This window comes from Varroa jacobsoni, unplaced genomic scaffold (genome assembly GCF_002532875.2).
Source record: "Varroa jacobsoni isolate VJ856 unplaced genomic scaffold, vjacob_1.0 scaffold_1262, whole genome shotgun sequence".
NCBI classification, from domain to species: Eukaryota; Metazoa; Arthropoda; class Arachnida; order Mesostigmata; family Varroidae; genus Varroa; species Varroa jacobsoni.
The window spans coordinates 39,380-183,558 of record NW_019214164.1 but is presented as its reverse complement, the minus strand read 5'-3'; the positions used below and the strand labels follow the sequence as shown (position 1 = coordinate 183,558).

Here is a 144,179-nt window from a genome sequence, read left to right as displayed (position 1 = left end):
TCACTTCAACTACTTTATCATATTTTTGGATCATCCTCGTTAACCCGCTGCACTTGTCCTTGTTGCCCCATGGCTTTTTTCTAACTATAGCCTCCTTATTACTTTGTCCTAATAAACGCAGTGTTGTCTCACTGTCACATATTAAGAACTCCTATTTTAATAACTCAAGTACTTTGTTTTGATTACTCAATTACCCTTAACTAGGTATTCCTGTCGACGGTGTGGTCTGGGTAGCTAATATACACCTCTTTTAATGCGTTGGTATGGCAGCCACGAACAAGCTGCCATTGCTAGTTTAAATGTTGGTATTGGCAAATAATTGCTACGACATATGCCTACCATGTCGCTTCGTAGGTCTGCTGGAGATATATCCGTCAATACCCACAAACCAGATAGCCAACAACCGATAAAAACAAATATGGCATAAAGTATCAGACGTGATCTTAATACTTCGCAATGTAAGTCTGTCTTTCGCGAGTTTCAACAGGGGACCCAGTTATACAAAATCTCGCGGTTTGGATTCGGCATAATTGAATATACAGGGCGTAACCGTGACAAAAGTAAGGATGTTCCAGTACCGTATCCAGTTATGCCGGGACCTTCTAATGGGTATTTTATTTCCGTGTATCAATTATTCGTTGACGTGTTAGTCCCTCACAGCTACTGCGCAGTTCCAAGATAAAACTCAATTTTCAAAATTCTTAGACCGCTTGAATAGGTAAGCGAGTGAGTGAAGTAAAAACGCGGGCAATTACCTTGAAAGAAGGGCTTAACTTATTTCCATGACAATAAAAAATAATGAGAAAAATTGTTGACTGAGAAACCGTTTGTAAAAAAAGACCGGAAAGATCATCCTTCCCCCCGTTAAAATTAGAATGTATCGAATTTTATATATCTTAAAATAAAGCCGATTTTTCCCAGACATTTCGTTTTTCATAGAGCATTTAGTTTGTCATTTGATCAAGCCGATGAGCAAGAAGTTACAAGTGTCGTTAGAGCCATTGTCGAAATGGCCAGCACATGCATATATATACGTGTATAAAGTCTATCTTGTACAATATTATTGTTACTATAAATATTTATTACATTAAGTATATAACTACATGAACGTATATTTACTATAGTTGATAAAATGTCTACTCTGGACTACGTCACTTTTCTCTCACAAAAGCGCTTCAGCTAGCTCAACTTTAAACTGCTGCCCGACCTGACAATTGTCGTCCATTATTAGATCCGTTGCTACTGTCTAGCCGCTATCTAAGACGAACAAAGTGCGTCCACATAAATATATCCCTTATGTATCTTACATATATATATATGCGTGCTATAAAAAAGCAGTTTGTTTAGCTGAATTGAATTGCAACTGTACAGCCCTAAACGCGTAGAATATATTGTATAAATTGATAGAAAGGCACACGTCCGTAAGATGGCAGATTTCGCTATGCGATAATGACTATTGCTTTCCACTTTCTCCCCCTCGTATATTCTAGAAGGAGTTGACTTGCCTGTTCCCAACGCTGTTGCCGCTATCTGAAGCAGCGGCTGATTGATTAAATCACGTCCGTTCATCAATGGGCCGAGCCAGCGGCCCGAAGGTCGTCGGCCTTTTTCTTTCGTCGTCCTTCGTTAGAAGCAGTAAAATGAAACATATACCATGACAGCGCAACGATTGCAAAAACAACAAGAAGCTATCGTCATGGCTACCATTAGTGTCATTATGGTGTTCCCGAAACCTTTATAGATACATCATGTATGCATCGTTGCTATTAATGAAGCAGTAGGAAGTGAACAAGCGGCCAGCTTCACAAGTAATAATAACTAATGATAATTTTCGCCCTCCATATAGAAATATATCACTGGATAATACCACGATACGAAGGCGTAAAATTTAAGAAAAAGCATCATCAGAAATCCGTGTAGTCACTTTTCTCCAGTTAAGGCGATCACGAGCAGCCTAGCAAACTTGGTTCGCTGTGCGAACGTTACTCCATTTGCCGGAGATCCCTGTATCATGCCATTCGTCTACATAGCATGTATTTTGTGCCTTAATCAAGGTTCAGGTCAATATGGCAGAGCTGTCAACAAGCAACATCAGCAGCAGAGTAGTAAGGTAAGGCCACATATATACATCATACTCGTGCCGTTCTTTAACAGGACAGGCGGCAGTTGTCAACATGTCCGTATCGCTAAGTTTCTGGTTTACCAAACGCCTTCGTTAGATGACCATAACAGGTTTCGGCCTGAGGTGTATAATTTCGACTATCTTACGTACATGTACTATCTAATGGCTAATTAAGATCGACGACGAATAATGAGGCACACATATACAACACCGCAGCTGGTATCATATACCGTCACAGGGCGTTAAACTAGGTTCACTTAGTGACAAGCAACTATACATAACACATTTTGGCAGCACGCAAAGCTTTCCAGTGCTGAACATTAGGGAAAAGATATGGACACAGCTTCGGCGAAACTAGCAATGTAGTAAAAAAAGCACAATCGATCATTACCTGTTGAGGATATGCCTGTTTTGTCGCGTTCCTTCCCTTACTCCCCCCCCCCCCCCCCCCTCCTTGTCCTTTCACATTGCGTTTCGTCGCTGAAAAGACGCTGGGACTCCAGCTCGGCCTCATCCTCGTCCGATAAAAAGTATACGACGAGAAAATGTATAGAAATCTTTAAGAAGGTAGCTGTATTCGTCAGCGGGTCGATAACCACTACGCTATATAGCAACATGAAGGATCAACGAAATTAGTTAACACAACAACAACCTACAGACAGAAACTACTGCGTGTCGCTGACGTTAGGAACTCCGGGCGAAGCCGATAATTTCTCATGTAGCAGTAGAACTTTTTATAAGATTTCTTATAGACAGAGGAAGAAAAAACAGCGACGCATAGACAAAACGAAATAACCACACAATGTGCTAAAGCACGTGTGGCCAAAAAAACACAACGAAGAGCTGACGAAGAACATCATCTAATGGGTGGCGATGGGTCAAAGGTTACCTATTGTTACGTCTCGTGAAGTTGCTTACCTATTCTACGTAGCCGTAACAGTGGTAGTTACGTTCATGTGAGCGTGTGAACAATTCTGTCCTCCGCCTCTCTTTCTCTCTGACCGTTTGCTGTCCGTTTTTCTCTAAACGGAGTCGAAAAAATGATTGAAATCAAGATCGCGGAATACACAGTGTCTGATAATAAGAAGCGCTGAGAATCAATTGATAGGCCGCCTTGAAGACATAACGCGGGAATTACTCAACATCACCTCTGTGAGTATAACATTAAGCTTTAACGAAAGACAACTGAAGCAGCTTCCACCAGTTGCTCGCTTTAATTTACCGCATGAAAAATAAGAATAGGCATATTATCTATCTGCACAACATAAATATATTTGCGCCTTCTCGTTGAATTTTTCAAAAAATTCGTGATCTAATATTGGTATGTTGGGAGCTCATCATTTGCCCAGGCGCTAATAAAAAAAACTTCTACGCGACAGTCAACTTGCTCCCACATCGGAACATCAGGAAGAAGCCTTCGCAGATCGTGCTTTAGGACTTAACACCAGGTTACTTCTACAGATTTTTTAGATTTTTCTGTGTGAACGAACCTCGATAAACAAGCGCCCTAAAGACGGGCAAAGAATATAGTTCATCAATTTTCATTTAATTATTTGAAAAAGTTTGGAAGATACGGTATAAAAGGCATCCAGTAATAGCCTTTTTTGCATTTTTCGGTATACAGTCTTGAAGTAGTTTCCCCAAAATGTCAGTTTTGTTAAAATTACACATGTGCGATTACCCTAATTCGAAGACTCAACGAGTAAACCAGCTATCATTACAGTTGCACACTAACATATCCTTTCGTAAAAGTAATACGCTGTGAAATACATGGCTTGATTATCACATGATTAAAATTCACTTCTGTGGAACCTATAGAAGGCCAGTAACGTACATAGTATCTCTCAAAGTGCGCTGGCAAGATCTATAATAGCGCCCTGCGCTGCGCAAGACTAGCAGTGAAAACGACAGCGGAATAGCTGGTGACACACCAGTTATAGGGGCCAAGTTACGGTGACAGAGATGGATTGAGTTGTCTCTAACTAGTTTATGTTCCATGCAGCCTCTGAAGCTAGAAAGAGTCCTTTTTCCCACTTATGGGCTGTATGCACGCACGAAATATTTTTTGGCATCAAAGGAGCACGGGATGCTTCGCTAGGTCTAACTGGGTCAGCGGGGCTGCTTTTTCTCGGTGCCAGCATTACCAGCCTTGCTGCCTTTGGCGTTCAAATTCGCCATTGGTCTTGTCGTTGTCTGTTATAGTGGTAATATTAACGTCGTCCGAGAGTGACACTAAAACTACTAAAAGCCAAGGACAAAAGAATGTACTGTAGATAGACGTCCATGAACAGGGCTGTCAGGCAAACGTGGCCCATTTTCACGCGTCCTTACGTTCAAATAGAGTCAGCGAAATGAGTCTTGTTGTTGTAGGGGCCAGCTGCAGGTCGTTTCTCGAATCTGATTCGCACGAGGGATCTGTAACGAGGTTTCGGAGGGGGAAAAATAGCAAGGTATGAGCGGAGGGAGCGAATGATTAGCGGCACTTTAGTTCCTGTCAAGTCTCCATTTCAGGTGGAAAATGCACTTGTCCTGTTTGCCTATTTCCGGAAGATGTACAACAAAGATGTTATAAAAAACCAGTGCTTTCATAAATTATTAAAACAAATACAGCCAGTAAAACCTGCAATGTACAATGTATTCAGTTTGGTGAACACATCGCCTCCCTTGTTGTGGGATTTTCCGCAGACTAGCAAACAGTTAATATACGTAGAACAATGTCATATCGGATCGTCTATCATGTTCACACATGTTATAGGGCATGCCCTATTTCCTAAAAACTGAGAACTAGTTTAAACGACGCGTATTTAAAGAACAATATAAAAATTTTAAGAGCTTAAAAAGCTTCTTTTAAATTTCTGAAACTCACATATAAATTCTTTCAATGTACATAAAATTTTCAGCTACCTTCTTACATACCAGCCCATCTACATTTTTAATGAAGGCCCTCTCTAAAGCTACCGCCACCTGTTGCCGGGAAATGTCCTGGAAGCAGGCTCTGTTGGTTGCAACGTGCACAGGTGGCGCCATCGTCGGCGTTTGCTGACAACTTACTGTCTTGGAGCGCGTGAGGTCAGGCACACGCTCTGTTTACATTCTCCGTTCCTCCTCTCTCTGTTCCAGTGCCATCTGCGGCCACCGTAACAGCTCTTTGTTGCAATGGTATTTGGTCGCGGCGTAGGTGGTATTGCTGGTAGCTGTCGTAGTGCTCGTTCCGATCGGAAAGGTGATTTTCTAAGTGACGTCGTAGACTCCCATTTAACAATGACAGCCATACGCTTCCGGTGAGGTGTGCAAGCATACGTTCGGCTACAATAGCTTCGGCAGATGCATTCCTCTTGCTCGCTGTCGTTGCCGTCATCTCCATCACTGCCACCGCCTGAGCCCTTATCGCTACCAGCGTTATCGTTGTTGTTGTTGTTCTTGTTGTCGCCGCCACCGGTTGCAAGGCCGTGCGTAAGCCCGCCGCGGCCATACATCTAGACTACAGGGTCGGTTAAGCATTTCTAGCATCATCCTGTGTTAGACGCCTATAAACAAGGGTCTAACAAGCCCAAACGATGACGGTAGTGTAAAAAGAGAGGGTGGAATAGCTGACGTGAGCTCTGTCGACGACTAGGAACTACTTGCAAGTTAAGAACCTTTTGAATAAAGGCCTTCAAAGCCCTTTCGTAATCGACTGTTTTCTTCGTGACAACATTTTGTAACGCTGACTCAGTTGTTCTCTTTTGTCACCCACTGTCTGTCCTATAGACGAGAAGATACGCCGAGCTCGCAACTATGGATGGAAATCCGAAATTAAACGGGCTGAGCAGAACGTACGTAAATTTGTGAGAATTCGATGTTCCGAATAATGGTGAAAGGTAAAATAGCGTTCAGCTATTATCACTGCTTGTTCACTGTAGATTCTACTAGGAATATCCGGCTGGCGCTGATCTAAATGTAGTAGATGTGTGTTCATAGACGCGCTGACATTTCAGGAACAGTAAGACTAAGTGAGATACAGCTTAGAAGTCATTATCATTGGCATAGCAAGGATATTTTCTCGCACGTTAACGCAATGCTATCGTCGAGCCACCCGTTTCCGCAAAAAATTCAACAGCTGTACTTACGGCTGATCGTCATATACGTTTATCAGAGTAAGTTCAATTATGTGTTAAATTGATTTTAGCGTTTGGTAATGAACTATCGATGAATCACGACACGAAGAAAATAGAAGAAATGTTTCCTTTCGCTAGCAGTCTTTTCGGGCGGAACTGTATAAGTGTGCTAACATTATTTCTATGATCAGTGATCACGATTATGTACTTAGTAGCTCTAGTTGTTCACTGCAAAAATTTGCTTAATGCGTCCGCGACGATCGACGCGCACACCTTGAGTGAGGTTTCATTCAAAGCGCTTAACAAAATTGGGTACTCTTGAGTCCGATTCTTGATCTCAACACAAACATTTGAACGTCCCAAACACTCAAGTGCTATGTTGATTCATACCTCTCGTAATTAATTGTAAGCTGGGCGTTTATACGGGCCTTGCGCTTTCGAATGCAATCCTCAAAATCTCACTGATGCAGATTGAGGTGTCCAATATTGCCTCGACAATCTATCCGAGAAAAAATTCTCGTCATTTTACTAATAATTTCTTTTGACGCTCTGTCAAAGTTAGATTTATGGTGAGTGTGCTATGTTGTGGCTTCATTCTGATCATTTAAGCTCTATAGCAGGGACTTCTGGCCGCTGAACAGCACAAACTTTACATTTTGCGATGGGCGCAATCCGTCGAGATTAAAATGAAGTTGGGGCAGAGGCCCCACCGACCCCAGTCCTTAGTCAGAAGCTATCGTACGGTATGACTAACTAATCATGCAACAAGTACGGACGAAAAGTAGCGTTCCATACTGTTCTCAACACCGTAATTGCCGACAGCAACTGGTTCGCGCTGTTTCAGTTAGCTGGCAGATCTGCTACTCAGTAAATGTTACGTTGCAGGTAGACTGGTTAAATTACGTCTTGTTATATTGGAAAGACATATACAGAGTTATTCACAGCATTGGTAGTGAGGCATGTTATACGGGTTTGTCTTTAATAGTTTCGTAGGGAAGAGAACGCAACCATGTCATTAATTGACCGAGATCGTCAGATACCCCACTGATGAACGTAGTTAGAGAAAACTATACGATCATCGCACGGCTATGAAAAAGGAAATTATACGCTATCAAGTGAAGCATATGTAGAAAACTAATTGCTATAATAAGTGTACGTTAATAAATGTGACACACTAGATTCAGTTTGGGAGTAGGTTTTCAAAAATATGACAACTCTTCCCTTAGCTTCTATAAGGCGATTGTGACAATGATCTTTTTTTGCACTATCCGTTCTCTGGAGTTCAATGATCGTACGTAAGATCACTACGTAGCACCATTCGAAATCTATATTCACTTAATTTCCATTTAATTAGAGAGGCTCCCAAGCAAAAGCCTTTTTCGTATTTGTTCAAATAAGACGCAAGGCCTTGCATAGTATTTTCCTGAAAGCGTGTCGTATTGGGTTTATTCAAACGTGACTTTATAGATCAATAGTTTTAGCCAACTGTAGAGATGCGCAAGCCTATGAACCCAGGTCATTTATCCAAGCTAATTAAACATAGCCGTATTTGTTATGTGTATGAATGTATAATGCAATGCAACATTACTTAGCCAAACACTGAAAGGGTTGTACAATTTTTATTATTTATTACGCAATAGGCATGCAACAAAGCTTACGCCATAACCGCATGTAAAAAAACTATAAAAAATTACTGGAAAAAGTGATTCTGTCGCACACACGATATATACACACAGAGCGATAGGTATGATTAAATAAACGAAATCATCGTTTCTGAAGTCGCATTTCTTATGTGGATCATTTGTTTAAACAGAGAAAGTTATTTATACACTATTATGTAAATTATTGCACGGTTCATTAGGCGAAAAGCTGCATTTTGAAGGATCGTTGCATTGCATGCCAACTGCCGTTTAAGAAAAACATACTGTTCTTCTGCGACGTTTTACTTTAAGTAGTTTGGAAATTAAAAAAAAAAAAAAAAAAACAGTATTCTACGAGATGCAGGCGAAGCCATGACAGTGATATTATCAGTGAAAATGGTGGAGATACACACGTTTGATAATGCACTGGTGTACATTTGTCTGGATGGCCTGCCAATGGTGACAAACAGATGAAAAGTGTATTATGAACAGTTCGTGTTATTAACGAACGTATTCATAGCAGACACATTGTAATAGAAACAAAGTTCAGCAAATTTAATAGACGGAATACAAAAATGTTTGATGTTTTTTTATTGTGGCTCTTAATATCTGAGAAATCTGCCATGGGCCGGACATAACTTGATTAGGAGGCTTCGACCCGCTTCTTTAAACTAGGATTATTCTATTTGCTTGTTCTTTGCAGGTAGCATTGTAAGATGTGAGCAGAATTCTGATCAGCAGTATTTTAAGGTTCGGCCGCAGAGTGTCCAGCTTATTGAGGGTCAGACAACAGAACTACAGTGCCACATTGGTAATCTCGGAGGGCAGGTTCAATGGAGTAAGGACGGCTTTGTGCTCGGTGAGATCTTTGCCCGGACCTATTCTAGGGCATAACTATAAAACCCATCGGGACATTTACACAATTATATCTGCAAGCTATCGAAAACGGGCTACAGGTTTATAGTCCTTAAAGAAAGGTTGTAAATAGGGCGAATTGCTGTTGCGGTATTATCACTATTAGCTGATAAGTTGTCAAATTGGTTGTATAAAATTATTAACAGCTATTAGTATCTTTTCTGGACGACTGAGCTAAAATATAACACGCCTGCAGCAGTTCGTAAAGGCCTTAGTACCCTTAAAAGGTACAGTCTTCGATAGACATTCTCTTCTAGTATGATTTACTGATTGAATTCCCACCATGACAATCTACCCGGACATTAGAATGAGCTACCTATCTATCTTCAACTCTCAAATAACAGCTGAACGATCGCGTTTTCACAATGTATGCAAGTTTAAATGCGTTATTCGCTCGGATACGTTCATGTTAAACAGTAGTTTTACTTATATAGCTTCTAGATATGATTTGCTCGGAATCACAAAAAGCGAACCGTAGACTCTTAAATTCGCCGCAAAACTAAAGTAATTTGATGAATAATTAATTCGAGATGGCGCTAGTGTTGTACCCTTACCCCTGATTTACTTCACTGACGTTAGAGGTGAAGTACGAAGAACTAGCTTGGAAAAAGTCTATTGTTTAGTTATACTTTTATTTGAATATGACAATCACAAAAATCGACTGATAGAACAGAAACATATTCAGTGAATGAAGCCGTCGATTTGTCTCTCACACAATACAATTACCCCACCGTTTCAAACGAATTATAGGCTGATCATTACAAATGTTCCAAAGTATAAAATTTAGGTGTCGAAATCAATGTTTTTTACCGCTCGCTTCCAAGTCCCGTTGCATCATGTTGCTATTAATACAAGTTCGACTATGGCTAATTGAAAAGAGCTGCTTACGTAAATTGACCTCATCGATATTACTAGCCATTACGCTAGCCATAAAAAACAACATGGAAGCGTAATAAGTAGAAGATAAACAAGCAACAGCACCCGTTCCAGAATACCGTGGTCGGGTAAAATATGGCTAGGCGTACTTTTATTTGTTCGACCACAGAAAACCCCATTACGGCAATGACGTTGAAGTGCGACCAGCTCGAATATTACACGGCCATTTAATTGCCTACCTCTGCATACTATAACTCACAAATAAATAGGTCTTCGAATCTCTTCTATTTATACTAAACGATGAATTGTTACTATGTAGCGGAATAAATTCTCGTCTTCACTTAGAACGATGATCAGCAACCGTTTGTCATCGTTACTATTGAGCACCAAACAGCTAGCTATTGGTACTTGTTATAGGACAAATTTCCATCACGATGCCCATCGTTTTCTTATGCTCGCAAATATCATCGTAAACCGAATATGGATAACGCCATTATTGTCTCAGGTAGCAAGATAGAAACTTGCAGAGACACCGTACTGACCGACATGATCTCTATTCGTTTCCTACGAGGGGGTGTTATTAGAAAATCGTCAATCATAATATTAGTATTATTGGGTTTTCTGCTAAGGAATACATTGCCGTCAGCTCTAGTCACAGTAACTATTCAATTGACGAGTAATATCGCCAATACAAAAGTAAGCCATTGGTTCTGGAAGCTGAATCGTTAACTTTTAGTCATGAAACGCCCGGAGCCTTCTGTGCAGTTGCCTGCTCTAGGCAGCTGCCCAACCGATTGTGTTTTGCCACGATGCTTTGGACGACACCCTCTTATCGCGTTGGTAGTACCAATAGTGGCGAAATTCCACTGCTCTGACTACTACTACAAAATGTTCTCATTTGTATGTTTTTTTTTACCCGTGCCTGCTTGTTGCCAGGTTCTAATTTAACCAATACATTTGACCTCAATATGGCATTACCCCGTTGTATCTAACAGTAGTTGGATAGCTGTTACCGTTCATGACTCTATTGCTACAGTGTGCTTGTTTCGTTTCTCCATAGAACGATAATTTTTAAAAATCTAAATTCGATTGTTCTCAACCAAAAAAACCAATTCATTTCAGTTATGATGATGCTTGTAACCTACACAGTACTCGTATTGGATTCGTCTTAGATGCAGCCGGTGCAAAAATTTCACAGAAGTCTAATAGTAATTTACACATCTACTCTCTTTCATTATTATTCAAGTTTGTACTGCTTTACTAGGCGCTGGCAAATTGGCGAAAAAATAAACACGTTTTTGTTCGACGAATAACAGTTTCGCAACGCGGCGAGACGACTTACGCATCCACCGTTGGCAATGCCTAAAGGGTGGCACTGTTTGATGTTGAGAAAGTAACTCGAAAAAATCAACGACAGCGATAGTTAGTATGCGCTGAAATCACAGCCGGCGCTTGTTTTTCAACTAATTAATTAATAAATAATATTTGTCGAAAAAACAATGCAGCTTTATGTCGGTTAGAAGGGGACATATGGTCTACATAGTGGTACTTGTCCATAACTGCAGCTGTTACGTAGTCGATATTTTCCAGGTTATGAATCAGTAATACCAGGCTTTCCTCGTTATCAAATGGTTATTGACGAACCCCGAGGAATCTACAACCTTCGATTAAATCAAGTTACTCTCGACGACGAAGCGGAGTACCAATGTCAGGTACATGTTTTGCTCTTTTCTGTGTCCTGTAAACAATTTTGCTTAAACATGCAATTTAGGAAATCGGTTTTAGGCATAGCAATTATTCCTCATAAACACCGCCACATGCTAAGGAAGACAAATTACGCTACTTTTTATCTTAAAATTAGGTACTATTAACTGAATGTTGTGCAACAACGTTTGTATTTCCCTTATTAGGACATAATAGAGATTAACTTCGTTTGCGTACTCCAAGTAGTTTAGAATAATATGTGCTTTAATCTGAAAGAGTACCAAGCATATAAATACTGCACATAGACAGCCATGCATCAATCTATTTGGTGAATACAAAAATCAGTCTAGCATTGCACAAGTATGCAATCGATCGAGGTCACCTGAAGATACAATGTTGTTTCTCTTGAAATGTGCTCAGATGTTCGACCCTAATGTAATTTTTGAGTCTTCAAAATAGGAGGATTGGGTCTTAAAAAAGAACTAAGCTTTGCTGTCCTATGATTTAACTTGCTACGTCAGATCAGGACCGAGAGCCTCGCACTGGTTACGCCTGCGATACACTGACTGTTAATTAGCCGCGTAGTTCAATAGACTGTTTCATGTTTTACGATGTTCGTTATACGCGGCAGCACGGGTCAAATTTTCTTTTTCATTGAAGTGCATGTTGATGTCTCTCGTTACGTCGAAGCTCTTTAGACTGCGGTAACTTGGTGAGATCAGAGGTCGTCAGCCGAATGAATTATATCCGCAATACGTGCGACTTCTATCTACTGTGTTTCTAAGTAAAATTTGTATAGTGTACTTAGACTAGACAGGTGAGTGAGGTTGTCAATTAAAGTTAATTAGAGGATTCATTTTAACGATGGACATAAGTTTAGATTCACCACGGGGCTACTAAGGTTAAAATCGAAACTCTATTTTGGAACATCTCTTTGATAGCATGTAATTAAATAATTTTTTATTTTACTCAACATATGTTCGGATGTAAATGGTACATACAAACGAGGAGTTTTTTTGATATAAAAACAATGTTGGCTGGAGGTCCTAGGATTGAGGGCGTATAATGTACGATGAAGGTTTCAGAGGTTCTGTCCAGAAGTACAAGGGATACGTGTAATGCATGAACGTCGCGTGAATGGTTTTCCTCAAGTCACAGATCTGCGTTTTAGCAATTCATGGGACATCCATAATTCGAGCCCCGCACTTTTTCGAAAATACAGTAGAAACTCAGTCTCAGGCAGAATATTAGTAACAAATATGACTTCACCTTGCTGCTACGCAATATAACAAGAAAACAAATGACAGTTTGTGTTTTCGGAGAAAATAGGCAATTCTATCGTATTCATTAGAAGCACGTGCCGTTTAACGAAGTCAGTATACTCGGCAAAGCTACCATCCTAGCGGACCAGATTTGAAACTGTGTATCGCGAAGAAGTGTACGTTTTGACGACGGGATGCTTTTAGTCGATTGAGTAATAGTTACTTGAAACGACCTAGCTGGAGGACAAGGCAGGTTCATTTAATAAAGCTAATTAGTCTAGCGGTTTGAAGGTTTTCGAGCGCCGGATGCGGTGTTCGTTGTGATTTCCAAAGCCACTGGCAACGAAACGTCGCCGATGTTTTAAAGCGTCTGCGTTGCGTAGCACGCACACCGGGCATCAACTAATGTGAATCTGTCGAAATCTTGTTCTTTCCCATCTAGGTCGGGCCAGTACCAGATCATCAAGCGATTTGGGCAGCTGCCTATGTAACTGTTCTTGGTAAGTATGCACATCTTGTAGGTCTCTTCCTTTAACGTTCTTGTTACTGCTTAACCCCGCGACTTTAAATAGGAAGTTTCTATTATAATTGATATTTATATTGAGTCTATTTAAGGTACCTTTAAAATTAGAGCCGCGCTGCAAACTTAGCTATGGAGTCAAGTTAATCACTCGACGACGTTCCGCTTTTCGGATATAACAAGCAAGATAAAGTAATGTTAGTGGCCTGATGTTGTAGCTATGCAATGCATAAATGTGATACATATTAGCATAGAAGAAGCTTTTCATAGCTTCTTCTACGAGGCTGGCGTACATACTATACATGAAGGAACCAACCTACAGGTTCAAGTTCACGTAGTATATTGCCATAGCTCTTCGTGTACACTTTTATTTTCATTGAAGCATGTAAATTTACATCTTTAAATAGAGGTCACATTTTTGTTCTTTGGCCCATGGTGTTTTCAAAAAGGCTGCAACAGAGAACTAAAGTTTCATGGCTTTATAAAAAATCACCGTAGTGTCTGCTTTATATGGAGATCGTTTAATTTGAATTATTGAATTCTTATACTTTTTACCTTACGGTTGTAACCCCGACCCAGATTATTTGTCACAACTAAGCTGTGTTCATGTATTCAATATAAAAATATGCTAGCCATTACAGCGTCTGAATGAAGAATTTTATGAAGAAGACCATGAATAATGTAGAAACAATGCGTGAGGTTTGGGGAAGTAATATAAACGTATCACCACAAAATGATGATATATTTTTCTCGTCTACAATGTCTGTTTAGCGATTTATTTCTTTTTGTTTACTAATATATATCCGTGAAGTTGATAAACTTTCTGTTAATGTTTGTCAGTTCCACCGAAGCAGATTGAGCTCCGTCATCGTGGAGGAAACGATAGCAAAGTTGTCGAAGCGCGCGAGGGAGAACAAACCACACTTAGCTGCTGGGTTCGGGACACGAAGCCACCAGCCAATATTCGATGGTACCGGAATAATCAACTCTTTGATAAAGGTGAAAGATTGTTTTTTCCTATTAACGCAATAACGAGTCAGTTTCCGGTGAAAACTTTGCGTACCTTTATCCTGAAACTGGTTCGAATCCTTTGTTTCGCCAGAACAGATTTCTTTCAGCAATTATGGATATATATATATATATATATATATATATATATATATTTTCATCAAGGACATAGAAAACCTAGCAGAATGCTGCATACGACAATATGCCATGAAATTCGACGGGGTGGCTTACAGCCTTTTAGCAGGTAGAGAGAAACTAACTGAAGAGCACATTATGCTCAGATCTTTGCCTGTTAGCATTTCATTATAGGATAAGTTTTCTGTAAAAGGATGGTGTTAGCACGTTGCCTGCAGGAATCTGAGCGGTACGATTTAGATCTAAAGGAATTTTTTATGTGAACAGCGTCCACGATACGAACCTCGTTGCCATAACGGCGATTGGGAGTAAATGCATCATTTCATTCTACTTGTTCTAAAAAACGTTCTATTTTTCTGAACAACAGCCTGTCTGTTGAAAGCGGACTTGTATATATATATATATATATATATATGTAAACACGGATGAGGTTACTAAGTAAACATGACCGTGAGTTTTCTTGCGTGATTAAGGAACAGAACAACAAAATGCGGTTCTTCGCCATTGATTTAGTAATTGATGTGTAGAAAAAATAGCTAACATACATCCCTGTGCTTTGATAAGATAATTTGTCGTCGTTTTTTAAATAACAGACAATTATAGCATAGGAAATGCCACCGAGAATGTGAAGGTAAGATTATTTCAGAAGAAGCAATCGCGGGAGGCACATTCGAGTCTCTATTGTTTACCTTAAATTAGCTAGTTATCTCTGCCGCCTGAGCAGTTGAAAATCATACGCAATCTATTTTCATCTGACATATTTATTAACATGTAATTACAAAATCCGGATTTTGATATTAACCTAAAGCAAATGGTTTGAATTTTATGTTCGGTACTGGCGTTTGCCTGACTCCATAAATCTAAACCAGCTGCACTACATTGCAGTGAAACAAAATAACGTGACGATAATGTCTAAATGTTGGTTAAACACACGACTGTGAAGAACAAAAAAAGATTAAATTAATCTAATAAATTTCTACTTATAATAGATTTAAACAAATAGCTCCAAATAACGGAAAAATCACAAAGAGAACATCATCTTTGCAACTCGGGATCTGTAATATGCTATTCTTTTTTGGCCTAAAACATTAGGCAAATGGTTCAAATGTTTGATATACTTTAAGTTAATGAAGACATCAAATATACTTAAAAGCAGAGGCCTGGATATCGGATATTGCATGCAAAGCATGATGAAACAATTATGTTTTATATTATCCCTGAAGCGTAATGTAGTAACAAACGATGATTTGCACCATCAACAAAATACCTTAAGCTAGGTAGTGAAGTGGCAATTGTCAGAATCTGTATCAGAAAGATCAGAAAAGATCCCAAGCTAGTTTTAACTGAGGCATGAAACCGAGCAGAATTTTGGCGTCAGTCTCTACGAGTTGGAAAGATAGGATGAGAAGGCATCAAGAATACTGTCACCGAGAGACAACTCAAGTGAGCTATAGAATTCACAGTAAAGCTAAAATAGAGAGCGAAAAAAGACCGGACACAAAACGATTCTCCGGCCGACACTCTCTGTAACATATTACGGGGCTAAGAGCAGTTAATTTGCAAAAAATCTGATAAATAGCTATATTAGCAGCAGCAGCAGCAGCAGCAACATTTCTCGGTACCTTCCAAATGAAAGAAAATGTTGAAAAGCATTTTATGGACAAGGCAGGCCAAATCCTAACGACGTCAAGAAATATACCGATCGTTGCATTGGCACTCATTATAAATGATCTTATACACTCAAGCATAGCCCATACATAGCCATGAGAAAGCCTATTGAGAGAGAATATAAGGCGGAAAATGTCTAAAGAGAATAGTATTTCAAAGGAAATGTACTTCTCAATAAAAGCTAAAAATAAAGGGTGTTATCACAACCAGATGCTACCATAAGACCTCTGGTTTTTGGTAAAAAATCACAAATAAACTGAAAATAGGAACTGTAAGTACAAATGAATAAATTACGGCTAAATTCAACAGGCCAAATAATCTCTGCTAGGTTTAATGTTCTCAAATGCGAACCTGCTGAAACCTCTGTAGTCTCTGTAAAAATTTGGCTCACCTTACTGAGCAAAACGGAGCTGATATTATTTTACCAATAAAAAAGGAAGCACAGTTAAGGGTTACGCTGGTTGATACGTTTTGTTCTTAAGATGGTCAGCAGGTGAGGCATGGCTGAACATGAAATAAACATGTAAAATGTTCGACGATGCATCTTGCAATGTTACCTTGTATTCATCACACCCATTGGGGAAAGTTTTCTCTCATGTGTTAGGGAGAAGAAGAAGCATTTAAAAAGTAGCTTTTTTTATTGGTTGATTGTAAGCTCTAAGCCATTTATAGTACCGGATTTTATTGACAAGGGTTCTGTTTGAAAAATAATAATAGCTAACGACATTTGTCGTGTCACTGCGATAAGTGTCATCGGCTCATCACAAACGTTATGACTACCAGGAGGCGTGTGAGCGAGAAGAAATGAAACAGAATTCTGGGCCCGGCACGATTAAGTTCTACAGATATATTCCATAAATTTAAATTGAATACCGAATATATTCCGACTACTCGAAATTATTATTGAATAAGAAAATAAGGGCAAAAATTGATCTATGAACGATCACATGCCTGCTGTGTTCATTTTTCATTCGTGCATATACAGTCTAGATGTAATATACATGTGTGTGTAGTAGTAGCGATAATAATTCAGTATTCGCGTGCTTTGAATGATAGGCAGGTACGTAGCAAAAGTAAAAGGGTAATGATAGGTGAAAATTGTACAGATATAAAATGTATGTTTTTTCTCAACTGAATATTCAATTGGGTGACCAATATCCACTAAAAACCAATGGCTTCAACTGTTCAACTGAGAGATTTTCCTTTAGCATTTCGAATCTAGTACAGGCCTGTTTATCACCAGCTGAAACGTTTTTTTTGAAGGGTTTATTCATTCAGAAGCTCGTTTACTCGTCTTCCCAGTAACTGGTTAATGGATCTCGTATCGCTTCGTTTCGCTCGTTTGATTGGTAGCTCATTCAACAGAATTTCTTCTAATGTCGACAAATACATACAATAAGGCCTAGAGTGTGCCTCTCCGAGCATCCGCTCGAGTTAACGTATTCTTCTCGATATATTCCACGACACGCTCCAAATTGTGCTAAATGTTGATGGCGCTATCTGCGTACTGGTGGGGTATTTTTTGTTTCTCGAAGAAAATTGTTCAAAGGACAGGGGGTGTAGTGTCCCAAGGACCGGTCGAAACATTTTTTCGATGTTTACAATGACTTCCTGTGAAGTTCTTCCGCTGGCACCATTGCCTCGAAATGCACAAACTATTTACTATCGGTTTACTTTTTTTTTTCGGAAGCGTACAGAATATGTTTATGATAAGCGTTCAGGGCGCTGCTTCCAGGAAAACTTTTAAGCTTTCTTAGCGATAGTCTCCATCTTTCCTATAATCGTCTGTCAATCTGCGCACTCCTTGGGCCTGAATATTTAAGCTCTTCTTATTTATCCTACTTCGTCTGAAGATGGCTAGGAACAATGTGCGCTTTAGCTGGACACATCGTAGCCGTTCTGCGTTTGACACACAGCAAATTGAGTACATATTTCAACCTTTTTCCGCGCCCTACAGCGTATGTTTCCTGTACAAAGGTATCGTTAGACCATACTAGGTTTGTTCGAAGCCTAACCCATCGTATGCGTGAACTATATCGATATATGCTGATCCACCTCTGTGTCACAATGTTGATCTATGTCACAATATGAGTGCTCACATATTCACGTCACAGATGATTTGAACAGCGAGCTACAGCGTCAGCGTATGAAATTCAACCATCGAATAGTGTTTCCCTATTTGAGCTTGAAACTGCTGCCTGCTACAACCATTCCAGTTGAATAGCTACTTTTTTTTTTCTCGTAACACATATCTGTTAATAGCAGCATAAAAGCATGTTGTGTTGTTCTATATATATAAATGGTTTATCGTTGTAAGGAGTACCCTCAAGGGGGCCACACCTTCGAATGAACTTGACTCTGTTAAGCTGCATATTCCACAAAGGGAAGTATGAGCCATACTGTTATAACGCTGTCCAAAGTTGTTTTTGCTTGCGTCAATGTTAATAGTAAAAGTGGAAGGCAACGATCACAAGGGCAGGCTGGATCGTACTGTCCCTCTAAGCGCAAACCTATCCTCATGGACAAAATTTTCGGCTGCACACGCCAACAATTTCGATATTTGAGACGGTTGCCTTAAAATCGTCATTATCTGTTCGATATGAATTGAAAAAACGGGTAGATCATTGGCCTATTAAAAGAGCCTTGCATCATTGCAATGGCCTAAAAGCCAGCATTTTTGCTGGTGCATTATTAGTTTCATTTTCACTGTTCTACCTGAAGCACTCAGAGTCTTCTGTCCGAATCGCCATTGGTATGGCCAAAATATCGCTATTTCTCATTACTGGTTTTAAAAATCTTTCATTTTTCTGACGTTTCGCGCGGCCCAGTAACAGCTATTAGACCTATTGCATCTGCTGCTCTTTTTTTTTTTTATCATGTTCACAAGTAGGATATGGGAACATTTTGGTAAGGCTCAATACAGTAAGTGACGTCCCGAAGAGACGTGCATTGGTCATATATATATATATACATTGAAAAAAATATCTAGCTGAAAACTGCAGCAATGAGGAATGGATACGTCTGTGTCTTTAAGACACTGGCATAAATTATTTCGTTTAAATAAGAAAAATGTTTCCGCACCCAAAACTGAGTGTCGAAACCTTACCTGTTAGCCAAAGGAAAAAATTATTCATAATTTTTTTAAGTTTTTTTAAGTTTAGTCTAACGTTTACCAGTGAACAAACAACTCCATAGGTAATCATAGCACATACAAATGCCCATTAAATATGGCTGCCCTTATATGATATGCATTGTAAATGTGCAATACAATACGATCATTAAAATAGTAATCAATACTCTGAAGGAGGTTCAAAGTTTATTTATAAAATGCGCAAGCTTAAGTGTTGTCTTTGAAATTTAGTGAAATAACAAATGATTCTTTAGTTGACAACTAATGCCAAATACATCATTTTCGGACCTATAAAACGTGCCGATTCTTCTAATCTATTAGCGGCACCGTGAACAAATGCAGATGTACAACTGGAAGACTTTGAACTATCCTTAATGAGTTGCTCCAAAAAGGGTCAGTACGCATTGCATTACGGCTTACCGAAGAATGGTTAGCCTCCCTGTGATACATAACGCAAAAGGTAATCCCTTAGCTTGAGGGTTGACAGATGTCAGTGACCACCGTGGAGCTCTCTTGTGCCATCACCCGCCTAACCAGGTAGTCCGTTTAAAGTGGCCCATTCCGTATTCTAGCTCAGGGTAGATTCGGACGACGATGAAATCTAGAGGTTTCACTCGGATGTTCTTATTCGTAGTGTGTTTTGTGCCAAGGCGACTGATAGCACATGCGTGATATTTCCCAATGAGCTTTTATACAATTGCAAAAATTATCTCGATCTACTGGACGATGCTTAATCAAGTCGACGCTCTAGTAAGTGCCAGAAACAGTACACATCGTAACTACCAATGTAAACGAAACACTCATGCCTCGTTGGTCAAAAGATCGTGCTTTTGAAATAGGCTTCTGCAGTTTAGCAGAGCTGGATAATAGGCACGACCTTGGATCCCAACCCAGCTAACATTAATCGAATCGATTGTTTTCATCTACATATTTGGAAGACAACAGATATTAGCAACAACTGGAACTGCTTAGAGGCCCCTCACTCGCGCCTACGTGGACGTTTTTAATCCGCGTCAACGACATACGACACGTAACACCGTAACCCGATTAAACTTCCGTTCTCTTGTTTTGATTGAATGATTTGCACTTGACGTATCGCGTATTATTGTGATTGTACTGCGACGAAAAACTTTCACAGCCGATTATTGTGCACTCTTAAGCACACACGACCCTTAAGCAAAAAAAAAATGTACTTACTCCCAAAGGCTAACTATAAGTTAATTTTTAACTTACTCACACAATAACCGATGCTAACGTATGTTTTGAGGTAACCTGATTACTAGTGGTAATAATAATTTGTTGTTTTATTAAGATGATCCCGTTCTGAATTGAATTATATTGGTAAATTTTAGATTTCAATGAAATAATAGATTCTGCAAATAGAAGATACAGCGGAGACATCACGTGTGCGTAATGAAGATATTTTAAAATGTATCGTTTTCCTTCATACATTTTTTCGTGTAACTTTCGATGTAGGCCAAGCCTTTAGAGCGCGCGCGCGCGCGCGCGCGTGCGTTACAGAACCTAAATAAAGCTAAATTAAAAGGCCTATATAGATTCGTTGGACGTGTTAGGGTCAATAAAGAATTGAGAAAAACCTGAGCATATTGTACCTGTTCCGCAGACTGGGTCGAAGTCCAAACACATGTGAGGATCTGTAGACTTTGACGACCCTATCTATTATTATCACAGCGAAGCAAGTTCGTCTCAAGAATTAATTGTAACACCGTCCGCATGATAATCTGGCGAGTTTAAAACAAGTTCAGTTCTGAGCAATATATCCCTATATTAATGTTCTGTTAGTAAATATTCGGTATAGACGTATTAAGTGTTTCATGTCACCGTAAGACGGGCGGCGCTTCTCGCTGATTGCGTGGTAGTTGGAAACGAGACCACTGGCAAACTCCTAATCACCTCTGGGAAGTTTCTATAGGTTGTCCTTTTTTATTAGCATATATAAAATTGCGCGTGTACAGAGTGTACATTTAGAGACAGACATAATGAGACGGACATAAAATCTGTTTCTGGTACGATTTCCAATAGCTAATGAGATAAATACAATGACTCATCGTAATCTGTGATGTTGACCAAAAATTACTGAGTAAATCAATCGCTGAGTTCTTACCAGCGAGAAATCGATGAAATGAAAAATTGTCATCATCTCTGGGATATTTTTGATCGTTTCAGAAAAGGTTCACCGACGCGTCGACACCAACGGTGATCGGGAGCTGAGTTCGATCTTTACAAAGGTCGAAATTTATCCCCGGCATGACGACTCGCGTGCCGCTTACACCTGTGAGGCTCAGCATCCTGCTCTAAAAGCACCACTCAGAGCCTCACTCGTCATGAGTGTCTTGTGTAAGTATCTCCAGATTACGAGCATTTCTTCATTGAGCCACTACCTGAATTATTGCACATCGAGAACAATTTTCGTGGATGTTGTAAATACTTGCATTATCTATTATGTCAGGTAGATTCGCACTATTTAGCAATAAGCTTTCATTATTGAAGCCCTTGTTGTATCATTTGCTGGCACAACTGGTACTCTCATTCGACCACTGATAACTAGCCAATCGGTGACAAAACGAACGTCCCACTTTTAAAAATGCCGGTGAAAAGCGTACAAACGGATGTGTATACGCTGGACATTTTTAAGCATCTTATCTTTTTTATCGCGGTATTAGTTGGATAGGAACTGAAAAAATCGTGAGCTATAATGCGCTTTTTAGTAGTCGTTTTGATCTAGTGTGCTAATGGCCAGCGGGCTGTTACGCTGCAGTTTAATAGACTATGGAAAGAGTAAGCGGCACGTTTTATGCTGGAAAACCTATATAATTAGAAATGATGCTATGACTTTTCGAGAGTTTTTTCCTACACCGATTCCACACATTACTCCCAGAACAAACAGCTTTTAATTAACAGCGCGAAAATATCTAACTTTAGTCGGAGAGACAGCAGATCAGTCTAGATCAATATATTTGGCGTAATCGAAATATTATTATACTTAAAAATAGAAAATAAGTGTACATTAATTTTCATAACAGTATGTAGTGGCTGCGTGCTATCATGAAAAGTCTATTATGGCTTTTAAGAACAAGTTAATTTTTCAATGTTGGCGTCCCATGAAAGCATTGCTTGCTCAATTTTGTTTCTAACTCTGACTACCTGAGCGCGAACGAGGCGGTGAACTGTGGCAAAACGCTTGGTCTTAAGTAAGACAGAGATGTCGCCAAACGACGCGGCTAAAGCTCTTGTTGACGTCTGGCTGTTTTTTCTTTTTCTGTCGATTTGTGACATTCATTCAGATCCTCCTGGCGAGCCTGAGATCCATGGACAACCTGAGACGCAACTTCAGTCTGGTGACACTTTAACGCTGGCTTGTCTTTCTCGCGGGGGCAACCCACCGGCCCGTCTAGACTGGTTCCGAAACGACGTTTCTGTACGTTCGCGTTACCGACAAGGAACGCATGAGGCGACAGCTACCCATAGCGTGGTGCTTGTAGACCGCGATGACGGAGCTGTGTTTCGTTGTGACGCCTCGAATTCTGTCACGCACCAGCCCCTATCAACCGCCATCACAATCCATGTAACCGTACGTAGGCTATTTTCTTGATAGATTAGCAACTAAAATGATTGAACAACGCCGTCGTCACGCAGCTACACGTACATAACGTGTTGTGAAGTTTTCAACGCTAGTGTTGTTTTGCAAGTTATAGAGCCGGTGTCGATTCGATAGTCCCTATAAAGCTCGCACGAAACCGAACGAAGCTCAGACCCATTTTCAGAGTTGAAAAAAAAGAAAGTCAAAATTGAATACTTTTATATGTTACCATTTCTTTGGCCAGTACGCTATTCTATCTTGTATATAGTGACACGGTTGAGTAACCGAAGGACGAGTAGAACGAACATAGGCCGATTACAATTGTAGGAAACATTTATTCATGTCTATTTTGCATACAGACCAGTCCTCTGCGATTATTTAACAAAATGCGGAATTATTTGCAGCCGCACAATCGGACACGCCCCGAGGGCCGACGAAGGAAAAGAAAGAAGACAGATTAAACTATATTGTCAAAATATATATATATATATACAATATATGAAAATTTATATAATACAACAGCAGTTGCAAGGAACACACTTTGCATTAATCTATCCGTAGTTGAGTCTACTATTAATAGAAAAATTACGTTTGAATAACGAATAGCAGCAACCATAACCATGGCGAGTCACCGAGATCGATCGTTAGTTGGTGAACACAAAAGCAGATACCTATAGTGGCCATCATTTTTGTCCACTAGCGATTTTTAAAAAGCAGAGGCTGCCAGGACAGATCGGGTAGGACCAATAAATATGAAAAACAAATATACGTTTACGATTTCAACGCTCGTATTGCCTGCTTATGCCGCGCTTGTTCGGCGAGCACTGGTAGCTAGATGCAAACGGCGGCGATTCTGCAGCTTGGAAGTATCTAAGTAAGTCTCGACCGTGATTTTGCAATGCGAACACTCTACCCATCCTTAGACGTCGACTACCCGACAATGGCGCATTCGGGTAATTGCTTCTTGCTTCTGTTTTTCTATCCGAGATTTATCCAAAACCGCTCTCGTTCGTAGATTGAAAGGAAGGCGGGCGCAATAGATTCATATCCAGTAGTCGCTCTGCGTAATTTCCCTGTGTGACGACATCGCTCGCGTACGTAGCCGAACATTGACTGTTCATGCTGGTGATCTGGGCTTAACGTGTTGGCGAATGTTATAATATGGATGAAAAAATTAAAGATAGCCTAGCGCAGAACGTTACACTATACATATATTACAATGCAACATTTCGTATCAACTCAATTTCTTCTTTAAAAAATATATATAAGGATATTTGATTTTTTCTCTTATCGGCTTTCTTTTTTTTTTTCGTATCGGCGTTGGTATCGGCGAAACGTTTATATTCTAATCTGAATGAAATATGGATTTTCTTGCCGATCACATTCTCTATGTCTAGTTAGTTTAATTGTTAAAGCAAATTTTCACCGCCATAGCTAGCAGCGCTCATAGGCAACCGCATATGACTCTTCGTCGTTACTCTGAGCTACAACGATGGCCCTCGAAGCAACAAGAGCGATATTAAACAACCAAGCGACAACGATTCGATCATCTACCTGGCAAGTAACTGCCTAAGGAAGCCAGATACTTTTTACGTTCTGTAGTCATTCGAGACTGTGTATTTTACCGTTAAGTGTATTTTAGCAGTATCAGCTAGGTGCGATTTTCCTCGCTAGCAGTACCCTAGTTTTGGCTCGTCGTCGTCGTCTGTGGGTGCCAATGGAGTTCCAAGCCGCGCTGCTCATTCAATCAGTGAACGAAGCTCATACATGCGAAGACAATCGATAACCCGTCATAGTACGTATTTTTTCTGTGATAACTAGTTATCACCAAATATCAGTGAAGCTATAGAGCACGGAAACTGCCTCGCTGCTCAGTCGATTGGGCATTTTCAGCGGCGGCGGCGGCGGCGGCGACTGGCACACCTTGAACAAAAAACATGAAGCTAATTGCGGGTCACAGCGGGCTGCTCTACTTCTGCTGAGTGTTAAAGGTCTTCAGTGGACATGTCCCACCTGCAGAAGGAGCGCAAAGGACAAATTTGAACCGATATGTTTCAAGAGAAACTTCTGGCTCTGCGACAGGACTAAGGAAAGCAGCACTTCATGACGAAGATAGCGACACACAGTCGAACGTCTGCGAGACAGGACAGCTCAAAGTAGTGAATAATCCGTATAGAAAAGGATAAAGCTCTATAATAATTGCTATCCCGTTAAAAGAAAAAGAGCACGTCGATGGAATCATGGCAAAGACGACTGCCGACAGGATAGCTCAGGCCATTTTTAGGTTAAATGTCACTCACAGACCGGATGTGGCGCTCACCGTGCCAAACGTCGTAATCAATGTCGAACAAAAAAAGCATCGTCACAGAGGTGCAGGCACTCGGTGTGGAAGGAATCTTCAGCGACGCTGAACAGATTTCAAGTACATCTCTAGGAAGATCCCTAGCTAATGCAAAGTATCTCAAGTATCATCAAGCGGTCTTTGAAATGAATAGCAATGCCGTGACAGCTGCTACTGGAATTGGTGTCACAAATGCTTACGCTTTTGAGCCAGACCCCATTAAGATCATTATATTTTGCCATTCATGTCGAGGGCGTTCTCCTCTACTTCAGCGGTGCTTGCTTTCAACTCTGAGAGATTCGTTCCAGCTGGCACTATACACGCATTATCACACGACGAAATTTGAATTACTGACTGCAGCCCTAGAAAAGACTTCGTGTCGCTAGCTACGGTGACCTGTATCTACTTCCATGATGGAATTCTATTGATTTTGTTTTATGAGACGTTTATCGATACTTTATCTGTACAATCAGTTCATCACATCGAAATTCTTTTTGACAGTGGATTACTTGGCGCCCGCGAAATGTCCTTGGCTGTAATGAAGTCCATTGATGTAGTAATCGACTGGTTCCAACGTACCATAGAACTGACATTCCTCAAAGAAAAATACCTACAGGTTGTTTAGCGTGAGCTTTGCGCCTGCAGGTCTCTAGGCGGTTTATTGTCGCTTCTTTTTTTTTTTTTTATCTATTTCATACTATTTTTTTTTCCTACGTATTTTAAACTTCTTGACTTGCGACATCACGATCCCCGTCTGGCAGAAGGTCGTCGACGACGTGAAATTTCTTAGATATATATATATACCTATAGAAGCGGCAAACGACGGCCGCCCTTCGCTAAAAGGGTTTGTTTACATATCAAGTGATCACACCCAGCAGCCAGGTGAGTGAATTCATTGTTGCTACGGTGACAGTCTGGAATCGTGTCGGGGCTTTCACCGCTACTGGGCCCGTTTATTTCAACTAAAAGCCCTACTTGAGAAATCGAACAACTGTATCTTTCCTTCGTCCACATATCTTGCCTGAGGGACCTCTGGGAGCTTCATATTTTCGTGCGAAATGACCAACGATGCACAGTTTTCGGCAAGTCATGCTGTAAGTGTAGGACACGCGTTTTGCATTATTCTATAGCGCACCATAATTTCGTTTGTAACCTCGTTCAGCGATTATATGGAAGTGTAACCTGGACTTTGATAGATAAAGAAATTGATGGATGGACAATTCCCAGCGAAATTAATAAAAGAATTAAAAATTACGAGGTACTGTTTTATATCTTCTGTATTACAAAACTCGAGTTACTCCCGTTAGAAACAATTTTTCAAACTAAGCGCTTTTGTTTTGAAATTCTTTTTATACCAGGGATACCAGCGTACGCTGTAATACGATTCATGGATAATTTATATATATATATATATATATATATACATTTAAACAAATGTTATTGTTATTTATACCAATTTTTAAACAACTTAGCTGTATCGTATTATTACAACAATCAGCGTGCTCTAAACAGGATATTATTACTATGGATGAATTAGAAAATTATCCGCCAGTCGATATATATTTACGAATGTGATAGATATAGCACATAAGTTTACTTACTAGTATACCACCCTTAATCAGCCGACAGTTTTGGATGGTAATTCCTGTGCTAGATCCCAAAATAACAAGTATATATATATAAATATATAAAAGATCTCTTCTCTCTATGCCCTGTCATGTCCGAAAAAGCGTCCTAATCATGTATGTTTTCTAAATATAATTGGGCGTATTTAAGTTGCAGAGATTGCCAAATTCTTTCTTGTTTCAGCCCAACTGTACGTCGCCAAAGGAACTTGATTAATTCAGTAGGGATTCGTTTGAAGAACTAGCAGAGTTTCAGATAAAGACAATTAGCAGCTAGAGAGCGGGTAGTTCATGAATGCCTACAAGGACATAAACTGGGCCGGGTTGGAGTTAACTACAGTGCTTTGGCGAGTTCAATTGCTTCGTTTTGTAGTTGAGTCTACTGAGGGCGGAGCTGCTCCTCGTAAAGATTGTAACAGTATTTTGTAGAAACGACACATTGAACCCGAAGTTAACTGTAATTTCTCGCTTTCGAAATGATGAATCGTCACATCTGACGGGACGATTAATCAACAGCAGTAGCTTGTAGTTCCACTTCGAGATTGCTCATATGGTGGCTACAGAAGACGAAGTTTCGTAGTGCTCGTACGCCTCGGAAGTAATGGACGGTTCCGAGTAACTTCCCCACATTTAAGACAAGTAAGAGTTTAAGTTTTTCATGCAGCACTTATAAAGTATTGCCGTATCGTTTGACGTCTACCCCAGTTCGATTGTTCGAAAACCACCTGTGCCTTGATGTAAGCTTCAGCGATATCATGTACAAGATGGAAAAAACCATTTAGTTTAACATCGAAGACTGCTTGCAAGATAATGACTTCTGGGATCGCTCAAAGTTTGCCGTGGATATTGCTATGAACACTGAAGTCTTTACATGGCTTCTGTTTGAAGCTACTTACAAGCCCAAACTAACTGAACGACTCAAGGAGCGGAGCGAATATGATGTTAAAATATCGGGATAAAATACCAAAATAAAATGAAAATTATTTCTAGAACAAAATACACTTTTCACTGAAGAACCGCGACGTGCATGCCCACGGAGGTTTAGTGGCGTGGCCATTTTCGGCAGGAATACATCTGATAATTGTTCTTCTGTGACGTTCCTTTCGTCCGAAGAAACTTGCCGTGGGATCCGCGAGCCTGCAAGATCAACTCCAGCTAACAGTTTCAGAATGAACAATCAACATTGCTTTACAATTGCGGATAAAGTCTCTGTACGACGCGACCGCTTCCGAGAACTACTCCACGAGGTCTCGGTCATCAGTACCACCGGTCAGCCTGTCGATAGAACAAATGTATTTGGCACCGCTGCTTTCTTCTACATGTCGATAAAGGTCGACGCATTTGTGGCTCAAAATATTAATTGGGTTAAAATTGCAGAGAACATACGTTTTCGACAGAACAACGAGTTATGACCACAGTAAGTGCACAACTGCTATTCAGCCAATCGAACAGGTGTGGACATTCACGTACAAAAAAAAGTGACAGTACAGCCATATTACCTACAATAATAAGATGCGATTACTTCGGAACATGAAGCTGATTGGGGGTCATAACGGACTACCCTGCTTTTATTTCTCGATAAATATGTGCAGCCTATAAAGGAGACGCAAAGGTGAAGCGTATCGATCTCGGAGACGTCGTCAATATTTGTGATCATCACATATATGACGGCCCCGTTTATATGCTCATTTCACGAGAAGATGCTTGTAGCACAGAGACAACACGTGCCGCCTCGAGAGAGCGATATCTAAAAAATCGTTCAAAAATCTAGGTTTGCAAGGAGTAGGCCGAATGACACTAGTAGTGATCTAAGAGAAATCGTGAAAAAATCGTAGCCGTTGGGGGGCTAATGTTACATCGGTGTAAAAATGTGGATAGCTTCTTTATTTATTTAGAAGGACTGGAAAGAAGCTAAGTTTAACGATGCCGCATATTTCTTATAGGGCATACGTTGCTTTGTTTGATCAATAATATAATTGTATTTTACTAGTCATCTGTAGAAAAAAAAAAACACCGATTGTTCTATATATTGCACAAATTAAATGTCAGATTTCATCAACTGAATATGTGTTTATCTATTCCTTTAATAAAGTATAGTTATTGTCCAGCATTCTATACTTCTTTTTTGTTTTCTCTGTCTTACTACGTATCTTGAGATACAGGCTAAAGATTGTGATGATCGACGGTGGTTAACAAAGATAGGGTATTGATGGGAATAATAACCGACCAGGGCAGCGTTCAGACTGTTTCCATCTAAAGAGAGGGCTTTGTGTAAGTATGTGTTGCATTAATACAATTAGGACATGCCCCTTTGCAGTAGAAGAAAATGTTTGAATAATGTCATGTTTTCTTCTGTTGATGTTAAGCACAGCTGAGGAGACATGTGTTTATAATTGACCTAATCAAGATGACGAAATGGCTCAAATTCAGATAAAAAAATCTTTATTATGAAAAAAAAACGATTTTTTAATGTCACTGGCATAGCAACATGTTTTTGGTGCATGCTGATACCTAGATCGTAGAACCCGGAGGCATCAGCATAAATCATGTGCTCGAGTGAACTCAATTGAAGGCTGAAGAAATACGTATCTTCGTGTTTTAGAATAAAAAAGAAAACAAAAAATACAATCAGTTATTTAAGATATTAGAAAGGGTTTTCGTTCTTTCGAACGAGATCTCCGTATGTTGGCCCCCTTCGTATTAATTCTAAAATATAGGCTACTATAAGAATTCAATTGACTGCTTTATAGGTTGCCCAATAGGATAGGAAAACGATCAGCATTGTATAGTTGTGACTACTACTGACAGTGCTATTGACGTCAAATATATCTTACCAATTTTTTGCTTGCGGACTTTATTAAATGGGGTAACTATAAGTGAGACGCGCCTGTTTCTATGCTTATCATGTGCCCCAATAGAGAAATCAACAAAAAAACTAACGTAATCATTTTTGCACTCGTCCAGTTATTGTCGCATTTCAAATGAATTATGCTCAAAATAAAAATGTCGTGCTTCTACAGTGTGGCAGTTGTTGCGATTACGCTACTGTGACAGTTACTCAACAGGACGCGGGCAAGTAGTCGGGATTTGCTGAAGCCCTAAGAAGTTCAAGAAAGAATGTCAGCTACTCTAGTACCTCGTACCGAACGAGGACCATTGGGCCGATTCAAAAGTTCGTCCGCCCTCAAGATCAAGCCGGGCTGGTTTAACACTGTCCTAGAGCTTATTAAAAGGAGCCTCGATTTGACAGTGTCGTCGAAAGAACCTGCGTATGTATTAAAGTCTCAGTGACAAAAAAGATTTAAATTTTTATTATATCCTATAATATTAGACTTTTTATCAGAATGTGATGGGGATAGAGTCAAAGGCAAAAGTAGGTAATTTCAATGTAAGAAGCCTAGGCTAGGTATTCCGATCATTAGGATTTTTGGTAGAGCTTGCAGATAAATAGATGATAAACAGAGTACAACGGGCGAATGGAGTTAGCCGCAGTAACAGGTGCTACCGTAAAAAAATTTATCTCGTATACACATAAATTATCAAATTAAACAGTTAAAGGGACATCGTCATTGCTTCTACGGCCGATGAGGATAAATTGGTTGACCCCTGGAAAGGGTGTAACCTTTCAACAATATAGTGCATCTAACTCACTGACAGCATACGCACGCTTGTGATTGTTGCTTCTTAGCAGCACGAACAACGGGAAATCAGGGACCTGTAAGAGCCGGTCGCGGTAACAACGTAGGTAACTTTCCAGTCATTTTCCATTTGTCTTTCTTTCCATTTTGGTGTTTCCAGTTGGCATTTTTTGATAATATTGTTTGCCAGGACAGCGGTGCGCGCAGTTATTACCCTTGCAACAAACGTATACCGAGAATGAGCGAGACGAATGTAGATAAATGGTTTACTGTAGTATATCTCGAAGCATAAAAATATATTGATTTGTGTTTGGTAATAAGCATATAATAAGGGGGTTTACAGTTATAAATACTGTTGTAACTTAATTGTTTATTATGCATTTAAGGCCTTGTGTATTAACACCTGTTTATTCGACTTACGTAAAAGAGCTCTAGTAGCCTATGTTTCCGGTCTTTCTCGAATCGTTGGCCTTTAAAAGCGTATTTCGGCCGTGCATCCTTGACGCCAAAACTGGACAGTAGCCTAGAAGGGCAAAAGTATTACGCTGCTTTATTTGAATTAGCTCCTTGTTCGGAGGTTGGCCTGTTGCACGGACAATTGTCTAGTTTACTTCAGATAGTTGGACTCTCTAAAATCTGTCTCGGATTCCTCGAATTCAGCGTGCGTTGCCCTGCACATGGCGCATGCCCCGTAGGTTTGACCGTGCAGTTATTTAATACTGTAATAATCCAACTGAGCGACTCTGCTGTTACACACTAAAGAATTATTGGCATAGTGAGAGCAATAAAGTGTTTATTTCGTTTGAACATAGAACTGGAGCCTGGCGTACGCGATTTAATTGAAATTTACTTCATTTGTAAAGCGGCAGTTCCTTACTTCTAATTTAAAGAATAGATTAATGTTATTTACATCTACTAAGGCATATGTGCATAGTCTTCTGTTTCGACATTGTGTGTGCGTCTTATTTTCGATTAGAGAGAAGACATCTAGAACGATCTACGTAAAAATGAGCGCCACCCTTTAGGTTATTAATCTAATCATATATAACTAACACTGTGTATCTATTTCTCTATTGTCTTCTTTATTTGTTCCATCCAATTGTTCTCTTTTTAATACTTCTCTCTTTTAGTCAATGAATCATAATTCTAATTTAGACAAATTGGTCGTTTTCTACGATTTGATAACTGCTGAAAATTTCTCAACCGAGTGTTTCTATTGAAGAGTTACTTGTGCGAGCTTTCTGCAATGGTCGCAGTCTAACATAGTATCACATAGTTACAATGTTCGTTTGTTTTTCTATGTTTGTCCAATTTAGCAGTGAAATGACGATTTTCGCGAAATTAGGCCATAAATCATAAAACAAAGGCCGCTATAGTGCGTTTTTCTCAAGTGTGCGAACACGTTTTTCGGCGAAGAAATTTTGTTTTTTTCCATCGAAGAGCATCATGCTAATCTTGTTGATTTGCCAAATGGCTGAACCGTGGTCCATATTCCCCAATTGGATGAGTGCTTTTTTCAGGCGATATTGTTAGGCGAAGTGGGAAGACATTAGAATGGCAATAAAGTATAGAAATTACAAGGATACTTCAATGGGAGTTTGGCAGTAATCGTAAAGTAGTGAGGTCTCAGCTTAGCGTCGCATACACGGTCGAAGATTAACTTAGCATAAAATTGTCAACTCGGGTGCTTTGTTGAAGTTTGTCTGAGTAACTTTGGAGCTGAGCTAAGTTATTTTGCCAAATATATGTAGATGGAAAAATCGTAAATTGACCAGAACTAGCCTATAAGGGGTTAAAAGAGTGACTGTACCAAAGTGAAAATATCGGTGTAACAGAGTTTCAGATTAGATGTAACATGAATCAAATATTCATGGGACGATTCCAGCTTTACAACAGGGCTTGTATGTCGCTATTAGACTGATTGAATGAGAATCATCGTGAGGGAATGGCTGTAGGACTGATGAGTAATTGCAACAGGATGATTGTTCATATGGCACTTCGCCTATAGTTTTCGTCAGCCAGGTGAGCAAATCAGATTACATTAATTAATCAACTACTACAGCAAAGGCAAAGCTCGCTTGTTCGTCTGATAGGTACCTATAATTATGGGTGAAGTCTACAATTATTATATATACCACTTCATTTTTTCGAGTGTTATCAAAGAATACAATATGATTAGAAATACTGAAGAGCACTTGCATCTGATAAGGAACTAAAAGAACGGTCCTTGATTTAATACGGAAGCTCTGAAACTGAGACTAATTTTAGTTAATAAAACGATGTCGACGTTTAATACTTTGGTTCTTGGGCACGGAACGTGGACGTTTTCGTCTGACGTGTTTCTAAGGCGCTACTTAAGTAGAAATAGGTATTTTAATGACTTACTTATATTTGTTGGAGGTGTCATTCTCGACGGTCATGTTCTTTATCGATATAATAATTACCATTTACCGCTATCACAGCTTTAATTTAGCTCCTAGGCCGCTCGCAGTTTCATTTCAAATGTTCTTTTTACGTTTCCCTTTTTACCCTTTCTCGATAGCACAGGCAAGCAGTCGACGCGATCATTGTTGGATTATTGTTTATCAGATCTAGGCTGTTCGGTCATCTGCACTTATCGCAGAACAGACTTGCGCTCAGAAACAGCCCAGCCTGCAGTTGTATGAGTTGGTGCATCACGTTATTGGAATACGTATGATTTTCCTTCAGACCTTCAGCGATTTACGGTCGTAGAATAGTTTGTAGAGTATGCAGATAAGCCTCTTCAGTGATGCGTTCGCTTCTCTGGAATAGTGCGTGACGTCTCCTCGACTGGGCACTATACTCAGAACATGAATCTCGCTTCTACTTACAATATGCACAACCCTATTGATTGTCGCCAGCCTGCTATCATTTCTGTGGTTCATTTTTGCATAAAGAATAAAAAATTTCCCATTTAGGAAGAATCCAAGATAACCTGCTACTTCGTTCTCGAGAGAACTGAGTTGCAAGCATCACCGGCCAACCCTTTTGGTTTTATCGCGCTCAGAGGACATCGGCCGAACTTTTATGACGTATGACGTTTACTCAAGGTCTTTGTAATTTCCCCACCAAAACACTGACGCATACAGAACAATCGTTCTTTGACGGTATTTCGATTTCGGAGTCCACGCTGCCTTTTGTTGGTCGTGAACCTTTCGTTGTGTCGTACTGGAAGCTACTTGCGACGCAGTACACTGTCAATTTGAGGTAAATAACCGAATTTAAAATCTTGATGACGGCTTGTCCAGCGCATAAAGGTTGGATAACAGCTGATTCTGTCCGAAAAACGACGTACTATTATTTGCCATCGCGAGTCCGTCATTTTGTTGTGGAATGAATTGGCTCTCATCTGCTATCACGCGTAACAGGCGAACGCATGTCCGTTATAACAAAAAGCCCGCTAAATTTTGTCTCAATTTAGAAGCCGTATCCTGTATATATGTATATATGCATATACATATTTGCTTGTTACAAGTGAATCCGGCGGACTTCGAGAGTGAATCATTTTTTACCTACGCGCCTCTAGCAGACGAAATTCTTTGCTAAATACTTCCGAATATCTAAAAACTCGTGCGTAAAATCTTGGTAAAGTTTATTACAAAAGAAATGAATTCAGAAGGAAAAATTTCTTTTACTCTCAAAAATCAACGCTTGGTGGTCAAGTATGAGCTCCTGGAAAGCCACAGCATCGCTAGAAATTCATCGAAAATTGGTAAGGACCTTAGTCAAGGAGGCCCTAAGGAAGAGCACCGTACGTAGTAAATGGTGTAAGTGTGTCGAAACAGAAATTAAAGTGTTGAAGGTTATTACATTTCGGGACACGAAGGATGAGAATGTATTGTTGCGGTTGAGTAAGTTTTTTTATGAGAGTAGGGCATTGGAACCTAGGGGCTCCGTCAGCCAAAATGGGCACTTAACAAGTAACGTGTTATGAAATTATTGCCTAATTGCTAAAACTACGAAAACTGAGTAAAAATTATCCCCGTAAATTGACTCCGGACAAGTTAGAAATGCCTATGGTGTATTCCACGTGCAGACTGCTGAGTTTCGAAAACCCGCCCAGAGCAAACGATTGCTATAGACGAGGCATGGTTCAATCTCTATGACCAGCCGAAGCGGGACCAGAAGAAATCATGACATCGCTCAAAGAGGTATGAGGTTCGGTGGCAATGTCGAATAAATTTGGGCGTAAGGTGATGGTAGTACTTGCAATGGACCTCAAGAGCATACCAGACTCCATCGTTATGCCACAACTATTTCCTGTATTAAGCGATAGAATATACAACATTGGCTTGAACCCGGCTATTTGATTACGGGGCCTTTCTGACACTAAAAAGATTAACTGATGGGCAGGCATATCCCACTACCGACTTACTTCGAAAAACTCTAGTTAAAGAGATCGCATGTCGGAATGCTGGCATAAGCGTATAAAAAAATAAACGAGAGTATCTCTAATACCCATAAAAAAAAGACGTTACTTTAGTTCAACTAGTTCAAAAGTTACTCAGTATCAAAGTAAGCCGGATGCACATATAGTGACCTAATATATATATATATACATATATATAGGGTAGCCCAAAATTCTCCGAGCAATTGTGGTCATCATTTCACATAAGTTAAAGCAACAAATTTAACTGTACAACACCTTTGTAACAGGGGCACCCTACTGCAAGTATACACCATTACATTTTGATATTAGTCAGTAAAACCACTTGAATGACTATAATCGTCTTTTTTTATTCTACTGTAGACATAAGTTAGCGTTATGATGTTAGAGTAGTATTATGGGGGCTATAGGGGTGCTACTACGTTGCGCCTGTTACAGATCTGCTACACAACTAAGTACGCTTCTTATAGCCATAGTTTCCGCTTCTTATGCTACTTGGAGAGCTGCAAAATGAAAACCTTGTAACAGTTTAGAGACTTTTTTCAAACTGTGTTTAAATCTAAACCAAATCGTCTTGTAATAGTAGTAATATGTTGAATCCATAAATGAACTACTCTATGTTTGGTTTGTTGGAACGTTTTTTCTAACTTTCCCGCAGATGAATAGTCCGCCACTATTGCCAGGCAGCAATGAACTTCGCAGCCTGTTATCGCCACAAGGATTATTGTATAGTCAGCAGGTTTCAGCGCGGAGCTGGTAAGTATTCTTTTGCCGATTTTGAATTTCATGTATTTTCTGAGTACTTTAGGTGCCCTGAGAATCTAACTAATCGTTTTGGATAATTTTTAACATAAGCACTTCGGAAGTTGATTGAAAGTAAGCAACCATACACAACGATAGGGCACACAACGTTTTTTTTTTTTTTTTTTTTTTTCTTATCGTTCTAAGTCTTTTCTATGACTTATCTCGATACTTTCAACAGGTTGAAAAGATGTTTTGATATATTCGTAAGAAGACAAGTATTCTAAAAACTGACTAAAAGTCTAGGCCTACAGGTGCGGTTTAGGCCCATGAGTACTTCTACTTTTATTTAACTTTTACTTTCAACTACTTTACTATATTATTTTTCCTGTTCTTCCTGACTCGACTCTCGCGATTTTAGCCAAGCCGAATTCTTCGTTTGCATAAAAAAGCTAATACGCTTTCTGTAGTTGCGGGCCGATTGTTGTTTCCTTTCCCCAAGTGCCACTTGATGCTCTTTTATCTTGGGCTTGGCTTATGTTTACATCTTCCATTTCATGCTAGCTTTTGGTGCTGTATACTCTTGCTATAGCAGCAACAGAGGAATCAATGGACCGAGCTATTACTCGTTACTTCGTTTGTCTTTTATCTGCGTTTTAACAAATGGTAATTTTGCAATGTTCAATGAAATTACTCTTCCTGCTCCGTATTTCAAGCATTCTCAGAAAAAGCGCCTGCTCTCCGTTAGTCCTATTGACGACAGAAGAAATAAATTGAAAAGAAATCAAACGTCACCAACAGACAGACATGACGTACACAGCACGCAGACGCTGTCACGTTGATGCTCGCAGTTCCATCGTCCTGGTTGCGTAAGTAGTTCTCCTACATTAATATAATCCTTCTCATGGTTTATGTTTGTTGATATACCGCAAACGTTTGATCTTGACATCTCTAGTTTATTGGTCCATATGGAGTTGCGTTCGGGACCCACACTGCCGACAGGGTTATTGTGCTCGACATGTGAAAGAGATATAAACTACGAGACGCACGAGGATAGAATTATGGAGTGGCAGACACATTTTGATGTCAGCCCAAACAAACCATAAAAATACATACGGATACCAAAGGGGCCGATTTTTTGTAATAGGTACTTATTGTTTACGTACCTATCTCTGTTTGTATTTAAGTATGCTGATCATAATACCAGATATTAGATTAGGATTTTTCTCAACAGCCGCTTGTTTTTCAGGGAATTTTTAGACTATCTAGGATATTTTAAATCTTTATGTTAAACCTAGGGAATAAATTAGTAGTGGAAGTATAGTGACGACCCGATTAAATGCAGTATTTAGGATTTGTTACATATATCTTAGGTTCAATTCAGAGTCAACGAATCGACTTCAAAAATATACTGTTATCGATGTTATTATTGATAGATTTTCCACAGATTTGCACTTCGTAGTGCTGGATATATAATCACAAAAACCACTCTGGAGATATTTATATGAAGATCGTTTGGGTGTAATTTATTCAGCTACATTCGTTTTTGGTTTGTGTCTGGTACAAACCAACTATCTCATTATTGGTCTGATAGTATAATAGGTATTGTACTCGTTTATATACGTGGCAGTATACGAAATTACAAAATGTGTTAAAGTAAAGATTGTCCGTTATTTGCGTGGTTGAGCTAAGAAGTGAGTCGTCAAAAACCTTGTTTACGGCGTTGCGATCTCATTCAACGGTAATAATAGGAATGTCAGCGTCCGTCAATCATCCACTGACGTCGCACTGAATCCCAGCAGGAAATGGTTCTAAAATACATCGAGCAAAAAGTCATCTGGTAACATCATCTCAGATAGGAGCTCAACTCAGTTACCTTACGGAGCACCGCTTGAATGAAACAGTCGGGTTCTTCGAAAATGGCTATTTTCGTAATCCCTATGTCAGGAGTTTCCCATTTAGGGGTTTATTCGCTCAACTAAACAATATGAACGTAGACTAAGACATGCCTACTGAACACCATACGTCTAGTAGCGCCATTCGGTCGCAGATTTCAGGAAAAAAATGTCGGCATTACACTGTATCTGTTGTTACACTTTTGTTACAGTTTTGTTTGCACGAAACATCAGACAATTTATTACTATCCACAAATCGTCATCTGCTTTTTCCGAGCAGTTTATCACTTTTGTAAAGTTTTTTTTTATTGGATGCGTACGGCTTTCTTACACAACATAAGGCAGAACTTCGCATGCAACCCTCCTGGTTAACCCATCGCTGCTTAATAAGCGTCACACGTCAATCCGGCGTATGTGTGATCGAACGTAGCAGTAATAGCTGAATCGTCGTTGCCTGATCAGGCACTATTCGATCGTACAGATACGTCGGTTCTATTAGCAGGAAAACTCACGCCCACAACAGCGGGTTGCCAGAAACTGTTTCGTTTGTGCGTTCGCTTGTTTCAAGTCAGCTTATCAAGTTTACGCTTCTACGAGCCTTGCTCTTTTTTCCGCCTGTCTGGACCCTCAAAGGCAAATGCTTGTTACAACTACCCCTACATTTTCTGTTACTTCTTGTGTCGTTCTTGCTGCTGGCAAAGGAACGTGGGGTCATCTTATCCTTTCAATACTTTGTCAACATATAGCGTACGAGGGAAAAGGGGCTGCTTTGCCGTTAGCCCCTTTCTAATGGCCACATGCACTTATACTAACATATAGTTGACTTACGTGAAAAATGGTAGCAGTGCGTCTATGTTAGTGCGTTGTTCTTATCGGTGTCCTTAACATTATGGTCTATAACTGCATTTATGAGCCTCATTGACCAATAGTTGATTCTATCCCCCAGCCCCAGCCCCACTCCCACCGTCTTTCCTGCTACTGCACTTACCGCAAGATATTAAAGATAGTCCGCAGGCAAACGTCGCTTCCAATGAAGTGTCTCAACGAACGATGGATCGACACAAAAAGGTGGAGGCGGACGATCGTAGCGCCCATTTACCCGCGTTTGACGCTAGTGTGATGGCGGTGTGTCTTAATGTGTGCTGTCGGTTGATGTCTCGATCGATTCATAAAAGTATTCTTTTCCGACAGCTGACTCCACCCGCAACTGGCGCAGCTATCGCTGACAGGAGTATAAGTTATCGCCGCCTATCACTGTCCACTTCAAGGTAGTCAACGGATGCCCCATCTTGCGGCGGCTAGCTGACAGGCTGGCCAGCTTTCTGCGTAGTGAGATGATCATAGAGAGTGAATGGCAGAATGCGATGATAAGTGGAGGCGTAAAAGTCAATCACAGGGACGACGTTATGGCACAGCTGCTCTCAGCTCTCAAAGCATAGAGCGTTGTGTGTATACAGCATATGGGTAATCTATAAATAGCCTTCACACTTACATGCTTTTGCTACCATTTTTGGATTATTGCTTTAGGCATATTAGCGGTGGAGGGAATAGGATGGCAACGATCGTGGTAACTGACTGCCACCTTGGAGATCTCCATCCGCTCTGCTTCTGCTGATGTAGTGCATAGAATGGTACGAATAATAATAATAATGGTCATAGTAATTATAATCATACATAAAGTAACGTCCAGGCGGATAACTTGAGCGAGGTATGTGGAGTAATGGCTGTAACGGCCGTAGTAGATTCGCCGTGCTTAGAGTGTGCTGAAGTCTGCCCTTCAGACCCGGAGTAGCGGGTGCTCGGGGCTGACTGAAGCGGTATGGATAAGTTGTAAGAACAGTGGCTGGATCGAATGTTTAATGAGGGTAAGCGGAACAGGGTAAAAAACAATAAGAGAGTGAAGGTAAGCACGTTAGTGCATTTATGACGAGTGTGAACACGTTGTTGGTGGGGTCGTTATGGTTGTTTGTGGCGGTAACAGGTACGCCCTTAGAGGATCGTAATTGTAGGGATCGGCCAGGCTTATAGGGACACTTGCAACTATTAGTTACAACATAAAATAATGTTTAAAGATGTTGCATACAACGCCTTGTGCTGATTCTAGGACACGGAAAAAAGTTGCGCACTTGGATGTGATGAAACACGCAAATACGTATCTTCTAATAAGTTTAAAAATTGCTAGATGTACTGCGATTAGTCAGTGTGTCGTTTGAGGCTCAAATTGTGGGATGAAAACTTTTCAGGCAATAGGACTACGGTGTATGGTGTTGGAACCGAAATATATACTTTCACTTTCTGATGTAAAATGAAAGAAGCTCTAGCATGGTATTTTAATATGTTGTGCGTTAAATCTAAAATTGATTCTTGTCTTTCTATAGGAAGATACATGGACCTAATACACACATATCGGCAACATATTGCGTATTGTCATTTCTTTGTAAGCATTCGATGAGAAAGTTCTGGCATTCAAAAAAACACGTGCTACCAAGAACTCTGAGCGTCAACTTCGTTCGACCCTTGTCCTGCTAACGTTGCTCCGGTTCCCGCGCGTCGGGACGACGATTTAACGACAAGTAGCATCCGTTCCTACGATATGATCGCAGACTAATCGAATAATATCACGAAGAGCTGCCTTGACGTTCGGTCGATTCCGTTTCTGCTGACGCTGGGACAGTTGACAAACGCTGCTGATTCCCGGCTACTCCTGTAGTTGTCCCCGTATCTAACCCTGTTCTGTCGCAAACGATGACTAGAGTCAGGCAAACTGGTACAACAAAAACAGTAATTTCTTATTGCGTTCTCTTCTTCGGGCGTATAGAAAATCCGTATTCAAGACTGTTATGGTGGTGATAGGTCCGTTCTTCCCGTTCGAGCGAAGGCGGTGAAGTTTTTTTAGGGGATTATCTGAGCAGTAACATCAGCAGCAGCGGCAGAAGCAGTCTGGTCCCAGGGATCAAAGATGCATTTTGTGGCATCAGGCTGCTCGCTTTCTGTAGTGCTGCAGCAGATGGAACGACTCTTGTATTGAGCTTTTGCATGTACGTAGGGCTTTACGAATGATGCGGGTCGCCATTGAAAGACAGCAGACATACAGTGATGTATTTTGCTGAAAAGCTCTTTGTTCGCTTTCTGCCTTAACGCCGTCTAAAGGGTGCCGTTGTCGACGACGTCATTAATTACTGTAGTTACTGTGCCAGTTTAAGACTGATAAATATAGCAAAACCAAGAATCTGCGGATACTGAATGCCAGCCTGCGTTAACCCTACAGTATCAGATTAAACTGATGTCTGAGTTGAAGATCATGTATATATGTCCCCGCGCCGCTTCTACAGCATTGATGACAAGTTTGTATGTCAAGACAAAAGACCTAAGTTGGATTGTTTCGTTCTTCTAATCGCTCACTGAGCTTTTCAAAGATTTCATATTAATTCAAAGTTAAAGCTAGTATGTATGCAAATGGTAAAATCGTTAGTAGTGTCGCAAATCAAAGCTTTCAAAGTTGAGCTACTATGCTGACCGGGAAAAAGCGGTGACGCACGAAAATTAATAATTGAGTTCTATGGCTGGTTAATTAAAATTAGCCTTAAAGACTTTATTGCTTGGATAGCGGAAGCAGGTCCATTCTGATACTAGACATAGAAATAAAAAAGGGGTCACTTGCTAAAATGTTACGTTACAAAGCCAAAAAACAACTTTTCTAAAGACCCCTCGTCTTCCCGGTATCGATTATTAATAACTATGCTTCATTTAGACATCGCTCGTCGTCATTTCTACCGCCTGTTTTTATTATACTGCATCCACTTCCTGCGTATATCAATTTGTTGCGCGCGTTATTACTAAATGCAAAGGCCGTCGACCCGCAAAGTTAGGCGCCGTATATATATAATGAATATAATAAATATGAAACTATTAGTTATGTTCACAAAATAGAGATCAATGTTGCTGCACTGCTACTCTTCGTGTCTAACTTCAATGGAACCTGACCGATCGACTGACATTTTGATGACAGCGGCAAAATTTCACTCTGATCCGATCAGTTTAATTATTTCTAACGTATTCGATGTATTTTCACGGGTAAGGTCAATTAGGACCGAAACGAGCATGTGTTAAAGCTTTATCACAGAAACGAACTAATCGGATGTTAATAGATTTACTTACAAATGGTGATGAGGCGACTGCTCCCTCTTTTACTCTCTCTGCCTCTTACGATAACTTAAACTTTTATATAATATGTCCCCCCTAGTTCCGCCAGCAATAACGTATTGTCAATAAAATAGCACGAACAATAATATTATTCGTAACGAACGTACCTTGCATGAGTTGAACGGAAACTTCATTTAATTATATACGCCAGATTCGATAACTTATCGTTTTTACGAATAAACGCCATAAAATTAGTATTTACAATCGTACAGTATAATCTATACGCTTTGCGAAATGATTGTATATTCAACTAACTTTTGAATCTTCCTTGTAGAAGATGGCTAAACGCATGTAGAATCAATGTGCGAGGGATATGTAAACGGTTATATCTATTTTGAAGAGTCCAGCATTATTATGATAAGTTCGTCTATTTAAGGCTTAATTCGATGACGTAGCGGCATATATGTGCTTATCTACTCTTTGCAACCAGCTTGTATAGTAAATATCAGTAAGGAAGCGTTTTTTCCGCCAGAAACATATAATTTATCTTCTAAAGCAGAGGAAATGCGTAAAGCATGGCAAGCGTCCTTTCACCCAAGATCTCGTTACTCAATAACCTTCATAGACGTGCTTTGAGTCTTCATCATTTACCCTCTGCATCATTTTCTTTTCACTTCTAGCTTTAGATGTTGTTTGGACCAATCAGGACCTGCATTTCCGACCTTGATAGTTGTTTTTGTAGCAAGATTCTATCGTATCATGACAAAATGACGTTTATCCACTAGCTGTGCATCCGAAAATCAATCCTTTTTTGCCTTCTCAGCCATGAAGTCGAAACTTCAAACGTTAAACTTAAACGTGCGGACATCGATCGAAACGTAAAAATGAGACCCACACATTTCCAACCCAGTGATCTGGTGGCCACTTGATGTAGTCGAACGTGAAACGCACAGATAAGCGTCCATTGACCGGGTCAATGGCGGTCTCCATCGGCGACTCTGACGTCATGACAGTTTCTTCTCTGCTTTGGATTTGGATGAGCCGAATACTAGGTGAGATAGTTGCACCTACAGGTAACGAAGGCATGCTTTGAACGCTCTAAAAGACAATGAATGCTCTTTCTCTTTACGCGCAACAATTGTTAACTCGATGTGTAATTGATCACTTTTTATAGCACTATTAGAAGCTACCTTTGGCTGCATTAGTGGCAGCATTACCGCATATGGGGACAATATATCGATTTCGATATCGCCCTGTTTCTAACTCTGTTTTTTGAAATACTGTATATTATATAGATGTGAATGGCAATAATATTTCTCCCATCCATTGTTCCTCAACCATAATCGAGGACCAGAGGCGGTCCTTCACTATTGGATTGAAACGGATAAACATAACGGTTTTTCAATATCTGCGGCAGGAGTACAACGCATAGCGCGAGTCGCGTGCTCCGCCTTAACGACTGCAACGACGTACGTTCGGAAACTAGATACAGAACTTAAGTAAACAAATAAGTTTACTGATATTCAAATTTCGCGATTAATCAAACGGACAAGCATAATAACACATATTATGAAGCGCTTTGAAACAGCAACTTTGCTCGCAATCGGTGTCCATTGCGGGTCAGGTCTTCGGCGGATTTCGTAACCTAAAAGCTGACTTCGTAAGGTTATAGTAAATAAATATATCTCTAAATGACGCATCTACGATCCAGTCACTACCTTACAAATGGTCCATCTTTGACATACTCATATCTTCACAAGAATGTCAGACGTTCGGCAAATATTCAGGTAACGGAAGACTAAAATTTAGAAAGTACTCCATTCAGGTGATGTAGTAGCTATTGTTTTTCGGGCTAACTCGGATCCTTTTTTAACCGTTCATTAAATTCAAATGTGAAAGGTATCTATTATCAGCTTCTTTCAAAATCTCGTTAATTATCGCCTAGCATCCCATAGCACGTTCTGTTACAGATGAACAACTACGTCTTGTAAGATAAATTTTTAAGTAGAATATTGTTGTAAATGTAAGCCTGTTGTTAAAGAAAAACCCACGTTAGTTTTTGAGTTGTAATAAATTTCGGTAAACGAAGAGTTTTCCCTAATGTAACCAGAAGGCGCTGATATTCAATTACAGGTAAAGCTTCCCATTTTACTGATAGAAGTACATTTTTTATGAAAAAAAAAATGTTGGCTATGTTAGTTACCTACGGAAATATGTCACTATGTCTCGATGAAGCCAGCTTAACAAACTAACTGCCTGTAATAAGTAAACAATAGATTTTTTTTTAGCTTTAAGATTTGATTATCTAAAAGGAGGAGACCTAAAAGTATTTGCTTAGGATTCTGTTCTCTCATTTGATATCATGCGGGGTAGGTATACGAAACACAAATATACATTTGAGTTATGTAAGCTATAACGTACACGTTTTCTAGAATATCTAGGATTTCTAGCTGTTATAGGTTATGTCAGCGGAGGGGATTCGCGTCAGTAGAAGCAAATGGAGTTGTATAAACAAGATCCTCCATATGTGCTTGTACTTATTAGGCTTAATGAACGATATTCAATTCGCGGCTTGACACGGCTCGCTCTCATAAGTTGAATCTTATTCAACGGAGTATCGACATCCTCGAAGAGACGTATCACTTGCGATCAAGCCCGTGTTATGGCTACAAATCTCTATTTAGAGACCAGAAGACCATCTTACTGAATCCTAGCAGGATAATCGGTTGTGTCGAAAGAATGGTACGTTACAATTCCCCCCAACTGAAACTTTGTTTCAACAGTTTGCCTGTCACATTAACATCTGGACATTCATCAACCGAGTAAAAAGAGGTAGAGTTTCACACAGATACTTTTAGATATTCGGCCATAATATTTTTAAGCAGTTTTATGAACCTGTTTAATGCTTCATCCAATTGCTTGACCTATAAATTGGCAACAAGGGAGCGGACAGACACCCTTCCCACTTGGTATAGTTTCACTTGTATAATCGAAGCAGATTTGCCACATAATAACATGTTTCCCGAAACGGTATCTTTCAAGTTATTTTTTTAAATCATATCACCTTTTAGTAGTAAACTGGATACCAGCGTCCCATGATCTGACCAGAATGAGCCGTTCGTTTATTGGGTTTTATCAGTCCGATACAAAATTTCTCTCTGTAAGCACTGTTATAAAAACGTGAGTCCATATGTACTATTGAAATGTCGAGTATTCGTATCAGCCTTTGCTGTATTTCTATACAAAAATAAGAGACACCATCGTCTTCTGTTCCAGTGCTGTGTACCACAGCCATCGGCTGAGCGTGATGCGGATATCTTCTCAGGAATAAAAGATAATATTAGGGCATCTAAAAAGAACAAGTAGGTAGCTAAATAGCACACAGATCCAAGAAAGAAAACCGATTTGGAGGTTTTTAATTAACAGCGTCTCGAACTTGAGCAACTTCAGTCTTTTTCCCGCCCAGTGCAAAAGGAATATTTCAGGGCGCGTGCAGCGTTGTCTAGATGGTCCGTGCAGATTTTGTGAATGACTCTCATAAAAACGCTCCTTAATACATTATTACCTTTAAAGCGTAGCCATAATGAACCCAAATCTCGTCCCGCACTTCTTGAACGTTTCTATTTTGACCCAATATCATTGTTTTGCCATCTGTGGAACAAATTGCTTTGTATTTTCAACGACCTGTCTGTTAGGAGAAAACATACTCTGCTTGTTGTGCAGTGCCGCTATTTGAAAATAACTCAAGCTTGTAAACAGGTAGATAGATGCATTCACAGTTAAACCTAATATAAAATCGATTTATGCACTGCTACCTATACATCATATAAGCTAATACATACAGTATGGAGTTACATAGCTAAATGCGGTACTGAACTTTGTTTCTTTGTCCAAAATGCCTGTATCGAGGACGGCCTTCATAAGGGCCTCTGAACTTTTCACTAATTTTCTAGAACCTATGGTTGCCCATCGCTCAGTGGCAAAGATTAGCCAGCTGTGCTAGGTTAGGTTTCAAATGGGGGACTCGACTAGCAGGATATATACATGTGTTGTGGTAGTCAACGGGCCAGGAAATTTTAGCCATAAAATTGCTAACGGCCCAACACCGTGTTGCAACGAGAGGAGCGCCAATGATAGCAGGGCGTTACAATGTAGCCGAAGCGAAAGCCATAGATGTAAAAAAGGCCAACATAAGTTTTCGAGTATACACTGGGATAAAGTGTTTGCTGGTTTTTTTTTTTTTTTTTTTTTATTTACGTACTATCCACCCTCGACGTAGCGTCTCGCATACTTGAAAGGAACGCAAGCGGTGATCCCCTGTATTGTGCCCTAGGCGGTAATTACGATAGGAAATATTATCGGCACAACGTCTCCATAAATTCAACAAATAAAGAGGTTCAAGCAGACGACAAATGACATAACAGATTGTCCATTCGCGTCTTTCGGTCCCAGCGGTTTACGATAAAAGAATAAGTACGCGAACAAGAAACGCACTGAGAGAGGCAGATAAATCAGCGCAAAAGTCGGAAAGACGTTATAAAGAGCTGGTAACATGGATTTTAAAGGGTAAATGGAAGGGCATCAAAGTACACGATAGGTAGAATATACTCTAACGTCAAATCAAATCAGTGGAGCTGCTACACGACCCGGGTGAAAGTATGAGGCTTTTTTCAACAATCGTCTCATTCATTATACAAAAAAACGTTGACGCTAGTTAATTTGAATTTTTCGGCACTCTCACTCGAGTTGGTCAAATTTTAGGATAAATTGTACCTATAACAATAAACGTGTGACCGATTAGTTCATAGATAACTTGTCCATTTCTTTCAATCTTTCCTTTTGTTGTCCGCGAAAACAGCAACTAAATGTTACAACGTAGACGATGGACGCGCCCAGTGCATCGAATGCGCTCTTATCGCTAAAAGCTTTTAAAGCTCCATTAAAAGCCGCGGTAAACACGCCGTTTATATCTTATTGGCGCTTACATACATATAGCACACGATGCCATCTTGACAGAAATCCAAGCAATAATCCAGTGCAGTACCTCACCATGCTCTGTACAACTCAGAAAACTGTGACAAGTAAGTGTATTTAAAGGAATGGCCGCTTAAAACATGTCCGGTTATCAGAATGTATTATTTTTAAGCAAATGTAAACAATGTGGAACGGCGCTGTTTGTTTAAAACGTCAAGAGCCCAACAAATAAAACTGCGTCATAATATGGTTCAGTTAAAATACGAAGGAAGATGCGTAGTTCATGACATTTATACCATAGGTATCGTAGATGGCGCTAATGAGCTGCGTACGCCTAGCGTAAATAGGTAAAGTGGTCTTTTGTGAAATTTCTATTAATACGGTAAGAGGTAACAACACGAACGATCAGTGGACCACCACTTTAAATTCGTTTTCATTAATAAAATCTACCGCGTTGGTGAGGTCATCGTATGCTAAGCTCATGATATGGGTTGTAATATGACTAATGATACTTTCAGTTTATAAGTCACGAGCCGTTTTATCGATGCCCACGTCGCCGATGTGGCAACCGATAGTCAAGCCAATTGTACTGTGACCAGCCTGATCACTCGACGTCTCATTAACGTTATCATTGTAACTGCTTCTGATGATACGTTGCGGCTAGTCATATCTCTTAGTCGTGAACTATGGTGACTGTGACGAAGCAACGACCGGCAAATACCCCACTGTGCCGTCTAAAGCTGACGAGTGACTGGCTCGAGATAAATCAATACAAAGTCTGTTCATGTCTCTATTATCATTATAATTATAACAATGACCATAATAACGGGTGACGCTTTATGAGAACGTATCGTTAATTATAGAGTCTAGAGTTCCTGCTCAATGCTGAGTTTGTGCGTTGCCGAAATGGAATAGGTTGAGCTGTACACGGATCGGCAAAGGCCCGCTTGCCTATTGCGAGCAGAATAAACAAGTATTGTGCTCGGCAGGGCTAGATAATATAGTATGCTCCCTCATACAATACACTTACTGACGATCGGCTGAGATAAACCTGGACATTATCTGCGGATAATATTGGGCTTTTTCACATCAGTATGCTTAGACTGCGAGTGCCGAACGCGATAGTACGATGCAGTCGATGTTGCGTTGTTAAATGTAAGCCAAAATACAGTATATAAATATAACGGTACAATTACAGAAACGGTTTGTCCTATGGCTTTACAGGGGTTGTACTTAGATGATCGTTGCAATAGCCATAGTTGGCAGGGGTGTATCAGTTGTCGAATCTATACGGAATGCATACTTTGCCTTTGGTTGAGTCTCTTGTAGAAATTAGCCCAAATGCAAGATAAAATACGGACAGTAGTGTCTAAGAAACATATAACTGACGCGTCGAATGAATTTCATCAACAATGGGCGTGAAACACCGACTGGGATTGATGCCTTCGATTTTACGTTCTTCGCTGATTTCATACGCGATACTCGCAGCTGACAGACCCGTTAAGACCTCATGTCTCCCGTATTTCCATGGCTCCATAGAACAAGCGACTCACACCCCAGCCGTTGTTCGCCCTAAGCAGCATTCGCTCTCGACTGTTACAATTTACAACGGTTATTTTTGACGGAAGCTGTGCAGACAACGTGGAGTTAGTTAGGTACGTCCTGATTCCGACTCTTCTGATTCACAAGCCCATTCGGTTACGGCGGCCGCTAGTATTGACACGTTACCAACGGCTGGAAGCTGGTTCGTTGTAGAACTATGCCTGGCAGTCTGTCTATCTAGAGATATGACGAGCTTTTCAACCCTACCACGAAGAGTCCTGTTTGCGAAATCGTGTTCCAGAACGACGCCAGTAGCATCAGTTAGACGACAACAGGGGCGCGCGAACGAATGACCCGTCGTCATTATCGCTACCCACATTATCATGAAATCATCAATTTAACATCTCGTTCGAACAAAACAAAGAGGTCACAGGGCTTAGGAAAGCGAGCCTCCCGGTAAAGTATTAAGTATATTCAAGCAGCGACATGATTTCGGTTAATGTCCTATCGACGTTTTGTTGTTATTGAAGTACATGATGTTGATAAATTGAACAGGGCAGGAGAATATTACGTGTTCATCAGCAGGTACGGCGACGATAGAGAGGACCGGTGGCGGCAAATTAGAAGAAGAATGAAGATGGAAAAAGTAGGAGCCGTTAACATAAACGGTAATATTGAACGTTTCAATCTTGGCCATTCTGATTTTGGCGAGCAATGAAAATTGTAACATTGTACAGCTGTTGCCGGCGCACAACAATTGTCACTGTACAAAATCAGTAATGTAGAAATCTATACTACGTTACCTCTGTGTAACGGCCTTTGTCGAGTAAATGGCTCCAAGTGTTTCGTGCCTTTGCCTATTTCACGATTGCAAGCCTGCAAAGGCCATATTTGAATTCAGCTGTATCAGGGTGTTATTCATAACAGGAAAAAAAAGCCTACATACTTTTCTAGATTTGTACTCTTTAGATAAGTTTCGATTTCATAGCATTAGACATGAGCGTTTCAATGGGGCGACGTTGCATTTCGACGATGTCGACAAAGTCATTATTCGATACCATCTGCTTCCTTCTCATGGTGTAAGTAGTGATCACTATGTTCATCCATGCACATTTTAATTAGATTATAGCATTGTTCCGCTATTTCATTATCGATATTAATATGTTTAATACACATATATTGCACCACGGTGGCAAGATGGCTTCTTTCGAGGAGAAGCTTATTCGCGGATACGAGTCGATACAACGCCAATGGCCTTCAGACAATTTCGAAAAAGAGCAATTCAAAGGGTTGAAATTATGCAATGTGAGCACAAATACACACACACAACCAAACTGGCAAGCAGACAGACAGTCGCTTCTGGACTCGATGGTCGGGCCAAGTAAACATTGAACCATTTACTAAGTCTACAACAATGGCGGATGCAACCTTCCATCGGGTGACTTTGAATATTTGCTGCTGCTGCTGCTGCTGCTGCAAATGCTACCATGAACAAAGAAGGGGCTATAGCATCGATTTATCGGTAGAGGAAACTCCAGCTTATATCATGATTTCATTATATACGAGCCCAGCAAAAGTAGTGGTGGTGAAAAAAGTTGCCTGGAAACTGAACACGGATGCTAACGCCCAAAACTTCAAGCGCACGGGTTCCCGTCTTGCATACACGCGTACCCCTGTTCGTATCCGTTCACTCGCCCATTTTGCTCTCGTTCACAATGTAAGATATTGATTTGGCATACCATCTAGGCGAACCGCTGACCCTAGGATATGTACACGTAGAAAGATGTACGGTAGATAACGCTCGAGATGCAAATAACGTAAAGCCAAAAAAACAACGAGGGCGGGTAAATGCAAGCGATTACAGCCGATGGGCATCACGTCCATCCGAGAAGAGGGCACACACAAATATTTATTTATTGTGTGCCGTAGTCGAGGGTAGGCATTATCTCGTGCAGTAACACAGAGAAGTAAGCCATCGAACTTATTTAGCACAATACTACATACATAAGTCGGTTGCAGCACGCGAATTCAAACGAACGTGCAAGCTTTAAACTACAGCGGTCGGCGAGCTCTTACGCCTTTTTATCCTTACTCAGACAAAGCTAAATCACAAAAAGTTTTTTCCAAAGCAGCACCTCTTCTTGTTTTTGTTACGTAGACGACATGTCATAGCTAAATATAGCACTGTGTAATAATTTAATGAATAGGCATAGTGACGATAATCAAAATTTAAATATAATAATAAAGATAATCAAAATAGGCAAAAACAGAGTCGCCTAAGATGTAGTCAGTGTATCCTGCAGAAATTTTTCCATACTTCGATTTGAGGGGCTGATCTGACTTTTAAAAAACGTCTCTAGCGATTTGTGTCATCTCTTACAACTGGGCTTGACATGACAAAAAGACACTATCATGACAACGACGTGTCTGGAAAAAACTGAATTTCTGTATATCAACAGAGCAAAACTTCCTTCAAAATTCCAATATAAGTAAGGAGAAAATAGAACCTTTTTATTTTCCTACTTTTTTTCTACTACTTAATTTCCCTACTTACGATTAAGAATTTATGGAATATCTAATTGTAAGCAATGCATATCTTTGACAGTTTTTATTGATTTCGACAAATCCCAGTTTTCCGTCACACATGGTTCAAGTCATCTCATCTCGCACCGTTTGCTGGCTTATTTTCTCGAACAGCCAAATGTTTACGTCAGAATTAGGAAATTAAAGGTTTATTCTACGAGAACTCAATAACCGCAAGTGGATCTGTTAACGGATGGTTTAACAGCAATGAGAGTACGGGATAATTGACATATGGAAATGGAACGCCGGTCAGAGACACTAGATGAGTAAGACACAATAGCAAAATTTCGGAGTCAGAGTACTTGAACGATCAGAGCGGAATGAGGAAGTTGCTACCACAGAGCGATAGAAACATGCAATAAAGTAACGGAATAATCTAAAAAATGCACCCGGTTTCATAAAACAGGACGACCAAGAGAACCGCAACGAGAAGAGTGCATTATGAAAAAAAAACAGGATAGTCACGAAGGAACGAAGTAGGCACCGCAATAAAACAATTGCAACGAGTTTAGGTTGAGAAGCAGGCCTTAGGCTGCATAGGTCTGCACGCGCTTCGAATTCGATTCGGAAACTAACAACATCGTCTTGGGTATGAATAGGCCCATAAGCCTTGTTATGTATAGGTGAAAAATGACCGAGCGTTGTGCATGGGCATTGCCGCTTTTTAGCATACACCTCAAGTGGCCACAGCCGCTAGGCTATATATTATATAAATACTGAAACATATATATATATATATATATATATTTTTTTTTTCCGGATTGCTCTAACATCTGCCGAAATTCTCCGGAAGATGCTAGAAATAATATAAATATTTGCTGAATTTATGCTCACTAATAAATCTAACATAAGAAAAACTGTTTAACATTTATCGTTTATTCTGTATATGTAGAAAGCAATTCTCTCGATTATAGCTAGAGTGGGTGTTTCGATCTTCTTTTCAGAGATATACTTTCTACGTATTGTGAGACACTTTACTGTTTTCAACATTTATTTATGTTTAGTCTCTTGACAGGCAAAACTGCTATACCAAACTAAGCGGATTATTTAGCTTGTTTACCTCTCAAGTATCGGTCGATACGATGCACGATCTGATTCATCTTTATTAAAGTATGATCGGCAAAAGTGTAATAATTAGAATGCCCACCCCGCGACTAGCATGAGTTTGTTTTCATATCCAAAACCTCGTTCTTGTAGCACCGAAAATGGCAGTGAGGATAGCAGTGTCGATGTTACACCCAGCCCATATAATACCATCACCGTTTACCTTGAAATAACGTAAATTTCGCAATGAAACTACGTTCAAAAAGCCACAGATGAATCTAGAAATGTCAGTTCGTTGCAGGAACAAACACTCTCGAAATCGGCGCCAGCGTAATGTTAAGAAAAAAAAAAAGGCCTCTACTACATCTTTTTATTGACATTATTTATCATTGCGTTCTGCGCTGCGTGGACGACAATACGTTTCTCTTTACACTAAAAACATTGCTTTGTTTATGTCGATGCTGAGCTGCACCGGGCTTGGAGCTAAGACCAGCGACTGCTCCAGATCATACCTAAGCAACAGTACGAAACAGACATATACAGTAGTAATAAATTTTGAAGGACACGCAACGACGAAAATAGCTTTCCTTTGTTGAGCCTGCGCCCATCGATTTAGTTTATGCCGTTATCATTGCATTTCTGCACGTACACTATGCAGTAACGATAGACGTTTTACGTTGTGCAAGGTCTTCTCGGCCATTTTTTTGCCCCTCGCTGCGGACTCTTTGCCCAGGTGTAGTTTGCGAGTTCCTAACAAAGGCAAAAGCTAAACGATTAACTGCATCACGGTGTTCTGCGGTGTACCGATGCTGCTGCTGCTGCTGTGACTGTATGAACTATTGTGCCATAGGTACCTATTATCTATAAAAGCGAAAGCGTATCTAAGCGTGGATTTACTATACTGTATGATTTTGACAAGTCTTCATTGACGCTTGAGCAGAAGATTTGTGAAGACTGAAAATATGTCGCTAGTATTTCCGATTGTTCTTAAAACCGAGGTCTTATGCGAACGCTCTCTAGCCAGTGTGTGTGTGATAGCATTTCATACTACGGTGCTAGATTCACGTTAGCGTAATGCGTATGCACGCCATTCCTAATTGGCCTAATTATCATAATCATTATAGCCATCACTGCTATTTTCACTATATAATATGACAAATAAACGGCCTTAACTGACAAAGCAGAAAGGATCGAGCAGCACCCGCTACCGCCGCTGTTAATTCTAGTGCTATTACAGCAGTGACGACAACGATGCTACTAGGACGATTTAAATAACCAAGGAGAACTATCATCCCATGCTAGACCGCTTGTACTCGCTACACACTGCCTTTGAACTTACCACTTTGAACTTACTTAACACTAGGCATAAAAGTGGAAAATGACGATACTCAGCAGTCGACGATTCCCCTCCTTCTTCCTCATCACCATACCATTATCATACGAGTCATCGCCGTCATTATCGGCGTCACCGTCGTCGCCATTATCGCCGCCGCCATCAGCAGCAGCACCAATATCTCATTGGTTGATGTATTTCTACTCATTGTGTGTTTGTGAGTCTGCGTGTCTCTGTTGTCTATATGAGTGCACATTTGTCTCTGTTTTGATGATCGCTTCCCGCTTCTTTTCGCTACTTTTCATTGGCCACCTCGCTCCCCCTGGCAGAAGACAGACAGGAAAGCACACAACTGGGTTCGCTGAACTTAACCTCTAACGCTACCCATACGATGGCCGCTGCCGTCTTCGCTGTTGCTTTTGCTGGCCCAGGTTTGTTAGCGGGCAAATGAGATACGCGAAAAATTACTGAACTCACTCAGCATGTGACATTTTTGGCGCGTCGTTTGTTCGCTCATTTGTTTCGAGCTACTATGACAATTAAGGCGGCAGCGGCTGGCTGCTCCATTCTGTCTTAGCGGTAAATGGCCGTGAAGGTGGTGGCCGCCGTCGCAGCAGCGACTCCGGCTACGGAATAAGTCGAGACTTGACGAGAAGGGACAATTTATTGTGACAGTTTTGTGATTTTTTTGTTACTTTCGGACGATTAGATAAGAACAAAGGCGGACAGAGCAGACGCTGTGGATGGCGGACGCAGCGACACGGCACACAAAAACAGAGGAGATGAAAGCTCACTGAGTGCGCACACTATTTTATAGTAGAATAATTTATGCAGTCTACGTACTCGTGGGCTTGCGTATAGAAACTAGACTGGCTGAACTGGATTAAGAGCAATAAATAAGTAAGAAAGCGAAACGACACTGAGAGAGTTCGTATTTATGCAAGGAGTCGGAGATGGTGGAATAAAAAATTACATTCTGGTAAACTGGTACGTTTAGCACCTGCTTATATTCAGAAATTGGAACTTGACTAGATCCAGGAGAACGGCCTATAACAAGGCTGTAGCAGCAGGACTACTAAACTTTTAGGGATAGCTTTCTTTTGCTCCTTACTGTTGAACAGACAGAACATGATAATAGCTTTTCAGATCATCAGTCATGAGATCAAGATTCTTTAGACTCACATTGTTTCTTACACGAAAATAACTCGAAGCGTTTTCGAGACCAGGGCCGACAAAAACACATAGGATTATTATCGACAAAAAAAAATAGCCAGTTTTAAATATCTAAGTACCTGCAATATCAAATCTTTTGACAAGGATCTTAGAGATTTTTACAGGCTGCTCTCAGCGTAAGGGTTTCAAAACAAGCCTTGATCATATTATTTGCGCATATACTAGGTTAAACGTACAGTATTTAACACTTATAAATTTGTTGTACATATAATAAATAAAGCATAAAACAAATGATCTACGAGTATGGTACTCCAATATATAATTGACAATTTTAAAAATAGATAGTGCAAAATAGTCCTTAGTCTGTATAATATACAAAAGACTAAGGAACTCATTGCATTGAACAGCCGTGTTCTTTGAAGGCGAGGCACTTGAAAGAGTTAAACATTTTAAAATACGTTACGACACGATTCTCATCCAGTTTAAATTTTGTAAAGTCCGTGCAATACCAATATCTTTCTTTGTCTTCGAGTAATTTTTTTCTTTTTATACATAACGCTCTTCGGGTCTCACGTCGTCGGGGTATTAAGTCCGGCACGCACCAAAAATGGCCGGCGTTTGCCCGCCCGCCCCCAACACCAGCGAAAGTTTAAATTAAAGAGATGATATTGTGATGGTACCTGTGGAGGACCGTATGAAGGTGGCAGGCACGAAACGAATGAATCTAACGGTTACTTAATCTTCATTTTGCGTGCGTACATACTAAATATTTAAATTGAATATAAGTGTAAAATCGGACTTATGGAGCGGGTTTAACCGGTGCGGTGTGAAATTGCATGAGCTGGAAACTTACATGGATCAGTATCGTTTATGTACATATCCTCTGTTACACTTAACAACAAAATAATAACAATTATAATATTCTAAGAGCATGTCACTCTAAGTCTCTAGCTTAAGTAAAAAATACCAGTAGCCACTGTAGCTTAAAAACTGCACAGAATACATATTGAGTTCGTCCGTTTAACTGTACCATGACGAAATATTATCTATATAAGGAAAAAAAATAGCACATGATTTTTGCGTATTACTGATTAAGCTAAATGCACGTACCCCCCAATGAATCACTAAGAGAAGTATATAGTAGTCCGTAATATGTGTGTCAATAACAAGACAACCAATCGGTTATATTGCGTCTGTTACTTAAATATTGATTCATTGTCAGGAGATGGTGGGCAGCTCAGTTCGACATTCGTTTCTCCATCGGTTACTTCTAACCCTCCGGCTGCCGTTAGTATGCTTTTTGTCACCGGAAATCTTCAGTCGACCAGGTATGTTAGCATTACGATATCAATGGGATTGTACAAAAGCCATTGTATATCTTAGCGACGCGTGACTGCTGTTGCGCTAGCAGTCACTCGAAAAACGCTGACGGCAACACCTGAGGAGACATGGTATTGCACCATCTTTTCGAAGCAAGAGGCGTTCACAGTTGCAGCGAATCCACAGATCGTCATAATCAATATGATTTACCAGACATCTCTTTTCATCATCGTTGTCGTCGTCTTCTGTCTTGTTGTTTTCTTCTGTTGAAAAAAAACGGGAAAATTTTCCTTGTCTCTTAGTGGCCATGGCTTGTGCCGTTGGCGCAAGCTACCAAGATAGTCAATGTTATTATCCATGTTGTTGTCGTTTATATTCAATACTTGTACATATGTTGTTTCTAATGATACCCGTTCGTTTTCCACCTAAATGTGTCTATCTGACGTGGAACGAACGCCGACTCGAACCTGGGCTGAGAGACTTCTATAGTATTTAGGAATGTTTGCTGATTCTTAGAAGAATCAAAACAGATGTATTAACATACCAACCGAGCTATTATTCAAACCTGATAAGACGCAACTGCCTTAGTAGGCTAAATTTCCTGGATTCATTGAAGATGAGATCGAATCCGAACGGACAGAGTATGCGCTTGCGATCGGTTTTGCTATCGTAGACAAGACCAATGATCAATGCAAACCCGTCATCAAGTTTACTTTGGCAAAACAATCATAATCATCATAACATTAACATGTTAACGCCGTTAAAAGCGTTGTCCTTTGTTATATCCATCACTTAGATCAAACAGTCAAGCAAGTATTCTGATTTATATGCTGAGCCTTGTTATCCAGTACGTTGATCGGAGACGAAGATATTAGTCGGAGAAGATAGCCGAAAGAACGAAATGTGCCACGTAATATATTTTTCGTTTGCAGCTGCTTATCTCGACCTTCTTTCAGTGAAGCGTTCGCTAGTTGTTTTGCTGAACGATATTTATCGTGGTCGAAATATCTATCAGTATATCTGATATGCACGAATAAACCAATCGAGAAGTAGCTAATCACAGTACACAAGATAGGAGAGCCACCGGAGGTAAGGGAGATATCATTGCGATACTGTTACTTTGCTAGCTGGTATTCTGACATGCTACTAGGATACGAGCGTAGACAGCGGACTCAGCCTTCCATAGCTAACGCTAGTATAGTGCCACAGTATCAACGGCAGCAGCGCCAGTTCAATACGCACAGGGGACCGTGACCTATGCTCCACCGCGGTGCTTCCGTTCGTCTACTATTGATCGGGCAGAACTTTACAGCTTAACGTTTTCTGTAAACAGCAATGCCGGTGAAGACGCGGTCGATTTGAACCGTCAAGAAAGCGTCACTCGTTCAGCTGACACAAATAGATTTCTGTAAGGTATTTGTGCATATTATAGTGTGGGCATAAAAAGGCCATAGAACCCTTGTACGTTTGGACCATGTTGGTCACAACACGATGGTACGGTGGGCATTCGCAGGTCAACTTTGACCGTCTCACCCGCAGTACCGGTTGATACCCAGCCGAATGGAGAGGCTACAGCAGCCAGGTACACCATTGCTAGCCGGTTCAGGATCGCTAATGTTGTTGCGATTATTGTTATTAATATTGGCCCCGATAACGGAAATAGACGAATACACACACACACACACAGCGCATACACTCATAAAATATCCAGGAAGTAACATAGGGGTGATTCCAACTACTGAAGCACCTATCCAAACTTGTCCGGTTTCACGGTCTACATATGCATATATACAATAGCGTGTGCCCGTGTACATTTATTCTAACTGCTACTTTGCACCTCAATATAGAGGCCTTTGAGTACATGGAAATTCATTTCTGAGAGGTCGCTGCGTTGGTGCTTTTCGAACGCCAAACCATTAGAAAGTGGAATGTCGGAGAAGTAAAATTATAAGCTAGCAAGTTATTAAATGGCAACGCGTGCACGAGTAGGCAATAATAAGTGATGATAAGACGCTTGTAGAACTGTACAATGCCAAAGTTCCAGACAAACATTCGCTGTGATAACGAAAGCCTCTCAATTATCAAATATCTTTGTAAGATATAATATAAATTAGCCTTTACGAGGATTCGTATCGCTAGCACATATAACTAAAAGACTATTATCTTTTCATAGTATTTTATACACCCTTTGAATTTTAGCATAGTTAAATAAATATGAATAGCTCGACGATCACCGACATTGCTAACACCGACATTGATAAAAAGACCTAGGTATCAAGAATTGAATGAGTAATATGCACAAATCTTACAATAATGCCTTCGAAGCAACCGAATGACCGCATAACAATAGGACGACGTCCAAACAACGCAGCCATACGGTTTTGCGGGTCCAAAACACCGCACTGCAAATTTGTATCATTGGTATTGAACGAACGCGCCATGGTCTAGTGTGGCTAGCTATCGTACGTAAAGTGCATAGTTCTTGTCGACATATGTTTATCTATTTCGTTCGATAATAAGCGAGTTGGGCGTTGACGACGAACTAGACCGAAATGCCCCTGGTTACGACGACAACGCCAATGGCGATGCTTTTTACGCGCTTTATCAGCTAGAAGCGTCACTAGGAGTGGTAGAATGGCCCGAAGAACAGCAGTGGTCAATATGAAGATGATTGACGTTAGGTGAAGCATCAATTTCTCTTCTATCGTTTACTTGAGTAGGACCGCAATCGGACGAATATTCACTGAGCATTCTCGATGGCCAACGTCGATCAGGTCGCACCACAGGGTCATGTCAAGCAGCAAAAATGATGTGGAGCAGACGTACACTATCGATCATACAAAGTTAAATAATTCCCTTGAATTTTTTGTTTGTCTGGAACACCTATGCAGTTTACCTTTTCGGCAACTGTAAGCTTGGGCTGAATCTGTTTTCTCCTTTGCCGCTGCTTTACAGTAAGATTTTAAATTCAGCAAATAGTCAATGATAATAAGACATATTTTATGTGCATCATTTTATTTAGAGACAAATTTACTTTTTGGTTCTGTAAAACACCTCACCAATTTATTGTCTATACGGGTACATTTTTAAGGGAAAGTTAAGCCAGGAAATATTTGACCATAGATACAATGTGGAGGCTTCTCGTATAATGTAGCACATTGTAACAATACGAAGCAACGTAACAAGTTACAGTGAGGTTATAGCACAATACTTACGTGACTTCCGTGACGCCGATGCACGAGATCTAAACGTAAAGCTTAAGGCCCTCACTTAGAGCGAAGAGCAACTATTTAGTTCAACAGTGCCTGAGTGCAATGGACCCTTGTCCACAAAGTTCTAAAAGTCATTTATTTGTTGTTTTTCAGTTGAAAAAATGTATGAACTGAAGACACTACTACTACAGTCATCATCAGAGGTCGTTCACCGGATACTTCAGCGTTCGAACGACGCAACCAAAAATATCCGTATCCATATTATTGAGATTTGTTAATTTTGCAGTTATTCGTTATTGTGTAAACTGTCTTAGAAATAATCATATACTGCAAACTGAACAGCTCAGATCGTTGGTTATATATCTGTACTATTATTCCGACGATGACTGGACGGTATTTTACTGTGACTGGGGTCACAGTCTATTCATGATCGATCGATCAATTCTAAAGTAATTAATGTTAACTCTATTTTACTATTAGTATACGTTATTATCCATATAGCGTTTGAGGTTATCAACCATTTGAGCTAAAAGAGGATATAAGCAGAAGGCCATCACCGTACAGTCACCGGTGGAATCATTAAAGCAGTACAAAAATCTCTCGCGAAGGTCTGGAAGTGGTTGGCATTCTGGGCGTTAAATCCAGCTATCCAAGTCAAAATTTCGGCGTAAGCTCTGAATATCACGAGACCCAAGTCGACCGTGGAAATAAATCAATACAATGAGATACGAAAACATGCAAATCCATGTATCTAGATGTATCTGTGGCTTCAGTTGAAGTTATCCTTAATTGAATTATGATTGTGGTACGGACGTATTAGTCGAACTTAAATATTAACTATGTATTTCAGTCACTCCATTAAGTAATTAGAAATATAATTAGATTTGTTATAATGATAAAGATTCTAAATATATCCTACTTGAAATAATTGTGACTAACATTTACGCAAGAGTATTATAGGAAGATGGAAAATCTAAATCCAATCCCATCTACTGCTAGAAAACCGGTTTCATTCAACTAGAACTTACTTTTACTCAGACATTGAATCGATTGTACACGCGACCAGATTTACATATGATTCAAGGAAACGTCTTATGGTAACTTCATTCGTGAGAACTTACCGTGTGAATCCGATTTATGCACACTGGGTCTTAATTCCAGGTATTTGCTGCGGTAGTGTGTAGCTTAAGTCAACACTTTTGACAATAGCATCCACCATATTCATATCTTTCTCTATTCCTGGTGCTACATTGATACTTGCTTCGAACTCGAATGGTAACCTAGCGACTTTACACTAGGCCAAAATTGACCTTCCTATATATAGTGGGTGAAAAAATTTGTCGCTTTCTTTGCAACACTTTTTTTTACACAGAAAAATAGTAAAATAATGTTTTTTTTTTTAATTCTCTAAAATGCTCAAATGGAACTCAAAAAAAAATTGAGGAAATCGCTATTTTAAATACTTTCTCTAAATGTTTCCAAAGACTCGAATTAATGTTTCCCAAAAAGAGCGGAGGGATTTGGCGTAGTACGAAAAACTCAATATGGAATGGCCAATCAGTAACACTTTTCTACTGTATCGTATACAACTTTTAATAAGGCAGCATCTTTTTAGTTGACATTAGTAGTTCGCATCACCGCGTCTAGTTGATGCAGATTGTAAATGCCATAGAAAAACAATGACATCCACCACATTCTGTACTGACGACAAGTAGGGATATGTGAAAGTTTTTTTTATTTAAACTCTGCTAGGAAGTTCTTATATTTTCTATAGGAATATATAGCATGTTGTGTGTTAACAAATATCGTTGTACTGTAAAACTATCAACAAATCATTCAACAAAACTCTACTTCCGGACTCCACAGCCGGCATTCATGAGTGACGTACCTCATCGCCACTCACTGCCACTCTTGTTCACAGATGGACATTAAACACGATAAATCAGTTCGCCGTTCATTACGGTACAAATTATGCTATCAACAAAAGAGAACAATAATAATAATTATTATTTTATCACCACCTTGTAACGAGCAACAACGACACAAGCACAACAGGAACGTATCACAGAATGAACTACCCTCCTTCGGAGGGGTAATCGAACGAGAGGAAGTCGTGTGTGGCCCGTACCGCTAATATGACTCGTATGAACCGTCTCTTGCAAACAGCGTCGGCGTCACCGTCGCCGCAGGCGCGACGCTTTGTGCTGCCAAATGTACGTAGACGCACGTAGACAGAACATGATCGCGGCGGTATGTATATATATATATATATATATATATATATATATATATATATAGGACGTAGATAAATAAACAGCGTTAGACAAGATGCATCAATATCACCTCTCAACTTAGCCCACCCTCATTTTGCTTCTAGCGATTAACGTTAAAGAACAACAAGAGTAAGAGACAGGATGAAAATAGGAAAACATTCGGGTGAACACAACGTTTGCCGCAGCCGCTGTTGCTGGCCAGATCTGTTATCATCAGTAAATATAATTGGTACCCCGTTACATTGTTGATTCGCTTGACAGCGGAACTTGGTAGATTTCTCTCCTGGAACAAACGAGGTAAGGAGGACGAGGAAAGCCGTGCACCATTTGCTATAGACGATACATGCAATTCTTATCAACTCAATAAGGTTTTCGTATGATTGTTTATCCCGTTCCGTACCTCCTCGTTGTGCCTTCGGTGAATCGGACAGCCCATAAGACACGGCCTCTGATCTACTGGAAAAAACGGCAACGGACAAATTTCTGCTCACGCTATCGGTAAAGAATAAAAATCATTTTATAATATACGCCTATCAAGGAATTATAAAAGACACTGCATATGAAATATTAAAAGTTGTATGGGCAGAGTGAATATACTGTTACATGCGAAGTAATTAATTTACTATTCGCAATATATTAGGACAAAGTATGTGTCCTATTCGTTTCTTTCTTTTTATCATGTGTTTTATCGTGTTTAACATAAAGCAGTATCTCGAACAACGGCACTGAATGTAGTTCTACTCTATGTTTTGCTTATGCAGATAGAAGGATGCGCATATAGACTAGAGTATTTTCCCTGTCGGTGCCTATACCTCTGCGAACGCGATCGCCGAAGCCAGTGTGCAATGTATGGAATATTTGGAGTATATCTGTCGCAATACGGCCAAATTAAATTTATTTCTATATGAAGCACCTTTCTTCCTGTCATCTCTACCGATACGCAATCTGCGCTAATCGAAAGAAATGTTATTTATCTTCTAGCTACAGTGCATCTGCTGGCGGTCGACTGAAGATATAGCTGACAAACGCTTTTCTTCATTGAACCAAACGCATTTTAATCAGTATCCTTGTTAACACTGCTCGCGTCTAGTCGGTAACAGAACGCCAGAACCGATACAAGCGAGTACTGTTGTATCGTACGTAACGACAAACCCGAATATTGCATAGTTCAAAATGGGCTTTGTGCCTGTACATTCTAGCAGATGCCCATTCGTGTGGTAATGCATTTTGATTATATATGTAATGCTCATGGATAGTATTATTCTTAGCTTAAACATCATTTTTACCCTATGTCTTCGTTACGCTCGGCGACCTCGAGAAGAAGTACCCGCAAACGTCTTGCCATGCCTGTTCCTTTCGTACTCGAATATTCTGTGATCATATTAATCATCTGGGTAATAACTTAATAATGCGTTAGGTAGTGCAAGTGTAGTGGCGTTCTTTTTTCGGATGTCCACTTCCTCGTACTCCTTCTATTAGCTATCTGGCTCTATAAACAATTCGGGAGCATTCTTTTTTCGTAAGGTTTAACCGCTAGCGTATATCGGAAAGGGTCTTGTCTTGAGAAGGCTAGTCTTCCTGGTAATGTTTTGCCCTTGACGAAGGTTAAAAAACTACTGTGGTGGCCAGAATATCTGTGCCTAGAGGTGCGGACTGCTCGAAAATGGTTTGGTGAGATCAGCAGTGGTATCTGGCACCTGCATGATGCACCCGATTGTAGTTGTTAAAAACTTACGGGTCTTGCTGCCTTACGAACCGAAAAAAGAAGGCACAATTCTATATTATTCATTATTTTTAAACATAGCGCTCAGTATCGAACGTCAGAGAATGACAGAGAGAGACTCCTACACAGGCTTGCCATTGGTGGTATTATAAAAAGGAATGGGTACATTTGTCAATAAGAAAGGTCTCAGAAACGGGTTGGACAAATTGTTCAATACTAAGAAAAGAGTAAATACTGTAAATTATTCAAGGGCAGATAGTGGATAGTGATGGCAATGACATAATAGAGTAATCTATTTCTAGATTTTGAATGAAATGTTGCATTTCTTGTTAGGTGAAAGACCGCTACTACACCTCGAAGAACATATAATTTTCTAATATATATACATACATAGTATATATATATATATATATATATATATATATATATATATATATATATATATATTATATATATACATACATATATATATATATTTGAATGTCGACTACGCTATCCAGTTTAACTGTCTGCAAACGATAATGTGGACCCCTAATGAATATACTTTATTAACGTCGCAGATATCGTAACATTGCGCTTTCTAGACAACTTTCCCGTTGTTCATTCCTTTTAAACAATATTTACTCTTCTAATACCAGTTCCACATTTCAATGCTAAAATGGAGGTACATTACATATGTTCCCGCTGACCTCTCTTTATGTTTCGATTTTAACGTTTGCTATCAGACGGCTGTTCCGCAGTTTCCGCTGACCTGAGCCTGGTGGTGGTCAATGACCATTTTAACGCAACCGCCATGCGCACGTGTTTTTTTATCACACTCTAGAGACCTTGAGCACTCCGGTGTTTAGATTCGGACAGGAACACCCTTATGTCCTAGCTTTGAGCCTTGATATAAACTTGGCACGGGTGCATCTGTCGGTCCGCACGTACACAGTATTTTCTATATCAGGTTTTACATCTGCCCTTTGCACTCTCACAACGCTTATTATTGGATTTCAGGTCATAATAGATTTTTTTTATCGCTGCGCTGCCATTTTGTCTTGAAATTTGCGATAAAGAATATCCTAATACTGAAACTAGTTGGCTCGCTGTGTCGTTGACCGACATATAAATAATGTTATGTTTGAATATTTGAGCCAAATGGACCCGCTGCTGTGAACATTCAAAGAGGAGAAAAAGAAAAGGCGGCAGGAAAAAGAGAAGGACGGGGAAATTTCACATGATACAGAGACGCAGAGAACGGCGATATGAATTTTAGATCAAAGTGGTCCTACTCCTGTTTCGGCCACATCGCAGGCAAGTATACCACACATATTTGTATGGATATTACGGTTGAAGTCCGACTATTGTCTCTACTAGCGAGAGATCAGGTAACAAATAAAGAAAAATTTAACAGACGCTTAGATGTATACACAGAAACGCATATACATACATACAAGGCACAGTAATACGCACGTATAATACGTGGTATTTTTTTGGCGCCTTTGTGATAGCATCTACATCGTATTTCGCGTGAACTGGCAAATAGCTATAAATATGACTATTAACCGTGGATCTAGGAAAAATCCAGGCGCGTTGTAGTATTGAGTTGCAAAAGCACTTCTTGTTCTCAAACCATAACACCGCCGTAAACAAACAGAGTGAAGATCGTCTTGTAACCAAGCTTGATTAAGCAAAAGGTTCGAACGGTGCGTTACATCAGAAATTGTCATTCTGAATCGTATAAACAGTGTAAAACATCTGACGATTCAGTGAAAACAAATAGTCAGTCTTGTGAGATATTGCAGTAAGTTTTTTCATTCTATAGACACAAGCGGCCGCTGCTTATCTAAACGAAACAGGTGTTAAGATGGGTGTAGTAAGGGTACAGACAGGCCGGAATCAACTTCAGTCTCAGCCTTAGTGTTTAGACCTCGTAGGCCTCGTGTTCCGTCGTTTCTGTATCGAGCCCATAGCTAAAACTGGCTAATTGTGGCCAACATAGCTAATTTTTTTATTTGGGATGATCTGATAAAGTCGAAATCAGCATTTGAAGCTTTCCTTTTTTCAACTATAACAACTATTCTCATTGGCATTAAATCGAATTGGAGGCCTCCGGTATTAGTTACTCGTTTTCCTGTTATTGAAAAAATAACTGGCTTTTACGGGCCAAACCCAAGCGCTTACGCAGAGATACAACGGAAAAATTTTGACGACCTCATTATGAATCGGATCCGCATTCGTATCATCATAATCGTCGCTTCCCCACCTTTCCCACTTCCTCGCTTTCAACCACTCGACCATTAAAACTTTACAATAACAGCGAGGCAATGTTATGGCGGACTAATTGCTCTTTTTTTAGCTTACATGTTGTCTTCTACGGTGGCGCCGGTCCTTGCAGTAGCATTAGCGACAGTAACCAATGCTGAATTGTACTCCCTGAGCATTCGAAGCGGATCCATTATCCCACGTATTCGATTAAACAACGACCCGGCCAATGGCTAGACACATAATAGTTCTGTTCGCAATGCATTATATAACGATATGTCAACAGAAACGACAAGATAAATAGTGATCAGACTGAACCTCAATCAGAGACAAAATAAGAACAATATATAGTACGCGTCAGCGCCACGGGAGAAACACGCAGAGCTCAATGACAGTTTGGGCCTGGTATAGAGTTGGACGCTTCTTCACTAGTATGTTTTCCGGTAGGCGGATAGCTTCGCTCTATGGTGTAACAGCACTGGAGGAATAGCAGTTGTTGAAGTCATTCAAACGATAATCGTCTGCTTTCGTTTGGTCCGTTATGATCTCGTGCTCGGTAAATACCACATACACATAATATACGCATCTACTGTCTTGACGTGTAACTTTATTTGCGTTTGTCCGTCTGCACGTATCATGCTATGTACGTATCATTATAATTCCAACAGCGTCATATAATAATCACATTTGGAACTTTATCAAACTGTTGTGCAAGAACCACATTAGTAAGCATCTGATAACCTGCAGCCACTGCTCTTGTATCTACTGTGGCTTCCGTCAAATTTATAGGATTTATAAGCGAAACTACTAATAGAGCTCTTCTAATAGAGCTCTGGTGCGGTTCTGGCTAAAGGACATTCTACCACAGTATTAAATAATGGGCTTAGCTACCGCAGACGAATCGAATATCAGACGCATGGAGACAGAGGGAGAAGTATCATCGACATGGCGAAACAAATTCGGCTGAACTTTATACGCCACGCGTTTAAGTCCGCAGCAGCTGTACGGTACAGTGGGTTCGATGCAGTCTTTTGACAGTTCGGCAGACTTTACTGCTGCAGCAGCTTGTGCCCCATAAAGCTATCGTATGTATTGAATCATAGGTTCATCAGTACGACACCTGGCGGCGAAGTTTTCAATCTAACCGCCACCCATGTTGAACTGCGAACTTCAGAAATTGTTTGTGTTTTGTTTTTAAAACTTACCCCATACTTAAATTACTGCTGAATGCAGATCCCAATATCGTTTATGACACGTAACGAAATAATTGAAGATTCCTTTTATTTTCTGATCTCATTTTTACATCATCGCCGACACAATTACAGTGCTGCTGTTTACCGCAGTCTGTCTTAGATCAACTATAGCCGACCAGCTCGAAATACCCTGACTTCCGAGGTGGAAAAAATCAGTCACACAACTTCTCGATTATTCTTCGTTCTTTGGAAAACGTTTTTATCGTCAAACTGAATCATCAATTTGATAATAACAACGACGACGGCTTCGTAATGACATCGGAGATGAACGACATCGGATGGATGGGACGTGCTCATCGTCGTGGCATTTCGGACCCAGCGACAATCGTCGTCGCCTCGTTTGCGCCCTAATGTGTCTAGGTCGATGTGCCTAGTACTGCCAAGCGAAGTGAACGTGACAGATGATTGAACCTTTCCCGCTGCGAGCGACCTTCTTTCCTTCTAAAATAATAATAATAACTGCCTAGAAAAAACTGGAGTGAAAACGAGAGCAGTACAATGAACTCGAGCGATTCCCAGTTACGATTAGGGAAGTCAGAGTGACGAGAGATCAGAGAGAAATAACCAACATAGCATCAAGAAGGGATATGCGTTTCCTGAAAGAGTTTCAGAAGTACTATATTTTACCGGCTCGATAGTATTTCTGGCGATATACGATCAACAAACAGCACGTTTTGGCAGGTCACAGCAGGGAATCGGCTTTTTGGTAAAAGTGTCATTTAAAAACGTTAACATCGTTCAGAAGCACCTATACATGATTAGTATTCATCGCCAATTGTCCAAACATGTAAATGAAAATTTCAAGTTACCCCACACTGGATTCGATTGAAAGACGGCTGGCAGGTAAGGCGCAGTTAAGAGGGAAGGCAGGAGCTGGAGAATAAATCTGTGGTTTGGGCGTTCGCCCTCGAAGAATACGAAGGCGACCCAGCTTACTTCTCTGTGTTTCATTTTAATAGATTGCAAAGCTATAGATCAGTCTATTTGGCGTGAATATCTGTTATATACAGAAGTAGAAAATACAGAGCTCGCTCGCGTAATTTTTGGTTTGATCTTATATTGTCGACCCGAAAAACTTACAAAGACTATGCGTGTATTTTCGTCTACTAATATCAATAGAATAGAGTAATGAATTAGATCCTGCATTCTTATCGCTTAAGAAATTTGTTACCCTAATATTGTTGTTTGTTGGAACTGCCTTTGGTAGAGTCAACGATTCGTTTGCTAGCGAGAGATTGCTACCACCGTCGAGGTAGGGTGCTCAGCTTATGCTCAACATAAGGTTGTTGCAAAGCTCCATCAACGTACAGGCATGACAATTGTATTTAACAATAGCACAATATTCAAAGTAATGGTTACAAGTTCAAGCAACGGAAGTCTATGGAAAGGCTTTCGTTACATTTCTATTAAGCAACAGTTTTCCTCGGACCTCGGATAAGTGGATGCGATACAAAACGGAGAACGTATGGAACGATGATGATCCAACGTCGGTACTCACGATTGTTTGCACTCTGGACTATGTTCTCGGCCAGATTTACAAGCGTTTGTTTGTGAGCATGAGTACTATCTATCTTAGAGTAGAGTAAGTGCAACAGAAGCCATCTTTCTTTGCTTTTAAATGATTTCCAGTTAGCGCGCAGTTCAACAAAAGTTGCAAAAACACGAACAAGAAAACGAAATCCGTGTACGTTCTAGATGTACAGTTAAGTAACTGAAACATAACGTCGTAATTCTTTAATTGACACGCATTGATCATTAAGCAGGTAGAGGACGCTATCCTGGCTTGAGAGATTACTACCTCACATAAGGATACACATGATTTGTTTGATTGAACGCCCTTAGAATGCTTTCTCTTTGTTTCTACCTAAACAGGTGGGTCAGTCAGCTTGTTAAACTGTCGAAGAAGCATGCTGATGTGTATTTTATAAAATCATTTTCATCTAGAGTAAAGGACGTTAAAAGGTTTAATCAAGGAAAGTCTTCCGTGTATAGACAATATCAAAGTTAACTCCGATTCGCTCAGCCTCAGGGACCCTTAAATCACTTTTTACAAATCAGTGTAGCTTTTCGGATGTTTGTCTTTATATATATATATATATATATATATAGATGGAATGTCCAATTCTCAAATGTCCCAGGAAGTTGTGTCTTCTTCCATATCTGACGGTGGTATAGGTATTGCCTAACGCTAGGATATGTGAACTCAAACTATCGTAGTTCTATTGAAATCAATCTGACTATACCCATGGCATGTCCACTGGGACATTTTAGCCTAAGTATCTATATTACAATAGCATATACCCATTGAGCCCAACGATAAAGAGCTAGGAAATCATACTAGTTTCAGGCTTTAGTAGCAGTTAGCTAATTAGCATATCACAGTTTCTATTCAGCGGCACTACCTACTACCATCCAAAAGTATCTGCCACTTACAGTCGTACATTAACCATCAGCGATAACAAAAAAAGCAATATTATGGGAAAAGATTTTCCTCGATGACATCGCGTCCGTTCACCCAAATAGTGCTGCTACATACATGTCTATGCATGAGTATGTACGTCGGTTCGTATTAAACGCTTATGCTGTGCAGCGTACCAGACGTTTTGGGCACCGATAACATTAACTGACTGTTTTACTACCTGTTGCCTCTCTGTGCAGATGTAGGACCTTGTAGATTGAGCTTACCTGAGCCGAATGATAACTATAGTAAATAACCCTTAGCCGATTACCGCGCGCGGTCGCGATTAGTGGTCAGGCGACCTCGAATCTTATGCCCACGGAGCAATGTGACCTAACTTTGCTATAATATTCTCCTGATAACCTATGAAAACCCGCGATGTCCAGTTGCATTTGCTGGCTGTTCAACACTACAGCCAATGTTGCTGTTTCAGCTCGGCGATAGATCTTCTGTACAGAATCAGCTAAATAATAATTCGGTGGCGAAGATAGCGTATCCTGTCAATGAAGGCGGCCTGGCACCTTTTCGCCAGTGATCGAATTTACGGTACCGTTAGCACCGGCACAGTAATAATAGTAATGACGATCACTTCGATTGCGACCAGTCTGTCCGCAGCGTATTTCGCGATTGGTCGTTGCTGCTGACGTTCGTAGCAGAGGTAACAACAGCTGCTGCCAGTATCGTGATTTTTCCTAGTATCTTTTGTACTCTAGAGGGTCATAACAGTACCTTTTCTTCCTTTTCTCAGAGCTGAAGAAAGACGTCAGGACTTGTCCGGCCTGGGCGGCGCGTGCGTGTGCCCGACTGGTACTAGTGAACCTGATCAAGAAACCGCGTTCAACCAGAACCCAAAATCCAGGACCCAGAAGCCGGTAGAGCGCTCCAATGAGCGTACTGGTAGCATTTGCGACCATTCGGCTTATCTGCCGATGCTCTTGACGTAGGCAGCCCGCTAGGGATCGCTTAGTTTACATACAGAAGACAAAGTAACATAATCAAACATGAAGAGCCTGCCTGCCTGCCTGCCAGCCAGGCAATGACTTCTGCAGCAGATGTCAAATGCTACTGTTGAAATTTGCAGTGCAGTGTGGCGATGTTCAAATAAAACGGCCTCACGACGACGAAAAGGGACACAAGGCGTGCGAGCCAGTGACACTCTAGAACTGCCACTGGCATGCTTTGATGATAGGGGCAATTGTAATAGTAATAAAAACCAAGTGAAGCGACACGCTCTACCTCGAAATGAAGTAAGAGGAGCGAGGCGACTAGGAAGGAAACGCTCGCTTAAATTGTCGAAGCTCGATCACCGAAGATCCACTGGATTTAAGGAGAATTTCGCATCGAGGATGATGCCTCGATTTTTGTAAATGATGGCTCCATTAATGAACAACAGCAGCAGTCAGAGCACGAGTGAGTGATTGAAGAACAAGCGGGTGCAAATCTGTCACGAACAGCCGGCATCATCAGGCAATGACAGTCATACATAATCATCGCATATTCGCCTAGGTATTTCTTCAACGAAGACGACTGAGCAACAGCGACGGTAGGCACCCCCAAAAAGAAAAGTTGCGCAAACGCCACTTTTACCGCTCAACAGTCATGGATAGGCCCAGTCGTGGTGGAGTCTTTTAGCTGTAAACGACAGCTACACGATGGTCCGTGTTTCGATGTGATTTTAGTTTCTTCATTCAGCATTATTTGGTTCGTAAGGGGGATTTCGGCAACTGCTTCTTACCTCCCATGTCGTCTTTTCATTTCGTTCACCGTCTGGCATAACTGATCTATAGGTCAGTATATATAAATGGCGTGATGACATGCTCAAGGTATCGTTTGTCACCATTGCTCACTGGAATTACTGTTGCTCGGCTTCTGTTTGTAGCTTTACATATTATTAATCTATCAATGTTAACTTAGGCGGTAAACTGTCCGCTCGCAGATCGCCGAGGTTGTGTATGTAGTTTTTGCGACGGCAAATTCGTATACGACAACAGCTGCAACGATCGTGACGGCATTTTTCGCTGTCCAGCTTTGCCTCGTCTTCAACATACAATATTATTATGTTACTTACTCTATATGACATCGATGCTTTTGTGACGGCTGCGACGGAGACAGGTTTCATAACAACGTCATCAATGAAATTAATTTCTCGATAGAGTGAGGCAATGGCCTCGCCCCGCGAAGTTGCCGCCCGCATTCCAGAGAATGAAATGCCTTCAGGCGCTCCTCTTGGTGGTGTCGGCGACATGGTCTTCGTTTCCTGCTTTTGCGACGTCCAGAACTGCAATTGACGATGGCGTTTTTATAGTTTTTATTGTCGCTGTTGTTGTTCTTAGCTTTTCTTGGTGCCTTAAACTCGATTTAGATATAGCACTGTGATTCTGCTGGTACTTCCATAGGTGCTGTCCTGAGTCGTCCGATAGACAGGACCGGTTTGGCGAAAACACGGTCATATACGCGCGATTGTCTCGCTCTGGGAACTCACTTCAAAAAGACCGCAGTATTGGGCCCACCCGCCAGCCGGTCAGTCGTCGAAGGGCCAATAAGGTGATTGAATTTCCACAAACAGAAATATCTGGGGATTAATACTTGTTCTGTGTGTAGATTTACTGGCAGATATAGAGCACACCAGGTGTAGGCACTGTGGATCTAGGTTTCGGATCAGGAATAGTGGTGATTTGACTTGTCTCCGGCGCGAGGAAGGATCAGTCCAGTTATATATATAACTGGTACATTATAATCATGTGAAGACCATGTCGCACTTTGAATAAGTTGATGCTTGACAAATTGAGAGGGGCAACGCGCAAGAGTCCACGCACGCCTGCTTATGCTTTTATGTTTACCGAGAAGATCCTTATGAGGGCAGGTCGTAGATCGTTAATTAAAGTGATTTGTATAAGGAATTTAACACACATATGAATGTTGTTTTCTCATTATTTATTGCAAGTCTATGTGGATACGTCTTGATGTGCTGGGGTGGACTTTATCGACACCACCGTTATCGTTGGAACTCATGTCGAATAAATGAGAATATGTAACAAGCCAATGCCGTTCGGCAATTGATTGATGATAAAGTGTGAACGTAAGAGTTGTACGTGGCGCCCGATTCTACATGAAAACCATCTCTCCTTCATGTCGAGTGGACCAACAGCTTATCCAAACGGTGATATATAGGAGAAAATATATAAGGAATCGTATAGAGAAGGAACTCGTTCTTACTTAATAGTGCAATTTTAGGCTTTAGGACTGGTATGGGAATGATGTATATATAGCGAGAGAGATATAGAGAGAGAAAGGCTAGAACAGATCCGAAACTTTAGAATGTCGTCCGTAGAACCGTAGCTGCATTTGTTTTACGAAAACTTTATGCGTCTAGATCTCTTTGATGGAATTTTGTTTAGCAAATAAGCAGAACATCGTGCCTTTTTTGGTCGCCTGGTTAAAACGTATTCCAAGCACCATAGATATATATATATATATGTACATCCATCCGCTCTTGAAAATTACACTATCGCACATAATAATACACCACTTCTGAATAACTAGCTTCTTGTTACATATTCATCAGATATGTCGCTAAAATGGCGATGATTTGGCAAAATCATCTTCTCTACAATATGGCTTCTTGAAATGCATCTAGTTGGATATCGGATTCATCACTGTTGTTATTACCGTGTCGATAAGTGCGACCAATACGCTAGGCTATGTCACGGAGGCGACGAGCTGCTTATTTGGGTTCGAATGAAAACTTAGTTTGTGAGAATAAGGTCATCACGGGGCAGAAGTGTCGGAGTTTGACCGACGAAGCGACAGTCTTCAGCTAGCCGCAAGACTCAGAGGCAGCTCTTCTTTTTAACGGCTATCTGGATGTTTACGCAGCTGAGTTGGGCCTCTGATTAAGATTCGATTCAGCTTGAATGATGGCCATAGAAGGTGGAAATTTCGGTTATTCAGTAATATTAATTCGGCGCGTAAATTAAACAGTAGATCCGTTTGTCATGCCTTTACTGCTGATTTCCGCCTGTAAATTTTTCGATAAGTGGAAATGTTGACGCTAAAATTCGGTCGTTCGCGAGCCTTTGGAATAAATATATATTTTTTGTGTTGCATTGCATCTTGGTACTAATTTGATGAGAGTCCATTGCCTTCGGCGTGTGCCATACCTGTAAGCACTTTGAACCTAGCAATCTTCTGCCTTATTAACGTCTTCTTTCCGTACGTTGTCTATAAGCAAGGTTTGGCTCTTGACATTTGCTATCTTTTAGGCATGTTTGGCAAATTTCGTCGTTGGCTTGCCACATGCCCATAGAGCAAAAGGGCAACGACCCTTGAAATGCGCCTATTTCATTTTTCGGTCTGGAAGAACTGCAGAGCAAAAGACTCCAGCGACAAATAGATGCTGGTACATTTTACGCTACCGAAAAAAAAGCTGTGAGATATACGCAACGCTATGAAGCGGTAATAATAGTAATGTGTGATAATACATTGCGCAAACGACACCTGAACTTCTTCTAAGTGTCGCATCCGGCAACTTAACTTTGCTTACAACAGAGTTCTTTTCTAGCAATTGAGAAGTCCGCGTCTGAGATGTTTTATTTAGTTAAATGAATATATTATCTATAATTGTCGAGCCCAAATTATTATTCATGTTTAACAGCACTGGCCCGTAGACGTCTGCGGGCAAAGTTGAACGCACGCTGCCATTGCATATACACAATATCTTTTTCATTCAGAACGATCATCATTCAGCGACATGCATTTATTTACATCTTGTGTGCATATGTACCTCATATCTACCTCATATCCACTTCCGAAAGCTTTCCACCGGTTTTTTTTTTAAAAAAAAAAAACAATCGTCTAGCAGAATACTAGGGAGTGCAATAATCAGGCGTTAGCTGTAAATACTTGTTTCGTTAGTTGGTGTATATCCGACGTGGATATATACTAACTAATGCTCGTACGTTGTTTGACGTGTTTAATTTCTGTCGAACGGAGCGTGACAAGCACACAAAGTACGTCTATTTTTAAGTGGTAGCTTGATAGTTCTGATACGTCTTCTGATTCTTTGCACTTCGAGTTGGAAACAACAGCTTTGTGCTACGGTGGAAATAGCACGCAATTTTGTTTGTACAAGGAGTCGTCTGACACACGTGAACAAGGTTGTGCCTGGGAACAGGATTGTCATCATTTATGCGAGATTAGGTTTAAATACTCTCGGACATCCCGATATCTGATTTTTGCAAAATCCACGCGGTTTGTAGAGCCAAAAATAGTTGCAACTTCGAGAAACAGAGTGGGCATTCAATAGGATGATGGCTACCCTTTGGCTCAGCTCGACGGCTACATAGCCGAGAACGTATCCTTAAGATTCTGATGTGTATCCACAAAACTCACCTGTCTTTGTATGACAGAATATCATCCTAGAATGAGTTTCTAGAACGAGCCCAGTATGTTTGAGGATGCTGAATACGACAATTAGATTCCTTACGCCTAGGCTATAGGTTAGTGACAAGTGAAGTATCCTTTTCAGCAGATATCAGAATGAAGCCTAGAAAAGCTTTCCGAAGTAATGCTGTTCGTGATTCGAACGCATACAGCTAACAAAGCATGCGTCATTACGACAGTTATGTACCTCTAATCGGTAAGGTCCACAGTCGAATATTGGATAAGGCTGGTACTAAATTATTCGCATTGTGCACCCGCCCTTTTTGTGGCAAACAGAGAGAGAACGCAACAAGATGAGAGAGGAATGTATTGTAACTTCACAGGCCAAGTATCAACAGCAATGGCTGTAGCAGCTGCTACGAGCAGCGCAGTCCGACTGTCTGCCCGTGTTACATGAATAAAGAAATGACGTACGAGAACTTCCTTCATGCAAAAGCTACCCCCGCAAGACCCAAAGGACGAACGGGGGAGAGGAGGTGGCAATGGGAGAGGGAGGGATTGGGTGGCAGACGAACTGAAACAAATACAAACGAATTACGAGAGAGAGAAGGACAATAGTAGATCGGTTTGCGCCAGGCTCGTTTCACAAGCGCATTTAGCCCACGGGCAAAACAGTGTCGGCAATGGCGATAACAAAAGTAAAGCTGACACAAATGAGAACGAATCGAAAACTTGGTTACACGCCTCAAACGAGACGCTCTGAATTCCATGTTGAGTAAAGAAAAATTTTATCGACAGACCGGGCTGGCAAGACTGAGAGTAGCAGCACCAGATGTTCATTTCAATCTTTAGGATAATGCAGGTAACAGTGTCTGTTGTCAATTGTTAACGGAAATGATATAAGTAATACTGTTTGTATGCAGAGGTAAAACGCTGACGCGTTATTGGACGAACAAAAGTAACCTGCTCGTGACGTTCTATGCAGCTTTTTTATACATAAAGGCAATAAATGTCGAATGATGACTTTTGACTCATCACGTTTTGTATAGACTACGACACCTTTAACATGATGGTGTACATACGAGACTTTCGGTAGATTGTAATTTGTAGGAATTGTGCGACTTGTGAGCTACTATACTGGAAGAACAAGTCACCAAACCGAGCAGCACATAATGTTTTATCCGCCTACTTAATGGGAAACTATTAGCCGTTTTAATGATCCACAAACCCTGTAGAATCAAAAGGTTACTATATATATATCAATATATACCAACTCTTAGGCACATTTAGAGGGACCCTTCCTAAGTAACCTATTTGATCTGGAAAATTGGTCACAAGTCGTCCATGAAAAAGACAGTAAACTCTTTAGTACGATTCGATTCCAATCTGTTTGTCTATTTGGATAGAATGGCCTCTCTATTCTCTAATGAGATACGCTCTCGTTGTCTCAAATAAGGACTCATCGAAAGCTTACTACCTACAGCATCGGCTAAGATAAACAACAGATGGGTAATACATGCGTATATGCTATACCTGTTCTTCGTCTGGTTTCGAACTGAATTATTAAAATGTCTGCCCAGTGCAATCACGCAAGCAGTAATTAACAAGCATAAAAAATTCACGTTATATATAGCAGAAGTGATTTTCTCTGCTGAACAGCACAAAATGTCTATACGGGCCGCATGACCACACAGGTTGATATTCGATATATAACTCTCATCATTATTCTTACTGCGTACACGATTCGAGAGAGCTGAACTATCCCCAACTACGGCGCCCTGTATTGTCCTGTCGTCGTTGATTTATTTAGGTGATTCCTGCTAATAACGATGTACACGTCTTAGCTAATAGGGCGGTACGACTACGATAATTCAGCTTGACGATACAAGGGTCTCGTTTAAGTTTTTCGGCTTTAAGCAATCGTGTCTGGCGCCACGAACGGGTAAGTTCGCACTGCGTATGGTGGTCGCATACGCATTGCTAAACTAACGTTTTAAACAGTTGTTGAGTAGATTCGGTATATAAGTGAATTTTGCAACGGACCGTGTGTAGAAATGGAATGGTAACAACCACACAAGTTAGCATTAAGATTTCATGGTTCCTAGGAAAATAGAAAACTCTTCCGACATTTCTATTATGAATGTTAATCACCATTTTCTTGGGCAATTGATATATAAAGTGTTATATACCTTTCATTGGAAAAAAGGCCTTTGCCTACTAATGATTGTCACTCCAATGATCGGAGCAGTATTCGGCTAACATGTACATTTATTAGGCATAAACATGCAGAACAATAACAGTAAAAGTTAGAGAAGCCCCACTGACTTATAAGATTTTTATCTTCATCTTGATGACAGAAGAAACCCCTCTATCAAGCAACAGATCTCAACGATCCGTCGTTTCAGTGGAGGGTCACGTAATTGCTTTCAGTGCCAAATGGAAGAGTGAAACGCCTATACGGGAAACGTTGCCTAATCCAATGCCGGACCTTTCATAGCTTTTTCTTCCCCGTCTTATCCTCCTATGGCAATAAAACCAGCAAGGTCCTTTTTCCGCCGAAACTATTTGCAGGTAGCCTGTGCCAGACGATATAGTTACATCGTCATGTGCATTAAGTATTCCCAGAAACGCAGATTACGATGCACACATACAGCTACCAAAAATAGGGGAAATTTAATGAGAAAATCACTTTTAGATACTAACGTTTTAAAGAAATATTTATTTTTATGCGCGCCAACGGATATTTGTTCACATTACTTGATTGTAGTATTGTAAAAAGTTGTAGTGTTTTCAGTGGAAAAAGAGCCCTGTCCACGTTCATTCTCCCTGGAACAATGTAGATCACGCTGAACCCATTGAGATACATATGAGCACCTTTCACAAATCCTGTCCTGCGCATAAAATAGGCCAAATTTCGACACACCGGTGCCCGACGCTTAGGGCAATTCAGGCGAAAAACGGCTGTTTCCCTACTACACTGTAACATAGGGATATTTTAGTTCAATGTCCGAATGTATTATAGGATAGCTATGCTAGTTTGTTAGAGCAAAAAATGTTCAGTTTGGTTTAACGGAGTCTTTATACATGACGTTGGCATAACACGTGTATCAAGTAACCGCAATCGCAGTCAGTACACTATGGTTCTCGATAACTAATGGAGTTATAAAAGCCTAGAGTAAAAAGGAACAAATAATAACGATAGGAATAACAGTGATGGTAATAGCAATAAAACTATAGAAAGCGTGGAACGAATTAATTAAAATTTAGGTAAGTTGCTGTAAGAGGCTGGGTGGCAATTGCGATAAAAGGACGGAAGGGGAAGTATTTAGAAGATATTTAGGTGAATGGCGGTACTCAGCACCAGAACTCTTGAATAAGCGGAGTAACCAGATATTTTGAAGGGAATTGGAAAGAGGTTCCGTCGTATAAAAAGTTGGTAATTAGGGCCCTGTCGTATCACAGACACTGGATCTGAAGACAGTGAGTGACGTACGAGAAGGTAGATGCTACAAGATTCTATGAAAACAGGCTCGAGCTGAATTGATTTGTAAGCTAGGAGGCGGAAACGTAGCTTCGGAGATGTTGGGAAAAGTATAGCTTGAAAGTAAGGAGGCAAGAGAAGTACAGGAAATTCCGGCGATTTCTGAATTTCCAAAAGATTCCTCAATACCTTCAATACCCGGAAATCCAGGCATATAGGATATTATTCTGTAAAGCTTCGAGTTATTTATTTGGTAGCTGTGGCCTCTCTCATACTACAACGCAGTAAGAGCTAAAGGGAACAAACCGGGATTCATAATTCAAGGTTAAGGTTTTTAAAGGCAGCCCATGGGTCTTGAGGTGGGAGAGAGCGGAGATAACACGGAGATATTTGGGGGAAAGACAATTAGCATGAAGTTACGAAGTGAAATTGCCGTGTAAAACGACACTAAGAAGAGAAGCGGTATTACTAAATCAGAATGAGTAATTATCAACAGCGAGAATAGCAGGCACAGAAATGGGCAATAGGCATTCTAGAAAAGAACTCCTAAAACTGCTCTGGAGATAAACTGGACATTTTAAGATAAATTTTTTAAAAAAGTAGACATCGATCGTGGTGGCGAGATATGAGTTTGTCGGAGCTAAGTTATTGGCGACTGAATGCTTTCTAATTTTAATCTGTATTTTGATGAGCAACAGCTCTGATCGAGATGTGGAGGTTTTGACTTCGCATAAATAAGAGAAAATGGACATAGAGAAGTAGAAATAATATGGGACTAAGAATGGTACCACTGGCCAATGCTTTTCAGACGCATATTGGGTCATTCGGTCATAATAAAAACATTATGGTAAACAAAGCCTGAGCTTGAGATGGCAGTCGTTTGCTGTCAATAATATGCCTGGCTCAGATAAAATACAGTTAAATGGGCAAACTCGAGGCGCACTGGCTAGTTTACTGGGATCTTTGTGGGTGTGGCGCTCGTTAATATCATAACAACCCCTTAAGTTGATGAGGCGGCATTGAAATTCTCAGGGTCAGAGCTTTACAGCGCTACCCAGATATCCCAGAGGGTCACTAAAAAATCAGCGTACGACATGCAGTAATAAAGATCTCCGAATTATTCGATGGATATTATGAACACCCATTTGACATTAGTGTGCTTACGCAATAACATTTATAGTGTGTGAATAATTTATCGATATAGGGTCTTAGGTTAGAGACTTCTGGTTTAAGCATGCTTAAAGGTTTCACCGGCGTGCAAGAATTAGTCCTAGGGCCAGAATGAATGTTGGAGCTCAAGAAGCGCTCCTGCTGAGTGTCCTATAAGATATTTTTAAAGAGCGAGAATCAATATCCCGGAAACAACAAACGATTAGAGATAGCACATAACAAAATTGACGTCAAAGGATTGTAGTAACTCTTACTACTTATATACTATGGTCAATTATTGGTTAACAAATAATACCATCATTAAATTTGTAATAAAGCTTTTTCGGTTTTGTCCAGCTGCATTTTATCCACGCTTATCATATGGTACTAATACATGCATATATATTATAAGTATTAGTACCATATGATATTGTGCATAGTCGTCTATGGTCTAAGATATGGTTAACTTGTTAACGAAGTTGCGCAAACCTTAGAGACTGTAAATGAAGATAAATCAGCCGGCGACCTCTATGTTTTTAAGAACAGAATATCTTAAGAATATTGTTATATCGGACGCATATCAGCTGTCTCAAAATACGGACCTGCCAAACGACGATTTAGGTTGTAGTTGCTGCAGCTTAGATTAGAAATTCTTCGTTAATCAATTTTAGTATATTTATTTCGGTATTTACCCTTATATATGTCCCCTCTTAAACTGCTTCGTCAAAAATATAGTAAAAAAAAGACCCGAATTTTAAACGTTGAATTTATAGGATTAGTTAAAGTTATTCTGTTGCAGCATTTTTTCTTACGTTTATAATAAAATTCCTACGATTTCCTAAGCAAGCTTTTTTTCTCGCATGTTCGTAGTAATGAATGTTTTTGTACTACTTTTCAGTGTAAATATGTGTTATCAGCGAGGCTCAAATTTGAACCTTTATATCGTCCGATGAAATACGAATCTAAATTTCATGTTACATCTGCGAATAGCGTTTACAAATCGTAGCCACTGCCTAGGTTCAATAATATACTGGAAGCTTAAGGTAATGTCAAATGTGAAGATAATTTCGTATCGGCGTTATATAGGGCAGATCTTAACCTAATAATCCAGCATTGCTAGCGCCCCCCGAAGCATCAGTTCGAACGGCAAACAGTGCGAAAAGTAGTTGCTTCCAATAAAGGTACCAGGTTTGACTATCTAACACATACCTGTACGAAGTTTTTAGAATATGCGATTCATTTAGTGATGAGTACGTTATTTGTTGAGTCGGTGAGTACACAGCCACCCTATCGTACCTTGATTTCCGAGCGCCAGCTAACAAGTTGAAGCGTACATTTTCTATTCAATATAGTGATTAGTATTATTCGTATATTTAGATGGAATCGGCGAAGCCAGATAAACACATCATATGTATAGCTTTTTTTTGTTTTGTTTTTTTTTTTTTTTTTTTTTTATAAATTATGCAAAATGCGAACTGTTAATAAATGCGGCGCAAAGAAGCAGCGAACTCGAAAAAATAAGGACAGCGTAAAAAGGGCCGAACGAGAGAGGCGATAAAGAGGCCCGAAGCCTTCCTACTGTGTCCACACGTGTGTTGGTAGTCAGCTGGAACTGCCGCGCCCGTTTCATACAATCAGAATGGACTTTTATCAGCTTTTAAAAAACCCGTACTGCAAGTCGTAATTATCACGACGATAAACTTTAGTAATCTCTCCAATTAAAGAACAATCCTTGGCGCTCTTAAATTTTTAGATTTAGTACAGGACTTAAAACGGACGGACTTTGAAACGACCTAGCGAGTTTCTAAACTATAAAGTATCCGCTTTAGCGCTGACGGACGTCGTTGGCGATATGAGTCGCTAGTAAACTCCTGGCACACGATACAGGGACGATTAGTTCTTCCTTAGTTTAGCTTGTGATGTCCTATCAATTCATTGTCAGTAGTAGGTCACAACAGGACAGGAGTTATTGGAGTAACCTATTGCGATCGAATTAGTATATAGACGAGGGCAAATTGCAGATATGAGCATAGCTTTATTGTTAATAGTCTACAATAGAACACCCGTCTTAACTATTACGAGTGAAGCCGGAAATGAATCATCGTGTTGAAAAGTGAAAAGTATATAGTAATCTCATTAACTAATCATCTAAACAAGTCATTAATTAGGACGGAGTTATTTATTTTAGATGAACCGCACTCATAGCGCCCGCTAAGGTTCTCACAAGAGCGCTTCGACGACGTTGTTTTTACAGAAAACGTAATTGAAATTATATTCAACGGCAAGCGCTTACCCAACAGCAAAATCTGCTTTTGAAACTTAATCGAGAAATGAAATTTTTCCTAAATTGATCCAACGTACACATCGACACAACAGACCAGCGCATATTGAGAGCTCCCGCGAATATGCATCCGCGAAGTACATGGGGCTACGATTTTATCTAGCGTTCCTATGTAGAATTCTACTTATTTAAACCCTAAATTGGAAGAAACCATAGCCAGGTATCTGTATTACTAAAGCACTTAACACAGAACGTGTCAGTTGGGCATTCAAAGTGCAGTAAGGCTTCTATTATAGGGTGCACCTTTCGACTACGAAAGGCCAAATACCGTCAATGCTTAAGAGAAAATGAACGATCTCTGCGGGTGGCCGGGAGCTAGTGGTTAACTGAGTCCGAACGACGACGCCTTGACGCGATCAATTCGACATCAATTCCATCAATACAGTACTATTGTATCAGTATAATACTATGTCCTTACCGTTTGGTCCAAGGAAACAGGCCAGCGCCAGTCGTTAGAGAGTGCATTCCCGCATACGTACACAAGCATCTTTTGCGTATCTAGGCACAATTCAGATCTCTTATCAGGCATGGTTCGTCGAGGAGCTATTTAAAGTTTCTGCCCATCTTGAGCCAACAAACTGGACGAACAAGCGCCGCAATACAAATGCAAATAGGAATAGATATACATGTACATTAGAAAGATGTACTCTGACTGCATGTACAAGAGCTATTCGGTTTCCATATCTTCCTCGAGCATGCAGAATGTTACGTACTGACAAAAACGAATTACTCAAGTTACTGCCCCGCCGATGTGCTATAGAGTTGTAATAGCAATAACTTATGCTGAGCTCCCTCAAAGACATGCTCTATTAGAGGAAATACAGTACCGTTCCAGCGTCAATATCCGTGTTTTATTTATCGGGCTGTTACATGGAACTGCAGTTTTGAAAACGCTAAGTTAGCTATCAATGATCTCTACTAACGAGAAACGGAGTGTTACATACCGCAATCCTCGCGTTATTACAACACAATCGTCGTCACTATTTACAGCAAACTATTCACATCTGTTTTTAATATAATTCTCCAGTTACGAATGGGACCCACATCTTATTCAGATGTTTTAAAAATGATCTTATTCATTTTTTTGCTTCGTTGGGCATTCGTTGGGAGCTTTACGAAAGAGGCGTCTCCAGATTGACGGCAAGCGGTAAGCAAAAACGCGTCTGCTGGAAGGGAATTTCCAACGTGGCACTTGATGCGACTAGTGAGAAAGGTAGGCAAGGAAGAGATTTCCGATAAAATCAGGCCTTTTAACAATACGAGCGCAGACTATACGGCTCGCGTGCTGTACACTTTAGCGACAGACAAAAATTCATTTCAAGTAAAGAAACGGGTCTACAGAAACTTTGTAGCTTCTGCCAAGTACGGCTTTCATAGCATCGTTCTGGATTATTTAAGCCCTACAGGATATTTCCAAATAACCTTGCCATATTTAAGGGAGATTTACTATATTCAGCTCACGTTGAGTTTCTCATGAGATAAACTGGCAGATGCCAATAGATGGGTACTCTTCAAACAGATAGAAATATCGCTAGTGATTTGCTGATCACCTGCAGAAATGGACAAAATATGCTAGAACCTATTTAACCGTGCGTGCACAAAAGACATCGTTCTATTACCTTGTGGACCGAAGGAGCATTCGAAATGAAGAGTGTTTCCGAGCTGAAATGTATAGCGTAGTGTACTCGGATCATTTAAACAAGTTCTGAACGTATAAACGCAGCTGCTCTTATAAGTGTATATATATATATTTAGAGTTGTGCGAAACGGTTTTCGTGGCCAGAGATACGAATGATGATTTCATCATTTTGTTGGAAAGCATGTCAGACCGCAATAAAGTTATTTTCGTTATACCGAACTTTTCGTTAATTTGCCATTTCGTATTTACTCCGTATCGCTCCTAGGTGATCGTAATACATCTTCATTTGCGTCATTTACATCTAAAGACTAAGGCTCATGATCCCGATAGCGTTTCGTTCTGCTTCCGAAAACGCTATTAACCAAAAATAATTTAATAGAAATACAGTATCGCCTTCCTTTCTAACAGTATTCAGAGTCAATTTCGCACAAAATAGCGTTTTCATTCGGAGTTTTATAATATTTATTGGAATATATTGACGTATATCGATTCAATATCTGTCACACAACATATTAACTAATCTAACTTGACTACAAAAATCAGAGACATAAAAAACACTTGAAACTATTCATGCATAACAAACCAAAGAGCTATTTAGTCTACCACTGGAGTATTTTAAAAAAAAGTAATAAAATCCTTTTAATTAAAATCCTAATTCATACGCAATGAGTGCTCTCTTCAGGATCTGTGACATTTGTAACATATGCTTCAATTTGAGATGTTTATTTAATTATGTTAACAAATGATATAACAAATTAACAAAAAATAACATTGCGATTAAACCCAACATCAACGTAAACATAAACAATAACACTAGCTTTTTTGAACGCCCAGACCAAGCGCCGAACTAATAGTCGTATTATAACAGACATACTAAATTTCCACTTGTTTACTCGCATAATTTTTATATTGTCATTATCGATATCGATTTTAAAATGTATCTACCTTTGCTTTGCACAGCACGGCGTATAAAAACAACATTTCGTTAGGGAGTGCATACAAATTACGCCGTCAATACTGGCAATACCAATGATGTTGACAGTAAATGACGCTACTACGACCGCTGGACCATTTCTGTAACCAAAATACGCGGGTCTGTGATGGTCATTAAAAGATCTGTCCCGTTCGGGCTTTCTTCTTCGCTTCTATTGTGTAGGCCGTTTTTGTCCTGAACTACAAGGAGTACGGCGACGTAACCAGGTGGTGGAACGATGCGAATGGATCTGCGCCAGCCATAACGACACCAGCTCTGCCAACCGTAGCAGAAGCTAACGCTAGCGTATCACGTAGAAAATACGCGTTGTTTATGACATTTAAATGAATGGATCATTGTTCCAGCTTGACTTAATGGTAATGTTAGCTAACGTGTTGCTGGCCATTTGTCCACTGCTGAATCGTCGCGTATATCATACAAACACATACACATATACATTCACGAACGCACACAGTGGAAACGGTAGCACGACAATGCCTATAAACTGCTGTCTTTTGCAGTTTATCGTTGCCCTAAGAAAAAAAACCTCAGCGAAATCTTCTTTCTAATGTAGAGACGTATAAAAAGCAGAATATCAAAGTTTAATAATACAACTACTCCTAATGGGCAAACAGCTTTGAATAAGTGAAGATATAGCGGCCTGACGTCTGATATAATTATTGTAATGATGTGTTTAAAAGAAGCTATAAAACGATTTCGGCAACAGACATATACATTTTCATGTATTGGTAATTATTTTATGGTTATTGCCTATTCTTATACGTTTCTAGAGTGTAAGATAGAGCATTTATCAAAAACACACTGTAGTCTAAGGGTAGGTGCTTGTCTAGTCATGCTACGGGCTTCATGATAGAAGACCGTTCCCTTAGGTACGATAAAGCGAAGATTAATAAAAAAAGGTTCCGCTTTGATTAGTGAGAAAGTGGTACGTTGATTAGCATGCACCCTTATAGTCTAATCTGGTCATATAGAATTACGTTTCCTACATATTTCGACAAAGATACGTTTGATACAACTTTTTTCACCTGAGCATACGTGGATTCTATAGAAAGCTCGCCTGCTCGTAAGGAGTAGTCTAAAAATATTACAAAACAATTAAGACAATCTTTGAAGAAATACACTATTCTTCGGAAATAAATTACGGTACTTCAGAGCAAAAGTTAGGGCACGTGTAGTGTTATTGTCTATCGCAAATTCTACCAGCGGGTTACGGGCCATTCTAATCTTTTCACAGGGACATGGAGAAACTGTGCTCTCAACTTTTATTATAGCATTAATTACAACGTAGGGATATGAGTCCCTTACAGGCGCGCAACAAACAGGCCCAAAAAACAGTGTTTGTCCTTAATTTTATGTACGTTTCCAGGCGTATGTTCGAGATGATTTCAAATCCTGCATACATATGTCAGATGTAGTACGATCTCCGTGCATCGGTGTATTCCAGAGTGGTAGACTGAAAGTCAGTTTCTAGGCGGGAATCATAGTTTATCGTAGCCCAACGCACACAAATAGATGACAGCTGCAAATATCATTTACAAAAACAAAATCTTCCGTAATATAGCCAGGGTCAAACGGATAACATTTGTTTCATACGGCGTTTTCGATAGTTAAACAATTTAGATAGAAATAATATTTCTCTCTTGGACGGTTGTAGCATCTGTTAGTACATTTAAATACTTACGAAATGAATTAAGGAAGTTAAAAAAAGGGAGTCTAAAGTGCTGTCTTGTTAAGATCAGTAAACTGAAACAGTGAAGGCCACTGGTTATTAGCTACGCGAAATGTATACGATCTGTATTTAGAATAGGCACGGTCTGCCTACTAGTAAGAAAATTCAGCGATTTGATAGTAGTTACACTATATACATTGGTTTGACTCGATCTGTACGATGATTATATCTGTAAGATCTTCGTTTTCTGCAAACATGTATAAAATATCCAAGCGTACTAAATACGGCGCAATACTGAAAAAAAAAAGCAGAAAAATCGAACGGAATGCATTAGCTGTAGCAATCAAGAACGTCGGGTGTACGAATCCATGGAAACATCTCCATCGTTCCTCCCTTTACTCATTTATTAACAAAAAATCATTTGTCTTCTATAATGCTATATGTGTTACACTTTGTCTCTAACTCATGTGACGGGGCGGGTGCAATCTATGCTATAATAACTCCTTTGTTTTGTCGTCCTTCTCTTTCCCTCCGTTTATCTCCTTCGGCATTCTACTTTGTCTGTGTATTTTTCTCTCCTGGCACGGTTCGTTCCTCTGTGCAGTCGTACTATTTTAGTAGATAAATCACATACGCATAAATGAAACATAGAAATCGTCGATTACATCGACGCGCGTCCATTTAGATCAAGATGGTCACTCTAAGCCTATGACCAATCGCAGTCCTGTGCCGTTACTGTTGGTGCCGCAACCGTACGGCGTTCTCAGGTGTGGTCGTCGTTATTGGAATACGGCGGAATGGCAAGAAACAAATGTGCAGCTTCGTTGTACCCGATGGAATCGCGTCAGACTGCGCGTTACTGAGGTTAGATGGCAGCGACTGTACCTCACGTAAGCTCCATCGACTGAGACCGATCAACGCTGAAAAACAGACAGGTATAGCAGCTGCGCCATCACTATAGTAGCAATGTGTGTCGGTGGTTAGTTGTGATGGATGTCGACTGAACGCCGAATGAACAGACATTAGGTATTGTAGAAAGTCCTGCCTGACGATAATGCAATACCAAAAGTTCCAAAGGGGAACGAAAATTGTTCGCTTCGTCAGTCGATTGCAATAAGACAGGCTTCTCATATTGTTACCCCTAATACAATCCTCAGCGCTGCCGATTTGTGCTCTTACTGCTATTATTTCTGTGGCCCCAATTAGTTGTCGTTATTACTCTTGTTGCTGTTGCTTGTATCCTTCGAAGCAGGAAAAAGACGAAGCATAATCAGATAGCTCACGCGAAGTTTGCGGTGTACGTAGATACGCCGGTAGATAGGAGCACGCGTCATTGCTGAAGTTACTGAAGCCGCTGTGTTGAAGTTCATTTTGGCTGACTAACGGGTAGACATGCGACCGTGCTCAATCCCTGTTTTGCTATCTAACGAAACACCAACCATTATGTAGTCATACTGTTGCGAAGCGGTGATGACTTCTAAGCTGTCCGTCACGCGGCGAAGCTGGACACCGTCCAGTGACGACAAAAAGGTCCGGAGGTATATCGAGCGAATAGAAAAAGAGAAATAAAGCAGTCGAAAATTGAAACGGCACGAAGGATCAAAGCAAGGCGCTGCTGGCCCAACCCAATTCGTTCACGAGTTCGTGCGATTCATCTTGTCAATGCCTCCGCCTACTGACGCCACCGTCGCCGAGCATACTGAAAACGATTTCATTACGAGTCGGTCCTCCATCGCATACGGTAAATCAGTGATATTCCTACGCAAAGTGTATGTATATATGAATATATGAGTTATAACGAGTATATTGTGTTCGCTTTCACGAGCAGGCTCTCACGAGCGCGCTGTCTTTTCCATGTGCATTGTAAGTTGGAAAGCTAGCGATTTAAACGCAACTCGCTTTCTATTAGGGTGCTAAAGGGAACGGACGCAGGTCCTTGAAGGTTCGCCTGGTGGAAGATTATTCCTCCTCAAATCAAACAGAAAATGAATAGAAAATAGGTAGAGCCATTAGCAAAAAGCGAATCAAACACTCTTTGTTTGTTCAGTTGGCTGTCTTATTGGAGTGGAAGACACCGCGGAGTAGAAGAATAACATTCAAGATGTAATTTTAACCGTTTCTAATAATGAACTGCGATGTTCCCATCAGTTGGCCAGGCTATGCAATAGTACAAAGATCGACGATAAGAGCTACAAAGCGCTGCAGAAATCGCTTTCGGCTATTGGGAAATCTGGTGGGCTAAATTCAGTTCCTATTTACAAATTGTTGAAACACTACATGCACTATTTTATTCGACTGGGATAGGTCTCCATAATGTGTACGCAATAAATATGAATGATTACACCTAAAAGCATATCGTAGAAAAACATATTCGACCCTTAATAAATAACAAACTCCATCAGTAATGCTGGAAGAGGGATCAAGCAAGGAATTTTGATGAGCAAAATAATCAACAGTTGTGAGAACCACCTACCGTCAATGGCTAATTTTCCACAAGTCGTATGCAAGCAGCGATCCAGTAAGATAAGGACTAGAGAGGTCAATATATAATTCGGTATTATGCATTGGGGAACTTCTGAAACTTATCCAAAAACATCAGTTGTGCAATATCTTGCTAATACACGCTTCGTATCGTTACGAAGCACGCGAAATCGCTACAATAAGCTACATAATATGTACCTATTCTAAACATGTTTATTCTGTCTCTACCTTAGCGAACTTTCATTGCACCTCAAAAATTAAAATTCGGCTACTCAAACTCTTACGCAATGGAACAATGCCCCTCGACCATTATTTGGTATGTCAATTTTTAAGATGCGAGATAGCAATGTCGTCTGCTAATGATACTTGTTAGTCCGGTTAGATGTTACCAAACCACAGCATGACCTTTTGAGTGATCCTCGCACGCGAGAGGCCCCTTCATTCAGTCGTAGGTCCATCTGGTCATCGTGTACAAGTTGACGTCTCTATCCTAATGCATACGATCTTTTCTTGATGACGATTATTCTTTGCGTAATTTCAGTGGATAAATATAACGCGTATGCATATCCAGATATAATAATCCTAGCCCAATGTAATGGTAAAGCTCTGGCCCAAATAGACAGACCTTGCCAATGGGTTGTGTGGTTTACAAGCTTTCATTTTTTAAAAAAAGACGAGGTATCATTAACTCTCCCACAAATTTCACACTGTTGATAAATACGTTTGACATGCTTGTATGTTGCTAGTTACGACGGTAAAACACGTTAATGGTAAAAGTTGCATTAGTCAACAAGTATGTCTATGCCTATTTACTAGAAGAAATGCAATGTGGTCAATAGAGGAGAGAATGACGTCCTGGTCATGCTGCTCAACGTCAACACGACTCATGAATACTTCACGTTCCTTGACATTTGTGTCAAGCATAGTTTTTTTAGGTGCATATTATTTTTTTTAGGTGCATATCGCTTTTTTTTTTAATTGATTTATGTTCTTAGGCCTACGCTTACTAGATTGTAGTAGGTAAAGTATTTCACATTCAATCGATATCTTGGCGGCGCTGTCTTCTGCGTTCAGTACATAAAAAGGGCAAATTTAAAAAAAATCACTTGGTTGTTTACAATAGGCATCTCCGACTATTTTCGTATGTGAAAACTTCTCTACCTGCTAGTCCAGGATTAGGACGCCATTTTATCGTCTTTACGGCTATTAGTTCAATATCTAAACTCTATCGTTTAGTTTTGTAAAGCGGCTGAGGCCCCTCGATAAGCACAATTTTTTTAAACCTGTCCTATATTAGAATTTGCTTCATGAAGACGCTCATAATCTGTTTTTTTCTTACTTACTTTCAAGGTGGCCCGTTTTCTCGTGCCCGTTAGGCATGACTTGCCTATGCTTTTTTCATGCTCACTCTTCGAACCCATTCGACTCTGTATACTTGAACGGGCATCGACCGGACCTTCCCTTCAGGTGGTCTAGCCAATTTGAAACGTAGCTAAGCTCTTTGAGAAGGCGTCCCGGTTCTCGATTATTCTGCATGAATCACGGGCTGAAATCGGGTTACCGCGAAGATATACGATGTGTCAATTATTGTTACAATTTTGATACTTATCGTTTATGTGGTATCGTTTCAAGTGCCATGCGGAATTTCTCCCAAAAAAGAGGTGGTAATTTGTGCATGATGCTTTTGTATCGCCGTTCTAGATACCGGTTGAGTCATCTTATATTTCGGGTGTTCCGTGCCGACTAGTAACATATATTGTAAACTCCGATCTAAACTGTATGTGGTACGTCATCAACGAACAATGTTCTTTCGATGCGCTCATTATTTGATTGAGATAATGTGAGCGCTGTTTGAAATCACCTTAAAGGAACAGCTGTTTCTAGGCAAGAAATACTGCTCGTCTGATAGGGTTTCATCCGAATGGCAAGATCAGGCTGCCAGCCACAGATGTTTTGTATATGACTCGAGGCGAAACTGAACTACAACAAGATAAGCGTACAAAATTTATCATCATGCGGCATAATTAGATAAACGATTGTAGATTTTCACAGGTGCAACAGGATATGCTGAAGAAATATTATCTATGTTTGCCCACCTGAGTAACTTTAACGGGTCTCAATTACAATATTAGTTTTACTTATTTGATCGTAATAGCACGCGGAGTGGACCTGAAGTTAATTGATATCATACGTATCCCTTTCACTTATTTATAAATGAGAAATCGTCTGAATTGTTATAATAAGTTTTATATCATAAGTACACTTTACCTGCTTGCTCTTTTAATGTATATTAAATATTTCATCACGCTTAATTGCGATCATTGGAAATAGCGTCATACTTTTTTGCCGTTTTCTTTCGGGAGGTCCGTCATTTTATAGGGCTGTCGTAATGTCTATTATAATGTTATGTAATAGTGGTGCGGTAGCTCCACACGGCGTTCTTTTTTTGTTTTTATTTCGGTATAACTCTGCGGTTTGTAATTGTTGGGGTTCATTTTCGCTGCTGCTTCTATTTTTGCTCTTCTTCATTGTTTTAGTTAGTGACTGAAGCAAACCCTCACCTTTGCGGAGACGCTCACTACATAGTCAAGATTCTATATAGATGTATACAGGTAAATGGTGTTACAATGTCATTTTATGCTGTGTTTCATCTTGCCCTACAAACAGATAAAGACAACATGTCTTTTTCGGTTTCCATTCGTAAGCCCATGTTGACAAGTCGACGTAGCGTAGAAAAACGCTATTACAAACCATGGCCATGGTCTATAATCACTAAGGTCATCACGCCATCGGGGCCGTCATTGATGGTCAGTCACCACAAGTTCTGGGTCCGTCGTTGCTTTTTCCTTCTAAGTCTGAATCAAAGTTAAGCTGCGCTTAAAACTTTTTCGGACTGTCACTCTGGGTAATCTGTTCTGCTCTCCGGGATAACTTCTTCTGCGTATACATATCAACGACATATAGTTCTGGCATCGTCTGCACTGCGTATGCCGTGCGCGACGGTCTTAGTGCCAGAGCGCATCTGGCATCTTTTCGGCTTATCAGAGGTCTGAAACAGTTTGTCCAATTGCCTTCCTCGTCCTACATGTCCTCTTTCGTTCTTTGTTTTCATAGGGTGAAGAAGAGTCTCCATTTGATTCTACCTCAATCGAGCAACAACTGGTAGCGACTACGTGCGAGGCAGATATATACACACATGAACATGTATTTCCCCACGACAACAAACGTCTGAGTGATGGTAGGTACGGTGCCGCGAACTCATCACTAATAAATGAAATAACGACCTCAGGTTAGAAGAATAAGATGGTAATGTACGTTAAGCTCAACGTCACGCGAGCCTGTGCTTACCTGCTACAATGATGTTCAATTGTGTTTTTACACAATCCGTACTTTTTTGCGGAAAGTTGACTGACGATATAGAGTAGCAGCAGTGGGGAACTCGAATTAAGTCTTTTAATACAAAAGAATAACTTTAAAAATGTGTTGTGTAGAACAACACATTATCCAGGAACGTTCAAATATAACATAATGGTATACATCAATAGCAATAACTATTAGTACCAAAAGTAAGCTTACTTAATTAAAGAAACATATATATATAGTACAGAGCCAAGGAAGTTAATGCTGAAGGACACGCGTGTAGGAGAATAATCTGTTGTTAGTTGGTTTAGGGGCTATCGCTGTGTGCCGTTATTTAGACAGCGAGGTTTTTGGTCGAAAGAAATTCCAAATTCGAAAGTCTACATCCATCTTCGAAATAAACTAGCCTGAAACAGACGCAAGAGGCTGTAACAAATAGAGCTTTCTTCTTTGATAATGCCGATTTGTTAGAAATCACTGAAATTGTTGCGTGAAGGCGTCGCCCCACGTGCGATGCTCCCATGTTTTTGCGACGTCTACTGCAACATATACATGTATAGATAATTACGCTTGAAAATCTCCGAAGTGCATGAGAGGCCGGCGTCGCTCCACCCGGACCAATGGGTAACTATTACGCTTGCTATCATCGCGTTGTAGAGCTCTGTGCGACGGGCGATCTTCTTCTCCCACACGACGTAGATGTTTTCAAGAACAATATTAAAGAAGCAATATAGAAACGCTTCCGAACGATCCAAATAATAACTCCCGGTAGCGAATAACGATGACAAAAAAATAATCGTCAAGGAACACGGGCGCGTAGTAATCATAAAAGGGCGGAACAGTTCACTAGACGCCTCAGGTCGACACTTTAAATTTGAAGGTTATGAATTTAAACAATAACGTCGTGTTTTATTTACAATTATCTTTATCTATTACTGTTAGTATTAATTTTTCACTAAATGATAGCCGATTACATTGTCGCATTGCTAAAATGATATTTCGAGCAGTTACATTGTACCATGAAGAGAGTTTGCAAAAAATCTTCTATGACCAAGTCGATGATCGAATCCACGTGATACAGTTTTACCGAAATAGGTACTGGACACAGACACTGAGAAAACCTGCCTTAACTGTTCGCTGTTAGCTATCTAATAGGGCACTCTGCTATTTGCGGAAGTTAATTGGTTTAACTATATACACCTGGAGTTAAACAGCGAAAGCCAGTACACAGTACTAGCTATCCTGAATATACCTGGACATTTACGTAACCAATTGTGTTCAGGCAGCGCGGAGCGCAGATCAAATCGATTACTATACACCGACGCGAACATAAAAAAAGAATAACAAGAAGCTATCGACAAAGCAAGGGCCTTTCACCTAGTCCTATAGTGAAATGTATTGGTAGATAACTTGTTTACTTTCCGACACCAAATAAGGGAATATGCCTAGCATATGGACGTTTTTTGCGCGCTTTTTCTCCTGTCTATAATTGTTTTGCTAGGAGTGATATCCTGTCAGTCTGCACGCATAGATCTACTGCCTGGAGCCAAATGTGCTTAAGTGGTACGGCCACGTGGCGTCGTTGTTTATCTGAAGCACAACGACCTATTCTGGTTTCTATATATCCTATATTGAGTTTGAGCGATAGCGCGCATTAGCGCTCCCAGAAAGGAGGAAAGAAAAACACAGGTTAAATCTACGCAGTAGGATTGTACCGTTACCGAAATTTCACTTCGTCTGTAAAAGTCACGCACTTATCCAATAGGATTTGTTTCTGGTTTCAGATGATTCGCTCTTTCATATAAAGGAACACTGCATAAACGTTATATGGCAATCATCACTCCACCTAGTGCCATTCCAGTGAGTTCCGTATTAAGCCCTGCAGGTAAAATGCGCCAGTTTCTTGAGTTTCGAAAGTTCCGCTGCTGTTTGTCCTTCAGCAGTGACGCACGGAAGAGGTTGGCACTTTCACACATATTCTTACCTCACTTTATCTTGTCTTCACATAACTCATTTTTGCAGTGTTTTTGTATTGTTCACCGCCGCGTCTCTCTGTATTTCCCAGTGCTTCTCTTTCTCTCGCACCGTTTTCTCGCCCTAACATCTCTCTACTCGAGCTACCAGTTACAATAAATCGACTAGATGTTGTCATCAGGTGGTAATGCTTTCTATCGTGTCTCGTCGGTCCATAAGAATGTCCGTCTTGCGTTTTTGTTTCTCAAGCCATTTGACTAAGGCGTTGACCAAGGGGAAAGCCAGTCTCGGGGCGGTACGCCACGCCGCGCGTATGTAGCTACTCCGCTGGCCCAACAGACATCTTTGTAGAAGATACGCGAGAAGAATCAGTACGATATGGCAGATGGTGCGCCGACGAGGAATAGAGCAACACGTCACTGTTTCGTTTGCATTGGTCCTGCTGTGACGTTACTGGCCATGGCACCGCATCGGCGGGAGCATTCTATGCGACGTTATTCATCAAGTACGGTGCCCGCCGTTCGAATAGACAAAGCCGTCACCACTATAGCCGCAAACCGTCCGAGATGGATCAACGGTCTGAGCTGCCCCGTCAGTGGCCAGCATACCCAGCCCAGTCGGAGAAGTTAACACTGATTAGTGCCCGTAAAAGCGGTGGAATAATTTTCGTTGAGACCATTATTCCGTACGTATGACACTGTGTGTGTAGGTATTTTTATGCGGCTTAAACAGCCGCCGATGACGCGTGCCGCCTACGTTATGAGGCAAACTGTGCGATAACGTACGACAATCTATAGAGCACATTTAGCATATAAAACATATATGCTTCGTGCATTCTTGCGTCGTCAACGAATGCTGCCACACGTGAATGAGCCCTGGTAATTAATGTTGCAATAGTAAAACTATCGTTATGGATTGTATGATATGTTAACCGATAACCGTTGTATATACGCGCAGTCTGTTCTTCAGCTTACGATGTCGTTGATTCATTCATTGATGGCCGAAGTCAGGGTAGTTTGTGCCAAATGAGCAATTGCAGAACGGGGTTGCAGGACCTCAGAAAAGTCAGGCGGCTTGCTAGATCACATTTGTGATTGCGATTAGGGTGACAATAACGTTCTAACGTTCGTGAAGAGAGTGAGACATGCATATATACAAGACAAGATGAAAACATAATTGCTGGACATAAACTAGGAGTGAATATTTAGCGCGTTTAATATATCACAGTTCGCTTCACGGGCGAGGCTACCTCTTTGACAATGACCGTGTTGAATTAACACGAAACTCTGTCTACCTACCTAAAGAGTGATCGCATGCATTGATACATTAAAACAAGCGGATATCAGCTTCGGCAATGTATAGAATGGCGCGAATAGATACTATTTAAATATGCGTTCATACATTTTAGTCGGGACTCACGTACAAGATTGCAATATGCTTTATGTCACTTTTACGTGAATAATGTACACTATAGAGTGTTTTTCATGCAAATACTTGGATACTCCACTAAAAGGGTTTGCTTCTATCAGTTAGATAAACAGAATCGCGGTAGAAACACACAAAGCTTTCCCTTTTTGCGGCTAGTTTTATAGGCACAATTATTGAAGAAGTTTGCGATGATGCCAGTCTCATAAAAAGTGTAGGGCATTACATGGAACAGAGCTGACCGAAAAAGGCGATGAGGTTCTGGTTGAAAAGTAAGTAGAGAATCCGATCGCGAACATATATAAATACATATAGAAAGCAGAAAAAGACACACACACTCACGCACAAGATTGTCATAATGAACACAAATCGAACGTCGACATAAAAAATAATTAGCTTTACCTTCACAGCTTCACACATGGCTGCTTTGTCCTTTTCGTTTCTCAATAAAACGGATTTCTCATCACGACTGAATCATCCTGAAATAAGATCTACTATGGTTAATAATTGTTTAGCGCGTTTTTTTCGGATGTCTGGCCATACATGACTACGATCAAAAAGCCGAAATCTCATTTTAATATCTTCTCTATGGTTATATAATTCAAAAGCCAGAAACGTTTCTACAGTTACAATCTAGAGCCATGCACACATGGTCGGTCTTAGAGCTTAGCTACCTAACTGAACACAGACTACGTTGGCCTATGTATAGTATATGTAGCAAAGATAATCTGAATCAAACTAGTAGCCTTTAATTGTTCTTGTAGGGTTGCTTAGCGTTGAAACACGTTATTCATATATCTTATGCTCTCGTCAAGCAAGTACAGAGTGAACTAAGTGGAACATTGTCTCCGGTCCAAAGTATTACCGTGGTGTCGGTATAGCGCATTTTCTTGTTTAACTTTGCTTCTTCTGTGAAACATTTCCCTGTTTCACGGGTCAGACGCTCAAGCTTGCCAGATCCCAAAGGTGGCAACGGCGCTGCTACACAACCTGAGAGACTTGAGCCGCCGCCGTTGTTGTTGCGGCCAGCCGTCTCATATCTCAAACTTCCCACGCCATATAACAACGGGGTAGCGTACACAATGATTAGATAGACGGGCATACGCACTTTCAACCGTTCAACGACAGACAAGGGAAAACCATATCTGTGGAAACAAGCGAAATTTCGAGCCGCTTTCCTCGTCGAAACGTAATGATAATTCTCTCGAGTATTACTATTAGTAACCGCCAGAACTGCAACAGCCGAAAGCGGTAAAATGCAGACCGCAACTATATAATAGAGACGGCTTCTTCTTATAAAAATGCATATAGACTACTAGATATCCTCGAGTGTGTTGCTACGCCATAATATATACAGATTGAAGATTCTCAGGGAGGCTCGTAAAATTCCCTTCACTGACTTTAGTACGACAAGAAACAACCTGCTACTTATTCATGCAGCACGAAGCACCGTCAAACGTCATGGCGGCAATACGCTCAGCTAATTAAAAGATGACCAGCATAACGTACTGTGACATATCGGAGCCAGTTTTATCGATAGTTAGGTTACAAATATCGCTTTCTAAAAATACATTTTAATAGGAAAAATGCAGAAGTGCTCACATCGTGAGAAAGTGATTTTTCGTCTCCACCTATCATCATCATCAACACAACCACCATAAGACTAAATGCCGTAATTATATTTACCTATGCGCGTAAACTGATCGTGCTTTTGTCGTGCCTTGTAACGACAAACAAACGCAAATGACGTATCCACGCGAGACTCTTTTATCAATCTTACGGCAGAATTAATGGCGCAATCTTAAAGAGCAGACGGAAATCTTTGCACGGGAAGCTGCTTCACTGGTTAGGCATTAAGTCCCCTTCAGAGGGGCAATGAGGTCAATTTGCATCCACAGGTTAAGCCAAACTCCAAAACGCTTACGGAATAAAGACGCCGACTTTCTCTTGACAGTGTGACAAAATAAACATAAACCAAGTTGTGACTTTTACTAAAATTTTGTGCAAAATTCAAAAACTTGCACTGATTTACTGTGAGCAGCCCTGTTTCGTTACCTATCATGAAGCTATATTGCGTCGTGAAAACGAACCGCTGCCCACAAATTAGAAATCTAGAACACGGCATATATTAATAGTACTATCGTAGATAATCTACATTCTGATATAACAACGACGAATCGACAGCGAGTGTTCTATGGGGCTGGCTGTCTATTTCGCTACTGTCGGTACTAGAGTTAATCAAAGCATCACGTATAGGTGCAGCTGATGTTGCTGCCACACATAAAATAGAATTTCATAAACAGAAAAACAACCCGCTATTGGGGCGCGGCATACTTATACTGTACATCAATACGACGACAAATTCTGTACATACTTCGTTCGGTCAAACACTTCGACTATGGCCTTTAATGACCATTGCAAGTTAAGAGAAAATAGAAGAAGTTGATCTATGTATCAGAAACGAGCGATTTACGAGAACGCAACCCATATAGAGATTATTCTAAGTCATAAAGTTACGGCAGTATGCAATGTTTTCAAGTATCTGTAAAAGCAGGGATTTCATCACTTTCGATGACGGCGTTAATGAGCACGGGCACATTCGGTAGAATATTGGCTCAAATGTAGGTGAAGCAAACGACTTTATCGACTGCAAAACAGATATTTAAGCACATAATTAATTAACGGACTAGGTACACCAGCGGAACGTACTGCCTAAATTTATGTCTTGCGAACGTTCAGGTATTTCAGGATAGGTGTGTGCATTTTGTAAACGTATTGAAAGGGATCAAGCTAGAATCAACGGGCAGAAGTTTGATGAAATTTATTTTTAAATATAATGCCCATTCGTAAATTTAGTTGAAAAAAAAGGCCGAATTTACGCTGGCTAAAATCATTGTAAATCCGAACATTCTGACATGATCTTTCGATAGGTGCCAGGTGGCGTTCATTGATTCTGTGATAGCAACGTTAAGTTCAGACTCGAAATTCAATCAGACTAAAAATACAATTTTAAGATACTCTATCTGCTGACGTGGAATCTACGAAGCAGGACATACTATAAAGACAGCAGACAAGTAGAATTCAAACGTTCAGACGAAAAAAAGGACGATTGGGAACTAAGAAAACTATATGCTCACAGACAGCAATTTATTTAATTTTAAAGGAGACACTAGGGAAGACACGCCCTCTATGGCGCATGTTGTCTTTTTAATATAGCTAAAATGAAGCTGAACCAAGCTCGAACCGCATCCGATGTACATATCGTTATAAACAGCACATAAAGGACAGCGCAACAGTGTACAGGCTATTGTGCACATTATTGGAGCAAGGAATATCTGTGATCGCCTAGTTGGTGTAACTCTTTCTACAAATACAACAAGAATCCATTGTTTTTTTCGAAAACCTATAACTGAGATCAACAGATAAAGATAGTTGTTTATAAATCATTAAAAAAATCCTTTCATAAAATCATTAAAAATGATCCATTGTGATCTCGATAGTTTCAAAATTTGGACAGCGTTGCTGTTACAGAGAATTAAGGATGAAGCACCGGAAACTACTTCAACGAGTGGATCCTACGCTAGGGTAGGATACAGGCCAGTCTTATGACACATAAAACTTTCTCCTCGAAAGGCAGAATCCATAGGATAAGGTATTAAATTTTGAACTTAGCGAAAAGACTGAGAATAAAGAGAACGAGGTAATAAATAGACGAATAACAATACTAATTTATGTAGTAGACTCACAATAGACGTAACCAGATTTTCAATTAGTAAATATATGTAGATCACAATATATCTCGGACTTTACGATCTCTATCCGGCTCTGTTCATTACTTGCTGGCGAACTTCAACAGCAGCAATGACCGTTTAATTGACTGCTTCCAAAAGGCGCCAAGTTTTTTTGGGTTAGGATTTGAATTAGCTATTTGATATTGACGTTTCACTGATACAGTTTGATATATTTATTGGTAGTTTTTAAATAAATTCATTGCAATAAGTAGAACACAATTGATCTTCAAAAAATGAAAAATTAATACATTTTCTTTTATTTCAATATATTTAATTTCAACAAAAAAACATTTATATTTTTAGCTGAAGTTATTCATTTTAAAAGATTATGATTACGTGAAAAAAGGCCAAGATCTTTTGGATATAAATAAAATTTGGATGTAAAAAAAGGACACTTTATAGTTGGAATACCAGTTAAATTAGTCTTTCAAAATTTGTTTTTCTTTTGCCCGATGATTTTTTTTTTATTCTAATCCATTATATATACATATAACTACTCAAATGATAACTGCAAAACATTGGCATCAATTGAACAGGAACGAGCACGATCCTATTTCGAATGCCAGGCCCATCGCGACACCTCAGATACCCAACATGCTATTCTTATGTGAAGACAAAAACAAATGGGAAGAAAGCATTTCGTAAATTAACATTTTTATTACGGTCGACACACCTATCTAAATAATTAAAGGCTCTTCTAGGCCGCCGTCTGTCCACGAGGATCCTACCCTTTGTGTATAGAAAAGGCGTCAGCTTCTGTCGGGCAGCCATGTCAGCTGAACGCCTGAAAAGCACTAACAGGCAAAGCTAGGAATAAACATACTCCAACAATAATTTTTTAAATGGACTTTGCAAGCGAGCGTTTGTCGATCCGTAAAATATGAGTTATCAAAGGAACGTATTCAACACAAAGCAAGGAGGCGGCTAAACAGCTGAAGTAGAATCCTTAAATTACATTTTCTATTTTGTCGCAACAGACATTTTGACTGATGCTTGTGAACGAGAGACGAGCATACGCATGCGTCCTACGTAACTATTACAGCTCAAAAACGCCTACTTCGTTGTCAATGATGTAGGCGCGATCCATAGCCAGCGTATGATAGCAACCGCGAAGGTTCGACCAAACTTTGACCACGAAAATCAGGTAAACGAACATTGCTCTTTAAGCTAAAGGTGATCGCCATTACGCACGATAATTCACCTTGCTTATCGTCAAACTGTACGTTAACTATTAAATACAGTCAACTAAGACATATTTTTTTCGAAAGCCTGTGAGACTTTTTCCATTAGTTCAAAAGTCTTCGTGTCCCGCAGATAGAATATGTTTCTAGAAACACTGCCATCTTACTAAGTTTATTTTGTAACTTGCACGATACTGCATTATCTTGTACAATGAAATAAAACTTAATTTTGTAATTTTGAAACAGCGGTCTCTTCAACATGTGCCACCGCAAGCCATAGGTTAGAAAGTACGTTATTGTGTCCCAAGTTCGCATTTTTCAAAACAAGCCAAGAAATCAAAGTAAAATTATTTAACCTATTTGGAAAGTTTCTATATATTTTTCATTGCGGCTTACTGCGGCAGTTCAGGTGCCGGAATGGCAAGGTAGATTACGCCTGATCACAATCAATATTATTGCAATTTCCATCGGGATTCGATTGCTTTTAACCGCGTTGTCTGTAATATGTCTCTGGCACGAGCATTTGAGACCGAATACTAGTTATAATCCTTACAAATGCTACCCATAGACGTGAACTAATATCCTCCGCAACATGAAGCGTAACACCTTTAATTTTATATTAAATATAATATTTATTATTATTTAATAGTAATTTTTTTTAATGTTTGTTTGCGATTATGCGTCTTCAGCAGAAATCAGAAAAAAAATAAATCACCTGCCTGAGTAGTACTTTGACGCTCCATACGTAAACACTATACGTATTTCATTCTACCATTGGTCTGTTGTATACATAGGCACTACAACATCACGAAGAAAAGCACACAGATTTCCTTGATTCTTGTTAACAGTAACATAGCATATATTTTCTGTTCTTTTGATTATCGTAATTAACGCGTCGTTGATCATATTTACAGACGGAAGTGATTAAATTCATATATATATGTATATATAAATAAATGAATCGTAGCATGACAACATGAACAAAAGTAGAATCAATGAGATAGAGTTTTTGTAAGCTTTTTTGTCGCGTTATTTGTGCAACTTGTATCAACAACGAGGCTCCTATAATTACGTTTCTAATTGCTCTTTTGGACTTGCTGGCTAATAAGGTCTGCGCTGTGTCCACTCTTCAAAGGCGGCATGACCACATGGCTCCGATATTCTATAGAATCTCTCAGCTGTCCTGAAATTTGGCAAACTTTTGGAAGCTCGCATAGCAGACGCACGTTTCAATTTCCGGATTACTAAATCAGCCATGACTAAGTGCACTTCATCAAAAGTTCTAATTCTTTAGACAATACTTGATTTGAGGGAGTCGGCCGATGTCTCAGCGGCTACCCAGGCGATTTAGTCCTCCGGTGGTAGCAATTAAATAAGAATTCAATTCATTTAAGAGCTCCTCCTTGCTTACTTAGGGTCTAATTAATTTCCGTACCAGATGAGAGGTACGTCACAATTACGCTTTCAACGTTTGCTAAAAAAGCACATTTCATGGCTAACAACCCTGCATTTAAAGCGGGATGCGTTTATGGTAGAAAAATGTGCTATTATACGTATACTCGTTAATCCACGGTTGTTGGGTTGCAGTAGTAGGACATAAACAATGTGATATTAATATATGTGACCACAACAGTTAGTACTTCGCGCACGTTTATATTATATAACAGAACAATCAAAACGTTTTTTAAATGAAACAAGAAAGGTATGGTTACAGGGTAACTCACTAGAACAGCGGTCCTGCGTGTAAAATCTAGAAGGTCAACTAGCGAAAAAGAACGTGACTGTTGTTTGAAATGAAATAAATAAAAATTAACTGGCAGTTTTATAAAATGAGAAAAGTTAAAAACATCCATTAATATATTGTTGTTTACTGTTCCAAGTAACATAGCATCAATGGGTTACTGCCAATACAGTGTCGAGTATTGTACTATGAAGACTTTGATTTGCAGCCGTTGCACGCTAGCGGGATTGAATAGAGGTTGTTGTCAGGTCAGCATTATTCGAAGAAGGGACCCACGCGTCAACCGCTGCAAGTGTAGAAAACGACCCAACGAATGAACAGTCAAAAAATATTTAGAAAGTTTTTAATATTCAATATGACTTCGTGTCGCATTACTCGCACCACACGAAACAAAGTCATCAGGTTATATTTATCTGTGTATCAGGTAGGGTTTGATTCAACATTGTCAGTCTGATTGAAGAATGCTTTGTTGTTAATTTGTGTAAAAAATATACACCTGGCTTGGACGTAGGCGTATGTCAGTATGCGTCCAAAACCAAAGCGCTTTGCATAATTTAGAATACACATTGGACGCATAGAGAACGTGAATTATCATATTCTGAGATCTTCAATAAGCCTCTGAAGTAAAAAGTATAATGAACACGTATATGAAGACCGATTAAGAGTTCTCTATCTAACGAAAAAGAACAATCGTTCACTATGTAATCCTGAATCAGTTAAGCCTGATTATGTGTAGACGATGCAGATTCTTACCGATCCGGGGCGGGACCTTCTTTTCGTCATCGATTACATATTTAGCGGCGCAGAATTTCATGTAGAGGTTGTACGAGATGCAACTGCTCACGCACATAAAGAGCATGTAGTAACTATAGCACAAAGGGAATACTAGAGCTTGCTCCTGAAACTAGAAAGAATCATTAGAGTTAGGGTTATGCATGGCTCTTTCGTGTGTTGCATTGATGTTGCCAGCAAGACCTCCATTCGATAGTGGTATATGACAAAGGAAAATAGCTCGCATCTGGAGCGTCACTCGAACAGCGTACCATTAAGTAGTGCAAACAAAGCGTTATACCTAAATGCCATTTATCCATAATGTTTTGAAGCCAATTTCAAGCCAGCAGAGAGCTTCGGAGAAAGGATTAACCTGAATCATCTTTTTCATAGCGAGCCACATCTACGCCCTTCTTCACAACATGGACTTTCAGTGATCAGATAGGGAAGCTAAGAAGCTTACTGAGTTAGGAAATAGCGGTCTCCTAGATCCTTTAAAAATACCTACTATTTGGCTGTCCCTGATTATACATGCGACGATTTGTTGCCATGGTACCATTCACCCGGTGACGGTTAAGCCTTTCTAATTTAGTTGGTTTAGCAATAAAGTAAATTTCAGATGCGGCTCTTCAAAAATAATACTACATATGTTATTCCCAGCAGCATATATTGTCTAGGGACAATATATGCTGCTGGGAATGTTCAGTTAACAATTCATTCAAAAACAATTTATCACAGGGTGTAGTAGTACATGGGCGCTGACGTTATATTTGACAAGCTCGAAAATTTTAAGGAAAGAGAAGCTTTTGAGACTTACTTTGTCGATCGTCAGTGTAATCACAGTGATGGCCATACCAACATTCTGAATTCCACTCTCAATCGAAATCGTTCGACAAGCCTTATTCGACCGTTTTGTCACCATTGCAAATAGGTAGCCCACGAGTAAGCCTGTTGGTCGAGAGGAAAAGCAAATGAGCGACGAAAGACACAGCTTTGGTCCGCACATACTTTTTAAGGCGATGCTGCATCATATATGGGATATTATTCGGGGTCCTACGCGAGACAAAATCGCATTTGTTATTTAGAATTAAGAATCGGTTATACGGACATCGGCAACAAAAATGCCAACGATTGACGCTCTGCAACCCGAAAAGTTTGAACAGTGGAAAAAAACGCACGATAATGAACTGAAGCTGAAAATTTTCATATGCTACTTGTAACACACCTGCGATAAGGAGAACGGAGACGGCAACAAAGAGTTGAGAAGGAACGGCAACGAATATATTTGGGAAAATGATGAAAATCATTACTTGCGAAACTCCAATCATGGCAAAGGCAGCCATTGAGCCCAACTGTGAACAAGCGTTGTTGAGAACATTAGTCATCGAACATTTGCACGCAAAACAAACGAAAAAAATATTGATAGATGAATAAATATAAATCACACCTCGCCAGGACGTTTGATTTATATTTATTAATTCACGACAGGATTTCGCAAACCATGCTAGGGATGTTTTGCAATCGGTAGCAGATGCGGTCCTGCTTTAGCCAATTTGCTAGTAAGGGGAATTACTAGCGCTAATATTATTACGTTCTAAAACGGAGCCTCCCACCTTGATGATACGCCTAAAGCGCCTTGTTGCAAAGGTAAGCGAGCCTTAATTTTCTTCGATAGAAAATGAGAAACATTGATTTGAAATTCACTTTGATAATACCGAACTTCGAGTTTATCACACCAACATTTCGTTGGCCAAACAACGAACGGTTTGGCTACTACAGGAAATATCACCGAAAATGTTTTTGCCGTAAACGTTCACTTATGGTAGTAGCTATTTACGGCTAGCTGAAATATTATAATTTCTTGTAGGCATTTCGTAGACCCTCACCAAGTTTAATCTATGATTCTCGATACGTCATGTATATATGTTCGTGCGATAACGCCATTTTTGTCCCAAAGGGAAAAAGAAAGCTCACTGAACGTGATCATCAAGCTGACAGGGGTCGTCTATTTAATCTTCCCTCAGACCGGAATTTAGCCATACTGATGTCCAAGCAGAGTCAAGTAGCACAGAGGGAGAAATTAGAGGCAAATACAAACTGCAACGGAACTCCAATAGATAATATTAATTTGTAAACTTTCAAAGAAAGTTCTCAGCACCGATGCTTCACCAGCTATTTTTTGCCGGCGGCATCGCCAAACCATTGGTATTTCCTGGTAACTGAGCTGAGCGAACGATCACGTATCACAAAAAGCTGTAATCATAAAAGCAGGCAAAGCAATCCGAGGTAATGCTCCTCATTACAACACGATTTTCTTAAATCTAATCAAGAGAATTTAAGCAGCACTTGCGGAGCGAAACTTTCTTTTGTTCAAGATAATAGAACTTACGAACAATTCATCTGCTACCCCTAACTGTTTTATGTATGTGGTCATAAGCTGTATATTCCTATAATATATATGCCAAAGCACAAATGGAGCATAGGTGGTCTCCTGAAAAAAAGGAATATCTAGAATGATTGGAGGTATTATCTTGAATCAAGAAGAACTTTATCCATGTGTCAGGTCACAGGTGAATAGCTCACTTGCTTTAGATTTGTGTAGTTTAGGTATGGATAAGTTGAGAATTATGAAACGACAAAAGCTGAACGGCCCACTCACCTTCGTAATGTAGGGCGCCACCTTAGGGAACTTGTAGAAGATTAGCATACCCATACCCACTGGGGCAGTAATATATGCCAAGGACCGTACCATCTTAACGTACGGAATATTTATGCCAGAGCTGGTCTCCAAAGTACGACCGTAAAGCCACATATTAAATGGCATCATGACCATCGCGACAACTGTTGAACATACTGTCATCGAGATGCTGAGTTGAGTGAGATGATTTGAAATTCGAAATTAATAACAATGGTTAGTTACCGAGAGAATTGACGTTGATCAACTCGTCCGAGAATATCCGAACCAATATCTGCTAGTTAGAAAGTTGCAGTTAGACAACGTTCACACCTAAATAAATGATTAGAATTATACTAGGCAAAAATAATATAAATGAAAAAATAAATAACATAAAATAATAAAATATAATACAAAAATAGGGGACAATTAAGCTTGACGAACGCACAGCATGATCTAGTTGCCAGTCGTACTTACAAAATATGGAGCCTGTCTACCGTATCATTGTTATGGACGGCCTAAATAGCAAGAAGAGTCTCTTGAAAAATATGGTATTAAGTGCTCAAAATTAACTGTTAATCTGTTACTGGTAAATAAAAATTATTCTACCATATGGTATGTTATATGCCATTAGCGGTCGAAGTACTACCTGAAACGATCTGGCAACAAGAAGTGCGCTTATTGCGTTTTTAGACTAGAAGCCTCCTGCAATTAAATACATAAACCGACCGTCTGAACATTTAGGCGAAGAGTCAAAGAAAAGTCAATATGCTCCATTGTCAGTATTCTATAACGGTTTCGGTAGTAAATGTTTAGTAGGTTCAGAATTGCGACCTATAGAAATTTTCGACTCGGTCTGTCGAATGTCAATTTCAACATACTTACGAGCATTTTATGAATTCAATTTCAGTACAAGAATCGCTATCAGAAATACCCACCTGAGGGGTACGTCTCCGTCCAGGTAGTAGGTAAAAATATTGGACGTAGTGCCCGAGGGGGAGCAGGAGAGGATGAGCATTCCAAGTGCAAAATAACCCTGCAGGTTAAAAGTTTTCATCAGGACAAACGACGTAGCCGGTAAAAGGAAGAACTGCGAAAACAATCCTGTTAACACTGACCATGGTCGGGACAGATGGTGCATCAGCTGCAAAACCAAAAAAGGGAAATGTTATTTGATCACAGTATGAGACCTCTTTTTCAAAGGTCCGACAAGTTCATTTTGCTAAAGAAGGAAAGAGGTGAAACGCTGGCGATGTTTGGACTTTACAATGCGTTTTTAGGTAATAGTTTTACAACGTTTATCTCTTTATGTATTCGATATGCTTCAAGCGCCCAGTTTTGCGACTGCCAATATAATAATGCATACTCGAGGCACTATTTTTATCACTAGGAAAGTCCTGAAAAGGTCTACCGTATTTGACATTACTGCCAACTAATACGTACTAGCCCTTTCAAATATAACGCTTGTTCGATTTGAAGATCATTACACAGATACCATCATTAAGAAATTCAGCCATTTCTCTTCTAAGAAATTTTCTTATGTAAACGTCGTTGCCGTATATAATTTGTGCTTTTTTTTATAGTTGTAGTGAAAGTTTACTATCGCTCTCTTTCGAAATAATCTCTCTACACAGAACTACATGTCCACAAGCAATTATACGTACGGCTGTTGATCAGCAGAATGTCAGCTAATGCCAATGGTGAGACCTAATGCACTGAACGGCATATAAGGATAGAAATATGTACGCAAAGGACAAGTCCTTAATCTACTTTAATAGCAAGTTTATCACTCGGAGCGCCGTCTCCTAGTTGTTTGGCAGTCGTAGTCGTTTTGTTTCGTTAGTTAGATGCCCGGGGGCGCTGTCCAAGTAGCACATTAGTCCTCTACGGTTGACGTTTACGGAATGACAAGACGGGGTCGCGTTTCGCGACCGACCATACAGCAGCAAAGCACTTATCGACAGAGCCAGTCGAATCCTCGTCTGAGCGTTGTGCACCTGTTGCTTTGTGGTAGTTCCTTGATGAAGGGCATGTTATTAAGTAGCGACTTGATGTTTGCGGCCTCTTGATTGTATGTTCGACATTAGTTGCCAAAGATGATCATCGTGCTCAGCTGTAACAAGGCGATCCTTCTTAACTATTAATGATCCGATTATTCCAGGCAGACTGGTGCAATTCACGTATCCAAATGGGATCGAACCCGTGACGCGGTGGCATTCCATCGACTGGGTTAAGGGAGCAACGTCAATTGTTTCATAATCAGAAAATTGTCTGAATTTTGAGATTTAGGTTCGGTACCTCATTACGACGTGAGTTGCAATTCTTGAGTATGACGTCTATCCAGCTGTTACATATAGTTCAAGTATTGTCAAATAGCGCGGGGGAAACGGCAAAGAAGTTAATTGATATTTCATAGCTCAATTAGAAAATACGATAAAAAAGTTATATAGTTCGTAAAAATACTCTCAAGTTAAATAAAACGGTTAGATAATACATTAGTATTCGCTTCGAGAGTCCGCTTCGAATTCACTGAGCTCCATTTAAATGTAACGTCGACTATTTAGAGACAAAAAAAAAGATAGAAAATTCTAGAATTGGCTACCATAAAATATATAAAAATATTTATTTGCAGAATAAAAAAATGCATCGTTCCGCAATTACCTCCTTCCAACGAATTGTGCAGCCCATTGAAAACATGATGATTATAAGAATGCTCAGAACGGAATTGTCATAATATCTTTTTAGCCAATGCCGTTCACCGACCCAGGTAGGGTCCGGGTTGAGTGTGGCATTCATGTGGCCGAATATATTTCCGCTGTATGGGGATCGTGATAGTGGTTGATTCCGGACAAAGTCGGTTTATCGTACTTCTGATTATAAGCTTGGCGGAACGAGGCACGAGGGCCGAGCCCTTAATCACGAAATATCGCCAACAACAGACCGAAAGTAAACGGTAATCGTACACTGAAGGATCTGCATTGACCTGGTTCTTTATGCTTCTGTAAATTAACAACGAGAGCACCGTTACGAGAATGAATAATACCTGTATCTATCTACCTGCTATTTTATCGTAAACAGAATGTTGCGTACACTTATAAGGACACATTCTCTGTACGATGAGGACTAAGCGATGCACACGTTACGAATTTACTACGAGCTAACGCCAAACAGAGCGAACGTTTTTGGAAGACGTGATCCTTAAACAGCATACTAAAAACTCAGATTATATATCTACTAACCGATATAAAGCTGTATGCATTTAAATTTGTATTAATCTCTGAATGGAACGAGCGAAATCAAAGGCTGTCTTGTAGGAATTCCAAATGCTATTTTCAGATTGCACCTGTTCAGGTCCCGTACCTCATGAAGCCATCTTAGACGTATCGGTGTTCATGAATTTGAATTCACGATGGCTTTCTTCGATGAACAAAAACAAGCATAGTTTATCTATTAAAATCTGAATGTTACAGGGAGTGAAGTCGTAGTACCGTGGCTTCTGCAGTCGCTTGGGACTGACCCATGACCCATTTTGACAACGTGACTCCATTAGCGTCCATATCATATACCAAACAGATAGATAGATGGTATTTCTATTGCCTGCACTTTTGCAAGCCGAATATGAAATGAGCCATACATCGATTCATTTCCATCAACAATTCTCTACAAGGTGTTAATTTAAACAAATCCTGTCGCTAAAGGAACTAGAAATCGCTCGTATAAGTGCCGCTATGAAACACGTACACACGCTCCGTGTTGTGGAAAGCACGTATTTTAATGCTCGGATTTTACGCATGTTTTTCGTAAGGGTTTTACAAGTCATGCTTCACAGGAAGGCATTTTAGCTAACGAGTCGCTAAGGAGCCAAGCCTTTTTCGCTTCTTTAATACGTCCATCATTATATATATATATACAAAGTGACTTTGTTGAACACCGAGCCATTCCCATGCGAAGCTGCACAATATGTCTTGTTCAGCCCTATGTCCTACCAAACGGTCGAAAAGCAGGAAAATATGCTATAGATTATTGTCTATTTAGTTTCTACTCGGGAAAGCTGAAGTCAAAAGCTACTTACACCATTGGCTATTCTCTCCGAAGCGTTAATAACAATCTATAATAGTGGTGTCGTAGCATTGGCCTAACATGTCATCCATTATGTACCAAAGCCTATCGTAGAATGAATGTCACTATCAAATTATTGGGAATTCTTTATTGGAAGAGCTCGTGGCCAGGCACCGAGTGGCGTCAAACCATACGTTCTCGTAAATGCAATACAATACAGATGTGTTCGTTCGTAGGCCATTGGTCCAATATTACGTACAATGGCACCATAAGATCATTAAGGCGAGATAGAGTCAAGACCTTTTCGTTCTGAACAACGCGCTCGACTAGAGTTTAATTAAGCACGGCGATCGAACGTTTGAAGTCCAGAAAGGAAATTTTTCATTGTCTGATCACGTTTCATGCCTGAATTCTGGGTGAATACTTTTGCCAAGTAGTAGTTTTAGTTGTACGCCACGGTGTCCCTTATGACTTATGCCGTATTTGCAGTTACTGACAGAATTGCAATGAACAAGTGAAGATTTTTGTTTACACACGGCCATACATTTTCAAGTCTAGACACATTTTGCCTCGATCATAAGGTAACTCTTCAATCACAGTCTGTCAACAATTGCTGCTTAATATGTCCTTTTTTTGCTTATTATTCAATAATAAGTATATAATAAGGATAATTAAAAAAGCCAATAACCAAGATAACACTGGATACTGTTCCAAGCATGTGCCTCAAAATACGATCGTCATTTCAACTTAAATATTTCCGCGTGCTGTAATTTTATGTTTATAGAATTAACTGCAACGTTGGCTGTCTGGAGACACGCAAGCATAACGTACTGGATTCAATCTCCAACTTCGTTCCGAACCATTCTGTCCTTGACTTATATCAAACGCGCAGTTTTAAAAAGATATCTTTAGAACAAACGGGCTTATTTCAATGACTTTTTTTTCTAATGACGGGTGCCACCAGAACTTGCTTACCGTGTCTTACGTACTTCACGAACGTCGCGCAAGTGGAGTTTTTACTTCGGATATCATAAAGAACCGTCTATATATAAACTGGGCAGTATTTCAGAATTCAAATTAAGCCAGCACTATATTATAAAGCAGGATTTGAAATGAACGCCATATAAAGTATAAATGGAGTTGTTTGCTGATGTATATTCTAATAACAACTTGTTTGAGGGATCGTTGTTCTGCCTCATACAAAAAACGCACTTTTCTATCAATCGAAAGCGTTTGGAGTACAATTGCACACGTCTTTTAGAAGACCACATTTCTTTGCGGCCCGCATATAATTAATTTATTAGTATTACGTTAGGCAGACCTCTGTTTGGGTTAAACTCACTACGGCAGATCTATTCTGCATACAGAAATGGTACGCTATGGGGTAAGAATTGAAAAAACCTTTTTAGTGGTCTGGAACTGGAACGTAGTCCGCTGGCTTACGACTGAAATTACATTCTAATTTTTACTTGCATTTGCAGTGTCGTCTTAAAGTCGCTGCGTATTTTATCGTATTACAGGTGCGGAGCGGGGTGCGACACTATTCTATCATATCTCTATATTACCTAATAATGATGTACGCTTTTGGTATTTGAAGGTACCTTCAATAGAAAACGAACTTGCGTACCTGTCCCTTGTAGTCGGACTAATCCAGATGTTAGTATACTGAGAGCATAGCAAAACGCGTAACTCACTCGCGCACAATACCCAATCGACGCGTGCTTATCTTGCCCATCCTTCAATATAGCCCAGGCGTCACGTTAAGTACGCGTTCACGGCCGAGACGGCAATAGGAGAGCGTTCGGGAGAGGAGGGAAACTGCTGACAGAGTTTTGCTGTCTTCACTCGTTTGTCGTTTGTCATTTGTCATCATGTTATAGAACCAATCAGCCAATACGTTGGTCTAATCTTATGAAAGAATGATCTGAGGGTCGGAGAAAAATAAGATATCATCATCATTTTTATAACCTCACATGAAAATGCGGTCTGCTTATGAGCACTAATTATACAGATAGTCACTCAAGTGGCCTTTTAGCCCATGAAACTCGAAAGTTGAAGTATGAATTGTAAATGATCTGGCTTGGTTCGATTTTTCAATGCTTATGTGAATATATAATTGTGTATACTGCGTGTATATAATGCGAACAGATCAATAATACTCTGGCTCCGTCCTGCACGAACGGATGCGTAGAAACTGGGCAAAACGATGCGAAGTAAGGCTTCTCATCGTTTTGCCCTACAATGCAAACCCGGACCAATAGTCTCTTCATGCTGATATTATCGTAACGACTTCTAATACGAGACCTATAATAAAGTTTGCTCAATCCGAGAAACGTACCTCGACTATTCGGTCGCCAAGCAAACATAGTACCGATAGACCTTCTACTATACCGATATTTTACATTTCAAAGGCTGTTTAAAGGATACCTATGTTCCTACTATTTAGACCGCGCTAGAACTCAACTTTGACTAACCGATACATACATCGGGGCATCTTCAGTGCATCGAGAGTATCCTGTACAGGCAGCCGGATCATCCCGTTAGATTATCCTTCTACACTGCCGTTGCTACTGCGAGACTTGGATCGTTATGTGTATGACATTTAAACAGTGGTTGCAAATCGTCTAATGAGGAGGGGTAATTAGAAGAAAGCAATGACTTGTTTCAGCTTTGAAATAAAGTTTAATAGCGCCCATCATCGTCGACACATCGTTGAGAGCTTATAAAGATTTTATGTAGTTCTAAGTGCAGAAACAAGTAGATCTCTTATATTTGTTTGTCACCCCTTTTTACTGCAGAGTCTTCTTAGACCGATTTTAAACACTGATTATCTCTTATATTAATTATAATGCGCCCGAAATCACTTCAAACCTATATAAGGATTTGTATTTACATTGGAGTGAAGAAAGTTGCTGGCTTAAGGTAACACATGTTTACAGGATAGAATCATCAGGAATATAGGAATAGACTAGCAATGTACGGGTAGCGTCAAATACAGTGACTGTTTGGCGGTAGGCTATCTTTGATGTTTTTGGCAGCCTTCCGTTAGCTAACGTAAAAAATATATTTTTTCTGGATAGGAACGAGCAACATCAGTAATTCGACTTTGTTTCGCCCGTTCTTTTGACCGATAGTCCTTATGATTAGCATCAAACGGAAATAAAACACAATCACTGATGAAAAATATACAAAATAAACTAGTCTTGGGGTAAGCGTGAGGTAAAATATATATGATCGCATCAACGTATTAGATAAATAACGGCTAACCGCTATCTCTGCTAATAGCGTTCGTTTCCTAGAAGTCTTGACACATATTGATATGAATATGATTTTTCTGAGTCGGTGAGTATAAATTTTGAATATATCTTAGACAAGGATTACTTTGGGTTTCTAGTTTGTACAACAAGGCACTAGTCTGAAAATGCGTTCAAGGTAAACTAGGCGTTTAATTCACAATGTTTATAAAAAAAAAAAACTCTTCCATCCTTCAACTGTAGCATGACAAACAGTCGTCAAATTGACGAATCAGTGATCTAACACCAACTTAGTCAGCATTTCAGTCATAAACGATAAAGTAGATATTTTGGGGCAAAATAATCTTAGAAAAACATATTTAGGCCAACAAGCAATTTTACTAACGTTTAGTTTCTAGGTGGCTTGAGGACAATAATCTAAAAATACAATCCACGAGCTTCTCCACGAACTGATTTTTTCGGTCAATAAAAAGTGCTACGATGCTTTGCCACAGAATGTTCGGCTGCAAGCTGACAGCTTACCGTAACTAGCTTAGATGACCATCGATGTTTTTACTGGATTACGTTATTTTTTTGGTTCAATATATTTTTTGCCTTGCATTTACCGGTACGACTTTTTTTTAATTTCATAAAAAGCAGCAAATTGCTTTGGCTGTGATAGGTTCCTATGTTCTCGAGGCTACTTAAAAGCAATCAAACAGGACACGCAAATGCTTCAAAAGTGTCCGATCCATAAAAGTCCAGATGTCGCTAGAGTGGCATTATAAGAATAAATTTTGACATAAAGTAATTTGTGACACCTGCGCGTCAGTTCAGAGGATTATCCTTGTTTACCTGCCGATGAAAGGGGTTGCCAGGACCGTATCGATTTAACAGCACGCGATAGGATCGATGTATTTTAATTTTTTCATCTAGATAATTATTAAATAAAATTGAATGCAGCTTATGATCCGTCCAAGATGATCTCTTTACTTCCAGAGTAGAAAATGCTGAAGCATACATCTTACCTGCCGACGTCCAGACAGACCTATTCATCTAAGTAATTTTCTTTAATCGCTCACTCTATAATGCATTTGATGGCTATTATTGTCAATTCTCCTTCGCACCGACTTTCTCTTAAGAGATCTATGGCTACTTGGTAATGAGCATGTTATTTTGATGCCTTCATCTCACCTCGTATTTAGCAAGTACTCTTTGCTCGCAAGTATCCCTCCCTATTAAAACTAAGTGCTGCATAACTGACCGAATGAGACTAAGCCGCTTTCAACTCTTCACTTGCTAAACTGGGTGAGTTCTGTCGTTCACGTGAGGGTTGTGTCATCTAAATCTAGCTGCGAAAACCTTGAATCGGAGTTTGATATTACGTAGTCTCAACAACTATCTCTCGATCACGTAATGTTTTCTTCCCCAACAGCACGTTCACTGTCAATGGTAATTTGTTTAATAGGGAGGTGGCTCACAATAGCCACAGCGTCGAATCTAGACTTGACCTTTCCTGGGTGGCTAATTGAGAATAGTAGATGGAATTGTTTCAAATGTACATTGTAAAAATGAATGGAGTATTGCTGACCTCGTCACGCGCGATAAATCTATCGGCAAGTTAGGAAGTCATAATAGTTCGACTCATCCGTGTCATGCGGTGATAGTTGCACGAACACTCTGCCTTTGCAAGCGTTACATGGAGTACATAAACAACTTTACGAATGTACTCCGAAGTGCCGGCTACACTTTTGCCTGGCAATGTAGTCACACCGGATATTCTATTCTACCTCTGCCTCATTCTTCCACAGAGGGAGTCGTAACTTTGTTTTAGCCTATTTCCTTGAACAGCACGATCGTAATGGTTTCGTGATCCATGGACGAAAAATGAGCATCGGCATTGATCGAATATCAGAATCCAATTTGGCGCTAAGTGCCAGTCATTTGAAGTAACGCTGAAAAACAGCACTAGGCATAAAAGCTAAAGAACTGAGCACCTATCACGTAAGTAGATAAGGCCGCACGTTTCATATCCGTTGAAAACGCAATGCATCCTTAAGCTGCGTTAAACGTTTTCCCCTCCAAGTTGTGGCTTGAAACGGTAAAGTGCAGCTCCTAACGCTGAAGTTCACCACCGTAAACTATTCTCTCATGATAATTCATCTATACGTACACGTGTTCTTTGAGTCAATTATCGCGTTATATCAACAAAATATTTTCAGCGGTCACGTCATTCGAAGTCACGTTAGAGACTAGGTTGGTTGTTCTCTATGTTTCCCTGTGTGATATTGACTGTACGGGGCAGGTACGACTCGCGGTCTCTTCACACAAGGGTTACTGTTTTAAATTGAAATTCATTTTAATGGCTCTAGCTAAGGTGTGCAAAGGAAGCCATATCGTGTCGGTCGACTAGTAGTCGCATTGTGGCATACAGGCAAATCAACATAAACAGGTCTATTGAAGAGCTCACGTGCCGTCTACGTTTTTGCTTCTTGCCAATAGCTAGATAGTTATCTGCGGTGTATCCTGCTATATCCAGTAACAGGCAGGTTCTGATTAAACACAAAGATAAAATCGATGCGTCTACAGATTACGTCGATATAGACTGTCCTCGTCAATGATCGTGGCTTAGAACAAAGCTATATTAATTTATAAATGGGACAGTTTCAGCATAAAGCGTCTAAGGTCATCAACATACGGAAACAGTGACGCAATAACGCTATTACATTATCAATAGCAAACAAGTCAACTTGTTTAGGAGCACGTAAATCCCTTATAGGTTCTTAGCTATAAAGGCTATGGGAGCTTGGCTAGCTAGTCGACTCGTAAGTTCGTATGCATGCCACCATGCGTCTATATAATAATACCCGCTGGCTTGTTTTTATTACCAATTGAAAAATTCTCCGAACCTGTCATCCGGTTTCTACTTCGGCTTGGAGCACTCACTTCCTTCCAGGCAGCGTAATCCCACAATGCGGCTTGTGACAGCACGGACGATGCCTCCGAAGAGGCGTTATAAAAGGGGCAACACTTCTTGTTCAAGTGGTGAGGGCTCAAGCAAGTGCTTCGTAAGTACCTGCTTATAGAACGAATCTCGCCACTTCAGGTACAAAAATCAAACGCGATGATTGGAAAAGAATCAGAGAAACACAAGTCAACTTCTTCTGATACTTAACAGATGGCTAAAAGGGAGTCGGTATTGGCTTTGCATGTCCGTGCATTTGTGTTGCTAGCCAGTAAAAGACCCTTCTTGATGATATTGGGACAGCGTATGTTTGTGCCTGTACGAACATAAAAAGTTTCTTTTTACGCACGGATCTCTTTGAGTGAACTACTACCTCGGTGCAGTGTTATAGCTGTAGGCTAAAGCTGTTTGCGTTATCACGCATACGAGGCAAAAATAAACTAGGTTCATTGTTTATATCAATAAGGCCAATTCAATGAACGGTATAGTTAAGGAACGAAGAAATAGGAGCGTGTGAGATTTAAGCGGCTACAGTAACGTATTGATATGGCTACGGTTTATTAATTTACGAATATTTTCCAAAAATATGGGTGTGATTTAACGAATGAACGTTCTCTATCGAGTTTAACTTCGTGCGAGAAACAGTGTCCAGAAGCGCAATGAATTTCGGTTGTATCACATTTTGTAAGCAATAACTTTGCAAGTAAGAATAGAACATGAGCTTTCTGCATTTATGGTTACGATGGGTATCTGTAAGCGTTCAAAAACAGTAACAGCGATTTATGGGTTATGCTGAATGCTGTGATGGAAAACAGTGCCGTTAGAGTCATCAAAATTAATAATTTATAGCTAGCTGCAATACTTCAGATAGTTTCAATACTAATTTGGTACTCCTCGTGAGTTCTTATAGACGAAGCCGACTTATTAGGCTAACAAAGATCGATCGTAAACCGCCTACGAACGCGATCGAAAGTTAATCTCAGCTACAATCAAAGTACGTATCTCTAAACCACTACGGAAACCAATGGTATTATCGAAACAAGTTAAAATATGATAAATACGCAGCCATAACGACACTGGTTTGTGAAGAAAAGATTCGTTAGACGTAATGCGTCAACTTCAGCGTTAGATACATTTTTTTGGGTCAATACCTGTTCGACTCTAGTATGAATGTGCTCTAGCTCGCTACGCTTGAAGCGTGGGTGTGACCTCGTGTACCCTTCGTTCGTTACTAATTACATACTGAGGATACGTACTAGTCGTTTTCTAGCTAGCTATGGTGCGCCGACCTCCTTCGATTGGATCGGCTAAATAAGTTCAAGAAACATAGCTAGGGTCAAATGGTATTGCTTTACTGAAATCAATTCATTACCACTCCACTATCTATCGCTCTCTGTATGAATCCACGCTAGAAGTTTCGAGCATTTAACGTTTTGTGAGCGTTTCATCCGTAAGCTTCACTACCCAATACCGCCTTGTGTTTGATTTATGTAATAAGAATAAAGCGATTTTTGTTACGGGCGCCTGTCCCACGAATCAATATCAACTATAACATCTATAAGTCAAATTATTACGTACTGATTACGTGAAATAGGTAGCTTTTTCCAACGATCGTCATTACTATTATTATTATTATTTGTACAACAGCAATGCAACAAAATAATTTCCGGTTCTTCTTTCCTTACTTTCCAGCATCTATTCTCTGTTCTGCGAGGGGCAAACGATTCAGTGGCGTTTGTGGCTGAGCGTGTGCTTCTAACAGCCAATGGCTAAAATGGTCGGAAGACAAAAAATCGCTTCAGCTCCTTCGCAAAATCCCCCGTAACCTGCCCAACGGGCATCAATGCATTGCTTATTAGCTGTCTGTTGTAAGCGTTTTAGCGACGGCCATTCTGCAAACTTACCAGTTACAATATTGAAACAATATAGCCTTTTTCATGCTGAATGTTTGCGGTGACAGATAATCCGAGACGTTGAAGTTGTACAGCTTGTCAATATTTTTACAGATGGACACGAATTCGTGAAATCCTTTCGCTGAAGGAAAGACGATTGCAGCTTAAGCCTTAGCGCATTACGAGAACAACATTCACACAACTGATTATATGCTAGTCAAAGTGATGGCAGTAGATGGGTTCCGACAGAACGACTGGAACAATGATACAAGGTAACTGAGACAATTTTTAGATAAATCAAGCGGCGCTTGAGCGACGGATTGATTTGAAGCTCACTTCCGCTGCTATTTTAACCATTTTCGTTGCCGTAGTTTCTAAATATAGTTCTGCATGTTCCGTTCTGCGATCGCATCGTTTGGCTTTTTCTGACAGCGTAAAGTACAGGCACCTAAGTGTCTATGTGTATGATTTTTAACCACTTCCGACAGCAAAATGGCGCGGGCATATAATACCGCCATTATACAATGAAGTCATAGTAATTGTTGCCATGGCAACGATTCATACATGTTTATAGGTTGATGTCATAAGTTAATTTAATGCTTATAGTTCTATGCTTGACGTTGCCTTGGTCAGATAGGTGTAGCAATCGTCACCATCAGTTGCGTCTAGCGTGAGCGTACGTGAATGTTCTCGGATAGCCAGCGTGACGTAGTAGTCGCGCAACATAGATCGTGCAAAACAGAACGTGTAACACTTTTCGGATTTTCTGATTTTAAATTGCTAGTTAATTGAAGATTCAAGCGGTTGCAGGAACGTGTTTCAAATACGTGCGTATTAAGAGCTTGAAAATTCTACAAACTGTTAAAATACAGATCTCTACAGGCCAAGACTATTTGCAAATGGCCACCTATCGAGTAATTAATTGTATTAATAGAATATATCATGTAAAAATATAATAAACCAACTTTCGAAAGAGAGAGTATCGATCTAATTTATGCAACCAATAATACTATCCTCTGTTTCTTCCCTATAATTGGTTTGAAAACTGAATATTTAGCTAGGAAGGTATAGCCGAAATGCAAGAGGACAAGTTCATAGTCGAACTGAACGCTAAACGTTTGCTGAACTTTTGGGATTCTGGAATTTTAAAGTAAGTTTTTCGTAAGTTAAAACTCCTCTTATCAATTGTTTCTCTTTTTATTTTGTAAATACATATAACTATGAAAATCTGCTTCACAGGAAAAATTAAGTTCAAAAATTCTTTTTTTTTTACTTCATTTCGCGCTTTGATTAGGACGTTATAGGACTGCGTCACTTTTTACTTACCCTAAAATTAGTGATTATAGAAAAAAGTGCATTCAAAATACAGCCCAACAGATGGACTTAGTCTCGTAAAACCCGACCTTTCAGTCAATCAATAAATACGCTCTGCCAGCACTTCTTGGGTATCAACGCCCGTTGGCAGGGTCGAGAAAGCGTATTGTAGTGCGAAGATAACGCAATCGATCAGTTTGGATGGGATGTACCCCGCAACATATCTAAGACAAGCAGTGAGCTCTGAAACGGTATCGACATTTAGTCTGAACCAAATGAGAACAACATTATCATAAATATAATATAGAACGTTTAGTATACTCATTGTCATGAATATAGCTATTTACTAACATATCAGTGATTATTATTATTATTACCGGAAGTGCCTAGACGATTTGTGCTTAATATAAGCTAAAAACCCCCTGACAGTACCCCTGCACTAAATAGAATTTGAAGTTGTCTTTTTGTCCAATGGTAGAAATGTTTATGTAAAAGTCTTTGACAATGTGAACCATCTCAACATAGCATACCGTCGAAACGAAGGATATTTTTATACTATCTGCAGCTCAGTTCAGCCTTAGTCAGTACGAAAAGGTTTTAATACTTCGGACAGTTTGACTAGTTGGTACCCTAGATAAGCATATTTCTTATGATATGGGAGTAAATAATTCAGACCAAAAAAACCTGATTCTTGATCAAACATTGAGTTCTGAATTTCCTGCTGCATTGCCACACAATCTTGTAACTAGACAAATCTTCTGTCTAATCATTGTAAACAAAGCGTCTTCCGGATCTATCAGCTCACACATACGTATGGCACATTATATGGTAAAGTTACTTATGAACTTACCTTCCAAGTGTATAAAAGTTCAGGGCTATAGAAGTTAACACTAGACTTTTGATTTCCTAACAAGATTTTGCATTTTTTTTTTCTTTTTCTTCGCATATTTCGATGCAACTTCTCGCTGTTAAAATTCGACCCATAATATTGTCGATGTATCACCGGATCGCTCAGTGTGAAATAAACCTCTCTGTGCCTTTTTGGTATGTCAAATTCAGTTATCATTTATGGCCTTATATATAAGCGACAAAAAAATAATGGAAATGGAGAATCATTTCAACTGAAGTCCTGAATCGACAAATTTCTCTGAGTGATTCAGTATGAGTGAACAAGCTTTTACGGGACGTTCTTCTCTGCGGACGCATTTCGCAAGGTATAATCTTCTTATTAAACACAGAATAGCCTATATTATTATAAGATCAGTCACTGCTATAATACTCTTCACAAAATAGAATAAAACTAGCATTTTGTGATTTAAAAAAAATGCTGCCTTAATAATTAAATCGGCAATATGTGAATTTTAATAGATATGTGAATTTATGGAGCGTCACTGTGCATGTAAATGTAAGGCCATCACTTGAAACCTTTAGGTTTCAAATCGACTGTTCCTCTCCTCTGTGGGCGAAAACATGCCAAAACATTTGTCGTTTGCTCAAGACGTAAAATCAGGAACGAATCTGTCAGCGAATCAGATGATTTTTTATTGAAATCCACGCATGACGCATATTTGAAGGCTCTGATTTTCGCATTAAACGCTATTGAAGGAGCATCAATCTGCAGAATTATTTGGCTGTAGGTTAGCTCGTTCCCGTGTGAACCTACCTAAATGACCAACCCCGCATGGAAAGATACTGATAAAAAAACAATGCGGGTCTCTAATGAGGCTTGATAACTGGAATGGGTACACTGTAAATTCCTTAACGAAGAGAGCAAATCTGGTGCCAGCACCTGCAGTAATTCCAGCTCCTATAAGGCATATATTTGCGTCTAAAAAGCTCTTAGTTTTGCCTTAGCCTAAATTTGCCTTGGCTTACACTCGGCCTGGTAGAGCCACCGTTTATTGAGCGCCAATATAAATGACTGTTTTGCGAAAAAAGGTCCTGTCCTTTTTTAGGCCCTTTGGTATCTGCATACACAGCGCATGCTTAAAACTTAAGCGAATATCCAATATCGCACATTTACAACTCATTTACCGTTGTTTTCTTGTCCCGATAAAAAACAACTATGCAATAGTATACCAAAGTAATATAGCAAGGTAGTAAAAGATTTTTTTATTAAATAACGGTTAACTGATTCTATGGATTGCCAATAACATATTGAGAAGCTTCAATACGATGTGTCTTCTGTAAGGAAAGGATCAAGGCTGGCTGTTAAATGTAAGTGGACCTTTGGGAGACTAAAAATACGAGTATCTCATAAAGTAAAGGATGATGGTCAAACCAAATGTTCATGTATGCTCCTTATATGAAGTTTTCACTGGTAAACTAGGCGGAGTTTCCATATGAACATTCAGACTAGTGTCCTCAAATTGGGCGAGTGTTTATTTTTGGTCAAAAGTTAAAAAAGCACAACCAGTTATACGGCTCTCGGATCCGCTACAAGTCATCAAAATACCTTCGCATTAGCTGACTTGCGTAGTGATTATCTGAAGCGAAGAGATTTACATTTGTCTTTGATTTCCTTAACTTCACATCAGGGATCTTACTAAAAGAGGGCTACTGAACTTGTTAAAACTATTACTTTATCATCTGCGGCTGGAAACATTTCGCTAAACTTCTGAATAGCGTTAACAATCGAAAGAAAGGTTTCTAGTTTGGCCAGAACCATTGCAAAGACAAACTCGCTTGCCGGTCAAGAACATGCACCAATTCGAGTTCTTGACGTAAACTCAGTCGTTATTTAGATGCTTCCGGGGTCAAAACTTTTCTGGTCTTCCCCACACATCCGAACCTATTCGGCACGGGGAAAACAATCAGACTTGCGTGAGAGACGTGCTTTTCGAAAACCAGCGCGTCTCCCCTTTAGTATTTAAGTGGTCAGCGCTATACGACTTAATCGCAAGATGGCAACGTCTTTTTCTGACAACCGTTTTCATAAAATACATTCGTTTATAGCTGTATAGTACAGGCAAGTGATCTGTTTCTACGGTACCACTGTCATTGATAGGTGGGACAATACTGGTAGATATGATCTTAATAGCGATTGTTGGTGAAGGCGATAACTTCTTTTTTTATACAGCTTTGCGACCCACGACGAAGTTGGCTATGTCTTTGGCTAGAGAGACGGCTAGCCACTATTTAATCGCCAATGGGACTTCGTTTTGAAGGTGGATCTTCCTTAGATATTCGATTGCTTCCTCTTTTATCTCAACTTCCATGATTAATCGGGAGTCAAAGCCCAGTTTATTGAATGCTATGAGCATAGGCTTGCACCGTTTTATGCCAGCACGGCCGACAGCTTTTCGACAGAAAAGCGTATCGTGTCAACGTAGTAGTTTAAAAGGATGTTTAATGCCGATATAGCGAGTTTTCCCGTAAACGCATGGCTTTGAAGCCACTCGCTTGTTACCAATAAATGCAGTGGACACAAAAGAGAAAAGTACTTCATGATTGTTGTTTGTTCATAATATTGTAATTTCTAAAACATAAAGAAAGGTAATCCATTCAAACGTGGCAGCGTGTAGACGATGATGTGCTGCTGCTGCTGCCAAAAGCTGCCCACTTCATGTAACCATAGGTCCAGAGAAGTTTGTGATAGATAGTCCCTTTACGGCTAAGAAGTTCTATATTTTGTTTGGAAAGACTCTAAGAAAATTCGATTCCAGAACCTGTTAGCTATTACTACTGCCCTTCAGTCAACCAGCAGTCATGTGTGAATTGAGTTTCAAAAGAATTCGTTGTGACGAAGAGACCGAATCTTATATTACAGGCTTTCTTTTTAGGCTGACCCTTTGTCCAAGCTACCTGAGTATTCGTGTGTTCTATATTCTAGTCTATATGATTTCCTTGTCGCACATAATCGAACTGGGTTTGACATCGGTAGAAAAGTAGTACAAACTATCCGTGCTCCGTCGTAAGTAGTCCTGGGACATATGACATGAAACCATCTGTACCACTGGTGTCAATTTTGGTTCACTACTTCAATGCAGATTGCTTATCTAGAAGCAGCAGTGCATCCCTATTGAATAAAATAACACTACCGACAGCTCTGACTAACAAGCGACCATAAATAATGATCTGCCCTCACGTTCGTGAGCACACGGCTATTGTAGAAATGCCGAATTCATAAGGCGAAGGTTATTTTGTCAGGCGGGCAGTCGTTCGCTGAAAAGAGTCGGTCATTTTTGAGGTTACAGCGTCGCTTAGTAATTATTTGATTTGCACCATATAAGGCTATATGGTGCCATGTATCTACCTTTTTTGCCAAAGCTGCGTAGCCTATAAGAAAATTTACCAGACAGATTAAACGGCTTATTTATTTGTGAGAGTCTGGACAAGGCTTAAGGGACGCTATGTTGCCAAATGTCTAGCGTAATAATGATTGCATATAGCCAAGGACATTACGCAGCACCTATATCAATATGGTATTTGATTGGAACAAGATGCCTCTGTAAGCTGCCATAATGTGTCGACTTGCTTAGTATTTTTTTTTTTTTTCCATATATTGACCGTATAAAGTTTTGTTGCTTTATTTTAATTAATGTATTCTTATATATCATAGGAGACAATACCCCATCCACCTGCTCATTTATAACCGCCGCTAGTCAGACCTAGTACAAGTAATCGAATTGTTCATTGAAAATATGGGCGCTTTTCTACATCACCCTTATGTACATAGAGGTCATTTTTCAAACTTGTACTTTAAATTCAGAGCCGCAATCCAGTTAGCAGATACGTGTATCTATTGTCCTTGCAACAAAATGATCACAACTCAATTATCCTCTATTTAGATCAAGTGGAAGGCTGTAACGCACAACTCCTGTTTATATGTGTGGTGTAACAGCTATTCTTATTCAGCTCGTCCTTACCATACGATTGGTACTCATTGAAATGCAGCACGACCAACGAGAAGGCTGATGTTGATATACTGGGACGGCTAGGGCTTCGCTAGTACAGAATCTTTCATCAAGCGTCACACAGCTAGTTCTGTGTTTTTTTTTTCTACACGGAAATCAAAGCCTATCCTAGGTACATTGCGCTTAAGCTCGTCTTATACTTATGTATGATACATGGGCACGTTGCTGTTCATCCCGAACGATAGATGTCTGGCTAAAGTAGTACCTATCGTAGATTCGGCAGAGCCTAGAGCTGAACAGCTTATGCTTCCAGCTATAACGTGCCCTAGTTCATGTAAGCTTAGGAACAGTGGCAATCAAGCAAAATGTAACCGTAAGCTTATTGTACTCTGTTCCTACAACATTGCGTTTGAATTATAAGATACCGCAGAAAATGACATTTGTGTGAGATGTATTTTGCTTTCAAGGCTTTGTGGGGTTTGTGCAGATAAACGTTGGTCGATAGCACTTAATATCCGCTACTTCTGTTGCAACAGTTGACATTCTTTGAATATAACTATCTATATATGACAAATAAGTTCTTGCATCTATGTAAGCTACAGCCATTCCTGCAGCGCGAAAAATGCTAACTTAGCGGTATAGACGCTATGTACCCTTCGAACTTTCGAGTATACCCTTTTAAATTTGGTCTATATTTTCAAATTTCCGTTATTTTCGAGCCGATTCAGCTCGATCAGGCATTCATAGGGTTTATATGAGCACTTACTTTCGACCACAGTGTCAGCTGTACAACAACGAGATGATTTGATACATTTAATAGCGAGTCAGAATTCGAAAAAAATTGAAAATAAAAAATGTTGGATGTCACCCTTGACAAAAACAGTCTCTCTGCACTGGTGTTTTTTGGTATGGGTATTCGCGTGTGGACGCGATTTTTGTCCTGTTTATAATCTAGCAGATCCTACTCATGATTCGTTTTATGACTCTCAAGTGACGGATACAAACAAATTCATAATAACCTTCGGCCGTAAGTAGTCGTAGAAGTGTCGTTACCTGAAACAAACAAGTTCCGACAAAGCGGCGCTATAAGTGCCGCCATCGTCATCCTTGTACTGGTATTAGAGCCCTATGATAAAAGCACATGATTAGATGTAGCAAAATCTATTATATAATGCGAACGTTATGCAGAAGGCAATCGCTTCATCGACGTTGTCACAAGCTGTTTACAACCTTAATAATATCGTCGTGTGCTAAAAACAACCGGTTTTTTGGTCATTATAAATTTACTAACTTTGTCCAAAGTGTTCATCCGTACCAGCCATCCAAGGATCCCGTAACTGTGTAGCATTAAGGAACCGCCGAATTTCTCTATGCGATGCCGCAGAATGACAAAAATATCATAGCCATCAGAACGTGGTAACAGATGTCGCCGACGCAACGTCGCTCCGTAGACTCAAGCTTCTTCTAGCTCAGTGTCTTCTGCACGCGTGCTATGTCGAAACAGGGAGAAATGTTTATATTCTGTAAGTGTTCTGGTTGGTAGCGGGTCCGCTTACGGCACACATATAGTATCGTCACATCTAAGCACAATGGGGACATTTGGGATGTTTGTAATAAGGTTAATGAAAACTGTATCAATGGGTTGGCCTACAGAATCCTGTATAGCAGCTAGCATAACAAGCAGTCGATCGAGGATGGACATCTCCATCGACCACTCTTTCGTTTGAGCTGAATAGATCTCATCTAATGTATAACACTAGATTTGTCTGTTCTTCTGTGAGAGCCATTTTTCGTTTTCGATCTTATTAGAACGGTACATTGCCGATTCAACATAGTGTCGGTCATTGTCTCATCAAACTGATGAGTAGTATAGGTCGAAGCAAAATTACAGTTCTTAGGACAAGGGCCAACCTATAAAGGACATAAAAAAATGAAAGTTGTTTGAGATTTCATGGAGCCTTTCTAAATGACCTTGGAATATGTGTATCACCTCATGCTGTTAAATCGCTCAACCATTCAATGCTGATACACATCTATTTACAATATAAAATAATTTCTATTAGCGGCTCGTATACCCTTCAAAATAAAAGGTAAAACTATTTAAAAACGGTATGGAGCCAATGTTTTTAGATACTATCTTGTCCAGAAGGACATTTTGTGTAGTTTTCCTACAAAATATCTATTTATATATGTACAGTGGCTGGACTTCATGTATAGACTGATATGTTTATCTAGCGGCCAATTCATTACTTAAGATTCTCTCTCCGCATTTATACGGCTTCTCTTGAATCACTGTAGCACAAAAGGAAGAACTCTATTTTTAGGACTTAACATTTACATGGTCGGTTTTAATCGCTTTAGTAACAATAAAAAGGTGGTTTTCCTTGCAGTTGAGAACTAGCTCCAGGCGGTACGTACGCATCGTCTACGCATATGCATACCGCAATCATCTAAATCTCAACCGTCCTCTCAAGGTCGGCCTGATTAATTCACACACTCAGTCGTTGGAACAGCTTCCAAAGTCAATTACAAGATCAGGCCCGAGGTTTTGTTTCTTTGTTAGATTTTTTTTTTTGTTTTCAAGGCTTTCCTCTTTAAAAGTTTCTCGAGCTTCATAAGCTAATGCGTTAGGAAACTAGATCTAGTAAATTCCGGAGCTGAGCCAATACACGCACTGAATTTCTTTTGTAAAAAAGGTTGTGATACAAGTAGCAACGTGTAATCGATGCGTTATTGTTGTGATGGGCCCACAGAGTTCGGGCAGCGTTGTACAATCTTGCTAAGACTTTTTGTCGCAGTTCAGGCATTCGGCGTTCGTTCATAACGTACAATTACCTGATAGCCGAGAAAGACAATAAGATGAAGCTTGGTCTTCACCTGGATTGGTACAACCCTTAATAAAAATAAAAAAAAGTAATATATTAAAACGGTTCGTATGTAATCCGCAGCACCGCAAACTCCTCGACGGTCACTCAATGACTCAGCATGAATGACGTTTTATTTTTTCCACAGTTTTCCACATTTACACTCACCGTAATCAACTGCTTAAGGCAAACGTCGTTTGCTTTGGTCACTTAAAAAATCTTTGCTGTTACTTATACACTAGGCATCAACTCAGGTTTCTCTTGCAACCTGGGCACCCCTGGTCCGCAAATTTAAGAGATCATTAACAGTAAGGCAATACGAACTAAGATATAGTCATATGTGTATGTGTATATATATATATATACATTGGCATGCATTTATGCGAGCAATACCACAAACTCTCAATACTAAAGTCACAACTAGGAGCTGTATTGAAGTTAGATTGATTTGAACTTTTTGCGTTTTGCGGAAGCCAAACAAGTTGAAAAGATGAGTCGTTACTCTGAGTGCGTCTATTTTATCAGAGATTCCAGTTATGTTCTTTCGTGTTCGTTTACTTTCTCTAACGGCGGATGTATCCTACCTGCTGTCTCAATATGTTCTATTTTCAAAACGAGAATCAGGCTTTCAGCTTAGACAATTTGCCCCTTAGACAACAGCCTCCCACAACTAGTTGTGACACCTGCAATTCTTATTCCATAATGAAAAAATATCTAAAGCAAATACGCCTTTGAGAGAAGACATGCGACGTTATACATCTACTGTAAACTGTAGCCAAGAAAATCGAATATTTTTCATTACTGTCAATCGGGCAAATGAGGTGCTTTTAGGCTTTTGTAAACTTTCAACGTTGTAACATGGCTGTCCGGTACCGATAGGCACAGAGGTAGATGCTTAAATAAGCACAGGCAAGGAACTCGTGTCTGCCAGAGCTAAGGGCTGCTAGTTTTTTGGATTATAAGCATAGAACATTGAAAGCGATCGTCGTCAGTCTACGGTGCGAAAGGGCGGCTACATAAATATTGAAGCGGTGCCTCGCTTCCGTCACGCGTTAAGCGAAATGCCCTAGCATACGCTAACGAATCATAAATCTTGGAACGGTATTTCGTGTTTGGAACGTATGAGGTGAAATGCCTCAGGATACTCCCAACGAATCGTAAATATTCGTTAGCTAGCATGCTGAACGCTGCATGTTAATTTTTCTGTTATTTTTACAAATGTATTAAGTAATAACTAGTTTATAGGAAAAAGCAAAATGTCACCAAAAGTTACAAGGTTACATATAAACTAGAAAAAACTGAATCACTTAACGACATGATACCGCCGACTGCTGTTGTCATTTGTATATCAGAGAAGACATCTGTTAATTAACTGTTATTGAGGCTTCACATAGAACAATTAAAAATAAATTATAAAATACCGTGTGTGCGAGAACTACATTTTGTTGAGCAGCTAAATGGAGATCAGCATTTTTAGACTCAATTAGGTGTTTTGAACTGTCAAGTAGTAGAAGTAACCTCACGAAATTCGAAAATGTGCTCGAGTGATGGTTCGAGACGTATCTGGCGGCGCAGATCTTTGTTCGTCCGGCAGACGCGAGAGCTTCCTGATGATTATCAAGTAATCTCCTAAATATCGGCCACAAAACGTCGCGTATGCTGAAATTGAGGCGCAAAAGGAATACTGCGCGGTTTTTCCTTGTCTTGTTTTTGATGTCGCCTCATATGTTCGGTTGAAACAGGATTTTGTTTTGGCTTAATGCAGATTCTGATCGTCAAATCGTTAAAGCCAAGGGAGCTTGCGAGTTTTTTGAACTGTGCCCACCTGTGGCGTTTATACGGCGCTCTTACCACTCAGCAACCCACTGTATTTTCCAATAACTGAATGAATATTAAATGTCCCGCATTTTAACCTAAAAATGCTAATATATTGCGTGCAATTAGACAGTTGTTTCGGCTTCTTGCTAGACCTTAAACATGCCATAGGATGTTTCTATCTGTGAGACCTTAGAGTTCTACAATAGACAGTGACAGGACCTCTCTCGACACAAAATGTGACCCACACACATGGTAAGTAGTACGTTCAACTACGTCATTCCAATAATAAACGAAGCTAATTCGATGCGATACCTATTTAAGGCGTAATATAGCAGTTGTCAAAAATTTATAGAACGTAACGTTTAGGACAAATATAAGCGACCTGAATTGATAAAGAGCTCAGTGGAACACTGCAAACGGCACTGTTAGAAGTCAATGTCCCTTGAATTGTTCAAAGTAAAAAAAAAAAATAGCTTCTTTATCATATTATATAAGTATCGCCTCACTGTCACACAATCAATGCGCATTTAATAACTGTCGATATTTAACTGAAGCAGTATTAGAATGAGTACCGACGCACGATCAGGTGCAAGGAATCGCTAGAACTTAGTAAGTACTACTAAAAGTTATAGAAGCTTAGCTTAAGCCCCGAACTATTCTAACAGATATCGAAATGGGTTTTACACATCAACCTCTTACAACAAAACTCCTGGCGCTCATCAGATAATGCGCTTTTACTTTCCGAGTATTCGCCCTATCAACTGTATACGAACCATTTTCTAATGTTATTAAACCTTATATGAAAATGAAAAAATATGAGCAGAAATAGGAGAACAAACTAAAAATTGACAACAAGTGTTTCATGTTGACTCTTGTATTACCGAATGAACTATTAACAGTAACGGCCACCTCAAACAATGACGAGTTTACTAGTAGAAAGGAACAGGCCCATAATGGCTGGCCCTTTTTTAGCAAGAAAGAACTAATTCTTAACTTAATTGCTAGCTAGCAGACGTGTCTTTAAATGGATTAGATAACTTGTTCTTTGCGCTAATAGATACCTTCTTTGATCAAATTGAAAGATGTGGGGCTATTAAAAAGAGTTAGGCATGGTTGTTGGACGGTTCGTGAACGTCTTTATACCATAGTTTTGCTTGTCCCAAAGCTGCAATTTGCCAAACAGGCCAAACGCGAGTTCGAGCTACGTTATACACCCATCCTGCAGTCTTGAATGAAATCAAGTTTTGTGGGCCATATTATATTGGACATATGTGAAACAAATTGTTATCCACTGGAATTATTAGGTTACCTCAAACTGCAACTCGCCCCACTCACAAGGCACATTTGTATGTGCGTATATTAAACTAAGCTATCCTATTTTTACGCATATGCGCTATATTGCACAGTTTTTTTTTAAAACAAGTTATCACTACTGTATTACGGTAAGTCACAACTGATTAGAATAAAATCATCGATAACTGCATCACGCTTTTTTTTTTTTTAACTTAGATGCTGTTTCCTGTTAACCGTGCCAAATTCTATGCGTCAGACAATCACTTGAGATTCTCAACCCGATAAATGCTCAGAAATCAGATACACTTAATACTTAGTGTCGATTCGTCGGATCTATTTAATAGCACAGCAAAAAAAAATTCGTAATTACCATGTTTCCATAGCTTATTTTCGAGCCCACAAAGTCTCACTATAATCACCTGTATGAATAGTTTCAAACGTATCAATTTTTTAAATACATCATATTCTAAAATTAAGAAAATTCCCACAACTCCCTTATCAGCTCTAAATTCTATGCGTCAGGTACTCGTTTATACTCGCTATCGTCATTGGTCGTAGAAGATCAAGCCGGATCACAATGTCTGCCTCGTTTAAAAAAAAGTGGCGTAGTAAAAGACTGCTGGTAGATCCAATATTGTGCATTTTGCCCAAAAAAACAAATCCAGACAGAATGTAGCTTGAAGTTGCGTAGTGAACAGCTCCGGCTATCGAAGAACAGGCTTTTTCGTCAGGGAACCGGCTAGTAAAGACGCAATGAATAAGACCCCTTTATAACAATAGCTCAGTGCTTTAAAAGCCCGTACCTGCTAGTATTTCAAGCGGATTTGCCTCAACATGCGTCCATTCGCGCCGTATAGTTGATGCATCTCGTAGTGTACAAATAATATGCAGGGTGCTGCAATATTCAAAGTCGGGTTAAAAATATACGGATTTTTAAAGAAATTCATTATAAACAGGCATTATTAGAAGGCACTAGTTTTTGAGCATTGTGCAGTCTACGTTCCATTAGACTTACACAATGTGATCAAGTCCGCTTTGGAAGATTGTCACATGTTTTAAACGCTGCTCAAATATATACAGCCCCCTTACAGGTGAATTTTAGACATTGAAAAGCTTGGCTTAGTGGAGCTCCTCTGTGTTTCGAGGTTTACGTCCGGTATCGCCATTGGGCATTCCATCAGACGATTGGCCCCCACCACAAAACGAGGCCTATCTATGCCCGGGTTCAAACCTAGACCACAACTCAACAGAACAGTGTTAGTACTTACAGAATAGGGATCACAATCTTTGATGTCGTCGAATCAGAAAAATAAGCGTTTAAGGTATCATTTACGATCGCGCGATTTTATTGAAAGGTTTTTGGGGAACAGCTTTTTTCTTCCATTGGAAATGAAGATATATTTAAAGGAAATGAGCTTTTTTGTTCAGAAGCACAGGCTAGCAACCGACTGAACAAGCCAAAGTCACTATGCTGCATCGTTCCCTTGCTACAGCCATTTACGCTCGGAATAGGAGATCCTTTCGCAGACAGCTTCGTTACCAGTTGCTACCCTACGACAAACAACAAGTGGCAAAGCTCGTGAAGCATCCCATAAAACCTTGCTCGGTTTTTACAATGCAAGTTTTTTAGTCGCCGCAATGCGATCGAACTAATTATATTCAGTTAATCGGCCCAAATAAATAAATATGCAGTTTATTTAATTATCAGTATTTGTTTTCCTTATGAAAACAACTATATAATTATTAAATATCTAATTAAAAAACGAAAAGGAGATATTTACGCGTTCTAATTGCCCTGACTGTTTTTTTCGCATAGAATCAATAGCTGCCTGCATAACTCCGCATATGACCCACGAAGTCCTAGAATTCCAGTTATTGGAATTAAGCAAGAATGACATAGATGTTGAACTAGTAAATTGTTTTATCCCGTTCTAAGCAATACGATAGATAAATCATCGGCGAATTTTTGATCAAGTTGCATTTTTCACCCTTAAACGCATTATTATAGCAACATGTAATTCGGTACTTAACCTGCTTCTCCTAAACCATAACCATTAAATATTTTGTTTTTCTTTTAGTAAAAAAATGAATGATTCATTCTTAAAGGTTTTTTAACGAACTTAATCAAAATGCGAAATATTCAAGGCCAAGTGAACATATTTTCAAAGCAGGAATGCTTACATTGTAGCATTTCATCAATAATAATGTACGCTTTTAACACATACGGTTTTGTACAGCAGAGCTTGAATTTAACGATGCTAAACTCCCCCCCCCGTTCACCTCCCAGTTGTCCTGCCATGCAAGCCAAGCTGTTATAGAGAATTGTAACTATATTTAGGAGAAGGAATAAAGCAAGTGATCGACACCTGTTCTGGGTTATCGCTCACTTCACTAGGTAAATCATATACAGCTAGTTCATCAATAAGATTGAACAGTAACTGGGAACTACGAAACTTCTATTAATAAAAACGTGACCCTACGAAACTATAACGCTGATTTACTATGCATCGAATAAACAGGATCCTTTGTCACGCATTGATGTGTCTTTAGTGATGAGTTTGACCACAGTGCTACCTACGTTTATCTGAAGAATATCAGTGGTTCACTATCGCAGTGGCCATTCGCACCATCACAGAGAAAGGAGTGATACTTCTTTACCGTAGTAACCTTCTCTATGAGGTCTGCGTTCGTACAAAACACATAACAATTGCTATTTGTAATAGCATAACATAGCTGCTACCCATATAGCAATCATATATATTTTCCAATATTTTTCAGTGTTGGGATAGAATATTTAAGTTTTCGTCTTGAATGAGACCCCCTATCACGATTCTTTCGATATGATCAAACACTTCTTCGGAAAATAGGCTGTTATCCAATTTGGAAGGGTTATATATCATATTTGTTGCTATTTAGCACTCGTGTATGAATTACTTTCCAGCAAAACACCGATGCTGTAAAGTTCTGTGCGCTGATTCTATATTGACTTGTAGTTAATGCTCCTGTGACTTGATGTGGTCGAACTTTTGCATCTTAAATAACGTTCAGCAAGGTAGCAGACAATTCTCATAAAAACGAAAAATTTTATTTATTCAAGTATTTATGTTAGATACAACGCCGGACCAGTCTACATTTTTAAGAAAAACGCGCAAAGATACTACCATATAATTTTAAAAGGTGTATTGTGATCCAGTTTTGAAGTTAGGTGCAGTACCGCGAATGATACTTGACCCTGCTAACGGTCAAAGGTGTCGTAAACTCATCTCGCTTTTCTTTAAAATAAAATGAAGATTGACATGTTTGTTTTGTTAAATGTATGGCAATTTAGGAATACAAGCTAGAACTTAGTAGAGTATAGTCCAAGCTTAGGCATTGAGCAGGCTCCTAATCCATTAGTCAGCATGTGCCCAATTATCCTTTCCTTTGCTGTAATCATGCCCTTACTTCTTAATTCAGCACAGCTAATGCCTTCGCCGTTGTGAACAAATACTCACTTTTTACGTTTTTTTTTCGAACAGGTTTTAGAGAGGTGGCTTTCTAACGCTTTTAGTTGCCTGTTTAGACGAAGGTTTAGATAAAGGAGCGCTCATACATCAGGTGAGGTCTTTTTTTTTCGTTCACGTCAACGTTATATTCTGAGCGAAGCCTTGGAGGAAACACGGAGCAGATGACAATTAATTCGGAGATTATTCCATGGACAGCTGTTATTAGATAAACCAATCATTTATAAGTACCAACGCAAATTCTTACTGAGATTACACTGACCAGAGTTAGGCCATCATCCCACATGTTCTTGAAAAGTGTACGTAACGTAAAGTAGAGACTGATGTCATTGAACACTTGTGTAGACCGCTAGAGACGGCATGTGCTTCAGTGAAACAAGCTTAATTAGTTGAGAGGAATGTTTATCCCGCATCTTCTGTTTCTTCAACATCTAGACGAAAGAGTGCCCAAGGTATTTCAAGGGTAATCGTCGGAAGCGTTTCTATTAAAGGTCACCGCTAGGGTTATTTCTGTGCTAGAAACCAAGAGCCGATGACAGTAACTGCTCGACCGAGGTCAGACTCGCATAGTGGCGCATTGGATGAGCGATGTGCGGGTGAGTTGGTTGTCTCCGAAATGAACAAACAATTGAAAAGGAACTATTTCGGGGGAATATTTCGTTCTTCCTCGTGTAGCGACACGACCGGTGACAAAGTGCTGGCGTGACCATATCCGTGCGGATCCGCCAGACAACGAAACACCTTCCCAGACAAGATTTTGCCCATTTCCGAGATAAAGCTGGTAAACGAATAGCTAAACAGGCGAAGTTCCCCCAAACAGAAATTGGCATCAGATCGGATCGAAGTTGCCTGGGTTACTTGAATACGTAAAGGCGGTCGGTGCCGACGAGGAAACAAATTAGCAAAATCGCTTATAAGTTCCACGAAAAGGACATTCCTAGATGAATCCATGGGAATATATTGCTTTTGGAAATAACCAGACAGTAACCATAGGTAAGCATTTTTAGACTAATTGAATTGAAAAGAACAACCTCTCGAACTGAGAAATAAACCAATTATTTTTCGCGAGATAAAATGGTAAGCGCTCTATCCTGGGGTGAAGAGCTACCGTCGTAACGTGTTCGGATCAAATGGCACCGTGACGACATGGTCAATATTTGCATAGTCTACGGCGCGTATCTTGTCTTACTAGCAAAGTTAAAAAAAATTATATGCGAATATAGGAAGGCAGCTTTAAAGGCATTGCGAAGTGTGTTCATAAATAAGTTACTATTCATTTTAAAAGGGATTGAACAGTTGTATGCTTATACTTTTATATGTCATGATTTATCTACATATGAGAGTCTGAATTGATATTCTAATTGATTAGTTCTGGTGCTTGGCATGATCGACACTACCAGTCTGTATTATTAACACGAATATCATTTTCAGCTTCATAAATTTATTACAATTCGCATAAAATTAATCTCAACTATACATACATGTACTGTGCTCCTCGTTCGTTTATTTGTTGGCACTCGACTGGTTCAGAAGCGCAGTCGACGTAAAGCCCATCTTTTGCACTTCATGAATCGAGTTTGAATTGCCTCAGGTATTCTCACCAGGAGCCGTGAAAGGCTGTGATGGGGCCGACCACGGTTCCTCATGAAGGGCTTACTCCCCAACCGCCATCGCCATAATTGTGAACCACACAACTAACTATTGCTTTTGCAGCTTTTGACGGGTCGAAGATGAACTTCTATACGAAGTGGAGAACGGATTCATTTATCACCTGCAATACACCCAATCGCTGACTCAGTAATCGCTGAATGTAACTGGGCCGTATAGCCAATTAATGCAAAACTGGGTCGTATCATTGAATTGAATTCACGACGAAACGAACGAAGCTTAAATTAATGAAAAAATAAGAGAGACCGATCGATATCGTAAGGTTGTGTGGCATTTACAGAATTCGATTCATAAAGCCATTTGATTGTCCCATCTGCTAAAGCCTAACGCCGCGGTGGATGCATCATATGTGCAGGATAGAGAAATAAGGGAGGCGGAATAACGTCTGCGTTGTTTCTACTTAAAGAAAGAACGCCTATTGTGTTCTAGTTGCGTCACGACGCAAGCAGAGCTTCCAATTGAATTTCGAACAATAGAAGGAGCTTGTGATGGAAAGTTGCTTAATCCGCCAAGGTGCCTCAAGATTAAGATTTTTAAAGGTTAGCGTTCCGCCAAGGGTCATCCAGTCTACATCGAGAAGAATATACCAGTCCTCGGCCCCATAGCAGTGCTTTGTTCTGGGCCGTTCCGAACCTCCACTACATGAAATAGGTAATCTTAGGTTAGAGCATGACATTGCTATTTTTTATCGACAGGCACATCTGCATGAGTTACCTTGAAACTGAAACATAAAACAGATGACTGATACACGTACTTGTTATTTTGTTTGGTCCTTAAATGGGAACATGTTGGGGCCTTGTTAAATATTTTGACAAACCTACGTATTACGATCTGACTACCTTACGGGCTTCTGACCAAACAGAATCCATATATTTCTTTATAGTGGCCCAAGCTAATGGTAACTAGTTTGGAAGTATTTGTAGGCAAAACATGACTGCACGTTTACGAACAGGAGTTATGCGACGATCCCCAACAACTTCTTGCATGCATACCCCGTGCGAATATTGAACGGGTTTTCCTATTCGTCAAAACCAACTCAACAAACCGTTTTGCCCGGCGTTGAAGTGTCTCCACACCCTTTTGAGAGAGTTAATTTTCTAGGTATTTCAAGTACTTGTAAGGTTCGGCAATAAACGCAGTGTGGAACAGGCCATATCTTATATTACAAGTTGAAGAAACCCAAATAGAAACGATAGAGAACGTACGCTATTATGAAAATATTAATCAATAATATGTAATCAATTTACAGATTAGATTTAATTACATTTTTTACAATTATATATTTTTTCACAATTATATATATATATATATATATATAATTACACAAAAAAGGAGTTGTAGAAATGCACAAGTATAAATATCTATGTAAAAATCTGCATGCTGTGAAATTCATTTTCTAGGATTCTCTTTGGGTCCCTTTATAGGGTAATATACCGATAATTAAAGCATGTAAACAACGGTCCTCAAAATCTGGCAACGTAGCATAGACCCTTAACTTGGTTTCATTGAGTGAGCTAGCTACAATCAATGCTACTTACTTTTAAATCATTACCTATTTATAACATAACGCTACATCTAATCAGGACAATTTTCCTGAGCTTAGCCGATTAAAAGCTGTTTCAGGAACCTGCAACGTCGATGATTTCCGTAATGGTTTAGTTGACACAACAATATTTCACTCTAATCCAACAACCTCAAATTGTATTTCATACAAAAGTCAATGATTTCCTTTCGCTCATTTCAAGTTCATTTACAAACATTATAAGATACTGTTCGAAATGGTAGAAAGCTACTAGCGCTTATCGTTTCTCTAAAATTTGCAAAGTCTAATTTGGTATTTATTTGATACCAGACATCTTCTGATCAAAACACGCGTAAAGCCTCTGGTAATGTGATAGGGTCCGGAACTATTACTTTATTGCAGTTTTCAAATTTGCCAATGTTCTCAAACCGGAGTTCGGGTAAAACCCGCTGTGGCAGACACTACTATGTGGGCCTATAGCTGGCAAGCGATACCTTTGAATTAGTAATACGACCCAGAATACGTGATAAACATTAACGGAAAGCTATGTAGCCAAGTGTCAGTTCGATTGTATTAAGATCTTTCGTGCAAATTTAACGAAATTGTTTGTCTCTCGAATCGGGTATCTTTTACGCTTGTCAAGTCTAATGTTACGGCAAGCTAAAATGAAGACCTGCTCAAGATCTTAATAACCTTTGTTAATACAATATAGGACTTAGTAGCCCTATGAATAAGCCTTTCACTTTTACGATGATTCGCTTTAGCGATGTTTAATAAGTATGTTGATTGTCCTAGATTGATATCCTCTTACCGTAAACATGTTCGTCTGACAGTTCCTTTTACTATAATAAAGCGAAACAAATAACAACAGCATTGGCTATATCTTCACGGGACTTCTTCATCGAAATTTTCGACTCGCTAAGGGAATCACTTTTTTATGTGCGAACGGAGAAGAATACCCAGTAACCTTTAATCTACGATTTTATGGGCTGCAATCCTGAGCGCCGTTTTGGCATACTCACCCCTTTTTCGCCTTGACTTTTGTATACCTTAAAGTATGGCACATAGTATACTGCTGAGTCCGCTGTTTCTTAGCGTGCTCCATATCTATATATGTATTCCGTACGCCTCCATACGGTACGTTTTGCATCCGGAGTTAGACGACTTTTAGTGCTTGCAGTAGCCTTTTCAGCTAGGTGACCTGATGATTATTTTTCGTACGATCATTAAAGTCGATTAGGCCAGCTCCAAGTTTCACCTTAACTACGCTTCGACGGAGAACATTTAGCAATTTTTTAATTCGTTTTTTTGTCTTATGCCTTATTTTTTCCGTTTCGTTCGACGACGAAAAGTTATCTGGACTCGTCAAAAGTAAGTACGTGGACGAACCTGCTATCAATTCCAGAAAACAACCTTTTTTTCGGAGACGACCTTCGTGTAGCTTTGTTGGCTTCATGTTGATGTCTCGGCGTGTAACAAACATAATGAAAACCTGTTTAGAAAACACGATCGAAGTGAAATGCTGCACGCTAAACACAAATCGACTGACGTGATCTGATCAGACATGAAACGTCTTTATGTCGGACGTGCTGTACAACGATAATGCGTATTGACATATCGCACCCTTTACTCTGATCTAATCGATATAGTTTTCATTATATTTTCTACAAGAAGCGATTTTTATCAACTTAAGGTGATCGTACGCGGCGGCATACTCTGATCTGACCTATACTAAGAATCTACAGAAGTAAGGCAGCAATTATTTGATTACAGTCTCATTTATGCAGGTGCTAAAAATGAAAAAAAAAAAAAGATAGGTCCATAAGTAGGTAAAACGATACTGGAAATGACATCTCTGAATTAATATAATTACATATAATGTAATAATCAAAATTCCCAGCGTAAGCGTTATGGTTGAGCAAGTTTTTAGAGCAAGATGTCCTAAGGTCGTTCGCCTACTATTTACGAATATGATTCAAAATTTTCTGTAATTTCTGCTACGTAATAAAATTATAGTTCGAATGCGAAATAGATTAAGATCAGGGAAAGAGGCCAAGCTCTAAGCGAGACAAATCACCGCAGCGCTAACTCCGAAGAAGGATCAACTTTTAAAGCTTGCTCTAGATTTACTATGAAATATGAGGTCCTTGGATCGGGTAAATGTAAATAAATCGAATATCATTTGTTACAAAGAGGTATAAAATATTGAACGTAATTAAATGACAGACTTTTTTATAAGTTCGGTGAGGCCGTGTCTAATGTATTATTCAAGGTTAAAGAATAATAGCAATATAGATACGTTCAATGAAACCATTTTACATCATAGAAAAAAATACGAATCATATCATGCGCACGGTACAGCCAAGTAATAGATAAAATCAAACTCAATGAAAGTCAATGTACCTGCTATGTAGACTATTTTGCAAATAATGCAATATTGCTTTTACACTGGACGGTTAGATACAGATTGTTACCGTAATTTTTTGCTTGAAGCGTCTCAGATGCTAATTTAGAAAGAATTTTTACGGCATTTCAACGGGAACTCAGGTACATGGATGGGTCTGCACTATGGATGCGTAGAGCTTAGCACATCCCGTCAGCAATAACAACCTGCGATAAGGTAGAGTGTCTTAATACGTTCAAGCCATCAGCTAACCACCACTTTGATCACAGACCATAAAAATATCGTTTACTTCGAAAGTGATTATTCGAACGTCTGCATAAACGGTCCGATAAGGAAAATGCTGCTCTAATAAGCTACTGAAACCTTTGTTTTACGTGTGCCGATCTTTCGAGAAATAGGTTTGATATGTGGACCGCAAATATGTCGTTCTGAGAATTCCGGTGGCAAACATCAGAAGCATATTAATCACTAATCCTACTACATAAATGTCTTGTAAATTGTCAGCCTCTGAAAAATGGTTAAATAATGTCCAAATTATGATTCGTTTAGATGGTTAGAGAACAAACTCGGTCCTGCTGTGTCAACCTACACAGCTGCGACCACTGTGACCGTTTCGACAAGCACGTTAAGGAGACAATGCAATTTTTCCTTATATTTGGCATTGACGATGGGTTGCCTAAGCGCTATTCCTTGCTGAATGGCAGAAACTGGCTACTTTTCCTTTTTATTTCCCTTATATTTTCCCTTTAACGCAGGCGAGTTATGGGGGTATGTTACGTATACGCATGCACGTGGCCGGTCCTTTGGTCCGTACCAATTTACCAACCGTATGATTCATAGCGTCAGATTTTAAATTCATTTCTCGTAAGATAGCTTGTTAAAATTGTTAACAAAATAGGTAATATGTTAAAATAGTTAATATGCAACCCTTTACTATAATGTGCTTGAAAAAAGAACTATGAGCGTTTTTAACGATGTATAGAAAATATGCGAGTATTGCGAAGACTAAAAACGTCAGCAGGAGTTAAAGCCTTTATGAAGTAAAAGTGGTGCTTGATCATCTCTGTGTGAGATTAGGATTCAAGATCCTCTGAAACAATGAAATGTGTCTTCGACCCTTTCTGCATCTGATGAATGGTTATAAATATAGGGTGTCTAGAACATTCTTAAATCGAAGCTTTCTTTTTAACTAGGTCGTCGGTGAGGTGCCGTAGAGGTAACATTGAAAGCTCAGAATTTTGAGCTTTTTAGCGCTAGTTCCCTCCCTTAACTAAGCGACGAAAAGGTTGGCATCTTTGATTTTATTTACTTTCCAAAGGAATATACCTACGCACAAAATATTTACGTACACAAAGAAGACAACTCACGCTATCCAATAGAAGATGATAATTCATTTTCTGTCTGGAAACTTTCCAGGTGCACGTTGCTATTCTTAGGTCAACATCATACGAGTTTAAATGTGAAATGATCTACTTCATTATGAAGTGACAACGTTTTGCAATATATGGCTACGTTCTATTTGAAAACAACGGCGATTACCTGCAACTACCCGCTTTTTCCTGTAGTCTCCGCTGTATACTCTTCGAGAGCAATTTTTTCTTTCGGTGCGAAGTTGTATTTCCGATTCGGCTTGCAAGATGGATGCATACTGTATATCTAAAGCTGTTTTTTCTGCCCAGATCCAAGATAGCCCGAAATATTTATGTCGTGTATGGCGTAGGCCCAGTGTCTGAGAGCCATAAGAAGGTAAATTACTTTTTCAAAACGTGAAGATGCAATCTGCCCTATTTGGCTATCCGAAATCGACGAAGTCTGCCTAAAGACCCTTTTGAACGAAGACGGCTAGCGAATAACTCGTGAATTGGCCGAAAAACTAAGTTGCGGTGATGTGGCCATCTCTAATTGATAGCATCTACTTGAACTTGTGGCTACCCCATAAAGTGGAAAGGTTGCTCAAGGAATCAGTCAAACCGCCCATCAGGGTCTTAAGCGGAAAGTACTTCTGAATTCACCATATTCTCCAGATCTGGCACCCATGGATCACCACCTTCTACAATTACTGGCAAGTGAAATTAGTAAGGCAACGTTTGACAATGAAAGATTGCCGAAGATAAGCTGGATTAATTTTCCACATCAAAGGTGAAAATTTTTGCCGAGACAAAACAAATGAATTGCTTAAAAGATGGTTACAGATCGGGCGTAATAATGATGAAAAGTAATCGTTACTTTCTGAACAACAGGTGGAAGATACTATTTTATTTGCAGTAGCTACAATAGTCCTACGCTAACCGGCTTTAGCCTTTAGCTCAGCCTCAATTCCATAAAGTGATTAGAATCAACCTAGCCAAAATATAATTTTATACCTTTTCAATAAACAAACCTCAAAGGAAACGACACATTGCCTTCAGGCAGTGCACCTTTTCTCGGCGCTTATATCTGATTACTAAACTGAGTCTAATAAAGTTCATGAGAACTTTGCATAACGATATTTTCACAGAACTTCTTCATCGTGAAGATGAGGCCCGTAAACGGAAATGACTTTAATTCAAAACTAGCTGATGTAGCAGGCTGGAGCCGAAGGTCGCAACAAAATATTCTTCTAGTAACTATTGGATCTATATAAATCACTTATTGTATATAAAGCAGGCAATAATAATCTTACTTTACTTAGGGTCATTTCCTTGTTTGGAGCACATTTAGTTCGAAGACGTTTCACACGCCGTTACACTCCGGCAGCCTAGAGCGTTAAGCAGAAAGCGGTGTCCTTTGCAAAACTTTCAATCGTTTCAAACTTCGGAATCAGTAAAAGATTCCTTACGAGACTTGCTATTATGCCAAACGATAGATAAAGTTCTTCTAAGGTTATATACTCATTATGTGAAATATGGTAGAATACCTATTAACTTTTCACCTAAGAACATGTTATTCAGCTGAAAAGTAGACGAGTAGAACTTTTGAATATTGAGCAAATGAATAAACCATTACCAATGAACTGGGCTGGGTCAGCGTCATATGGATGAACAGAAGGTGCTATGAACTTCGTTGAAAATCATGGTACAACTTCAGCATGATGACACCTTATGGAAGCTTCCACCGTGGAAGCGGATCGAGAGTGTTCGAGGAAGCTTTTTTAGAGGAATTGGCTCTCATTGGTTATAACTTAGTTCACCATCACACCTGTAACGGCCACTCAGATAGGCGCTGCAATATATTAGTTGCAACGTATATACAAATTCGCTCTTTTGTCTGAAGGCTAAGGTACGTTCGTCCAGTTCAAGTGACGGAGCCGTGTAAGTTGCTGTGTAGGTCTCGGTGTGTGGCACACTCCGTCAGCTCGGTAAAATTTGCCAAATTCAGTAAAACTGGTCTGGTTTCAGCGTGAAGAAAACGCTACAACATCAGTGTCCATCATAGCTGCATGAAATACCCTGCAAGCGTCACCGGTCATTAAATATGACCATATCGGAAATGGTTTAGAGCTAATACCAAATAGTTTGACATCACTGGGATTAGCGTCAAAATGAAAAATATTTTTAGAGCCTGAACTTAATTACTGTGGCCCGCATGACCTTGCGCTTGGCCAGTTAATGTTGAAACCAGGACAATAAATTTAATTTGGGACTGGGTTAATATAATCTAGTCAAATCACAGGGTTGGATTCTGTTTGGTGTAGCACGGCTGTCAGGTGACTTGTTGCTACGTAGCTGAATGAAGCGAGCTAAACAGAACGAAAATCGCAAACCGTACGATACGTGATGATCAGCTTTGTTTATATATGGGAGAGGTAAGAATTAATAGCATGAGCAGAGGCTATGCGAAATAGTTAGCACCCTCAATGGTAGACGTAAGCACGTGAGGAAATTTCAAGCACGAAACACGAACATACTGTGCTGAACAAGATGCGTGGTAATTCACTTGAAGTAGATGCCAAATGGCTTCAATAAAAAATATACCTAAAAATAACTTAAGTAGGCGAAAATATTGACAATTGCCGTAGCCAGTCTAGGGACGTTTTAGGTCAAGGACAAGGTAACCGAACCACTCATTTTGTATACTTTGTTATTCAAAATGCTGCGACATGATTTATTCCTCCAAAATAAGGTTTTAGAAAGGTTGTGTTCCACGGTATCGTATCAGCTGGCCGAATGTCGTCGCGTTCAATTCCTAAAGATGATTTTCAAGCTGTAAGTTAAGGCGCGAACGATTACTAGGGTGATTAGCGTCATAGACGTTTGTGCTACATTGACACCGATCACATTCCACGTATTCTACTCACAATGCATACGCCTGATTCGGTCGAACTGTGAAAGTAAACAACTTACATTATAAGTTTCAGACCTTTATTAGTATCTCAATTGATATTCTAATGCGTACTCTATGGGATTCCTGCGACGTCCAATTAGGAGTAAGGTTATCTCGAAACTGAGCGACGCTTCTGAAGTGCAATTTTCCTACTTTGAATTAGCTAAATTCTGAGCTGAACAATTCGAATCACTTTTTAGGCTTGCAAAGGTTCAAACGGCCAAGCCTCGTGTCAACAACGTACAGTTTTTGTAAACACTTTTGCAGGTCCCACGATACTCAATGATCACAACGGCCGCTAGCAAATCCCCAAGCGAACGTTGTGAAACCTCATTACTACCAGTCGTCTCAAAACTGCGGAGAAATACGATGCTATGGAGTCGGGAAGCCGTGTACGGTGTCGACTGAGTATATATAGCCGTAATCATGCTGATACACAGAAGCCAACGAGACAGTTTAGCTTCGAGTGAGAAGAAAAAAGGCACGAATGCACTCACGCATGCTTTGTTTATACTGAGCAGGCCAAGGATTCATTATACGGTTATAAAGCATATCTGGTGGCGGCAGGAAGTCGCACAGCTAGTAATATATACTAGGCTGTTCGAGGTTCTGCGGATCCAAGGACGTCGGCCTGGTAGTAAACGAATAATAATGTTAAATCTCGATAGTAATATTATACCTGCTTTAATGATAAGTGGCACCAGATATATGGTTGGCTGTCGGCTTCTTTCTACTCGCAGGTCAATGGGCTAAAGGTAGTTAAAGTATTGATATGCTGTACATCTTGCAAGTTGATGAATTAGAAGTTTATTACGCTTCGTTGTAAACGACAAACTTGTTGATCGCCTATAATATTTGTCCTCGTCCTCGTGTGGCGGTATCGCGTTTCTGCTGCTCAGAGGAAGATGGGCAGGCCTCGTTTATCACGGATTTCTGAGATTAAAGATAAAACTCAAAGCACTGGTAGTTTTTTTTAGCACGATTAGCACTCCGCAATGCAAGGAAAGCCCTTTTGTTAGTATACCTAGAGCCACTAAGCGTTTCTATAGCCTGGCATACCTCCGAAGAAGAAGAAGAAGAAATCAAAAGGTCCGAATCCTAGCTCAAAATGAGTAACGCCTTCTTAAGTTGCGAAGAGAGGTCGTTTCAGATTCGCCAAACTCGAATCATCGACTATGGATTTTCTAACAAAGCTATAAGAGATGTGCCCCAATAGCAACTTGTTAAAGGAGCTAGCAATAGGAAACAATGGATGTGCAAATAGCCAATTACCGAATAATATACCCTTTTGTTGGCAAGGGTATCTGAGCCAATCGGCAGTTATCGTTCTGGCCCGGAACATTCTGCGATGCTAGCTCTATGTGACAACGATTAGTCGTTTATGGACGGTAAAAATAAATCGACCCTGACAACTAAAGCTCACGCTAAACGTTGAGGGTTTATTCAATGACACTGCCACGATTATGCAGGGACTGCCCTCATACTGTGACACTACCAATAATTTAAGACGGCTTGTCTCAAGTACTTCACATATAAAAAATGCATTCACGACAGTAGCTTTCGCTTACGAACTCAAGGACGATATTCTGTTACTTCTGTCAGATGGCAATATTTAGAAAAAAAGAAAAAATCAAATATCTAGAGGAACTGATAAATCAGGTTATCTCTTTCCGTCATCATCGTTGAGTCTTATGATACGACGAATAGATAGAGCTATTGAAACCAAATGACCGTACCACTATGCATATGTCAGATATCGACCAGACGGTCATCTGTGCTATATGCAGTAACTAGCACTTCGTATGCACAGAACAAGTGCGGATCGATGA

The 144,179-nt window shown here is 39.8% G+C and overlaps 2 protein-coding genes and 3 long non-coding RNA genes across 16 annotated transcripts; 3 read left to right on the top strand and 2 right to left on the bottom strand.

The window, feature by feature from the left end:
- Nucleotides 1-5,276: 5,276 nt before the first annotated feature.
- On the top strand, nt 5,277-23,213 carry LOC111268144 (nephrin). Of its 2 annotated transcripts, XM_022846918.2 has the most exons (10): nt 5,277-5,610; nt 5,873-5,937; nt 6,100-6,258; nt 8,563-8,718; nt 11,241-11,362; nt 13,059-13,116; nt 13,977-14,135; nt 21,265-21,435; nt 22,383-22,669; nt 23,083-23,213. In XM_022846918.2, the coding sequence occupies exons 3-10, from the start codon at nt 6,180-6,182 to the stop codon at nt 23,137-23,139; spliced, it is 1,089 nt and encodes a 362-aa protein (XP_022702653.1). In that variant the 5' UTR covers nt 5,277-5,610; nt 5,873-5,937; nt 6,100-6,179; the 3' UTR covers nt 23,140-23,213. The 2 variants fall into 2 exon arrangements, with proteins under 2 accessions (XP_022702653.1, XP_022702652.1); XM_022846917.2 differs by having other exon boundaries at nt 5,277-5,937.
- Nucleotides 23,214-29,044: 5,831 nt separating this feature from the next.
- LOC111268151 (uncharacterized) lies at nt 29,045-43,139 on the top strand. The gene is made up of 5 exons (XR_002685032.2): nt 29,045-29,913; nt 35,349-35,446; nt 36,148-36,300; nt 42,293-42,521; nt 42,887-43,139. It is a non-coding gene; the product is annotated as an uncharacterized LOC111268151 (long non-coding RNA).
- A 17,262-nt stretch (nt 43,140-60,401) lies between these two features.
- Nucleotides 60,402-65,350, bottom strand: LOC111268147 (uncharacterized). Of its 2 annotated transcripts, none has more exons than XR_015314091.1 (3): nt 64,993-65,350; nt 61,324-61,379; nt 60,402-60,854 (listed from the first exon to the last, which is right to left on the bottom strand). It is a non-coding gene; the product is annotated as an uncharacterized LOC111268147 (long non-coding RNA). The 2 variants fall into 2 exon arrangements; XR_002685028.2 differs by having other exon boundaries at nt 61,324-61,376.
- Nucleotides 65,351-74,411: 9,061 nt separating this feature from the next.
- On the top strand, nt 74,412-87,834 carry LOC111268149 (uncharacterized). Of its 2 annotated transcripts, XR_015314092.1 has the most exons (4): nt 74,412-74,848; nt 75,797-75,928; nt 79,515-82,170; nt 83,753-87,834. It is a non-coding gene; the product is annotated as an uncharacterized LOC111268149 (long non-coding RNA). The 2 variants fall into 2 exon arrangements; XR_002685030.2 differs by lacking the exon at nt 79,515-82,170.
- A 2,137-nt stretch (nt 87,835-89,971) lies between these two features.
- Nucleotides 89,972-114,935, bottom strand: LOC111268146 (sodium-dependent organic anion transporter). 9 transcript variants are annotated; one of them, XR_015314087.1, is made up of 10 exons: nt 110,344-110,453; nt 107,319-107,656; nt 105,596-105,801; nt 104,643-104,850; nt 103,209-103,335; nt 102,801-102,931; nt 101,966-102,116; nt 95,365-101,498; nt 92,816-94,978; nt 89,972-91,004 (listed from the first exon to the last, which is right to left on the bottom strand). XR_015314087.1 is itself a non-coding variant. In XM_022846920.2 (8 exons), the coding sequence occupies exons 2-8, from the start codon at nt 107,451-107,453 to the stop codon at nt 101,431-101,433; spliced, it is 1,026 nt and encodes a 341-aa protein (XP_022702655.1). In that variant the 5' UTR covers nt 107,454-107,656; nt 114,859-114,935; the 3' UTR covers nt 100,079-101,430. The 9 variants fall into 9 exon arrangements, 4 of the variants coding, with proteins under 4 accessions (XP_022702655.1, XP_086827696.1, XP_022702657.1 ...); XR_015314086.1 differs by having other exon boundaries at nt 92,822-94,978; XR_015314088.1 differs by having other exon boundaries at nt 92,855-94,978.
- Between the last annotated feature and the right edge of the window lie 29,244 nt (nt 114,936-144,179).

Excerpts from the sequence above, each read along its gene's own strand:
- LOC111268144 (XM_022846918.2), top strand. The coding sequence starts at position 6,180 with ATGCTATCGTCGAGCCACCCGTTTCCGCAAAAAATTCAACAGCTGTAC. Across the intron at positions 8,719-11,240 it reads TAAGGACGGCTTTGTGCTCG|GTTATGAATCAGTAATACCA; the intron begins GTGAGATCTTTG and ends GATATTTTCCAG. Across the intron at positions 14,136-21,264 it reads TAATCAACTCTTTGATAAAG|AAAAGGTTCACCGACGCGTC; the intron begins GTGAAAGATTGT and ends TGATCGTTTCAG.
- LOC111268146 (XM_022846920.2), bottom strand. The coding sequence starts at position 107,453 with ATGAATGCCACACTCAACCCGGACCCTACCTGGGTCGGTGAACGGCAT. Across the intron at positions 102,117-102,800 it reads TTACACTGACGATCGACAAA|TTTCAGGAGCAAGCTCTAGT; the intron begins GTAAGTCTCAAA and ends GATTCTTTCTAG. Across the intron at positions 101,499-101,965 it reads GAAGGTCCCGCCCCGGATCG|CGGTTGACGCGTGGGTCCCT; the intron begins GTAAGAATCTGC and ends CTACACTTGCAG.